Source organism: Paroedura picta, chromosome 5, assembly GCF_049243985.1.
Source record: "Paroedura picta isolate Pp20150507F chromosome 5, Ppicta_v3.0, whole genome shotgun sequence".
NCBI lineage: Eukaryota > Metazoa > Chordata > Lepidosauria > Squamata > Gekkonidae > Paroedura > Paroedura picta.
In genome coordinates, this window is record NC_135373.1 from 10,445,069 (window position 1) to 10,587,701 (window position 142,633).

The window sequence follows — 142,633 nt, forward strand, 5'->3', positions numbered from 1 at the left end:
TTTAGAAAGCCACAGTTTGTCCATCCCTCGTTTATTCACTCCCTTCTAAGACAGCTTCGGGGAAAGTAGGAACCAAGAAGTAGAGATCTGCTAGGTTCAGGATGCTTGATGAATATGTGTTGTGATTTCAGGTCATCATTTAAAAACTGGATATCTGCCTTAATAGTTATCCTAACAACAACCATGTGCAACCCCTATATCTAGCCAATCCACCATTCTTCTCCAGCATTTGAACATATGAATAACTGGTTCTCATATATGGAGCCCACATATATATATGCTGATTTTTGACAAACCCAGAAAGAATCAACCTTATTTTTCATTTGATCAATGTGGAACCTTAGGGAGGAGAATGAATAATTATAAATTACCTTGTGTATTATGTGGCATGTTCCTTCTCAGGATCAAGCAGATCCATGACAAATTGATGTTAGTGACCCCCCATTATTACAAGACACACAAATGGGCATGTTGTTTTAACTTGTTTTATTTGCATCCTGCCCTCTCTCAGACACACAGAAGAAGAAGAGCTGGTTTTTATACTCTACTTTTCATTACCCAAAAGAGAATCAAATTGTCTTACCATCCCTTTCCTCTCCCCACAAGAGACACCCTGCGAGGTAGGTGAGGTTGAGAGAGCCTTGATAAGACTGCTGTGTGGGAATAGCTTCTAACAGAGCTGTGGCAAGTCCAAGGTCACCCAGCTGGTTGCATATGGAGGAGGAGTGGTGAATCAAACCTGGCTGGCCAGATTAGAAGCTGCCGCTCTTAACCACTACACCAAGCTGGCTTGTACACAGACAAGATGTAATCTCCAGGTCAGGTATTGATGAAGAGCAGATAAATTTAGCCCTAATCTGGACAGGCCAATCTCATCAGATCTCAGAAGCTAAGCAAGTATTCAGACAGGAGACCTTCAAGGAATAGCAGGATCATGACATGGAGACAGGCAATGGCAAAATCATTTCTGTTTGTCTCTTATCTTATATGTGGTTGTGCACCGCCCTGGTTTGGCAACCCTGAAAAGGACGGTATATAAATTGAATAATTAATAAATCCTGACGCTATTCAACATATCTTACTGGATTGTCCCTTGTTTACTGTCCAGTGAAGGCATGTTATACTTTTTATACCAAAATGGAGAAACCATTCAAAAGACCTGATCTGCCAATTTTTACTGAGTGATAAAGGATGCCGATGTCACTTTTATTGTGGCTGAATTTCTGTCTTCAGTTTTTAAATTCAAACTGATTGATGTATCTTGACTATCTCTGTTTATCTTGCTAATCTGCTTTATGCCAATAAAGGTATTGTGTGTGTGTAATTAATAAATAAATAGCCCTATGGGAACACCATAATTTAGCTGTGCCTTGTTGGCACATACACCACCAGATGAATTTAGCTTCAGAGTTGGCATTACATCAGAGGTTTATGTAACACCTTCCTTTCCCATTGTGCCTTTGAAAATACAAACACTTGTATTAGGAAAGTTATATTTATGAAGTACACTCTGTTGTATGGGCTAGGCCAAGACTGTGGACAACAGGGTTCAAATCTAGACTTCGGAAGAAGAAGAAGAGCTGGTTCTTATATGCCACTTTTTTCTACCCGAAGGAGTCGCAGAGTGGCTTATATTCGCCTTCCTTTTCCTCTCCCCACAACAGACACCCTGTGCGGTAGGTGAAGCTGAGAGAGCCCTGATGTTACTGCTTGGTCAGAACAGCTTTATCAGTGCTGTGGTGAGCCCAAGGCCACCCAGCTGACTGCATGCGGGGGGGGCGGGGAATCAAACCCAGCTCTTCAGAAATGTTTTGACCTGAGTCTCACGGACTGTAATCTGTGGTGGAAAATCTGGATCTTGAGACTTACCAGGTATATAGGGGAAAAGAAGAAAGGCATCTATGTGGGATACAGACTATGCTAAGCTAACAAGGGGAGTTTTCAAGGTGTATGTTAAAAAATATGGACAAACACATAGGCTTGCTAGGCCTAGCAACCGTGGGAGATTGGGGGAAATGTGAGAACTTCCCAAGGTGGGTCGTGGGTGTGTTCATCGTCCCTGCTTGATTACACAAATTCCAGCATGATCCAGGAGCCATGACATTACAATAGGTTCACAGTCTAGCCCTTGCCCCCAAAACATGATGGATTCCATAGACTTTTGGCCTGAGTACCCACCTCACTCACAAAGCCAACATATCCAGGTTGTGCCAAAAGCTATACAATGAAGCAGAGATAAGAAACAGAGACTACTGCAGACACGGATACTACACATCCCGATTGGCTGGCCATTTTCACCCCCCGATCAGCTGAGTGTCAATGGGCAGTGGCAGGAATCTTCCGAAATTCTCCAGCTGTATGTGGGCAAATGATAAACCTAGGTCCAGATCTACATACTGAATCCACCCCCTCCTTTTTAAAATAAAGCTAGTAACCCTTATAATTAAGGAGGGAAAGCTTAAAATTCTGGAGACTTCATAGATGCTACAGCTTTCGTTGAGACGATTACAAGGATAAGGAGGCGTCTTTGATGAAGCTACGCCCTCAGAAGACGTTTGCTAAGAGAAGCCCGGCCATGACCTGAAAGACGAGGGTGGCTGGAGAGGGGAGGGGACCCAGGCTCCCCCTGTTTGTGCATGTCGCTTTCTGTGTCAGCTTGTAGATGTCGCCTCCAAAGGACATCAGGTCATTCTCCTTCAGGGTGCAGGCGCTGGGCGTGGCACAGCCCCTCATAGAGAAGTTGTGAGGCAGCTCCCCTGTGGAGAAAAATTATGCAGAGGAGCAAATCAAAGAGAAAGAACAAAACCTCACTTGGGGCATGTGCATCATTCCTAAATGATGCACAAGGATGTGTGCATCATTTAGGAAGACTGTAGCTCAGGGGTAGTCAAACTGCCGCCCTCCAGATGTCCATGGACTACAATTCCCAGGAGCCCCTGCCAGGAAATGCTGGCAGGGGCTTCTGGGAGTTGTAGTCCATGGACATCTGGAGGGCTGCAGTTTGACTACCCCTACTGTAGCTGGAGACTTAGTGATGTTCGCCCCCATTTCCTTCTGGCACTGCCGAAGTCGGCATGGGGGAAATGGGGAAGGGCACCAGCATGCAATGTCACTTCTGGGGATGGGGGGTGGGAAGCAGAAATTACTTCAGAGGTAATTCTCTAGAAATTCCCATAATTCCTCTCCCCACCCCAAAAAAAGCATCAAATGAACATTGACTATTGGATGAAACGTCCTCTTGGGAGGGGTGGCCAAACCATGACTTGTCAGATATCCAAGGACTATAATTCCCATGAGCCCTGGGCAGCACATGCTCATGGGAATTGTAGTTCATAGAAGAAGAAGAAGAAGAAGAAGAAGAAGAAGAAGAAGAAGAAGAAGAAGAAGAAGAAGAAGAAGAAGAGTTGGGTCTTATATTCCACTTTTCTCTACCCAAAGGAGTCTCAAAGCAGCTTACATTCCTGTTCCCTTTCCTCTCCCCACAACAGACACCCTGTGAGGGAGGGTCAGAACAGCTTTATCAGTGCTGTGGCGAGCCCAAGGTCACCCAGCTGGCTGCATGTGGAGGAGCACAGAATCAAACCACACTCCTAACCACTACATTGGCCTCCGGGCCACAGTTTGGCTGCCCCTGCTCTAGAACTGTAGTCCTGCTTGTTCTCTACCTCTTGGAAGAAGAGGGTAGAAGCAAAATTGTCAAATCCTGCTTCGGAAATTCTTTGAAATTTGGAGGTGGATCTTGGGGAGGGGCAGGACCTCAGTAGGGCTCAATGCCATTAAGTCCATCCTCACAAAGTAGCCATTATTTTCAGGGGAACTGATCTCTGTAGTCTGGAGATCAGCTGTCATTACAGGAGTTAGCCCCACTCTTGGAAGCTAGCAACCCTAGGCTGCTGCAGAAAGTGGGAGCATGTTCTGCTTTAAATTGTTAGCCTCTTTGGTGGCCCTGACTAGGCAGGAAGGCAGAATATAAATTATGTAAACAAATGAAAATAACGGTACATGAGAACAGCAGAGATCTTGTACCAAACAGTCCAAAGCTGGTTATGGGATCAGTTCTGCCTTCCTCTAATCCAGCGATACCCAACCATGGATGCCAAGAGCTCCAGGGGAGATCTGCAGAGCGTTCGTGGCCTTTCCCTTCCTGCCTTAATGAACTTGGCCACAAGCTAGGGAACCAGCCACTTCCATTGCTCCTCCTGCCTGCCTCCTGAGCATGGGTATCTCATGCTTTCTGCTCCTGGGAGGGGGCGGAGCCTGCATGCCTACTGCATGAAGAGCCAGTTTAGTGTAGTGGTTAGGAGTGCGGACTTCTAATCTGGCATGCTGGGTTCAATTCTGCACTCCCCGACATGCAGCCAGCTGGGTGACCTTGGGCTCGCCACAGCATTGATAAAGCTGTTCTGACCGAGCAGTGATATCAGGGCTCTCTCAGCCTCAGTTGTAAGCCGCTTTGAGACTCTTTCGAGTAGAGAAAAGCGTCATATAAGAACCAACTCTTCTTCTTCTTCTTCTTCTTCTGCTACTGCTACTGCTACTGCTACTACTACTCCCACCATAAATTGCCCCCTTCTCTCCCTCCAAGTCCTCCTTGAGCCTGCCTGTTAACTTGGAAAGTTATGTCACTTCTTGGAGCATGGCAGGAAGGCGTGGCCAGTTGACATCACTTTGGGGGGCTTCTCGAAGCTTCAAAATTCTTTCCAGGGCTCCTTCATGGTCAAAAGGTTGAAAAAGGTTGCTCTAGTCCCTTCTGCCCTTTATTGGAGACTGCAGAGAAGAGATTCTCCCAGCTTCCCCAGTTCATCCCCCTATCCGTAATCCCCCTGCCCCATGTAATTAATAACAGTGTGGGTCACTGTAGAAGTAAGAAGGGCTCTTATCCTGACCCTAGATGTGATCCTTGACTCCATAAATAGGGTCTTGATAAATACCAATAGATACTCCCTCGAGGCTGATGCACGTCTCTTCAGCTCCTGTGCAGGGGATGACAGCTTGCCCTTCGCATAGGCTCTTGTTCTGGTTCTCACAGGCTGGACAATACACCCCATTCTTCAAGGAACTGGCTGGAGGCACTGCAGGACAATCAGAGGCAGTTCTCATGGGTGTAAGTGCCAAGAACAGGCCTCACATAATTGGAGGCAAGCAAAATACTTCCCGCTTGTCCCAGGATTGGCTGGTTTCCATGCCCTGTCTATTTAGAACAATAAAAATGGCTAGGAGACTGCAATAAAAGCAAACTTGATGGTTCCTAATATGTTTTAAGTGAGAAAGCAAATGTGTTGGGACTTTCAGATTTGGCTGGATCCTGAGTCTCTCCACAGAAATAGAGCTTCAGAGTAACAGAGTGTTTGAAAGTCTGCCGGTATTACTTATCTTTTTGTATGAGGCACAGATCCAGACCTACAGCACTTTAAGTTTTAAAAGAGAGAATCTTTACTAGGAAAGATTATTTACAGAAATATATCATATTCATCTGCTTCAGTCTGAGTACAAAAGCTTAATTACAAAGAAAACACATTGCAAGCCTCTTGTGGCTAGGCTGCAAGCAGACTACATGCCTACATATCGGCAGAGAGCTTTAATGGAGAACACTGCTCCTTGTTTTTGCAAAGCACACACACTGAACTGCTTCTTCCTGAAGAAGCAGGAAGTGGTTGGGAGCCCGCTTTGAACAAAGGAGTCTCAGACCATGTGCTGGTGGTTTTCCACTGCTCATGACTGCAGTTTCCAGCCATGGCCACCTGGCACCACTAGTGAGCACACAAGTGCAGCTGGTTAAATACTTAACAGCATCTCTTCAAGGCTGATTTCACCAAATCACTTGCTGGTTGCAATTCCAACAAAATCATTGGAGGGGAAACCTGCTTGCCCCAAGAATCTGGAGCCAGAGGAGTAATTTGGCCCTAGAATACTTACACCTTTATTTCCTGCCATGGTTGCGCAAACCAAACCAATATGCAGAAAACCAATCATGTGCGTGAAGCCAAACCTAGAAAAAATGGCATAGGCTAAGAACTTTTTCTTCGTTTATTCAAGCTGAGCCAGAACAGGGTCTGGATCCACAAGCTGTTTTCAAACCAAAATTTTCACCCGTGGCTCACAAATGAATTCTTAATAGAATAGAATGAGCAGAAATGGACAGATAGTTTGAGGGATGATGGCCACTTTGATATTTGGAAATTCAGCAAACAAATCTAAAAAAAAATACACATCAGAGAGTATTCTAGAAAATAAAAACATTAGAATATATGTTAAGAATTCATTTGTGAGCCACTGATGAAAAATTTGGTTTGGAAATGGCTTTTGTAGCCAGACTCTATTCTGGCTCAACTTGAATAAAAGAAGAAAAAGTCTTTAGCCTATGCCAATTTCTTTCTCGGTATGGCAAACCGATATGCAGACTTGCCATGTCAATTTTGATTAGTCTGATCACTTGGTGCAAAGAGCTATCTTTGCCAAGGGGTGAATCTGCACTGGGTTTTTTTATCCCCAGTGACCAAATTTATCCCCAAATTAGAGAAAGTCATCTACACATTATTTGATTTCCATTCTGCTATTTAGCGCTTTAAAGTTTTCCTCTGCAACATTGATCCACAGTAACACTACCTTTCCCCCGTGATATCCAGGAGTGGATATAGCTTTCTACATTTGAGGAAACCACGCTGAGAGTCCCAGCATTAAGTGTAGATGTTCTGTGTTTTGCCAGATTGACTTCCTGCCCTGTGCCTCCAATGCTGACGTAGCTAAGCAGTCTGTCGCTGAATGGTCAGGGCGTCAATTCAAAGACTTCCTGGTTTCCAGTTGTCATTCCCTCACAAGACTTATGTTTGCACTCATTTTGGGATCTGTTTTAAAGTGAATGTACTCCAAAAGCCCACACTTCTCTGAGCAGAGATTTGCCTCTTGGATTTATTGTCCCCTCCTCTTTCTCTGTGAGGCTGCTGCCTTCCCCCCCCCCCCTGCTTCTGCAGGAAAAGAAAGATAAACAAGCAGGCTTGTGCTCCACTTGCCCCTTCCTCAGCTTGCTCTGGCTGTAGACTCAGGACTAGTCAAAAGGCAGGAAATAAAGCACACTCCAGCTTTGTGCTCCTTCAGTGCTGGCTAGAACTTCACCTGACCACTCCCCCCTAAAACAAGCAGGAAGGAGACTGAAAATTGGGACAATGCAAATGCAGAAGTGCAATATGTTTAAAATAGGGGTGGGGGGAAGGAAGGCTATAGATACGGGTTCAAATTGACCAGAATTCAGCAAGAATTTACAGTGGAAAAAAATGTGAGTGCAGAACCAGCCCAGATCTCCCTGCTGTTCTAGAGTTTGACCATAGGCAGATGGTGGTTCACAGACTCAGTTCCCGACTGGCATCCTATGGGTTACAAGTTTAAGGCTTGCTGTGGATGCAGGGAACTAATTCAACTCATCTTGTAAACTCAGAACAAGAGATAGTGTCTTGTCCCAGCCTCTTCCTGAGAACCAGTGCCACCAGTACCTACCACTTAGAGCCAGCTGGTCATTACAGCCACTGGTTGCACAGCAGGCCAGGTTGCTCCGAACTTGCCTTCCAGCTATGGTGCTCACTGTGAGGATTAATGGTGTACAGGAGGTTGGTGCAATGCATCCCTTGTAGGCTCGGCTGACACTTCCTTCTGAAGATGAGAAAAACCAAGTATCATCTCCTGTGGAACATATTTTCAATCACTAACCAATGTCGGTTGTCTACCCTTCCACATTTCAATTGAAGACTGAGTTAGCCTGGGTCATCCAGGCCAGGGCAGAAAGAGAAGGTATCTTTTTCTATTTGAGAATCAAAATTGGATGCATCTGGTCCTTGAAAGGTTTATCATATATACTCGCATATAGACCCTTTTTTAAAGCCGAAAAAGTCCCCCTAGGCTTATATGCAGGTATTAAAAAATCCAGCTTCCAGACAAGACAGGAGGGCGGGGGTGAGAGACAAGTATACCTACCTGAAGAAGCAGAGGCGGGAATGAAGTAGAGACGCAGAAAGCCAGGAACAGTGGAAGGGGAGGGAAAATACAGTCTCCACCTCCCCCCCTCACTTCCTTAACGAGGCTAGTACATGTTGCTAAGCCTCTATATCAGAGGGAGAACAGAGAGCAGAAGGAGGAAATGCCCCTAGAGGAAGGAATTAAGTGGAGGGAATAGAACACCAGGCTAAGATGAAGGGAAGGAGCTCATGATTGGATATAAAAAGGCAAGAGGGATCGGAGGGAGGAGGAGGGGAAAGAGGGACGAGGAAGGTTGGAAGAAAAGGGGGGGAAAGATCATCCTTAAAATGATGTGGGGAAGAAAGGAGAAAAAGCCACTATCCAAACACCTGCCTCGGCTTATATGTGAGTCAATAAGTTCTCCAGCATGTTGTGGTGAAATTGGGTGCCTCGGCTTATATGCGGGTCAGCATATACACGAGTATATATGATACTTTGCCATGTGGAAAGGAATCACTGTTCAGAGGTGCCCAACCTCTGTGTTGCTCTGTGAGTCCCCATCAGCAGCTCATACAATCTTCCCTGAGAGCAGGTATTTTGATGTCTTTGGCTCTTCTGTTTATGGCACAGGAGCTGTTCACTATCATTGTTGATGTATCCCATTTTAGATCCACAACAATTCTGTGATGTGTTAGGCTTAGAAATATGAACTGACCCAATCCACCCAGTGATTTGCACCTGTCCCAGGATGAACAGTCTATATAATGGTGCCCCAAAGTGGTGGTTTTAGACAAAGGGTGAGACCAGGTTGGGCTTTTGCCCTGCAAGGCTTCTGGTTGGCCATTGGGGATCTGATTGCACACCAGCCTCCCTGCCAACAGGCTCCATCCCATGCAAACCTGCAGCTATGGCAATTATTGAACAAAGCATTCACCTCGAAACCCTGAACAATGCTGTGTATAACAACATAGGGTGGGTGGGAGGGAAGCAGCTCCCACAGTGTCTCTGGCTAAGAGGGTGAGACCCACGCATGTGGAGACTTAAATAATCGCCACAGGTCCTGCCCTGTCCCCAGATGCTGTGTGTGCTGTGTGCCAGCAGCATGCACACTAGAGGGCCTCTGGGTGGTCGCCTCTCCCTCATAGCAATCCCTCCGCTGCATCAATGTTTGGCCAAGGTAAGTCTCGGCCGGGTTTTTGGCAGTAACTGCCAGCATAGCACAAGGATCTTCACTGTGTGACTGAAGGTAAATCATGGCAGCCATTTTGTGGCTGGCTTTGCCACCTGCAGCAGCTATTTTTGGCAGCCATTTTGTGACTGTGCCCACTGTACTGTGTCAGAACTCCTAAAGTGCCTCCAGGCTCAAACCTGGAGAGAACCTCTGCTGTATACCATACCAGGAATGCTGGGAAGCTGATAATCCTTTGTACCTACCAAATGTGTTGGCCACTTCTAGATGGACACATATCATTCCTGCATTTGAACAATTCATATTAAGATTGCAAAGCTCCCCAAGGTTGCACTGAGCACACGCCATGGTACTGTTTTCTCCTGGAAAGAGGGAGAAGGAAAGGGGGAGTACATTAATCATTCTTAGCATTGTGGCTTTAACGGGGTGCACAGGTCAAGATTCATCCCCATAGTTAGCTGGTCAGGCCTTGGTAACAGCAATGCCCAAAAGTCCACTGGGAAGGAACCCTTGAAACTACACTTCTCATGTGCTGGCCAGTTAGGGATGCCAGACTCCTGCTGGGGCCGGAGGGAACCTCGCTTTGGCATTGCTCATGCACACGCGTGCACACACACTTTGGTGGTTTCAGAAAGTTAGGGGAAATTGTGCCAGGCCTATAAAACGGAGCTCTTCTGCCAGGCTTTTGGTTTGGGCCAGAATTAACATCTTCCTACTTACTTATCTATAGCCCCACGCATTCTATCTGTCTATGCATCCCCAGAGTGGTCTGACCATTTTGGAATCATCTTAAAAGCTGCTGTGGAGGAGCTGTTGATATTAATTATAAACTGTTACCTAGTTTTAAGCTAATTTGAAACTTAAATTTAATTTGTTTTAAACATATTTATATATCACTTTGTACACTGCCCTGAACTGGCTTGCTGGGAGGGCAGTTTAGAAATCTAATCTGTTCCACAAAATATATTTCTGGTAAGACCTTGAAGACGGAGCGTGACTCATGGCTTAAATGCCACTCAGCGCTTAACACCCACTAAGTGTAGCTGTCCCACCCCTGAGCACCTCCACTTCCAACTGGCATGCCTGTCTGTCCAGCAGCCAGCCAATTGCCTTCCATCCCCCACCGCTGACCACCCCCTCCTCCTTCCATTTCCCTCCAAGGCTCCAGATCCCTGCTGCGTGAGAACTGCCCCTGCCGGTGAGTTCCCTTCCCAGGTCTTCCCTTCTCCAGGCTGCAGCTTTTCAGGTCTTGGGGGGAGGAAGAGGCCATCCACAGAGTTCTTCCACCTCACCCTACCCCCCAATCTAGTGCCCATTGTATTCCTGAATGCAATGGGCTTGGCCCCTAGTCTGTAACAGGAGCTCACTGTTATAATAACTAGCTAAGGGCTAAGTGGGCGGAGAGTGGGCATGGCCTGTCCAAGGTGGGGCCCAATCGGGACACACAAAGCGCGTCCCGATTGGGCCCTCCCTTGCACAGGCCATGCCCACTCCCGCCCACCCAGCTCCCCAGGACACATGTAAGTGCCCTGGGGGGAAGGGGGGGCTTTCCCTTTCTCATTGGGCCTTGCTATGGTGGAGCCGGGGGGGGGCTTTCTGTTGCCCATTGGCCGCAGCAAGAGGGCTTCACAGCCCAACGGGATGCTGGCGTGATGGCAGAGCCGGGAGGGCTTTTCATTGTCCATTGTCCCACAAAGCTCTCTTGCCTCCTTGCAGATGCGGCGTGATGGCTTCGTGGCCCAACAGGGAGCTGGCAGCGGGGGGAACAGGGGGGGCCTTTCCCTTAACCCTTGAACCCCTTTCAAAGCCCATTTTTAAAATGGGCTTTGATACTAGTAAACAAATAAATCCCCACTTCCAAACAGCTGTTCTTGCAGTGATCCTCGCCCACCTGGACCTCCACACTAACCGAGACTAGGAAGAAATTCCCAACCTGCTGATATTACCCAGAAGTGATATCAGTCCACTGGGCTTGTCAGCGCATGATGCGCTGGGGTTTGGACAAAACACTGGTTTGAGGCTGATTTTTTACCATAGAGTTTTCACAGAAGCCAGTGTTACCCCTGACATCTCTACATCACTTCTGGGTGATGCCAGCACACCAGACACTCTTCTGGGTTCAAGTGCAGAGGGAGACCTCTTGGGGAGTGCCCCCCTGCCCTCCCCCCAATAGCATGGCTGATTTTGGCCACCCTATGTCCTGGGAGCCCATACCAATATCTGAAGCCAAGCCTCCAACACCAGGTGAAGAACACTCACCATGAACGCAGAGTAGGAGACGAAAGGCCAGAATAAGAAGTACTGTTGTCTTCATGGCGCTTGAGAGGATACACGAGTCTCTCGGGACAGACTCTCTGGAGCTGGAAATTATCACACTGCAAAAAGAGAACTTGTTATATTTGCATGGCATGCAAATGGATAGTTCTTGCTCCAAATCTGCCCTCCCTCCCCTGTGTTGCCCATCCATGACATGCAACACACAAAGCTGCCTTATCCTCCGTCAGACTCTGGGTCAATCAAGGTCAGTATTGCCTGCTCAGGCTGGCAGCAGTTCCATGGTAAAAGACACTGCAGGTCAGCTCCAGCCTGATCCTTTGGACTGGGACCTGGGACCTTCTGCATGTGAAGCAGATGCTGGATCACCAAACCACAGGTCCTTCCTGAGCTGTCTGGATAAGCCTTTTCTACGATGATGAACCCGGGTGTGCTGCGGGCCCTGTGGGAGCTTTTGGCGTTCCGCAGGGCCTGCAAAATGGAGCTCTTCCGCCAGGTCTATGGTTGAGTAAGGGGTAGTGAGAAAAATCGGCGGCACCCCCCCCCCCCCGGTGCTAGGCAGCAGTCATTTCCTGTCATCTTGACCCCTCATTCCATCTTTCCAGAGCAGGGGTAGTCAAACTGCGGCCCTCCATGGATGTCCATGGACTACAATTCCCAGAAGCCCCTGCCAGCGAATGCTGGCAGGGGGTTCTGGGAATTGTAGTCCATGGACATCTGGAGGGCCGCAGTTTGACTACCCCTGCTCCAGAGGATGCGATGGACAGTTGGGGAGTTTGGAGGGATTAAAGTCATGTTGTTCTGTTTCACTGTGATTTTGTTGTGTGTTTTAATGGGGTTTTGTCTGGGGGTTTACTGGACATTTGTAACCCTCCACAAGCCGGTCTCGGGGGTGGCAGGAAATGAATGGAATAGTAATAAAATAATAAATAATAATAAATAAATAATAATGGATCCATGATATGAAGCCTTTTCTATGAAGATCAGTGCCCTGCCCTAAATGGCCCAGGCTAGCCTGATTTCTTCAGATCTTGGAAATTATGTTGGACCAGCCTTGGTTAGCATTTGGATGGGAGACTACCAAGGAAGTCCATGGTTGCAGGGCAGAGACAGGTGATAGCAAACCACCCCTGAAGGACTCTTGTCTTGAAAACCCTGTGGGGTAAGTATAAGTTGGCTGCAACTTGATAGCAATTTCCATTATGTTGAGTAGGGTTGTCCGGTTGGATCCCTCTTCTCCCCTCGGCCTGAAGAATCCCACCACTCCTCAGTGGAGCAGTAAGGACAAAATGAGGGACGGAATCACCATTATCTGACACTCTAGGTAAAAAACCATAGAGTTTTGGGGGATTCCTAGAGCACCATGCCATGTCATTTTCTCCATTGCTCCCAGGGCTGGCAACCTTAAATGGAACTTGGCAGACCAGGGACTGGGAAATCAATGGCTTGTATTATTATTATTATTATTATTATTATTATTATTATTATTATTATTATTACTACTACTACTACTACTACTACTACTACTACTACTACTACTACTACTACTACTACTACATTTATTGCCCTCCTCTCCCCAAGGGCTACAATGTGGGTTACAATGTTTGACTAACCCCCCCCCCATAAAACCCCTTAAAAACAGGCATAAAAATCCATTAATATATATTTTTAAAAAATTCTAGCCCGTCACTCCCAGAAGGCTCATGGCAGGTTACAAAATGTGCATAAAATCCCCAATAAAATTACCCATAAAACAATCCAAGAACCATTCTATACAGTGCACAACAATCCATACACAAAGTATCCAAGATATACAGCGGCGAAAAACCAACAACTAAATCCCACCCAATATTAACCCCGGGGTTGCTTATCTTAAACCGCCAATAGAGTAGCCCAGGAGATCTTCCTTAGCGTGTCGGCCTCAACCATAGACCTGGCAGAAGAGTTCTGTCTTGCAGGCCCTGTGGAACGCTGAGAATGTGGAACGCCAAGATGTCCCTGTGAGGAACCTAGCAGCCATATTTTGTACCAGCTGTAACTCCCGGATCAAGCTCAGGGGCAGGCCCGCGTACAGCGAGTTACAGAAATCTATTCTGGAGGTGGCCATCGCATGGATCACTGTGGCCAGATGTTCAGGAGATAGGTGGGGCACTAGTAGCTGAGCTTGGCAAAGATGGAGAAATGCCTGGCTGGCTACCTTCTTCACCTGAGCCTCCAGCGTTAATGAGGAATCGAAGGTCACTCCCAAATTCCTGGCCTGGGACGCAATGACCAGTTGCGTCCCTGCCAAGGTGGGAAGGCGTGCTTCCTAATCTGCCCCCCTACCACCCAGGCACAGGACCTCCGTCTTGGAGGGGTTGAGTTTCAGGCAAAAGCCCGTAAAAAAATCAGAAAAGATGCTGCAGCAGAAAATACATACCCAATCTAACACTCCCATAAAACACACACGAGCATGGAGAGGGTGAACCAAGGGCATTGACATAAATCACTACCGCCACTCGTGGGGGTGGGGGGCCATGATCTTCCTTGTCATATGTACACATCTAAGTATTTTGTAAAAGAAGCCACGTAAGCCCCTAACGGTTAACCAAAAATATAGAGCAATCGTGCCTCATGGTTCCATGTGTCTATTTCCCTGTTGATTTCTTATGAATAACATTGAATTGTTTTTTCTTTCAGCACTTAAGAACACAGAATCATAGAATCATAGAGCTGGAAGGAACCTCATGGGTCATCTAGTCCAACCTCCTGCACTATGCAGGACACTCACATCCCAATCGCTCATCTACTGTGACCTGCCACCCCCTTAAGCCGTCACAGAATCAGCCAAAGATGAAGAACCCACCACCTCCCATGCCTGTTCCACTGAGGAACCACTCTAACTATCAGGAACTTCTTCCTGATGTTTAAACAGGATTTCTTTTTAATTAATTTCATCCCGCTAGTTCTGGTCCGTCCCTGCAGGGCAACAGAGAACAACTCTGCTCCATCGTCTATATGGCAGCCTTTTAAATACTTGAAGATGGTGATCAGATCCCCTCTCAGTTGTCTCCTCTCCTGGCTAAACAGACCAAGCTCCCCCAACATGTTTCTGGTTCTCTCACTAATGCCCCTAGAAAGAGAGATCTTCCAAACTGACTTTGCGACTCGATTTCCTCCACTGTGCAGCGTGTGATAAAGAGGCTGTGCCATCTTGACCGTGTAATGTCGACATGTCCGCATTCATCCATTGTATGGCTTGCGGGGAGGGCCGGGTTGGACTGTCATTCTGCCACCTGGGTGCCTGGCGTGCAGGATGCAGGCCAGTTCCCACGCTGCTGCTTCATTGTATTTGCCCATCCATGCTGGGTGTGTCGATCCCATAGTGGGCATATTTCCACTCACCGTTATTGCCCACCAAGCAAGCAGCTCAGAAGTAGCAGAATGTGGACCATTTGCTTTGGCCAGGATCAAAAATCAGTACATGCCCACCAAGACACTATCAAAACTATTTGCATTTCAAATTTGCGAAAACTGCCTTCTGTTGTTTTGTTATTCTACCAGTGCCATTCAGGTCCAAACTCAAGGGCTTTGTGCCTGCCTGAAGAATATTCAAGAGCCTCTCCTCCAGATTTCTAAACTTAGTTTCTCTTGAGAGTAGACTATACTCCTGTCTAGAGTCTTAACTTGGGCAAGATTGAGCAACCTCAGTATTCCAGAATTGTGCCAGAGATTATGGGATATCACATAAGGAGGGCCAACCTTGGATTGTAATTGGATGGGAGACTTCCAAGGATTCGGGTGGTAGTTCTTCTAAGGACCACTAGGGGTCATGATATGGAGGCAGCCAATGACAAACCAGCTCTGAATGTCCCTTGCCTGGCTGCCAGACAATCTTTGGAACTTCTGACTATACTACACATGCCATAGTTAAGCGCGGTGGACTCCAATTCAGAGGACAGGGTTCGATTTCCCCACTCCTCCACATGCAGCCAGCTGGGTGACCTTAGGCTAGTCACTGTTCTTATAGTGCGGTTCTCTTAGAGATCATTCTGCCCCCCTGACTCACAGGGTGTCTGTTGTGGGGAGAGGAAATGAAAAGGTGTTTGTAAACTCACTTGGGACAACTTCAGGTAGAGAAAAGCAGTGGTTAGGAGTGCAGACTTCTAATCTGGTGAGCTGGGCTTGATTCCCCGCTCCTCCCCCACATGCAACCAGCTGGGTGACCCTGGGCTTGCCACAGCACTGATGAAGCTGACTGAACAGTAATATCAGGGCTCTCTCAGTCCCAGCTCCCTCCCAGGGTGTCTGTTGTGGGGAGAGGAAAGGGAAGGCGATTGTAAGCGCATATAAGTACCAGCTCTTCTTCTTCTTCTTCTTCCTTGCCTCCTCTTAATTGGTATCCTGAGAATCAGGAAACAACCAGCAGGACTTTAATCTTTACCCAAAAAGACATTTTGAGCAGATCAGAACTTCAGACTGTCAGACAGTTCTGAAATCTGTCTCATGCAGAAATTTCAAGAAAATGTCACTTGGGTGAAATCAGAAAAATAGAAAAAGGAAAAGGTTTCCCACAAGTTAAGTGTCAGAATGAATCCTCAATTCTGTACCAAAAATACAGTTCCATGCCAGAAACAAATCTGCCCCCATCAAGTTATCATCTATGTCAAGCATTCACGGTGAATTCTTGGATTTTGTGAATATCAGTACCAATTTGGTTTCTGACATTCAAAGATTTTGCAGTACCTCCCTAAGTACATAACTGAGTCTAACCTCACAGTAGAATTTTGCAAATTCTATATTAACTTTGTTTCCTGAGCAAACCACCCCGTATTGAGTCTGCCAAGAAAACGCTGGAGGGCGTCACCCCAAGGGTCAGACATGACCCGGTGCTTGCACAGGGCATACCTTTACCTTTACCTTTAAGCATTAGAGGTTGCCATTTGGAAACATAAAAATGGATACTAAGAAGAGCCATATAACAGAAACTTGGTGCTGACTTACCTTCTTGTTAAGTTCCCCAAAGCCGATCGCAAAGACAACAGGAAGACGGGGGAACTGATCAGATTGTGCTTTTCCTTCAAACGAAAGGCACAATCTGATCAGTTCCCCCGTCTTCCTGTTGTCTTTATATAGAGCTGATAGATGATTCACATAGACTAGGAAATAGCTGATAACAGCTGGCAGTTCCTTAATGCCTAGAAAAAGACCCTGAAAACACAGTTTCGCCACTCCTATAAACCACACGTTGAAACATACACTTGTGCTTTAAATATAAATTATTATGCAATATCTTCCTGTTACTTCTAATGAGTCTATGTTTTAACATAAGGGTTATAGGAGTGGTGAAACCTTTTCCTCAGTGTCTTTTTGTATTCATATAATCTAAAACACTGTGACCCCTTTCGATGGTGGCAGTTGCTTAATGGCCTACAGATAGATTTTGGGGAGGGGGGCACATTTCTGCCACCCAGTGTCTCGTCCTCTCTTACTAGCCATCTTTTTATAGCAATTATTTCAGATAAAGAAATCATCTTATCATGGATCAAGAGAAATGCATTTTCATATTTTGAAAAGATGGCAAATCTCATTCGAAGTCAGGGGTTTTTTTTATATGGTGTTACAGGAACAGGAGATACCATGTGAGATACTACTGGGAACAATTGGTTTGCAAACATTTTAGGAGATCCAGGGAGACCTTAAAACGATATGTTCAAGAACAAGAAGAGTTGGTTCTTATACCTCGCTTCTTACTGCATGTAGGAGTCTCAAAGGGGCTTACAATCGCCTTCCCTTCCTCTCCCCACATCAGACACCCTGTGAGAGAGCTCTTGAGAGAACTGCTCGGTCAGAACAGCACTATCAGGACTGTGACTAGTCCAAGGTCACCCAACTGGCTCCATGTAGAGGAGTGGGGAATAAAACCTAGTTTGCCAGATTAGAAGCTGCTGCTCTTAAGCCTTACACCACGCTGGCTCTGATTTTATTCCATCTTGTCCTCTGGGTCTAGTTCCTTTCAGCTCCAGTCCCTTGCGGAGCCAAGAGGTACACTGGAACAGTGTTTTCAGCCTATATGTCACAAGGCCTCTGAAAGTGGGTCGCAGCTCAACTCTCCCACAAAGCAGCCCCTCCCTTTTCCATCCTTCTCTTCTTTTCCTCCTCACCAACTTCTGGCATTCTCATTTCCCGCCTCCTTCTCTGTAACAATAATGGAAGCCATCCAGCAACTAGGAACTTCATGGTAGTAGCTGAAAAAGGGGAGGGAGGCCGCGGTGAACTTATAGGACATAAAGAGGTCTGCTCAGGTGTAGGTATAATGCCATAGAGTCCACCCTCCAAAGTGGCCATTATATTTAGAGGGGCAGATCTTGGTTGTCTGGACATCACAGCCAGTTTGGTATAGTGGTTAGGAATGTGGACTTCTATCTGGTGAGCTGGGTTCAATTCTGCACTCCCCCACATGCAGCCAGCTGGGTGACCTTGGGCAGTGATAAAGCTGTTCTGACCGAGCAATAATATCAGGGCTCTCTCAGCCTTGCATACCTCACAGGGTGTCTGTTGTGGAGAGAGGAAAGGTAAGGCGACTGTAAGCCGCTTTGAGACTCCAGGTAGAGAAAAGCCGCATATAAGGACCAACTCTTCTTCTTCTTCTTCTTCTTCTTCTTCTTCTTCTTCTTAATACCAGATGATTCCGAAGAACCACCTAGATCAGGCTTTCTCAACCAGGGTTTCATAAAACCCTGGGGTTCCCTAACAGCCCTGGAAGAGTTTTCCAAATGGGTGGGAGATAATAATTTTATATATATATATTTTAAAATTTGTGAAACATTTATTGGATGTCATGACCATATATGGTCATTTCATCCCCTCCAATGGCCAAAGATAGACTTGGGGTGGGTGGGAAGGGGAGGGGCCCCTGGTGGGCGTGTCCACAGGTCTGCTTCCCAACTCTCTTCTGCGCAATTGCACCACTCCTGGGGTTTCTCAAAACCTGGAGAATGTATCAGGGATATCTTAATGGCAAAAATGTTGAGAAAGGCTGACATGATGTCAACCCCAGATACCAAGCTAGCCTGAGCCCGGGATTGTCAAATTCACTAGTCTGGGTGGGGGTCCCCTGCTTTCAGAATGTACTTTGCCCCCCCCAGTCCCTTCCCAAACGTACCCCAATCCAGAAGAATGTCACATTAAAATGCAGCATGCTGATGTCACCCAGAAGTGATGTCAGCACATCACAATCTTTGAGGGTGTTACACTGAGTTTGGGGCAAAACTCTGTGGTTAGAAGCAATTTCGAGATTCTCCAGCTCTGCCCTCTTCCCCCACTTCCAGGATCTCTCTAGATCAGGGGTAGTCAAACTGCGGCCCTCCAGCTGTCCATGGACTACAATTCCCTGAAGCCCCTGCCAGCGAATTCTGGGAATTGTAGTCCATGTACATCTGGAGGGCCGCAGTTTGACTACCCCTGCTCTAGATACCTGAAGCCTTTTTTCTCCCCATTTGCTGGGAACTTCCCCTTTGCTCTCATTAGAGTGAAAATAATATAGTCATAAATCACCGGGGAGGCAGGAGGCCTCAAAGGAGCCCAGCTGTAGGCTACTGTACTCTGGGATCAGTAAACAGAAATTGGGGAACTCAGACGATGCTTTTATAGCCTTCCTGATATCGACAGGCCTGTGCGACAGCCTCCCAAGTTACGCAGGCCTTGAGGACAAACAGCAGAAGAAGGTCGGACAGCTTCAAGCTCTGCTTCTCAAAGCCCACGTGATGCTGGGAAGGCCCATAAGCGGAGACCCATATTGGCAGAGTTTATTTATGTGTTTATTTACTAGGCTCACATATACCGGGGTGTCCGAGCGCCAATACAGGCCAATCAGGGTGTGGCCAGCTGTGTCTCCTGTTTGTTTTCCCCAGTTGGGGAGATATCAGTTCCAGGTGGAAAAGGATTTGCACTCCTACCCTAGTCCTGATTCACATCAGAGATGCCACGAGCTCCTGTTTAGCAATTAAAACCAACTTGGAGATCCCATTGTGGATCTTTCTGGCATTTTGTCACATTTGCCCCTCTTAGAAATTGCCATGGGGGATAGCATGCCTGAAATTATTTTTCAAGTCTTTGCATCTCTTGCACACTGATGCATTGAGATTGCATGTTTTTTTTTGTTTTTTTGTTTTTATGTTTTCACTGCCATATAGAGGATGGAGCAGAGTTGTTCTCTCTTGCCCCGGAGGGACAGACCAGAACCAAAGGGATGAAATTAATTCAAAATAAATTCCTTCTAAACATCCGGAAGAAGTTCCTGACAGTTAGCGGAGTTCCTCAGTGGACCAGGCTTCCTCGGGAGGTGGTGGGTTCTCCATCTTTGGAAATTTTTAAACAGAGGCTGGAGAGGCTGATTCTGTGAAGACTTAAGGGGGTGGCAGGTTACAGTGGGTGAGCGATAGTGTTGTGAGTGTCCTGCACATTTCAGGGGGGTGGACGAGATGACCCATGAGGTCCCTTCCAACTCTATTATTCTATGATTCTATAATAATTGTATATTTGATCTTTTCTTGTTTTCTGCCTTAAGGAAAACTGCTCCAACCACTTTTTCTCTTTCAGCCTCCCACTGCCGTATTGCTTTTACTCTAGTCTGTAAGGGCTGTGAAGGGGAACCTTCTTCAGCATGACACTTGTGTATGCAATCATGACGAGGACCGACATTGAGGCCTAAAGCAGGATCAAGATTTGGCACCACCGATTGGCTCTTGGCAGGGTGGTTTCCCTGCAGAAGCCAGCAGATTTGTATCTGATAGCTACAACGTGACTGGGCAGCTTGTGGCAGGATCCTCCACGGTTCCAACCTATTCCAATGACCGTGCAGCCAATCACCAGCAGCTGCAGGTAGATCTATTGTTCATTGCATGTATATATTGTGAGATTTGTTGGGGGGGGGGGAGGAATTTCATTGACATCTTGGTACTACTTTATATCACGTGCTGTCACCAATAAGGAGCTGAAACAATTCCAGTGCCTCCATGTTACTTGACCCACGGATCCAACAATGATTCGCCTGCATAGCTTGTTTTCTTGACTCGATATCCATCTCTGCACCTTTCATTTGGGACTTTCTCTACTGCGCAGAATTCCTTTCCATTGTCATCCTATCCTTTTTGCTGTTGTGGGTATTTCACATTCTTGTGGTCCCGTGAAATAGATGTTCCACAGGCCTTTTCTCTGTAACCATCAGTGATGTCACAATGACTTTATTTGGATCAGTACTGAGCTTTATGACAGAATTTTTCCATGAAGATGACAAGGTGAAGAGGGCCAGAGCTTTTTCAGTCCTGGCCCCCACCTGGTGGAACGAGCTCCCTGAAGGGATCAGGGCCCAGGCGGAACTTGAACAGTTCCGCAGGGCCTGCAAAAAGGAGCTCTTCCACCAGGCATTTGCCTGAGACCGACAACCAGTCCCCCCTCAGACATCCTCTCCATGGCCTGAACTAGTCTGTCCTCTTTAAGGGCCCTAGCTAAGTTCCGTTCCTATTATATTGTTTAAGATCACTTAAATTCTGTTACTTAGATTATTGTTGTTGTTGGATTTGTTATATATTAATTCGTTCCATGTATCCCCCATGTTGTATGTAAACCGCCCTGAGCCATATGGAAGGGCGGTATAGAAATCAAATAAACAAACAAACAAACAAACTCCCCTCCTTACATTGGGAAGCAAGTTATAAATGCTCCCCAGGAAACAGTTCCTTCAATAAACAAAGGCTGTGGTGCTTCATAGAGTCACATTCGGCCTTCCCCCCCCCCTCAAAAAAAACAAACCTCTGCTCCCAAGGTGCTTACAATTTAAGACTTTAGATCAGGGGTAGTCAAACTGCGTCCCTCCAGATGTCCATGGACTACAATTCCCAGGAGCCCCTGCCAGCGAATGCTGGCAGGGGCTCCTGGGAATTGTAGTCCATGGACATCTGGAGGGACGCAGTTTGACTACCCCTGCTTTAGATGGTGAAGAGAGGGGATAACAATAGGACCAACAACAGAGTAGAGTAGAGAGAAGAGAAAGGGATAGGTGATGGATGGATGGATGGTTACCTGACTATTATTCCTCTTTTGGTCTGTTTCCTGTATACATGGTTGTTGGATTCGATTTTTAACGAATCCTGTATCCAGAGGTCTTCTGCCTCTGAAACATGGAAAAGGACTCTAGCCCTTGAAGTTCCCCATCTCAGAAGGATTTTGATCTCCTCCGGTTCTAGTCATGGGCTGTTAGTCACCAGAGGGAATGTCTACTTTAAAAAGAACTGTTTTTTTTTATACCCTGTTTTTCACCACCTGGAGGAGACCCAAAGCAACTGACAAACACCTTTCCCTTCCTCTCCCCACAGCAGACACTCAGTGAGGTAGACGATGCTGAGGGAGCTCTGAGAGAACTGCTCTGAAGGAAAAGCTCTAAGAGAACTGGACTGGCCCAAGGTCACCCAGCTGGCTGCATGTGGAGGAGAAGGGGGGGATTAAAACCCAGCTTGCAAGTTTAGAGTCTGCCACTCTGAACCACTACGCTATACACTCTTAACCACTACAGATAAGGCTGTGCTTGTCGTAATGAGGAAATCGACTTCTTCAAGGAGCTGGGCCTTTTTGGTGCTTGCCACCACATTCCCCTGTAGTGTTAGCTTGACCTTCCGGCTCTTCTCACATTTGGCTGAGCTTGTGAGGTGAAGTATTTCTGCAGTCTTTCAGCCTTCCTGCATGGCAGGGGACTGAAGGCTTTTGAGGTCTTTTGGATATTAGTACTTTCAGCGGTTGTGGTTTTCTCACTGGGCAGTAAACTGCTCTGAAAGGCTGATCAAACATAATGAGGGGGATGGACCTTGGCCCTTTCTGCAGTAGTGCTAAGCTGGCATGTTCTCAGTGCATTGAATTCTGGATGCAGACCCAGAATTAGCGCCTGGCATTCTGCATTTGTGGTTTTCTCCGGGCGCTGGCCAGGAATCTATTATTGGCTTGCATTTTGCACTTCCACCAGGAGAGTGGGTGTTCCCACCTCCCACCTTGCCTCCTCTCCCTTTTTTAAAAAAAACTGAGCATATTCAATAATGCAATCATATCCTAACGTGATTGAAACAGGAAAATGCCCCCCCCTTTTTCACACACCCCAGGAGAAAGGGCAAGCAGGTGCCTAGGCTCAGACAAGGGCGGTGAAGAATGGAGGAGAAAACTGAGTGTAGTTCCCATAACAAACTTTTATTGTAATGCAGTCAAAATAAGGGGATTTTTTTTTTAAACACCCCATCTCTCAAGTCCCATGGCACTCAAATCTCTCTAGCAAGGGGAAGGGGGGGGTCCCTGTATTTATATGCATGAAGGAACACAAAGCACCTTGGCCACCATTACACAAATGTTTTCTGGCATGAAATGTACAATGCCCCCTTGCACCTTCAGTCATAAGGTGCGTTTAGATGCTGGAGGGGGAGGTGGGGTGGTGGGGTATGTGTGATCCTTATGGTACTGCAGATTCGCATTGCAATGCAATCATGCTCAAAATAAAAAAAATATGGCAGGGAGGGGAGAGGAGGTGGGGCGGGAGGCGAGACAAACCTTCGGTGGGAGTCTAAAGGTCGTCCTTTGAGGTGAGAAACAGAAGAGGAAGCCAACTCGGCTCCAAAGAGCTTCCACTTTTGGTAACTGCGAATTCCCTCCCAGGGGATGGGGCAGAATCCCCATCATTACCAGCATTTGCAAACTGCTGTGCTCCCAGGGAGTGCATTGGAAAAGTTCCTGAATCACAAGATTTTGGAGTGAGATGCTTTTAATTCCACATAACCATAAGATGGCCGTTGCACTGCTTTTTCCGGTGTGGAAACAGTCACTGAGTACATATCAACAAATAAATAAATGTCGAAAGAAAGAAAGATCCCTGGTTTCTCCATGGTGTGGACAGGAATAAAATCTCTATCAGTATCATGAAACCAGTACATTTACACTTGGGAGATTCTGGTTATGCCAACTGGGAATCAAGCAGTTGTGAGTAGCGTGTTGCCTGAAAGGAGCTTTGCAAGTCGAAACCCGGGAAATCACCATTTCGTACAGTGCAAACAGAGGATGCATAGAAGACACTGAAAAATTCACACATGGCTCTTTCCAGACGGCATCAGGAGGTTCAAAGGGAGCATGCACTCCCAACATGCCTTTGGAAGAGAGCTAGTATTGGCCCTGGGCAGCGATCAAGCTGTTTATGTCTGTCTGCCCCATTTTCATGCTCCTGCTTTTAAACAGGATATGCGTCATAGCCTTTAACATCATATTCTTATTTGAAATTTCCAAACACCTGCTAGCTAAAACAACACAGATTGAATGCTGGATCCCACTGAGGTCAAATCATTGATTCCAATGGGGAAATTCAGCACATACAAAAATTCCTTTGGCCACCTCATGAGAAGGAAGGACTCCCTGGAGAAGAGCCTAATGCTGGGAGCGATCGAGGGCAAAAGAAGAAGGGGATGACAGAGAATGAGGTGGCTGGATGGAGTCACTGAAGCAGTCGGTGCGAACTTAAAATGGACTTCGGGGAATGGTAGAGGACAGGAATGCCTGTCCTTGTTCATGGGGTCGCGATGGGTCAGACACGACTTTGCAACTAACAACAACAACAACAAATCCTTTGCATTGAACTCAGTGGGGCTCCTAAACATTTAACTTCCATTAGTTAATATGGAACTGGGTGTTGTGTGTTGTGTGAACATTCCTGCTTTGGTTGTAGAGCTGGTTTTAAACACCTGTTCAGCTTAACCTGAGCAGCTTGAATCTTGTCAAAGCTTGGATGCATGGGCTACTGTTAGTATTTGGGTGAGCTGACCTGGATTGCCTGGGCAAGTCTGATCCCATCAGATCTCAATAGCTAAGCAGGGCCAACCCTGGCTAGTATTTGGATGGGAGACCTCCAGGGAGTTGGGTGGGAGTTCTTCCAGTGAACACTAGTGAGCCATGACGCACAGGCAGGAAATGGCAAACTGCCTCCAGACCCTTGGAAAAGACCATGGCTGGTATACAAAGAAGAAGAGAAAAAGACCCTGCAAAGGATAGCAAAAGGACAATTAGTCAATTTCCGCACATCAGTAAAAATAGCGTTACGCCAGCTGAATGGCAAAGCACTAAATCATATTGAGCCTCCCAGACCCTCCTCACCTTTTTGCTGTCTCACTTTAGTCTGCCACCTTTTCGTGCTTCTCACCCTCCACATCTGATGATGGAAATGGCAGAAGAGAGCAACACGCTTTATACGCGACTCTCTTCTCCCTGTCAATCAATCTAGGTAACCAATCCCCTTTTCCCATGTTTTAAAGGTCTCGCAATTTAAAAAAAATCATACTTCTCCGTTGAAACGCCTATGCATAGAATCATAGATGCATCGTGCTTTTTGAATGCCACCCCTTTTGGGATCACAAGTCTTTAGAAACTTTTAAAAATTAATCTCGTTCCTGATTGGAGGGGGAGAAAACTTTAGAAAGGCATGCTTTGTGCTACAACTTTGGAAAAAAATTCTTTTATTTCTGGCATTGCCTGCATGCTTGTCCGCCTATTTGTTGCTCCAGGATTTTAGTCATTTCTAAAAAGAAATTCCCATTCCTGGGAACAAGGGAGAGGAAGGCAGATTTGAGGGTGGGACAAGGCAGGCGCCTTTAGAGCAGAGGATTGACAGGAAGTAGGCACAGATTAAAAGCAAGCCCTTGTCTTAGGAAAGAAGCATCATCAACAGCACCCAAAACACGCTAGGAAGCCAAAGGGCAAGGCAAAGATGGCTTGCAGTGTGGGGATTGCCGCTGGTGGTGGGGGACTTGGTAGGTGCACTGGTGGGTACATCAGGCTCTTTAGAGGGCTCCTCGGATGTCTCAGCATCAGTATTCATAGTAGGAGATGACTCCATATTATCATTCATCGTCGTAGATGGCTCGATCCGTTCACTGTTTGTTACCTCCATTTTCACGTTATAAACGTTGCCAGGTTTAACATTCTTCATCCCCAACAGAGCGCTTAGGACAAGTTCTGTGATGCAGCCTTTGGTCACAAATGAGGTGACAGTGCTATCTGCAAAGGGGTGAGGAAGAGGAAAGAGGGGGAGAGTCATTCAGCCTTAGGAAGTTTTTGGCCATTGGTAGAGCTGGGTACTCATGAGGGATGCCCACGGCCAAAGGCAGCCCTCAAAGGGCCTGAGCCAATGAGAAGCTCCCCTGCCTGCTCAAGACCACACATTTGGAGCAACACTTGAGAATACTGGAGTGAAGCTCTCCATGCACCACCACGACCACCCCCATCTGATGCCAGCAAAGGGTCACAGGAGAGGTCAAATAGCCTTTGGGCTCGCAGTAGTGTCTGTTCATGGCGGAAAGCATGAAGACTAAATTTCCCATGATTCCTCAGTGGATGCTCTTGTAAAAGCTGAGAGGAAAATCTAGGCTTTAGGGCCTACCCTGCCATGAGTCCTTCCCTCTGCCACTCTTTCCCCTGAAGATAGATTCAGGTGAGTAGTTTCGCCTAGGAAAAATACCAGGACAAATGCTACAGCCAGACCACACCGAGATTACACTGGTGCCCTGAGACCAATCTTTGTTGGTCTTAAAGGTGCTACTGGACTCTGATCTTATTGTGCTACTTCAGACCAACACAGATACCCACTGGAATCTGCCCTGAGATGGGTTAATGCTGTTAATGTTCTTATTGAGATGGTCATTGTTTAATGTCTTACAGCAGGGGTAGTCCGCCTGTGGTCTTCCAGATGTCCATGGACTACAATTCCTATGAGCCCCTGCCAGCGTTTGCTGGCAGGGGCTCATGGGAATTGTAGTCCATGGATATCTGGAGGACCACAGGTTGACTACCCCTGTCTTACAGTTTTATTGATGTTTATTTAAAGAATGTTTTTTCTTCTTGTTGTTATTGCTTTCCTACATCGCCCTGAGCCACTAGGGAGGGCTGTAAAGGTAAAGGTATCCCCTACGTAAGCACCAAGTCATATCTGACCCTTGGGATGACGCCCTCTAGGATTTTCATGGCAGACTCAATACAGGGTGGTTTGCCAGTGCCTTCCCCAGTCATTGCCATTTTACCCCCAGCAAGCTGGGTACTCATTTTACCGACCTCGGAAGGATGGAAGGCTGAGTCAACCTTGAGCCTGCTGGAATTGAACTCCCAGCCTCATGGTCAGAGCTTCAGACAGCATGTCAGCTGCTTTACCACCCTGCACCACAAGAGGCTCTTTAGGGAGGGCTCTATATAAATTAAATAAATAAAAATAATGTTGATCCAAAACAGCAGAACAAAGTTTGAGGCCAGGGGTACCTTTAAGACGAACAAAGTTTTATTCTAGGTCTGAAGCTTTCATGTGCAAGCACACTTCTTCAGATACAGCAATCAGAATAGCATGGGAGGGTTTAATTTCCAGGGAGGGCTGGCTAGAGTCAAAATGCATAGGTAAGGGGTTGATGATAGCTGAGTTGGATTAAGGCCATAACCAGGTACTGTGAGCATCCGTAAACCAGCATACAAATGCATTTGTTCATGAAAATGCGAGAAGTTGTTTGAACTTTGTTGACCTTGGGGCTGCCACTGGAGTCAAACCTTGTTCTCATGCCTGCTCCTGAACTCTTGTATTTGTATACTGATTTACGGCTGCTCACAGTTCCCGATTATTGCCTTAATCCAGCTCAGCTACTGCCAACCCATTATTTATGTATCTTGATCCTCTCTTGCCCTTCTTGGCAATTAATACACACACCCCTTGCACGCACACACATATCTACACAGACACACACGTTCTCTACCTAAATTAATTAATTTATTTATTTATTTAGATTTCTATACCGCCCATTTCTTTGCACAATGTAGTGTGCACATTGACTAGCAGGTGGCGACTGCTCCAGCAATGACACGACTCCTTGTTTGGCAAATAACTTGGCCGCAGCCGTTTATTGAACAAACAACCCACGTAGGGTTGGCCTTATGCTGGCAAGAGAGCCTGACCCCTTCAGCCGTCCGGCTGCAACCTCGGACCGCGGCGCTCAGGCTCCACTCCTCACTCCCGGCCGGGAGGATGGGACGCCTTTCGCCGCGGAACTCGGGGAAGCGGCGGCACAGTATCCAAAGGGCGTCCGCCTCCAATGGTACCCGCCCGCCGCTTGGCTCCCCGGGCCCCTGGCCTCCCAGCCGGGTAGGCCACGCCCGGGTCCTAGCCGGTCTCCTTATTGAGACCCCCTCCTCAGGGAGTTTCACACGCAGGTGGGCCTCCCTGCCAACAGGCTCCCTGCCGAGCATAACCGCGGCTGCGACGATGGAAACAAACAAAAACTGGGAGGGTGGGAGGGTGTCTGTCCCCGACGGCGGCTGGCGCGAGAGAGGGTTGGCGCCTGCGCACTCGACCTTTATAAGGCCGAGCGCCCCGCCCCTCTCAGGCCGCGCAGCCGCGCGGCCTGCTGACGCCGGGGGAGCCGCGTCATAGCCGGGCGCCCCCGCTACGTCAACGGCGGCCGCGGCGATTCGCGGCCGCTATATGTCGTGAATTTCTTCACAATGTAGTGATTGAGGATATTCTGTTTCATTGCATCTGGAGAAGTGTGCATGAACATGAAAGCTCACACCTGGAATTAAAATCTGTTGGCTTTTGTGGGTTTTCCAGGCTGTGGTCTCATAGCTTTGGTCACTAACATTTTGCCAGTAACTGTGGCTGGTTTCATCAGAGGTAGGACACAGCAAGATGGAAATCTCTTCCTGCCAAGGGTGAAGTGTGTGAACAGTTGCTGGGTATTTTATTTCCTTCTCTGGAGAGCCACAGTTTGGTCCCCCCTGCCTGGGTCACCATAAATCAGCTGTGACTTGACAGAATTTATATTCATGAAAACTTTGCCTTCTTTCTTGGTACTACTTTTTGGTCACTGTAGTTAAGTGACAGTAACTTACTGTTGGAAAAGCAAAAGTCTAATACGTAGACTTTTTAGACTTCTAATACATTGCCTGATTTTTATTCTGTTGATGTATATTATGGCCTACGATAGATTTTATACCAGCTGTATTGTGTCATGGGGTGGCTGGGTCCACCCTAGGAGAGGGGATTGGGCTGCTTGGTATATATTTGTCTAAATCATGGCAGATGACTCCCTCAGCAACCAGAAGGGTGGAAAGTAAATATGTCCTGGAATGAACACCTCTGTATCTTGTCGTTGATAACAAGGTAACAGGAAGGCCCATGCGACAAATCGACGGCCATTCTGCATCCCCAAGTACCTTTCCATCTAAAGATACCCGATAGTCCAGGGCTGCCCAAACTGTGGCTCTCCAGATGTCCACAAGCTACAATTACCATGAGCCCCTGCCAGCGCTGGCAGGGGCTCATGGTAGTTGCAGTCCACGGACTTCTAGAGAGCCACAGTTCAGCAACCCCTGGGATAGTCCACTGTGAGTTCAACCCAATTACCTTCATTCGTTGTTGTTCCAGTAGAGCTAGTGCAAAAGGTTTCGGCTCCCTGACAAGGGGCCAGCTCAGGTGTACAGGAATCGCTTGTCAGATTCTGACAAGTGGGGCACTGAAGTCCATTCGAAGTGACGGCCTCTGAAATTGCAAAGCAACGGATGATTAGGATTGCAAGACAGAACCCCCCTGCCCCCCCCCCGCAGTCTTCCCCTAAGGACGGCAACAAACTTCTCCACTTGGACTTGAGTTCCAAAGGCTCCCCAAGCCATCGCCTACTTTCTGCGACAGCCTTCCCAGATTAGGTGACAGGGGAACACCTCTGTCATGAGCTCCCAGTTCCTGACCTGTGATTTCCGTCCTCTTTGAGGTTCACTTCATTTCTTTATGCTCCCAAATCTCCCGCGGAGATGTGGCACCTTTCTGGTCCTGCTCGAGAGTGCCCCTCCCAACTCCCTCTTGTATTTCAAGGCCTCCGCTCACATTCCTTCCTTTATCTTCTCTCACAAGACTGGCCTCACTGGGAACTCAGTCTAAATGGGTTGTTTTGGCACCTTGTAGGTCCGAGGGAACCATATTGCCCCTTCTGTGTGAATTGATGTTCCCACCAAATGCTGCTCCTGTGCCCCCCTTCCCAAGCCAAGGTATATATGCTATGCAGCCCCCTTCCCCAGCATCTCTGCCACGGTCCCTGTCTTATGCGATGTGCTGATCCTTGTCCCGATTCTCCAAATAAAGACTTTTACTTAAAGCTTCATCCTGAAGCTGGAGAGTGATGTCTGTTGTGTGAATTTGCTGGCTCTCGACCACTGGGTTCCTGACAACCTCTTTCTTTGCTAACTTGCCTTGTCAGAGAAAGAGCCCAGGGAATATGCAGACTCTCCATTCATATGAGAGCCAGCACTGTGTCGTGGTTAAGAGTGGTGGACTCCAATTTGGAGAACTGGGGTAGATTCCCCACTCTTCCACATGAAGCCAGATGGGTGACCTTGGGTCATTCACAATTCTTTTAGAACTGATCTTGCAAATCTCTTAGAGCTCTCTCATCCCTACCTATCCCACAGGGTGTCTGTTGTGGGAAGAAGAGGGGAAAGTGTTTGTAAGACCCTTGGGACTCCTTCAGGTAGTGAAAAGCAGAATATAAAAACCAGCTCTTCTTCTTCTAAGTAACACCAAAGGCAAGGTGTTTTTTGCAGTTCCCCTGCCCTCTTTTTCCCATTCTGCATGTGTTTTGCTCCCTCTGGTGGTCTGTTTGATACTGCAATGATTTATGTCTGGTACATCTCCCCACAGATTTAAATTGCAGCTCTTTGTGCTGGTTATAAAATGATGTAATATATCAGGGGTGAACAGACTGTGAGTCTCCAGATGTCCGTGGACTTGGACATCTGGAGAGCCACAGTCTGGCCACAACCTATAATATATGTTGGCAGAGTTTAAATATGCAAAGAGGGGCACAGTACCAAACTGCTTAAAATAATAAAACAGTTTTATTAAGAAGAGAAAGAAGCTTTGAATAGAAAGAGGAGATATTCCCAACCGCCTAACTGTTCTGTTCTGTTCTGTTCATTCGGTCTGGTCTGGAGGCAAGCAGGGAGGAAATGTGCTCAGAGGAGCAGAAAGTCTCCAAAAAGCCAACTAGGACTCAGGAGGAGAGGACAGCTCTCTAGTAGCTGCTCTCCTTACTGCAGAATCGGACACAGAGGGTTGCTGTAGGGGATGAGTTGTCGCGCTCCTTTAGGCTCCCTTGTAGGGTCCCACATGGGGCTATTCTCTCCCCTACACTTTTTAATATCTTCATGTGCCCTCTGGCCCAGCTGATCCGGAGCTTCAGGCTTAGCTGTCATCAATATGCAACTGTATCTCCTCATGGACGGCCACCCAAACTCTCCCCTGGAACCATTCACCAGATGCTTGGAAGCCTTAGCTGGGTGGCTCAAGCAGAGTTGCCTGAAATACAGCCCCTCTAAGATGGAGGTCCTGTGGCTAGGAAGGAAGGGGGCAGGTTAGGAAGCGCATCTACCCACCATGGCTGGGACACAACTTAACATCACGCTCCTTGCCAGGAATCAGGGAGTGATCCTTGACACCACCCTTTTTGTGGAGGCACAGGTCATGAGGGTAGCCCACCAGGCATACTATCAGCTACACCATTTGAGGCTACTAGCGCCCTACCTGTCCTCAGAGCGCCTGGCCATGGTAACACTACAGATCTTGCAAAACATATGCAGAGCAGAAAATCCTCTCAAAACAACAGGAACACACAAGGGAGAAAAATGAGAATGTGGGAAAGCCCAGGAACCTGGGATTATGGATCTATTTTCTGTGTTCCTGCACTGAATTTTTTCTCAGTTTACAATCATTAATAAATTAGCAACATGCACTAGGCATGTAAACAACATCCCTTTGTAGTACAAAGATGGTTGAAATGGGTTGCCAAGACTATTTCTTCTGCATATACAACACAAACAAATCTACCAAATCAACAGCAAACCATTGGCGACCAAAGCCATGGAGGAAGAATGTAAATTATTTTGAATATAAATGAAAGAAAAGATTGGTTCTCTATTGACAGCCAGGAGGTACTCTGTCCTTTTACAGAATTCTGCAAAATGTTATGCCCTACCATCAGAGAAATCGATTGTATTATCCCTATTAGTCTAGAGCAGGGGTAGTCAAACTGCGGCCCTCCAGATGTCCAAGGACCACAATTCCCAGAAGCCCCTGCCAGCATTCGCTGGCAGGGGCTTCTGGGAATTGTGGTCCATGGACATCTGGAGGGCCGCAGTTTGACTACCCCTGGTCTAGAGCAAGAGTGGCCAAACTTTAGCTCTCCAGATGTCCATAAACTACAATTCCCATAAGCCCCTGCCAACTGTGATGGCAAGGATACATGGGAAATGTAGTCCACAGGCATCTGGAGAGTTATAGTTTGTCCACCCCTGCTCTAGAGAATGCCTGACCCCAAGGGTTGTGTGTGTATTGAGATAGGGAGGCAGCCACAGAAAGCCAAAAGCTATTCATCAAAAGATGGAAGGAAATATAACGAATATACCTGAAACTGTGGTCTCCTCTGTAACAACTGCCAGATGTAAGGCACTCCATAGTAGGCAGAAGATATAAAGAGTCTTCATAATTGAAGGAGGCTCCATTTCCTCTTATGGAATGTCCTGAAATGTGAAAAGAACTGAAATTAGTTTACAATTGCTAAGATAAGGAAGACTAACAGTGTCCTCCTTTAGCTATAAAATTAACTACCAACTTGCCCATTGAATGACAGGGACATGAATGGAGTTGCCTCTAGCCCAGCCTTTCTCAGCTTTTTTACCATTTTTATACCAGAAGTATAGCTGTGTATTATACGTCTATACTGTATATTACTATACTGCCTGCCTTTGCATAGCAATCATGGACTTCTCTGGTGGTCTTCCATCCAAGGACTAGCTAGGGTCAACCCTGCTTCATTTCTGAGATCTAATGAGGTCAAGCCAGCCTGGAGCAACCAGGGCAGGGTAGGGCAGGGTTTCTTTAGACTCAGGGAGAAGGCAGGTGGGTGGAGGCAGGAGCCCCCTTCTCCACCAATGCCATCAACCAACAGCAAATCACCATCTGGGGCTTTTGAAGTCACATTCTTGGAGCTGATGTATGACTGTCATCTGGAGAACGTGAGCAAACATATTGTGTACATGACCCTTCAGTGGATGGGGAAGCAGTGATTGTTACCATCTTTGCATTCCAACATTCAAACTTGATTCTGACTGAGGGTCCTGGGTGGGGTCTAACCCTTGGCCACCAATGCCATGCAACCCAGGGCAGCCATAATGTCTAGCTTGGTTCTCAGAAGCACTGCAAAGAAAGAATTTGTTTGCAGAATGGTTGGTTTGTTGTAGAAAAAGAAAATTTGTTTTTTTTTAGAAAAAGAGTTGGGTTTTGTACCCCGATTTTCACTGCCCAAAGGAATCTCAAAGAGGCTGACAATCAACTTCCCTTCCTCTCCCCACAACAGATACCCTGTGAGGTAGGAGGAGCTGGGAGAGCTTCCCAGCTGAGAGGTCACTCAGCTGACTGCAAGTGGAAGAGTGGGGAATCAACCATGGCTTGCCATATTAGAAGCCACTGCTCTTAACCACTACATCATGATGGTTCTTGACTTCTTGTCCATTTTATGCACCATTTCCCCCCTCTTGTGTTCTTATTCTGAAACTACAATTTTAAAAAAAACATACTTTTCAAAATCAGGGTGGTTCACTTGTGACTCGTGAGAGGGAGGGATATGTCACTTTAAAAAAAATGCAGTTGCTCTGCCACTGCTGCTCAATAGCATCTATTTTCCACTACATTCCTTGTGGCTCAGGTATGGCTCATGCATTTTAGCATCAGTTAGTTGAATGAAAGGGAACAAAAGGGAAGGTAGGCAAAGGAAGGCAGGGAGACAAGGTTGAAATTGACAAGACTTTTTTTTTTAATGACACGCCGCTGTGAAGCCTCGCCTTCCGTACTGGCAAGCACTAGGGGAATCTCTGCCGTGTTATCAGCCCTTGTGAAAACTAAGAAAGAGTCACATGATCTCAAAATGGGGGGGGGCATGTTGAGTGTACAGAATGCATGGCAGAGCTCACTGCCACTGGCAATGCAAACTGTGATTGGACATATCTCTGTGCAAAGTCGGCTGCAACTCAGCCACACTTTGCATTGGGCTGCCATTTCTCTAGTGGAGGACTCCTCAGGCAGAAGTACTAGAGAGCCTTTTTAGTCAAGAGTCACTAAATTGAAAATAAAAGGGAATTTTCGCTGATGCCCTAGCATAGCTGTAAGGAACCCTAATTTCCTGGCCTTCTTTACAAATTGGCCTGGTTTTCTCTTTGTGGCCTGGATAGCTGAGGCAAATCTAATCCCATCAGATCTCAGTAGCTCAGCAGAGCCAACCTTGGCTAGTATGTGGATGTAGGCATGTGCAAAAAAAAAAAAAATCGGGTTATTTCAGCTTTGGGTTGAATCAACCTGCACTCAATTTGGCTTAAACAGAATCACTCAAATCTCGGTTTCTGTAGTGGGATTTGGGTTCAGCTTGATTCAGCTTCTTCATTGACAGCTGCTGGGAGGGCTGTGGAGGGAAGGGCTGGTTCAAACAGCCCCCCACAGTCTAACAAACAGATGATCTGGGGAGAAAAGTCTCCCCAGGAATGGAAGGGTCAAGTGGCAAGAGTCATTTAAAGAGCCCTTAGGATACACTGATTAATCTTCCTCAAAACCCTTCCCAAGCAACAGAGAGTCTGGAAAGGATCTGGGGGGGGGGGGGAGCCATTTAAAGGGTCACCAAACAACTGATCCCTTTCTTATCTGCAGCTGGGGGAAGGTCTGGGAGGCATTTAAGGACCTTGCCAAACAGCTGATCCTACAGATCAACTGTTTGGTGGGTCCTTTTCAATGCCCTATTTTCAAGCTAGCTGAATCAAGCAATTCGATTTGGACTTCTGTGATTCGGCTAGGTTAAACTGATGGGGTGGTTGATTTGGCTCAAATAAGCTGCAAGTCCTCAAACCAGCATATCTCAGCCAAATCACCCATCCCTGGTGACTATCACCCCATTTCTTTTGTTTGCCTGCAGCACTGAAATCCTCTTTTCTTTTTTGCACTGAGGATGCTGCTGTTTGCATCCTCTCTGTGTGCTTAAGGGAGGGAAATCAATGCAGATTGACAAAGAAAATATGACAGACACACACAGTGAAAGCAACAGAAAACATCCATGCATAATAGCCTGAATCAGCATGAAGTCAACACCAAGGGGGTGCAAATTAGAAAACCATCTCTTTGTTTATATGTGCCTATCCAAACATCTCTTTTAGTTATTTATTTAGAGGGATACAAAAAAAACATATTATATAATACAATGCTATTTAGATAAAGGATATACAGAGTTTGCATTTAACTATACATACCTTGTTCTTTTATTTCACATTAATGTTACAGACCACAAACTGCATTTTCCCCATAGTTACCATATACAGATTGGAGATCACTTGTTTCTTTTCATCTGTTCAATTTGGCCTAGTATTGGAATCCACCTTCTTTTGAATTCTGATGATTTGTTGTGTATTAAATGTATGTTTCTCCATTGTCCATTATTCCATCAATTTATTTAATCAATCCATAATATCTGGTAATGATTCTTTTTTCCATCTTTTTTTATTTTATTGAAAATTTTACACAACCATAAAAAAGACACAAAACCTATAAAATACTACCACCAACACCACTGCTATAACCAATAACAAATAATAATAAAGACACCTCCCCCAATAACCAAAACATACAACAACAAACATTTAGGAAAGACCTCCGACCATCTACAAATCAGGTTTTTTTAGTTTTCGAATATCACATGCACAAAAATATGATTTGAAATCAAAATTTCACAATTAAATCTTTAATTAACCATGCATAATTAAAATATATATCCTTAATTAAAATACTAATATGATGAAATACATATTTACATCTAATAAATCTTCACTTTAGAATACATTTCATCCTTGTCTTAACTAATTTATTCAACATAACCAATAGTAATACTCTCATTTACTTTATTATTTTTAAGATAGTTTTATAATAAATGGGAAGCCATTTGTGAACTATCTAGCATTTGGTTTCTCATTAATATTGTTAACTTATCTAATTCTGCATACTCCTTAACCTTATCCAACCATTCATTTACACTTGGTATTTTTTCATTTTTCCAGTACTGAGCATAAATTATTCTTGCTGCTGAGATCATGTAAAGTAATAATATTCTCCTTGCTTTTACTATTTCAGGATCTAAAATATTTAATAAATATAATTCTGGTTTAAGTGTCAAGTCTAGCTTCGTTATTTTCTGAGTACATTGATGGATCTGTACCCAAAAATTTTTTGCCTCTGGACATGTCCACCAAACATGGTAAAAAGTACCATCAACCAATTTATATTTCCAACATTTTGTTAAGCCATTTTTGTATATTTTGGACAGTAATATTGGAGTCAAATAGCATCTATAAAGCCTTTTATAATAATTTTCCCTTATATTAGTTGCTAATGTAAATTTTATATCTCTTTTCCATACCATTTCCCATTGCTGAAGATTAATAGTGTGCCCTATATTTTGTGCCCAGCGAATCATTGATTCTTTTATCACTTCCTTCTCAGTGTCTTTTTTAAGTAACATATTGTAGTTCTTTGCAATTAATTTCTCTTCTTGTTCATATATACACAGATCAGCCTCATTTTTTAAATTTTCAAACTGATAAATCTATCAGTTTTAAATTTGTCATATAATTGTCTATATAGAAACCAATTGCAGGCACCACTTTCTCCTGTTATATCTTCCCTCTGTTTAAATTTTATTTGCTGTTCAGAGTAATCTAACAATTCTTTATATTTTAGATATTCCTTTGAGTGTCATTTTTCCCTACCATATAATGGTAGCGACACCATGTGGTGACACCTTTCGAAGTTTTGGCCACAATCGATTCTTATATTTAGACCAAACTCTAAACAGTGCTTGCCTTATACAATGATTTTTAAATGTTTGGTGTGTGTTCCTGCTTTCCCAAACCAAAGGTATGCATGCCAACCAAATTTTAAATCATGACCTTCTAACTTCAATATATAATCATTTCTTAACGTTAACAAGTCCTTGATCCAAATAAAACTTGCAGCATGATAATACAATTCTAAATTTGGCAAATTCAATCCCCTTCTTTCTTTACTATCAAACAAATTTATTAACTTTATCTGTGGTTTCCTTCCCTGCCAAATAAAATTTGATAGTTCCTTTTGCCAATCTCTAAATGGTTTCTCACAGGATATTATAGAAATTACCTGAAATAAAAATAACAACCTGGCTAAAATATTCATTTTGATAGCTGCAATTCTACCTAACAGAGACAGTGGTAAATTCCTCCATTTATCCAAATCTCGTTTTATATCACACCAAGTTTTCCTATAATTATTGTCAAACAATGTATTTTTGCCAGAAATTACTACTCCTAGATACCTAATTTGCTTCTTTATTTAAAAGTTTGTTTAGCCTCTAAAGTCATTTGATCCTTCTTTTGCATATTAAGTGGCAAAATTTTAGATTTCTGATTATTTATTTTAAGCCCTGATACTAAGCTAAACTTCTGAAATGTTGACAAAACTTTTTGAGAAGATGATATTGGATCTTCTAATAACAGAACTATATCATCTGCAAAAGCCCCGATTTTAAATTCTTCTCCCTTAATGTTTATCCCCTTAACCTCATTATCTACCCTTATTTTATTCATTAATATTTCCAAAACCAAAATAAATAACAATGGTGAAAGAGGGCATCCCTGACATGTACCTTTTTGTATATGATACATCTGTGAAAACTGTCTATTAATCTTAATATTTGTTACTTGTTCCGAATATATCACTCTTATGCCTTTCATCAATCTCTCTCCTAATCCCATCTTTTCTAAGCATTTTTGCATGAACTTCCAATTAGCGTTGTCAAACGCCTATTCTATATCTAAGAAAATTAAGACTGCTGGTTTGTCTATATGTAAATTCAAATATTCTATCACATTTATCACAATTCTTACATTATCTTTAATTTGTCTTTTAGGAAGAAAACCTGATTGTTCTTTTTTAATATAGTCTTTTAAAACTTTTTTCAACCGTTGTGCTAATATGTCTGAGAAGATTTGATAATCATTATTTAACAAATCAATAGGTCTGTAGCTTTTAACATCCAATACCTCTTTGGGAATTAGAGTTATATATGACTGTTTCCATGAACCAGGGACTTCCATTCCTTCCAATATGTCATTCATAGTTATCATAGTAACTATCTAAACATGTTTTATAAAAAAATATTTGAGATCCGATCAGGTCCAGGAACTTTATTCAATTTACTTCTTCTTACACTCTCTATAATCTCATTTACTGTAACAGGTCCATTTAAAAGTCTTCTTTGATCATCTGTAATAGACATTACATTGTGTTGACTTAAATAGCCTTCAGTTATTTTTTCATCTATTTTCTTATCCCTATAGAAATTTGAAAAAAAATTGTACAAAACTTTCTTGAATATTTTTCTCTCCTGTTAATACTGCTTGCCCATCCTTTAGTTTTATTCTTCTTCTTTTTGCTTTTTCTTGTCTCAATTTCTTTTTTCCATCTTGATGCATAGACAAATCTAGAAGCTGTTGCCATATATTTTAAAAATTTACTATACATTTTAATATAATGGTACCATATTCAATAACATGCATTTTGGATCCAGCATAAATTTAACTCTCAATAACTTTTGTATTTCATCATGAATCATAATCCAGTATTTCCTTGCCTTCTGGCAAGTCCACCACATAAGATATAACGATGCCTTTATATTCTTACATTTCCAACAATTACCATTTTAAAACTTAGAGATTCTTGGAATATCTTGGGAGGGGGGGGCAATATACCATCTAAAAACACATTTTATAACAATTTTCTTTTCACATCTGACTTTCAGTAAATTTCAAGTTTCAACCCACAATCCCTCCCACTGACCTATAGTGGTGGCCAAACTGTGGCTCTCCAGATGTCCACAGACAACAATTCCCATGAGCCCCTGCCAGCATTGTCTCCAATATTTTGAGCCCATTTTATCATACAATCTTTAATTTTTTTATGTTTCAGAGTCCTACTGCAATAACATTTTGTAAATTTTACCTAACAAGTGTTATATATCACCCATTATTAATTTTTCATAAGCAGTTTTTTTCTCTCAGCTGGCCACCTTCTTACATTAGTGGTTCTTTCTAAATAACAAAAAAATAAAAATAATATCTTACCTCTGCTCTAGTTAGCTTGAGTGTTATCCAAGAAAAAAGAAGTATCGTTGCCTTGGTCTTCTGCTATCTAGGGCACTAAATTACCTCTTTTCCTCTTTTATATAGAGACTACTCTCTCCTACATATTGAAAGGGCAGTCCTACAGCCTATGAAGGTTTGTATTTAGGAACGTTTGCCATAATGGGAAAGTCATAATGGCTTTTCATTAACCAGCCATCGTAACTACTGTATTACACATAGCAAGGTGGCTCCAGGAAGTGGCAAGGCTGGGCATTTTCCATAACCTCTGGCCCACCAAGGATGTAACTCCAAACAATGCTGACATTCTCCATGTTAATGGAGCATCTATGAAGATTAGATATGAGGTGAGACAATTCTGAGTTTTGTAAAATTCTCTCCTTCCAGAGCATCCTTCCTTGAGAGAAACCCCATCTCTGGAGACTATAAGGATACTGTCAAGGTCACAGAGTCCTTCTTGGGGATATTTTATTACTAGAACTAGCTGTGACTTCAGTGTGTTGCCCATAACATCTCATAAATTCACCTTGGCTGCCAACAGCTCAGTTGATGGCATGTAACTGATTGCAAGTAGAGCCAAACCTTTGAGCTGGATCCTCTCGCTGGATAATGTTGACACCAAGAGTTGACATCCCTGCATGCATAACCACCCAAAAGATTTTGCTTCGTCTCCGTCTGCCTCAAAAATGTAGAACTTTAGAGTGGAATCACTTCATACATTCCTCACCCAATCAAGAAGAGGAAGACTTGGTTTTAATATCCCACTTTTCATTGCTCAAAGGGGTCTCAAAGCGGCTTACAATTGCCTTCCCTTCCTCTCCCCACAACAGACACCCTGTGAGGTAGGTGGGGCTGAGAGAGCCTTGACAGGACTGCTTAGTCCGAACAGCACTAACAGGATTATAAAGAGCTCAAGGTCACCCAGCTGGCTGCATTTGGAGGAGTGGGGCATCAAACCTGGATCGCCAGATTAGAAACCACCACTGTTAACCACTACATCAGCTTGGTGTGGTGGTTAGGAGCATGGACATCTAATCTGATGAGCCGGGTTTGATTCCCCACTTCATCACATGTAGCCTGCTGGGTGACCTTGAGCTCATCATAATCCTATTAGTGCTGTTCTGACCAAGCAGTAATATCAGGACTCTCCCAGCCACACCTATTTCACAGGGTGACTATTGTGAGGAGAAGAAGGGAAGGCAACTGTAAGCCACATTGAGACTCCTTCTGGTAGAGAAAAGCAACATATAAGAACCAGCTCTTCTTCTTCAGTGATATCAGGGCTCCCTGAACCTCACCTCCCTCACTGAGTGTCTGTTGTGGGGAGAGAAAAGGGAAGGCGACTGTAAGCCACTTTAAGACTCCTTCGGGTAGAGAAAAGCGGCATATAAGAACCAACTCAACTTCTTCTACACCACACTGATTCTCATGAAGGCCCATTATGCACGGCCGCCGAAACGGCGATTTCAGGTCACATGGAAAACGCGGAGGGGGAAGACGCGACGCATACCGGTTATACACGGGGCGGGGCGCGACGGCGGCAAAACCCAGAGTAACCGATTATGCACGCGCCGATCCGGGCGCCGCGTCTGGTTGCGCCCCGCTCACCCGGAAGCTGCGCTTTCTTCCGCGTTTCACTGACGCGGCTTTTTCGGCGGCATGCACCGAAGCTGCAGCCGGTTGCAGCCGGCTCCGTGCGTTATCCGTGATTTTAGTCGCCGCCATTCCACCCCGAATGTGCGCTAAAACCCCCGTGTATAATGGGTCGAAGTGACCAGTGGTGCTGTGAAGAAATTGAGCAACAAACACATGTGTGACCCTTCCCAAGGACCAGTTCCATCTTGCACGTGTGAAATTGGTCTAAGTGGATCCCCACATACATACACAGTGAAGTTGATGATTCACTCATGCATGAAGTTGATGATTCACTCATCTGGTCATTTTCAAACCTTTTTTTTAATTCTGTTTTAGTAACTGGATACTAACATTTTCTTCCTGTCATTTTAGAGTGACCTGTTTTAGAAGCCTGCCCTTGGCCCCAGATCATCTTCGTCGCTCTCCTCTGTACCCTTTCAATTTTATCTACGTCCTTCTTGAAGTGAGGCCTCCAGAACTGCACACAGCACTCCAGGTGTGGTCTGACCAGTGCCGTATACAATGGGACTATGACATCTTGTGATTTTGATGTGATGCCCCTGTTGATACAGCCCAAAATGGCATTTGCCTTTTTTACCGCTGCATCACACTGCCTGCTCATGTTTAGTTTACAATCCACAAGTACCCCACACGCATTTGAGCCAAGGATTTCCAAGACTTCTTTGCAGCTGCCCAAAGACCTTGTTCACCATTATTCTACACTATTCCATTTTCTATACACTCACTGACCCAACTTTGAAGGGCTGGTTTATGTTGCCCAGCCTGGTTAAGAGGTACACAGAGTCACCCTCCTTACAACAAACGACTTTACTTTTGTCAAGCTAATTCAATTGAATCGACAATTCATGTCCTTCTCTGCTGTTCTAAACTCTCAGTCGCTTGTGAGTAATATCTTACTCTGTTACTAAAGACAAATTCTTGGCACTCTGATGAGACTCTCACTGGCTATTCGCTGGATGGTAAAGACTCTAAAAGGCCTTTTCTGCACCAGTGACACAACTCCAGGTTGCTGCCGGTGCATTGTGGCAAAGCTTCATGCTCCACCACTTTCTTGTTTCCATGGGGGACCTTTTAGCATGACGGATCCAGTCTGCCTCAGATTTCTTCATTCTGACAGACGCAGCTAGGGTGGGAAGATTCCGCTGTGTTTGTGGGGGTCAGGGGTGGGGTGAGATTGTGTGACAACACAATCCTACCTTGCTGAAAAAAGAATAATAAATCCCTATTCGGCCCTACAGTGCCATGAAGCGTTGTGGAGCTGAGTGGGGCATTTTCTGTCCGCTCCAGGTTTCTTCCACATCCACATGGACCTGTGGCTGGACAAGCTCCGTTGGCCCCCAGGTCGAAAAAGGAAACGGGGCCTTTTCCACTCATGCAGAATCGGCCTAAATTTAGCCACTGTAGCTTACTTGATATGTAAAGCTTTTTACTCTTATAACATGGATTAATCCTATTTGCCTTGTTGGAAATTACTCCCTTTAATTTGTTTTTAGGTTGCCATTAAAGGTATTTTGACTTTTGATACTATAGAAACACGCTTGCTTTGGGTTAGTAAAACATAGTTGGCCCGCTTTTCTACCCCTTTGTTAGTGGAGTCCATGGAGTCAAGGCATCTCATTGGTGCTGCTATAGCGCTGAAGTGCTATGTTGGTTTAACACTATAGAGCTCAACTTTAAAGAAAACTCTGGGGAAGACTGATGAAAAGGGGAGGGAGAAGCAGCACTATTTGAAACCTGTAATGCTTCAGAAACAGCTCATTAATAGAAGGAAATTCTCTGTATGAAACCTCCCTATAACTTTACTCAAAATCGGGCCAGCAACAAATAACATCTGGTTTAGAACACTAATGTGAAAATCTTCTCTATCTCATCAGCATTCAAGGGAAGGCACTGAACATGTGATCTGCCTCCACTGATAAATATGGCATTTGTGGTAGTGTGAAGGATCTGTTTAGACTCCAGGGCAAAGGTCCTCATTCTTTTTGAGCCTGCAGGATCCTTCACAACACTGAGATAGTATGGCCAGCCCAGCCTCAAAATGGCTGCTGCAGGAGGCAGAGCCAATTACAAAATGGCTGCTGCAGCTTCTCTTCTGTCACACAATGAAAATCCCCTAGTAACATTCCAAGCCAGTCTAATTAGCTGCATGTTTCAGAAGTGGAAGCAAATTCTCCTTCGGTAGATGAACAGGTGTGGCACCCTGTCAACACACTTTCCTTCTGTCACGCCAAAGCAGAGGTAGCATGCCAAATCCTGAAAGTAGCCATCCCAGAAACTCACAGCATGTAACACGATTCGTGCTACGAAAGACAAATAGGCCAAGGAGTTAGAATCAAAAGGAAGTACCCAGGCCTCTAGTGTCCCTGAAGCTTACTCATATCCTGCAGTTGCCTGTAAAACTTGGGATCCAATTAGCAAGCGCTTTGAAAAAAATTACTGCAAAGATAAGAACCAAATGGACAACATTTACATTCCTAACCGAGCATAGGATCTTTCTGCTAACTGCTCTGATCTTTGGCAGCTTGGTACCACCCTCCAGTTTTTCAGTGTGGATTGTGCCACAACTTGAATCCTTCCTCCTAGTTTCTTTGAAACCAAAACTTTCAACCTGATCTGGAAAAGGGGTATATACAAAACAACTCTTCTTCTCATTCTTCTTACATTGTTCCCTTTTCTTTCAGTATGTCTTCACAACAACCCTGTGAATCGATTAGTGATTCCCAAAGTGGGCGCTACCGCCCCCTGGTGGGTGCTGCAGCGATCCAGGGGGGGCGGTGATGGGCCACAGGTGCATTTGGGGCTGATGAATAACTGGAAGGGGGCGGTGAAAGCATAAAAGAAAGAAGAGAAGATTAAAAAAAATAATTTCCAGGGGGCACTGAGTAATATTTTTTCTGGAAAGGGGGCAGTAGGCCAGATAAGTTTGGGAACCACTGGATTACACTAAGAATCTGTGACCTACCCAAGGTCATCCGGCAAGTTTCCATGTTAGAGTGAGGATTTGAACTTTGTCCATGATCTCAGTCCCTTTAAATGCCCCATGCTTCACTCTAAGCTGTAAGTTCACTGCTTGGATCGAGCTCTGACTATGAGGCATGTAAAGGGATTGAGATCCTTTTAAATGCCTTCTACACTCCAAGCCACAGAGTTGACCTGAATCCCGAGGCATTTAAGGGGATCTTGGTCACTTTAAATGACTTAAAATTAGCCATCCAACAATCTTGAAAAATCATGAATCAGGATTTTTCAGCCTTAGCCATTTTGGTAGCCATGAAAATAACAAAAAATGTCCTGCTGAATTAATAACCAAAAATACGTATAAGGTATTTTTCAGGTATTTCTTATCTTGGATTAGACAAATGCATACCCCTAGTAACATCAGGCATGCTAGTTCTCTGCAAACTTCAGAAGAGGATATAAGTTTTCCTTCAATAGATGAGCAGGCAACAATTACTTGTTTACCATTTGCCCAGTTTATAATACCACCCCAAAGAAAAATAAGTAAAGGTAAAGGTATCCCCGGTGCAAGCACCGGGTCATGTCTGACCCTTGGGGTGATGCCCTCTAGTGTTTTCATGGCAGACTCAAGACGGGGTGGTTTGCCAGTGCCTTCCCCAGTCATTACCGTTTACCCCCCAGCAAGCTGGGTACTCATTTTACCGACCTCGGAAGGATGGAAGGCTGAGTCAACCTTGAGCCGGCTGCTGGGATCGAACCCCCAGCCTCATGGGCAAAGCTTCAGACTGCATGTCTGCTGCCTTACCACTCTGCAACACAACATAGCCACTAATGGATCTTAGGTCTCATCTTTCTCCAGCCCAGTCTGCATCTGCATATCTCAGCAGTGCAGCCTTCTTAGTTGCTGGCAGTCTCAGTTTAAAGTGTGCAGTATCCTTTAAGTACCTCATCACTCTTTTAACCACAGCCCAACTTTTTGTGGTAGGTGTGCTAACCCACCTGGATAATATACTTATAGCTGTGATCAATAAGTATCACTAAGAGCTTGCCTATGACAGCTATGGAGTTATATTTGTCTAGTAGTGATTCATCGGGTACCTTTTCTTTGTAGAAGCCCACTCCGATTGGTGTGGACATTGGATTAATACCTTCCAGCCCAGACCTTGCGATAGTTCCAGGATCTTCTTTTAAGATAACTTTCATTCCTGTTCAATCTGAATTGCTGAGTAAAAGTTAGCATGTTGACTTCGTTGTTCAGTTGGAATATAATCTCAACACAGCCATTTAGATTTTCATGACACATAATCCGATCCTCAACATAGATCAGAACAAATGTCCATCTTCCATCTTTGTGTCTACTGAAAAGACTGAGGATGGGCACAAACCAGCTCCCAAATGTATGTTTATGATGAATTTTGGCCAGTTTGTGGTTCATGAACTGAAGAACAGTCATGAACTTCTACCAATTTGAAGATAAGAAAGCAGGAGGTTAAGTAACTCAGGGCTCCCTGCCACTTTTCGTGGGGAGAACCCCTGATCTCTGCTTCCTGCAAAAAGCAGTGAGGAGCCGAAAGCACAGGTCACAAACCAGCATGAACCAGCTTGGCTTCTGAGCCAACCTCCCAGTTTGTATCAGTTTGTGGTTTAGCTTGCTGTTTAGCTACAGATGACAAACTAAAATGAACGGCAAAAACATGGTTTGGACCCATCCCTAATAAAAAGAGATGAGTCAGCTTTGCCTCTTCTGAAATGCAATCTTGGTCAGTTTATCTGGCCTGCTTTTGCTGCTTGTTTAAGTCTTGGCTTGTATCAACAGAGGCATCACATCAAAAACACAAGATGTCATAGTTCCACTGTATTCTGCATTGGTCAGACCCCATCTGGAGTCCTGTGTGCAGTTCTGGAAGCCTCTCTTCAAAAGGGACGGAAAAGGGTTCAGAGGAGGGCAAAGAGAATGAACCAGGACCTGGGGATCAAGCCCTGTGAGGATTTGAGAATGTTCAGCCTGGAGAAGAGGAGGGTGAGAAGGGACAGGGTTGCTATCAGAAAATATTTGAAAGGTTGTCAGGAGGGCAGGGAAAGATTCCTGTTGGCCACAGAGGATAGGACCCGCAGTAATGGGTTTAAACTACGTATAGAGCAATATCAGCTAGATATCAGGAAAAACTTTTCACAGGCCGAGTAGTTCAGTAGTGGAATGTACTGCCTAAGGAGGTGGGTGATCTCCCCTCACTGACAGTCTTCATGCATCGGCTGGACAGATACTTATCCTGGATGCTTTAAGCTGATCCTGCAATTACCAGGAGGTTGGGCTACATGATCTGTGTGATATGAATCACAGAATCATAGAATAATAGAGTTGGAAGGGACCTCCTGGGCCATCTAGTCCAACCCCCTGCACTATGCAGGACACTCACAACCCTATCGCTCATCCACTGTCACCTGCCACCCCCTTGAGCCTTCACAGAATCAGCCTCTCCGTCAGATGGCTATCCAGCCTCTGCTTAAAATCTCCAAAGAGGGAGAACCCACCACCTCCTGAGGAAACCTGTTCCACTGAGGAACTGCTCTAACTGTCAGGAACTTCTCCTGGATGTTTAGACGGAATTTCTTTTGAATTAATTTCATCCCATTGGTTCTCGGCCATCCCTCCCAGGGCAAAAAAAAAACAACTCTGCTCCATCCTCTATATGGCTGCCTTAAAACTTGAAGATGGTTATCAAATCCCCTCTCAGTCATCTCCTTTCCAGGATAAACAGACCAAGCTCCCCCAACTTTTCTTCATACGTCTTGGCCTCCAAACCCCTCATCATCTTTGTTGCTCTCTGGGTGCCCGTTGTAGTGAGAGGAAGGGAAGGGAAGCCACTTGGGGCAGGTGAGGCTGAGAGAGAATGACTGGCCTCAGGTAACCCAGGGAGCTTCCCTAGCAGAGCAAGGATTCGAACTGGGGTCTCCCAGATACTAGTATAATACTCTAACTCTGCCTTTTGGAAACTTTTGACCAGGAAGGAGCCCCTGAAATAATTTATTAGGTTTCAAGGAGCCCCGGAAGTGTTGCCAGCTGGCCATGCCTCTCTGCCACACTTCCAGAAATGTCATGTCACTGGAAATGAAATCACCATCCATGTTAATAGGCAGGCTCAAGGTGGACCAAGGCGGGGCAGAGACAGTGAGAGAGGAGATAGTTTAAGGTGGGAGTAGGCATGCAGGCTCCATCCCTTCCCAGGCACAGAAACCACAAGAGAACTCACTCGAGAGGCAGCTTGGTGCAGTGGTTAGGAGTACAGACTTCTAATCTGGCGAGCTGGGTTTGATTCCCCGCTCCTCCCCCAGATGCAGCCAGCTGGGTGACTTTGGGCTCACCACAGCACTGATAAAACTATTCTGACCGAGCAGGAATATCAGGGCTCTCTCAGCCTCACCCGCCTCACAGGGTGTCAGTTGTGGGGAGAGGAAAGGGAAAGAGATTGTAAGCTGCTTTGAGACTCCTTCGGGTATAGAAAAGTGGCAGATAAGAACCAACTCTTCTTCTTCTTTAGTAATAGCAGGGCTCTCTCAGCCTCACCTCCCTCATAGGTTGTCTATTGTGGGGCGAGAAAAGGGAAGGCGAATGTAAGCCGCTTTTAGACACCTTTGGGTAGAGAAAAGCAGCATATAAGGACCAACCTTCTTCTCATGTTCCGGAGGGGGGGAGGGGAGCAATGGAAATAGCCAGTTCCCTAGCTTGTGGCCTTTAAGGGGGTGGGGAAAGGCTGTGGATCCCCCCTGCAGAGCTCTTGCAGATCCCTGGGGGTCCACGGAGCCCTGGTTGGGAATCCCTGCTGGAGCCGCTACATCACTCTGGCCCTTGCTCGGCAAGCTGATAGGAAAGGCACAGCTAGAGGGGCCGGTTACAAAGCTGGCGACCAATCCCAGGCCTCGACCTGATAGGTATCATCCGTTTTGTGCGCCTCCGTTCTGCTTGTCACTGCTGGTTAATGACTGGCAAGGTCTTGTTTTTTACAAGAAGGCAGTATGGGTATCGTGTTCCTTCTGTGCCAGAAGTCGATAATCCTTCCCCGCTCACCGGGTTAGCTCTGCCTGCCTTGTTTCCCTACAGACAGTAACCTCCTCCAGAACCGCTTTCCAAGAAAAGGAACCCATCCCTCCCCTTTCCCCCCCCCACAGTTTTTATTATTATTATTATTATTATTATTATTATTATTATTATTATTATTATTATTATTATTATTATCTTTCGATTTATTGCCCGCCACTCCCTTACGGCTCGTGGCGTAATGCTGGCAGGGGCTTCTGGGAATTGTAGTCCATGGACATCTGGAGGGCCGCAGTTTGACTACCCCTGCTCCAGGCAGTGAAAAGTGGGGTATAAAAACCAGTTCTTCTTCTGCTGCTGCTTTTAGGGATAATTTTGTACTGTTTATGTCCCTGGACTTGTTGTAATGGCTTTCTTCCTGTTAACTTACTTTTTTGATTGTAAGCTGGCCAGAGCAAGACTCTGATGAAGAAGCACAGAGATCTCTCAACTGTGCGTGTGTGTGTAGTCCCCTGAGTACCTCAGAGCACAGGCAGAATACAAACTGAATTATTTATTTCTTTTTATTATATATATAAACCTTTATTGGCATAACCATAATAGGCAAGTACAGCCAAGCAGGGGAAAATTATAATAGAGTAAAATAAGCTAATATTAGAGACTAAAATACAATAAAATCAGCTGATTAAAACATCTTAATTCTAGCTCGATAAACAGCCATTAAAAATTCAGCTACACACAATATGGTCTCTGCAGAAAGATCATTAAGCAGAAACTGGAGTGTAGCTTCATCATTTACTAGACCTCTGGGACAAAATAGAGGATCCAGAAGTTTTCTGCGAAGACTCACATGAAGTTCACAATTTAAAATAATATGTGTGGTTTCTTTTTATTAATAATATAATAATGAGGAAGATATACTATATAGCGTTTTTAACTGAAGCAGAGGTTTTTAAGTTGATCATAAGGCTACCCAGCATATTCAGTTCACTTTTTATTTATTTTAAAATTGATTTTAAGATTGTGTTTTCATTGTAACCTTGCAATACAGGGTTCCCCCACATGGTGCCTATGGGTCGAACCTGCCTACGCTGTTCTTGGTGCCCACAAAGTGTTTTGAGAAAGTGGGAGGGGGGGTCCTTAAAAAGCAGGGCTTCTGATCTGCCACTGAAGATCTGGTTGGTTAGTAGATTTAAATAATCTGGTCTCAGACGTGGCCTCCATCCCAGTGTTCATTTTATTCTTTGTTTTATACAACCCTGAGAAAGACAGTTTAAGGTGTCGCAAAGGATCATGGCTTGTTCTCCATGTACTGCAAACTTCTATAAACATTTCGGAAGTTCCCTGATTTGTATTTCTCTCTTGTATGTTAGAAGTATTGTTGACAAATGGGATACCTTTGTGACAACAAAATGAGTCGACAGGGTTACACTGTGATGTCACGGAACGTGTATGAACATTCCAAATGCGGAGGTGGAAGCTTCAGCCATAAAAGTCGGACAGTCTAGGGCAGTTACTGTAGAAGGCTAGTTTTCTTGAAAGAAAACCTTCACACAAAGCCTAGAGACACCCGAATCTAGTCTATTTGCAAGGTAAGTGTACAGTTAAGATATTCTTTGTCAGCGACCTCAGCCAGAGATACCTTCACTAATATGCTACCTTGGCCCATTCCTCACCACACTTTGGCGCCACCATTACTGATGGCCAGAGGGCGGAACTGCAGTACCAGTTCGACAAATTAGACCGGTGGAGTCCCCTTGATCTGATCATCTCCAACCAGGATTTTAGTACGAACAGTTAATTGCTTCGACACAAGGGCATTTCCACTCATCTGTAAAAATGGCATTACGCCAGCCAAATGGCGTAACGCTAAATATAATTATGCCTCCTTGCCCTTTTCCTGTCTTGCTCTTCTCTGCTGCCTATTAGCGCTTCTCATCCTCCACATTGCCTTCTTGAAATGGCAGAAGAGAGCAATGCAGTTTACATGCGACTCTCTTCTGCCTGTCAAGTCAAGCCAGGCAGCCAATCCTCTTCCTTCAAGCTTTAAAGGTCTCGCAATGCCCGCTAATTTTTTTTTTAATGCATACTTCTCTGTTCTCTAATAATTAGAGGCATAGCACTTTTTCAATGCTACCCCTTCTTGAATCACAAGAAGAAGAAGTTGGTTCTTATATTAAGATTTATTCAAGGCGTGTTGGTCTTAAAGGTGCTACTGGACTCTGATTTTATTGTACTACTTCAGACCAACAAAGCGTGGTGCTTGCAGGCGCTCATGGTAATTATAGTCCATGGACCTATGGAGAGCCACAGTTTGGCCACCCCTGTGATTGTATTTGGTTACTGCTGCTTGTTTGATTTTAAAAGTCTTCCAGTCCATCAAAATACATGGGCTAACATGTTAAAGGATTCCCCACCCCCTACCCCTGGTTTGATTAGCCCGGCTTATCTTTTAAGAAATGTATAGGGGAAATAAATGTTTGGAGACACAATTCATTAGATGGAAATTTTTATTTGAAAGAGGAACTTAGCACCAAGGTGTCATATGCAGAGACGACAGAAGAGCCAGTAGCAGTGATTGTAATGGAAGTATTGGATTAGGATCTGAGATATCCAGGTTCGAATCCTTGCTCTGACAGGGAAGCCAGTCATACACTCTCACCCTCAAAGGGTTGTTGTGAGAATCAGATGTACAAAAGTGAGACCTAATTGTACTAAATAAAAATGCACTGTTGCTACGTAATCTTAGCATATTAATCAAAAAGCTGAACCTGAAATGCCCACGTCCTCATTTCTGCTCTAAGCCTTCCTGCCATGCTAAAAGACGACCAGTAAATTCCTACCCCTGAATGAGAAACTGAACCCAGCAGTGCTCGCTCCCCTCCTTTCAGATTTTCACAGCAAAGGCAGAATAAACCGGAGAGACTGGCATCTATGGGAGACGAGCATCAGCAAACGAAACTTTGAACTCGTCTGGCATTTTCTGTAAATATTTCTTCTTGGCAAACATCAACTCCTTCCAGGGTGGGGGAGGGGGAATCCAACATGAACAGCAATAAGATGGCCCCGGGGAGGTAGAGGGGACAGAACTGTGGGCTACAAAAAACCCTGATAAAAGTACGATCACTGTAAGAATCAGGGAAGACAATCTTGGTAGGATCTAGATGGAAATAAGCATCCCCCTTTGACAGCCAGTGTGGTGTTGTGGTTAAGAGCGGCAGGCTCTAATCTGGACTACTGGGATTGATTCCGCACTCCTCCTCCACATGCAGCCAGGTGGGTGACCTTGGGCCAGGCACAGTTCTCTCAGAGCTCTCTTAGCTCCACCAACCTCACAGGGTTGGATGAAACTCATGATATGAACAGGATTCCCATCCATACCATGGGGCCATCAGGAGTGATTCTTCTATTTTTTTCCCTCATTTATTTATTTTCTTTGTCGGAATGTAGTCAGTGTCTACGCCCCTCTTTAGGGGCTTTTCAGCTTTTCAGAGCAGCTTACTGTCCAAAGAGAAAACCATTTGCTGAAAATATTAACATTCAAAAGCCTTCAGTCTTACCTGCCATCTAGGAAGGCTGGAAGACTGCAGAACTACATTATCTCACAAACTCAGCCAAATGCCTGAAGGAAGAGAACCGTCTCTATCTGCTCCTGACGTGAGAAGAGCCGGAAGGTCAGGCTAACATTACAGGGGACTCTGGTAGCAACCACCGAAAAAGCTAATCTCCTTGAAAAAGTCAATTTCATCATTACCCAAGACATTACTACAAGCAAGGCTTAATCTGTAGTTCTTTAGAAAGATCTGTGCATAATGAAGAGCCAGTGTGGTTAAGAGTGGCAGCCTCTAACTTGAGAACCTGGTTTGATTCTTCACCACTCCTCCACATGTAGCCAGCTTGGGTTAGTCACAGATCTTTTAGAGCTCTTATTGCAAAGCAGTTCTCTCAGAGCTCCCTCAGCCTCACCTACCTTGCTGGGTGTCTTTTGTGGGGAGAGGAAGGGACAGTGTTTTAGCTGCTTTGAGATGGCTTTGGGTAAAAAGCAGAGTGCAAAAAACAGCTCTTCTTCAGAGTGGGAGGTGTCGTCATCTACAAGAGAATGGAAGCAAGACTGTTCTCTGGATGGATCAGCCCTTTGCTCCAGATTATGGCGCACGTGCCCAAATTACACTTCTGCTCTGAATGTGAAGCGCTCCTGACAACCAGTGCAACTTTGGGTCTGCATCTTCTGCTTGCTGTTACAGCATCTCTAGTCAGGTCCCAAAAGGACTAACAGCTCCCAGCTAGGAATTGCCTGAAGATTTTGGGGTGGAGCCTGAGGAGGGGAGGGTTTGTGGAGGGGAGGGGTTAGAATACACCTTCCAAAGCAGCCGTTTTCTCCAGGGGAAGTTATCTTTGTCGACTGGAGATACGTTGGAACAGTGTGAGAACTCCAGACACCAACTGGAAGCTGGCAAACCAAGGTCAGAATCTAGAACAAAGTGAAGAACACAAGGCAGAAGCTTTCACATTGCTCTTCTCGAGCCGAGGAAGGAGACTACGAGCCAAGCTGAGATGTTTTCCTTTAGGTGCATGGCTTTTCAGATAGGAGGGCCAGCATCTGGTTGATCTTATCAAAGTAAAATTGGCTCTCAAATAAAACAAGTAATCTCTGAGGAGAGATTCGGTTCCCCTTTTTCTGAAAAGCAGGTTCAAGACTGATCTTTCCTGTTGGAGCACCAGGCCACAGAACCGCCATACTGGTTAGGAATTTATCCCGCTAAAATAAGCTTTAAAAACGTGGACAGATGAATAGGCATGGATCCTTTTCTCTCTCGGATTTTTCTACATAGTCCTGTAATTTGTCATCCACCCCACGGAAATCTACTGGTGCCTGCTCTACCTTGATTCTCTGGAGAAACATTCTGCAAGGTAGGATTCAGCCTTCCAGAATTCGTGTTTGGATGGGAGCTTGGGGGCATGACCACACTGCTGCAATGCTGTGTCATCAGCACGTGCTCTTAAAAACAGACTCCCAGAGCCAGCACGGTGGCAATATCAAGGCAGCCGCAGATGCACCTGATTATCTTGGGAGGCATTTTAATTTACCTCCCACGCCCCAACACTGCCTTTTGCTTCAAAGACTGGAGAGCACCGGCTGGCAGATTGTGAGGAAAGAGCGCCATCTAGTGAAGCCTTTGTTCCTAACTACTTTAAGAAGAGTTTTTTGTTTAATGGATTGGGTTTTATATGTATTTATTTATGTGCCATTTTTGTACCCAGTCAGGACCCAAAGTGGCTGACATCATTCTCTGTGCTTTGAATTTATCCAAAGCTGCAAGCCTGTGAGGTATATTGAGCTGAGGGACAGTAACCAAGCCAAGCAACTTTCTTTGGCAGAATGAGGATTCGAACCTGGGTCCTAGGCCAGCATTCTAACCGCTACACTCTGACAAAAATTGTTGTGGAAACTAAGGGTCAGATTTTTCTGTCTCATAGAAAAAGGTGGATAATAGAAAAAGATTCAAATGGGTAGCCGTGTTGGTCTGAAATAGCACAATAGAATCAGAGTCCAGAATCACCTTTAAGACCAACGAAGATTTATTCAAGGCGTGAGCTTTCGAGGGCAAGCACTCTTCCTCAGACTAAGAACTCCAGAGCAGAGGTAGGAGGGCGTGGATCAGCGGCAGCTTGGTCTCAGGAATGGAAGCAAATCTTAATAAGATTGCATAATGATAAGATTGTCAAGAGATCCACAAGTTCACATTTGAGTTCTTTTAGAATTTTTTGGGTTTTTTTTTAATATGTTCTTCATAGTCCCTTTTTGCCTGTCTCATCACTGAAATGTTTTATTTGCCAAAGCCTCTTCCCCCTTTTATTTATCTCGCTAGGGGGACTAGCATTCCACCGCTTCAAGGAATCCTTTCCCCCCTTTTACTGCTTCTGCCGTTTTGTTAACAACGCGGGCCTTTTAAATACCTAATTCTGCCTTTCCTAAACTGTGGTACGCTTTTCGTCTTAACGGTAAATGTTATTTTTAATTGTTTTTATGGGACATTGTTATTGCTTTTACTTGTAAGCCGCATCGTGTCGATTTTGTTGGGAGAGGCGGGATATAAATCCATAAATAAATAAATAAATAAATAATCTATCTGAGCCTCTAGGACAGGGGTAGTCAAACTGCGGCCCTCCAGATGTCCATGGACTACAATTCCTAGAAGCCCCTGCCAGCTGGCAGGGGCTCCTGGGAATTGTAGTCCATGGACATCTGGAGGGCCACAGTTTGACTACCCCTGCTCTAGGATTATTGTTTTAAATAGCCTCCAAGTTTCCTGAATGGATTTGACCCTTATCTTTCCTTTCTGTTTCTTCTTCACAAGCTCTCTTGTTTGAAAGAGGCTGTCCCTTCTAAAATTAAATGTGGTCATGTTGATTTTTTTGGGAGGGGGGGCAACTCTTTATTTACATAAATGTTAAATTTAATAACATTATGGTCACTGTTTCCAACCGGTATTGTCACATTTATATCTCTCACCAGGTCTTGGGCATTACTTAGGACTAAATTCAAGGCTGCCTTTCCCTGATAGATTAAGGAACCATCTACTTCATGGCAAAGTCATTGAGAGTATTTAGAAGCTCAGCCTCTTTCACCAGATTTGAACACGTATCAATGTGTGGGTAGTTTAAATCACCTATTATGACACACTTATTTTATCTAGCTGCTTTCTTTAATTATTTTCCTGTCTGACAGCCCGCACGGTGTACAGTGGAAGTTTCTCATCTGGTGAGGTGGGTTTGATCCCGTTCATCCACATGCAGCCCTCTGGGTGACCTTGGGCTTGTCACAGTCCTGATAAGTGCTGTTCTGACCAAGCAGTCCTGTCAAAGCTCTCTCAGCCCCACCTACCTCATAGGATGGCTGCTGTGGGGAAGGGAAGGGAAGGCGATTGTAAGCCATGTTGAGATTCCTCATGGATGTATTCCATTTGGACCTGATGATTCATCAGTTTTTAATGGTCATGCTGTTTTTATGCCCTGAGTATCTTACTGTTGGGTTTAGGATGCATGAATGTTTAACAGTGTTTTGTGTATGCTATTAAAGGCTAGTTGTTGTTGTTGTAACAATGTTTTGTGGCATATCATTTTATTAAGAGGTTTTTAAAAATCTGCTGGCTGCTTTCAAAGCAGCCTGTACAATTTAAAATAAATTAGTAAAAAGGGGTGCAAGAGGTCCGACTGGCCTCGATCAGGGCCAGGGCTTTCTCCACCTTGGCCCCTGCTTGATGGAATGAGCTCCCCGAGAACACCAGAGATTGAACGGAACCAGCACAATTCCACAGGGCCTCCAAGATGGAGCTCTTCCACCAGGCTTACGGTTGAGGCCAGTTCAGACAAGCAAATAAAATGAACATCAGTGGGCCTCCTCTGGTGCAACACAATCAGCTCTCCACTCTTGCTCAATTTCTTTCGCGTGAGAAGGATAATAAACATCTAGAGCAGTGGTCCCCAACCTTTCTATCACCGGGGACCGGTCAACGTTTGACAATTTTACTGAGGCCCAGGGGAAGGTAGTCTTTTGCCAAGGGATGTCACTGCTGCCTGAGCCCCTGCTCCGCTTGCTTACCTGCCGGCGCCCCTGAATTCCTGCCGCCCGCTGGGGGGCGCTGCCAGCAGCAGCTACGCAGTGCCAGGCCGAGGGGGAGCCCCAGCCATGGCGGCCACTGGAGAGCACCAAAGGTGAGCCAGCGTCAGAGTGACAAGGCGGCTCCCAAGGCAGCAGCCAGGGAGGAGGACAAGGAGGTGGCGCGGCCCGGTACCGACTGATTGACGGACCGGTACCGGTCCCCGGACCGGGGGTTGGGGACCACTGATTCAGAGCCAAGTCCAGCTACTGGTGTAGCCTGTGAGACCTGGTATATAGTTTATGGTACCATTAATAATGTACAGTTGATTTTAACTGTTTTAACTGAACTGTATTTTATGCTGTAAACCGCCACAAGATGACATGCTCAATAGGGGTGGCCTGGAAATGTAAATAATAAATAAAAATAAAAGATGGCTGAAACACACAATTTGATCACCTGGATGAAGGAAAGCAGGTCCGCTAACCCCTGGATGAGAAATTAACGTTGTCCTCCCATTTAATTTTGGAAGAAAGGAAATAAATCGAGTAAGAGAGCTGGCTTGGTTTTCCTTGTATTTGCTCTCTCACCATCTTTAAGGTCTCCTCCCTACTTCTGGAGTCTTCCCAAGATCTACAAACACATGTCCAAAGCAACAGGGGAAGAGGAATAAGCATTTTATTGAGTACGAACGTTCTCCAGAAATATATCTAAAGAGACACATCCTTTCTCTTGTCAGTGCAAATATTTAAAAAACAGAGAGCCGTCGCAAGCTTCCTGATTAGTAGAAAACTTCCTGATTAGTAGAAAACTGTATTTTAAACATTGGAGGGGGAAAAGAAGCTGTAATTTATTAAAAGAGCTGGAATGTCACGCCATATGACGTCCTCGCAAATGAGAAGATAAGGTGTTCGCCCATGTCTCCCACAAGCCTGCTGGAAAAACAGAACTGCTTTCTCACAGAAATTTCCATTGCAAAGGTCCCTCGTTGCTTCCCGGGATGTTGCATGGCTTACACATACTAAAATGTCCATGCACATTATGAGTATTAGCCGGGTGCTAATAAATGTCATAACCTGCTCATAGATGATCCAGAGACAGAGCTGGTCCCTTCGGAGATAAAACTTTTGAGCACAGATTTTATGACCCTGACGAATACCCTGGAAGGTCTGCATTGTGGCAGCAATTCATTCTATTATGGCTGGCAGGCTCCCAGCGTCCTTTTCCTGATGGCTGCACCCCCTCCATTGAAATCCTGTGGTTCAGCCGGACTTTCGGATCAATATCAATGGCCCAGATCCAACCGTTTCTATCACCTGGCGTTCAGTAAAATCCCATCCACGAGAGCCATTTCAAAGCCTCAGCAAGATTATCGTCAGTTGCAATTTCCACAGATTCCCCCTCCCAACAAAACACAAATTTTTAAAAATTCCATTGGGAAAAGCCGTACCCTGTAAAAGAAGCCGAGTTATTTGTAGTCAACTTCCAGATCTGGTCTCTTGTTCCTCGATCAGACACCACTCCCTTATCCAGAAAGCCACAGAAATGTGACATGTTCTGCTGTCATAGCAGAGGGTCCATTAGACCCATCAAATATAGTGACCCCCTCGTAGTGCATGTCATCTACAACACAGAGACAATTCTCCAACGTCCGGCCCTAATCATGTTTAAGAGCATAATATATATATTTCCGATTTAAAGCAGCACCATTCGCCAAAGGCATCTCCCCCTCGTTCTGTCTGGAGAATGCTTTGGTGGAAATGTTAGATTATTGCGTTATTCAGATTGGTCAGGGCATTCCCATGGCCCAGTTGGATTGGCACGGCAACAAGTAAAGAGAAACAGAAGCTGAGCAGGGGTCGTGATCTATCACAAGTGCCTGGCGGTGGTTTCATCTTTCTTGGACTGGCCTCAATCAAAGAGGTAGCCAGGATCCGGAGGATTATAAACTTCTTCCTCAAAACCGTAGGCCTTTTCGAGGATCCTCTGGGCATCTTGCGCAAAGCTGTCCAGAGCCGTGTGCAGCAGATAATAGGCCGCCACGAAAGAGATGCCCCCGGAGACCAAGTTGTCCAGAAGTGGCAGCTTGTTCTTCACCAGCCGGGCCGCCATTTGCCCGTAGAGGGCAGCTTGTCCCAAGATGCTGTGGACAGCGTTCTCCGAGAGATCCTTCCCTAAAGTCGAGCAGATCTGACTTTGCAATTCACGCAACGGCTTAGAGGACGCGAGAGCCAAGGCCCCCAGAGAGGCGTCATCCAGGCCGAAATCCCTGCGGTACGAGACGAGGGTCTTCATAAGCATCGGGATGTTCAGGTGGATGGGGAGACCCGGCAAAGCTGCGACGAAGCAAGCCAGCAGGGCCTTCTTCCAGATGTGCTTCCTCAGGGAGTCCTTCTTCCTCTGCACGGCCGCGGCGGTGACAGAAGGAAAGGACAGCAAGAGGACGTGCCTCTTGTGGCCGTCCAGCTCTTCCGCCAGAGTCTCCTGCAAGAGCGGGAAGTCGAAGCGGTGCAATTCAAAGCTGGAGACCAGGAAGACCTTGGGGCAATCTAAGCCTTGGTTCTGAAGCTGGTGGATGCAGTCTTCCTTCATTTCCCGCAGCACCTGAGCTTCCTGGAAACGGGTTGGCCGTCGCTTCTGCGACGCACGCAAGTCCTGATCTGCCTTGGACCGAACAAAGTAGAAGCGCTTGCCCATGGCTTTCACAGCATGGGCCAGCTGGACGTGGCTCTCCCGGAAGCGCTCCGAGGCAACGACAATGAAGAAATCGTACCTCTCAAACCCAATCTGGTGCAGGTAGGTCTCAGCTTGGAAGGATGGAGTGCCAATGCCAGGCAGGTCCCACAGGCGGACACTGGGCAGGTGAGGGTGCTGGTACATCGTGGGTGCAGCCGTGGTCTCAATGACACCAGTAGGGGCGGCGCAGGGGTCACCATCGCGTAGGCCCCGCAGAGCATTGATGAAGGTGGATTTGCCCGCACCTGATTCACCTGTCACCGCAATGTCCAACGTGGTGGTGTCCAGGGACTCCAGGAGTGACTGAACCTGAGTAGACACTTCCAAGACCACCCGGGATTGGATCAAGGAGCCCATCTCTTTGAGGTCCTGCTCTCGGATTTCAAGAGCATTCATGGTGGATGTTCTACAACAGCACAAGAGAAGCAGCAAGGGTTATTATTTTTTTCAGACTCAGAAATCCTTTATGGGCCTGTACAACTAAGACAATAAAATGAGAATAAAAAGACGTCAAAGTTGAATAAAGTGACAGAATGAAAACAATAAATATGCTACAAGTTAGAATCATAGGATCATAGAATAATAGAGTTGGAAGGGACCTCATGGGTCACCTAGTCCAACCCTCTGAACTATGCAGGACACTCACAACCCTATAGCTCATGCACCGTAACCTGCCACCCCCTTCACAGAATCAGCCTCTCCATCAGCTGGCTATCCAGCCTCTGTTTAAAAATTTCCAAAAATGGAGAACCCACCACCTCCCGAGGAAGCCTGTTCCACTGAGAAACCGCTCTAACTGTCACAAACTTCTTCCGGGTGTTTAGACAGAATTTCTTTTGAATTAATTTATCCCGTTGGTTCTGGTCTGTCCCTCCGGGCAAGCGGGAACCTGCTCCATCCTCTACATGGCAGCCCTGTAAATATTTGAAGATGGTTATCAGATCCCCTCTCAGTCCTCTCCTCTCCAGGCTAAACAGACCAAAGCTAACACTCACCCTGGTGCAACTTTATGGCATCTTGCAAAAATTTAGACACACTTTTTGTTATTTCAGAGCTGTTCTTATTCGAAAGGAAAGGAACCTTTAAAAGATCAGGGAGTCCCATATTATGTAACAAAATGAGGCTTAAGTACGGTTAGCTGTGCAAAAGGAATATTGAAAAAGCACAGGCACAATATACTTCCTATATTGCTAGTTTTACATGGGCAGGATCTGACTGACTATGCAACTTTCTGGAATCCTCCTAAAAGGATAGTTGAGGGCAAGTTTTACATCTGGCCAAAGAGGCAGGTCTGAGTTGATCTGGCATTTGAAGATGATATAAATGTGGAGCTATCTAACCCACTTCCAATGAAGTCCCCAGTTTCAAGGGGAAGTCAGGGTTATTTGTGGCCGTGTTGTGCAAGACAGCGCCTGAACCACAAAGCCCCAGTTTGCTCCCAGAGAAACCAATATTCCTGGCTTTCACAGGGATGGGGACATCCCAGCCTACAATGGAATACATTTTAGGAGTTGTGTAGAAGAGATGATGTAATAGGTAGTGTTGGTGTAGTGGTTAGGAGTGCAGACTTCTAATCTGGCGAGCCAGGTTTGATTCCGCGCTCCCCCACATGCAGCCAGCTGCGTGACCTTGGGTTCGCCACGGCACTGATAAAACTGTTCTCACCGAGCAGTTAATATCAGGGCTCTCTCAGCCTCACCCACCTCACAGGGTGTCTGTTGTGGGGAGAGGAAAGGGAAGGTGAATGTAAGACGCTTTGAGACTCCTTTGGGATATAAGAACCAACTCTTCTTCTTGTTGTTGTCAGACATCGGTAAGAAAAACTGCACTTTTTGAAGCTTTTTAAAGAATTTCTGTCTCATAAAGGTAAAGGTATCCCCTGTCAAGCACCGAGTCATGTCTGACCCTGGGGGTAACGCCCTCTAGCGTTTTCATGGCAGACTCAATACAGGTTGGCCTTGCCAGTGCCTTCCCTCAAATCGCCAATGAGAAGCTAAAAAGAGCCCTGCTAGATCAGACCAATAATTCTTCTGTTCCAGCATCCTGTTTCAGCAACAAGAGGCACAGAAGCAAACTTTGCCCCTGCAGCTACTTTCCAGAATCAAGGCATCAGGGCCAACAACCACTGAAGGGCCTGTCCTCCTCAAATTTGTCCTTCCCCCGTGCAAAACCATCTAACTAGTAGCTGCCGCTGCATCTACTGGTAATGAGTTCTACAAGCCTATTATGCATTGTGGGAAGAAGCAGGCTTTTTCTTCACCAAATAATTTTCAGGTCACCGTGATTTGCAAGTCAGGGCATCTGCATAGCCCCATTCCCCGTGTGCATCAGTTGACCACCGCCTCCACACTGGGCTGCAGATCAAGAAGTGTCATTGCACAGGGAATACCAGCTACATAAGCCACCCGTTCGAAGTAGGAGCGTCTTGTCCTTCTTTGAATTGCACTATCCTAACCTGCAAACTTCAAAACATGCATCTCCCATGATTAGGGACAGACTCTGCAGGAGTTCAGCACGGCAGCCGAAAAAAGCATAATGTGTGTTTGTGTGAGATTGTGTGTAAAGTGTCATCAAGTCGCAGCTGACCCATGGCGACTCCAGCAAGGGGCTTTCAAGGCAAGGGAGAAGCAGAGGTTGTTTGCTATCGTCTTCTACTACTACAACAACAATAACAAACACCTTTACTGGCATAGAGAGCCTTCCTTGGTGGTCTCCCTTATCTGTTGCAATATGCAAGATCTGTGGTGTGCATAACTGAGGAAAATATAAAGGGTGTCCTGCAGGAGGCATCGGAGGAGATGTATATTTAGCATAGTTAGGATAGGAACTTCCTGATGGTTTTTCAATTATCTCAAGTATCCTCTTTGGCTCTATAGGACACTTCCTGCTTTTGGAGCACAGTCCTCCCTCTGGAACAGTTTTGAACAGACAGATTGATTGCAGACAACAGCTAGCTAGACAGTTAGGTCTCTCCTTTTTATACATGATTGTTCCTCTTTATAAATCTATTTTTTCCTTTAAGTGGCCTGGTGCTCCCCACTCCCTGCCTAGTCAAACTCTGTGAACAGCATCAACCCTGCTTAGCTTCTGAGATCGGGCTACACCATGCCGCCTTCCCTCCAAAGAATGAAGCGGACACATATTAAAAGGAGGAATGGCAGACTCCAGGTGGGATCTGGACATCCCCCAGAATTGCAGCTCATCTCCAGACTACAGTTCCCCTGGAGAACAGGGATGCTCTGAAGGGTGGCCTCTATTAGTGAGGTCAGGACCTTCTCTCCTGTTAAGTATCATTCCTTGTCTGTCTCCTTGCTACTCTTAGGGGCCATTTCCTACTTCTTGCTGGGAGCCACAGTTCAGTCTGTCTCTCTCTCTCCCTCAGCCAGACATGTAGTTAGCCACTCTCTGTGCCTCCCCACTGCACCATCAAGTATGTTAATTCTTAAATAAAATGTTATCTCCTCTTGAATCAGGTTGGGCAACCTCCCTGTGCTGCTTTCCCTTGCCACCCAGTGTACCCCTCTGAGGTCCCTGCCCTGCTCAGGCTCCATCCCCAAAACTAAATCTGGCAATCCTAGGGGAAAAAAATACAGAAAGCACCGTGGAGAGTAAAACTGAAAGCAACACCATTAACAGTTTCTAAAGAGGAAGCCAGTGCCTTAGAGCAGGGGTAGTCAACCTGTGGTCCTCCAGATGCCCATGGACTACAATTCCCATAAGCCCCTGCCAGCAAACGCTGACGCTGGCAGGTGCTCATGGGAATTGTAGTCCATGGACATCTGGAGGACCACAGGTTGACTACCGCTGCCTTAGAGGAAAGGAAAGGCATGAATAAGTAAAAATCACCCCGGGAAACTTTTGAGACTTCGAAAGTCTGTTGCTGGTAAAGACCCAGGGAGAGAGGAGTCGCCAGCCTCCCACGCCATTCTTAGATGCCAAGCTAGGAAAAGAAGGGATGCCAGTGGCTAACTTCCGCAGGGTAACCATTGGTAAAATCTCCCCCCACCTCTATGGGCTGGGGGGGGGGGAGATCTCACTTCTGGTCCTGCCAATCAAGCCTACTACCCTTCGGACCTTCGGACTTCTGTTCTACTCCGCCACTCTTGCTATACTCACTGCGTTTTCCAACCTAATTCTCCACGGGAAGCAGCGCCGGGAAAGGGGGAGGTTGTTTTGCTTGCAGCTCGTAGGTGGAAAGGAAAGAGAAACCAACTTACGGAGGAAGGTGGAGCAGGAAATGAGCTGATTGGCTGGGCTTGGAGTCGGACAGCAACCGGCAGCCTGTGATCGCCGTGTATGCTAATAGCTTCCAGGGAGAGGCGGGTCCTGAGTGCCAGCGTGGTTACCCTTTGATTTGATGTCATAGTCCAGGGGTGGCCAATCCGTGGCTCTCCAGACGTCCCTGGACTACAATTCCCATAAGCCCCTGCCAGCTGGCACTCATGGGGATTGTAGTCCACGGATATCTGGAGAGCCACATTTAGGCCATCCCGGTAGTCTGTTTGTGGTCACAAAGATAGGTTCTGGTGCATAGTTGTGTACTGCGTCTCTCCAGATGTTCATGGACCACAACAGTAGGGGCTCATGGGAACTGTAGTCCACAAAGTCTGGAAATAGATTCATTGTTTTTGCCTCCCCTGGAAACAGTAAAACAAACTTTGACTCCAGCAGCACCTTTATGACCAACACAGTTGAATTCTGGGGCATTATCTTCCGTAGGGGGTAGCCTGTGCTCGGCTGCAAACAGAATTTTGCCATGGCTTTCATGATCTCAAAGTGTCTGATACAGAATGAAGGGATATTTGACTTGCAAAATCTTGTACAGCAAAACTATGGTGAGCTTTAAGGAACTCCTGGTTTAAGGAGCTCCTACAGTTTGAATTGCTTACATAATGTTTCTGTCTTAGGCATTTTGCGGTTCTTAAAAAAAATTGGAAAAATTTTACAAAATTCATGTCACATAAGAACAAAATATGACTGCAAAAATAAATAGGGCAGATATTTCTTTAAGTTTCCTTCAGCTACATCAGCAATAGTGTCCCATCAGAACTTTGCCAGATAAGCTGGCGTTTGCAATTACATTCAACCATCAGAAAAACTGTCACCTACCAGCTCTTTTGAAAATGAGAGGGTGGCGTATACATGTAAACCACATAAATGAAAGCTGTTAGGCTATCTCAGCATTTTAAAAATTCCCCTAAAATTATTCAAATACATTTCAAAAGGATATAAACAGCTGTTTTCTGTTGAAAAATAGGTTTGCTTTAAGATCAATACTTCCCAAATATAATATGGGCAGTTTAATAATGGTGAATCTGTGTCATAAAACACAAAATCCCACATTTTTCAGACTAAAGGTCAAAACTCTCAGAATTATTGGGCTACAGATGATCCAAGCTACCCAGGGTTATAAATCCTATTTGCCAGGAGAAACATGTGTAAATAAACTATATCCAAGAACTTGTTCCACAGGTCTGGGATACTAGTCTAAACTAAACCATTTTCCTCTCTTCAAACAAAAATTTAGAGAATACTGTATAGTGATTCCATAACGGTACAGTTGATTTGGTTTATTTATTTATTTATTTATTTATTTATTTATTTATTTATTTATTTATTTATTTATTTATTTATTTATTTATTTATTTAACATTTAGATACCGCCTTCCCCTGAGGCTCAGGATGGTTTACATAGAACTTAACGGAACAAGAACCGTACAGAGAACCAGTGGCTATAAATAACAGTAATAGTAAGCATAGGTATCAATAAACAATAATATAGCAGAACAGTGGAAGAGTAGTGAACAGGAACTGCAGCATGCTGATGGCTCCGTGGTTGGATGGTTTTTATGGGAGGGGGCCTTGGGGGCCAATGGAAAGTGATTGGTTCAGGTTGACCTCAATCAAATGCCTGAAGGAGGAGAAGAAGAATTGGTTCTTATATGCTGCTTTTCTTTACCCGAAGGAGTCTCAAAGCGGCTTACATTCGCCTTTCCTTTCCTCTCCCCACAACAGACACCCTATGAGGTGGGTGAGGCTGAGAGAGCCCTGATATTCCTGCTCATTCAGAACAGCTTTATCAGTGCTTTGGCGAGCCCAAGGTCACCCAGCTGGCTGCATGTGGGGGAGCGCAAAATCAAACCCAGCTCACCAGGTTAGAAGTCCCCACTCCCAAGCATTACAAGAAGCTGGTTCACCAAGGTGGCTCTCACCAAGGAGATCCCTTTTGCAGGCCCTGCAGAATTGTTCAAGTTCCATCAGGGCCCTGATCTCCTCTGGGAGCTTGTTCCACCAGGTTGGGGCCAGGACAGAGAAAGCTCTGGTTGAGGTCAAGCAAGCTTCCTTGCGGTCAGGGATGACTATGCAGTTGGCGGTGGCAGAGTGTAGAGCTCTCTGAGGGGTGTAGGCAGTAAGATGGTCCCTCAGGTACGCTGGGCCCAGACCACGTATGCCTAAAGATGATTAAAAGGACCTTAAACCTAATCCAGAATTGTGGAATAATCTCTGTATTATATAGTATGGCCCTTTTATTTGCTTGAAGGACAGTAATTCTTTATTTACTAAGAGGATTTCTACATTCATAACATTGCGCTATCTTTAAACTTTCATTTAAATTGGGTTGACCATGACTCAGTACCAGGAAGCAACTCTGCCAGATCTTAAGGCCATTGATAACTGTTGTTTTATATTCCTTATTTATCTATGGTTATACAAAAATCAAGTTTTTTTTTACAGGCATCAATAATTGCATTAATTGAATTTGAGCTTGGGGAAATGGGGTCAAAAAGTTGGGATATTCCTGTTGAAAAGCAAGTAGCAACCTGCCAGTTTGTTGATTTGATGGAAGGTGAAACCAGTAAGAGGCTATTAAAAATTGTGGTTTCCAAACATGCCCCTTTGCTGAATTCTGGAGCATTTTGCTATTCTCATAGTTGCTAGCATTGCCTTTGAATTTTGCATTCCTAGTCCTCTTGTGGCACAGGATGGTAAGGCAGCTGACATGCTGTCTGAAATCCTGACCATGAGGCTGGGAGTTCGATACCAGCAGCCGGTTAGCCTTCCATCCTTCCGAGGTCAGTAAAATGAGTACCCAGCTTGCTGGGGGGTAAAACGGTAATGACTGGGGAAGGGAATGGCAAACCACCCTGTATTGAATCTGCCAAGCAAATGCTATAGGGTGTCACCCCAAGGGTCAGACATGACTCAGTGCTTGCACAGGGGATACATTTACCTTTACTTTACCTTTAGTCCTCTTGCATTCTTTACCGAATGCCTTATGCCAGGCTTTCTCAACCAGGGTTTCGTGAAATCTTGGAGTTTCTTGATGGCCGTGGAAGGGTTTCTCGAATGGGTAGGAGTTAATTTTTTATATATTTTAGCATTTTTTTAAAAATGTATCAGTTGATATGAGTATATGTAGTCATGTCCACCCTCACCCACCTCCCAAAATGGCCAATGAAGGGCCTGGAGAGGGAAGGGGGGAATCCTGGGAGGGTGTACACATAGCTAGGCTTCTCAACCATATTCTGCAATATCATGCTACTTCTGGGGCTTCTAAAAGCCTAAAGACTGTTTCAGGGGTATTTCAACAGTTAAAAAGTTGAGAAAGGCTGCCTTATCCTGTATGATTAAAAGAAAACGTCACTCTCTTTATTCTGTAATCTACCTCCAGCCACAGGGAACAGGGCTATCAAATGGAGCTCTCTAAAGTAAATGTATGGGCAAGAACAGGGCTGCAATGTAAATAACTGCAAAGTGATGCATGTCGGAACAAAAAGGGTGGTTACAACGTAAACATCACCAGTGGGAAGCAGAAGAAGGAAGTGGTGCTGACAAGCGAAATACACGTGGGGACAATGTGATGATGTGGCTTTAGGATTAAAGAGTTAATTTCAAAGAAAGAGGCGAGTTTTGAAAAGGAATCCTTAAGAGCAGTGGTCCGCAACCTTTTTCAGGCTGCGGACCAGCGGCGGCAGGGAGGGTGATTGCCTGGCCGCACATGCCACGCATGCCCAGCATTCCCGTGCATGCGCGGCCAGGTCACGCATGCACATTTGCACCATGAGTGGCCGCAAACGAGCATGCGTGGCACTCCCGGCCCGGTGGTTGGAGACCACCGCTTAAGAGGACATTTCTCTGCTGGAAAGTTAAAAACCAGTGGCTAAAATGCCCAGAGCAGCCCTTCAAGTGAATGCATCCCCGTATGCTGGATACAAGCCTGGGTTACCTGCAGTGTCAGAAACAGCAGAGAATAGTAGAACTGAGAAACAGGGCAGGCAGGATAAAGGAAGGAAGACTTTAAGATAAATTTCCTTTTCTCCCCTTAGCTTCTTGAAGGCCCTGGAATGGTTTCCCATAGGAGTTAATTGTATATATTTTAAATCTAAATTCATTGGATGATATGACAATATTTGGTCATGTTGACCTGCCCTCCCCTCCCAAAATGGCCGCTCATGGGCCTGGAAGGAGTTGGAAGGAAGAGGGGGACTCGGTAGGCATGTACATAGCTGTGATTCCCAACCATATTATGCATGATCACACCCCTTCTGGGATTTCTTGAAGCCTGAAGCATGTTTCTGGGGTTTCTCAATGGTAAAAAAATTGAGAAAGGCTGCCCTAAGAGTCCATGGTATACCATAAAGGCCACCTTCTGAACCGGTCATTTCCTTCAGAGGAATTAATCTCTGTACTCCAGCCATTTTCAAGCTTTCGACTGTGGAAGTACCACTGAAATATATTTTCAGGCTTTGAGTTACCAGGAAGTGATGTCAGCTGGCCAGCCTCCCTGCCACCCCCTGGACAGCTTTAAATGTCTGGTTTGGATGCTGCCACGTACAACCCTACCTTCTGTCTCTTCCCCCCCCCCCCAGTTTTTCTCAAACCTGCCTGTTAATGCATGTGGTGATGTCACTTCCTGTGAAATGTCACTTCCAGGGGTGCAGTAGGAAGGTGTTGGACAGCTGACATCACTTCCTTGAAGCCTGAAAAATTATTTCAGGGGATCTTCATAATTAAAAGGTTGAAAGAGGCTGCTGGAGCTCATGTGTAAGTCCAAGGGAATTCTAGCCTGCACCTGGAGGTTGGTAATGCTAAAAATTGTTGCACTAAGTTTCCAAACTACTGGGTTGGGGATTGTCAGAGAAAATTTTAGATTATGCAGTTTGAAGTCAATATCAGAGATCTTAAATTTTACAGCTTAAACAGCATACAGACAATGGAAATTTCCTGAGGCAGGGGATAAGTCGTTCATGAGCTTTAGCCATCTCAAACAGAAGAGAAGGGGAAATTAAACTTTAGCTGACTTAGGGGGATGCAACTCCAACTAGAATTGCTGAAACAGGCTTTAAAAAGTGCTTTACTTGCTGATTAAGTATAGCAAAGGGTGGGGTAAAACTTAGAACAAATGTATACATCATTTCGGGGAAATGAGGATTTTTTTTTCTTGGGGAAGCGGATATTTAAAATTGTAAACGGATAGGTTAAAGCTTGTGAACCCATTGGTTAATTAACCAATGGGGGAGCTGACTAGGCGGGGCGGGGCTGTCTTAAAAATGAGCTGTGGTACGACACAGACTTTGAAGATCTTTGGGTGTGATCCTGAAGTATCTTCCCATGATCATGAAATAAACCTGCTTATTGCTTTCATAATTTTGTCAGCGGCATTCATTCGCAGAGACGAGTTTGTCCGTGACAGAATCCTTAAATAAATCTCTTGGAATTCAGTACTCATGTGCAAGTGTGCATCACGCTGGAAGCCAGAGTTGCCAACCTCCAGGTGGTTACACAAAGACTGTCCAGTGCCCAAGTTACACTGATACGAAAAAAAAACCTGGAAAACAGTAGGTTAGAGCCTACTTTTCTGACTTCCACAATTTTGTTCAACATTTACTGAAACTTTTGTCATTTGTTTCATGGACAGAACAATTTGCACTAGGACCATCATTCCTTTGGACAGCCAATATAAAAGGAATACATGTCCCTGAAGAAATGTTTTTTGGAAAGCCTTGATAAAACCTGGGAGCACTCGGGCAAATCTGTTTACTAACATTAACGGCTGTGGAAAAATAAAGGTACAACCTTGGGTTCGTTTTTTTTTTCTTATCAGTGTAGCCTTCAGGTGGTGACCAAAGAGCTCCTAGAATTGCAACTGATATCCAGGCGTTGCAGATCAAGCCACCTGGAGAAAATGGCCACTTTGGAAGGACTATGGAATTATACTCCATGCAGGAGTAGTCAAACTGCGGCCCTCCAGATGTCCATGGACTACAATTCCCAGGAGCCCCTGCCAGCAAACGCTGGCAGGGGCTCCTGGGAATTGTAGTCCATGGACATCTGGAGGGCCGCAGTTTGACTACCCCTGCTCCATTGAAATCCCTCTCCTCCCCCAGTTCCTGCCCTCCTCTGCAAGGATTGCTTAGCCCAGCAATCCTTTGCCAAGCCGGTGAGCTTTTTACAAACACATTTGATGTTAATATCTGCAAATAAAGGCGGGATTATCATTTATTTATTTATTTTACAACGCCGAGTCAGCCACCCTATCACTAGACCTGGGGTTACCATGGTTACCAGGCCCCCGCGGGAGGCGCCTGTACTAAGCAAAGGCAGCTACGTGACAACGCTCAGATCGCTGTGTGGGCGGGCCCCTTGGAGAGGCGGGAATTCCCTCGTCATTGGGAGAGCGGCAGCCGACTCTCTCTCTTTCCCTCTCTCTCATTGGCGGCTTCGCGTGGATGAGCCGTTTGACTGATGACTGCTGAAGGAGCGAGGATCGGAAAGCTCCAGAAGGCGGGCAGGCGGGCGGGTGCGGAGTTTGGCGCGACTTTGCAACGGAAGGCGGGCTCATTGGTTAGATTGATTAGCCGCCCAGCCATTCCGGAGCGGCCCTGTAGAACAGAATCGCGCGCTGCAAGTCAGCGCTCGCTCTTGCGTGCCAAAATCCAGAAAAAAGCCAGGTAGCTTTGAATCCCCACCAGAAGCTGTCAAAATCTGAGTTTTGCCTTGATAGGATGTGAAATTGCTTCAAAAATTAAATAGTTTTCAATATGACAGTATATTTCTCATAAGCCCCAGAACCCCACAACTAAATGGACAAAATTTGAGTCCAGGGGCACCTTTAAGACCAACAATGAATTATTTTAGGTTTGCATTTTCTGTGCGTGTATGAAGAGAAATAGACAATGAAATAGAAACCATCAGAGTGCAAATAGAGTGAATTAGTAAACAGCATCATGAAGATATCCGACAAATATGTAGCATAATGAAGACTTTTGTCGCCATTTAATAATGCCTTACTAGAATTGAGTTCATTACTCCTTCGGGTTCAATTGCCTTTCACAAAAACATAAGGGGAATAAAAAAGATTCAAATGGGTAGCCGTGTTGGTCTGAAGTAGCACAATAAAATCAGTCCAGTAGCACCTTTAAGACCAACAAAGATTTATTCAAGGTGTGAGCTTTCTAGTGCAAGTTAGTCTGAGGAAGAGTGCTTGCACTCGAAAGCTCACGCCTTGAATAAATCTTTGTTGGTCTTAAAGGTGCTACTGGACTCTGATTTTATTGGGAATAAAAAAGTTAGTGATTAATGGCAGGCACTTTCCAAGATGTGAACAGAAGTAATCAAAAGACATCCATTGCTAACGCCATCCATCTATTTACCAATTTACCGCTGTTTGCTAATTTACTCTCATGTTTGCACTCTGATGATGCCTGTTTCATTGAGGAAATGTGCATGCAAATGAAAGCTCACACCTAGAATAAAACTATTGATCTAAAAGGCACCATTGGACTCAAATTTTGTTCTGCCATTTCAAACCAACACGGCTACACACTTGCATCTCTCAACTAGATGTAAAACTAAATCACTATAGCTATGAACACAACATTAATGAAAATAGACTCTTCAGTGACTCAGAACAGACCCCGTCCTAGCAAACAATGCTTAGTGGCACAGGGAAAGAAAGTCCAAACTTTTAAATTATAGAAGTGAATGGCGGCTGATTCTGGCTTATGCTGCTGTCCTGGAGTTCTTTCCCTGCGTGGGCCTGCAAAAGAATTAGCAGCTTTCCTGCTCTGGGCCTTCTCTACCAATTATTCAAAGGAGGGAAGGTAAAGGAACCATGCCAAAACCTCCTCCTTAAGTAAACATTTGGGAAAGGTTTTAATTCTTTCCTGTTGAGGCTCTAGCCCCCCACAGAAGGAAAAGTCTGTCACCCTAACCTAACCCACCATGCTGTCCCTGTGTGTGGTCGGATAAAGAGTGGACGAAAAATTGGGTTGATAGATGACTTTTTTTTTTATTACCCAGAGCAACTGTAAATATTTCCCTATTTTTGAGGCCCCCAATGTTTTTAAGCCCATATGAGGGGGATAAAGAGTGGGAGAAAAATGAGTAGTGGTGAGGGTCATGACAGGTTCCCCCCCCAAAAGTAGCCATAAATAATTCCCTATTTTAGAGGTCCCAAATGTATTTTGAGCTCATGTGCACCTTTGGGATTCTAAGACAGAATGGTGGGTTAAGGACATAAAATGGCGACTGCAGGAGGTGGAGCTAGGCACCAAATGGATGCCGCAGCTTGCCTTCAATCACAAGGCAAATATCCTAGTATCTGTGATAGTAAGGGGCTGTCAAAGCAACAGTTTTAAAAATCTGCCTAGCCAATCAGAAGGCTTCCTGGACAATAGCCCCGCTCACTTTCTAAAACAGTGGTGCCAGGGACCCATGGGTCATCGAGCTAGTGACCCTTGCGCAAGTTAGTGGACGACTAGAGTAGTGTGGGCCCAAACTGGGCCCAAACATTTTCCCCAGGTGACTAAGCATTAATCATCTTAAACGTGACTGCTAGAGTTGCCAGCTGGCCAGAAGGAAAATGTTGTGTTTCCCTTATGTGTGGATACAGGTAACTAAAGCATGGTGGTAAATGATATATTTAGCTTCTATAAAGGGGCAAGATATGTTTTGTGGGGTCAGTTGGCAACTGTAGATACCTTCAATACTACACCCCTCTCATGCCATTTCTGAGGAGGTGGAATGCCCTACCCTGGTTCTGGCTGCAGTTTGTACACACTTCTTTAATTCTTCTTCATTATAAAAGACTCCATAGAAGTTTGTCCTTGTTTTTGCTTCACTCATAGTGTGAAGTCTATTCCCACATTGGGCAACATATGAAAACAAGGCTGTAGTGTAAGGGGGGGAGACTCAAGAGCTAAGTTATATTGCCACTTTGTCCCCCACCCCAAACTTTGAGGCCAGGACTTTTCAATACAAAGCACACCCACACCATTTGTTTCACACCGGGAGCAAAATGCCACACTCGCTTTGGTTTGGTCTGGTGCGTATTTTCTTGCAAAAAGAGCAGCCCAGAATCTTCTCCTCCAAGATTCTCCTTTATGTTGCTTCAGAGAAAGCACAGCCTTGGGCAAGGAGAAAGGAAGGCTCACAGGGTGGAAAATTACCGGTTGAAATGCACTGCTGCCGCAGCATTCTCAGAGCCCCTGCCAACTATTCCCCCCTCCTTGCAAACCCATTACTGCCCTTAACGGAGATTGCAGTCCTGAATCTTAAAGGAAAGCAATAAAGGGGCTATTAGAGAGGCGGAAAGTTTTCTCTGCTAAAATCCTTGCTCCCACTGAGAGCACCAAGCACTGTGCTAGACCTCAGGGCTGTAAAAATTGAGAGGAAGGCCCATTAGGAAGGTATCCTCTGAAACAGGTCCAGGTCCTTTCCCTGACTGTTTTTAAAAATTAAATAACTAGGAAGTCAGTGTGAAATGCAGGCTTATGGCTTATGCCATTGAGTTGCAGAGGCAAGGCTGCCAACTGATTAGCAGAAAATCTGGTTTAGTCATACTCTGATCTGAGGAAATCCACCCCGGGGATTTTACTTGCAGATCAGGGAGCTAAGTTCAGGCAGTGACTGGTGTCCACAGACCCAGTTGTTAAAGGCACAGAAGCAAAGGCTCAGAAAGAGCTTGGCAACCCAACTTCCCTTCTCCTCATCCTCCTCAGCAGTCTTGCTCTTGTCAGGGCAAGAATGACTAAATGCAGCTTCCATGTTCAGCAGCAGTATAAAACTGAATGCAATTGGTTGGTGAGCACATGGGGGAGATTAATTTCTGTGGACTTTTTGGTTGTCTACTGTGGGAAATAGGATGCTGGACTAGCTGTATAATCCTTTAAGGCCCCCTGCGCTCTGGGACCCACATACCTGAGGGACCGACCACCTATTGCAATGATGTCAGAATGCTATACAGAATGGCACAACAGTTGTGGTTCTGTTTGATTTGTAGATCTAGTGGGTTTATTGTGGCCTGTTTCCTCTCCTGCCTTTTGCTTTCACACCTTCCCCTCCATCCATCTTTCCTACCTCCGGAATGCAGTGCCAGGGCCTTGGGCACCTCACTATCTGCAATGCCTGGTCCCTTAGAAGGTTTCCCACGTGGCATGGGTTCTCACGGGATGGGGTGCAGGTGAGGTGGTTATACGTTGTGCCTGTTTTTTTATCTACCCCAGTTCCGACAAGGTACTTGTCAGGTTAACTTGGTTGCTTTAGAATAAACATATCTTTTGCACTACGTCAAAAACTGTTTTCTGGGAAACTGGAAAAACTTGACACTTCTGCTTCCCTCGGGACCTTGCGTTGTGCAGGTACTAATTTGTTGGTGTGTCCCAGCCCATGTGAGGCTAGTTTGCCCTCAATTAGGGCCAGGGACTTTTCGGTCCTGGATCCATCCTGGTGGAATGAGCTCCTGGAAAATCTGATGGCTCTGCAGAAACTATTGTGGTTCCACAGGGCCTTCAAGAGGGGGCTCTTCCACCAGGTCTTTGGTTGAGGCCAAGGCATGGGTGATCTAGGGGCCCTGCAGCACATAAGAACTGTTACAACCTATACTGGAACAGTCGACGCCCCGGGACTTTCTTTGAGGCACTGGGTAGGAGGGAGGGTGGGAGGGAAGGGAAGGGATGGGGGTTTCTCGTTGTTTTGTCCTCTTTCTTTTTCACTGCCAGTTTTTGGTTGTTTTTTTTAACTTTTAAACTATTAATCTTTGTGGGGTTTTATATTTTATAATTGTAACCCACTGCGAGACGATCCCTGATGGTGGTGGGAAGTAAATAAATAAATAATCTGGTAACAAAGGACAAGCACTTTGCACATGCTCAACGGCACTCTCTTTATTTATTTATTATATTTATATATATATATATAATCCCCGCTTCACTTGTTCCTTCTAATTCCCTGCCTAAATTCCCTCCCTTCCCTAATCTCCTAGGGAGCAATCCTGAAGAGGTTTTCTCAGAAGTAATTCCCAAGGATGTCAAAGTAACCTCAACCAGGGCCAGGTGGTAAGTTCTCCCTGGAGAATTGGGACAATTCCGCAGGGCCTATAAAACAGAGCTGTTCTGCCAGACCTACACTGAAGCCAGAAAGACAGCCTTACTTGACATCTGCATCACCTCCCCCCCCTGGGAAATTAAAGGTGGTTTTAAATTAATCTGGTTGTAGTATGTTTTAATAGGACAGCTATTGTTATTTTATTGTTTTGATATATGCTGTTACCTGCCCTGTCTTAACAGCCATTTAAAAATAAAATTTTATTATTATTCTGGGGGCTTCCTTCCAGGAATACGGCTTTGGAATCACAGCCCTAGTTAAATCCTGCTTGGGGCAGAGGCTTTACTGCAACCCTGTACCACACCCTGTGTCTGAATAAAAAAAATCAATAACAATATTTAATTGGAAGGAAGAATCCCGGTCAGGGGAGCCCCTTAAAATGATTTACACAATTTATTGGACCTACACTTGCATACAAATTTAAGGGGGGGGGGGGTTAGTTTTGCATTTCAGTAAATCCTGTAATTTCCAATTGTGCCAGATGCCCCTTTCCTTAAAAAGAAATCAATTCAATTTCACCCCGTCCCCCCCCCAAAAAAAAAACTTCGGACAAGCTTCATCTTTCCCAGCCCAGCGCTTGTCCTCTCTCCTGTCCTTTGGTGCCCCATCCACCGTTCTGGCCAAAAATACTCCCCCGAGCCGAGTAAAATTAGACACTGAAGTCACAGTTTAGGGACACGGCCCCGCAGGCATCTCTGCGAGATCGGATGTCGCGCCGAGTGCGGTGTAAATGGGCAAAGGATCGTGGCACTCTTCTCCCCCCCCCCCCCCTCGGTTCTTTCTTGAAAGTTCGGAACCCGGCTCGGTTCGCACCCCCCCCCCCCATTCCTGGGTGGGGCGAGTGGCGGCAACCCCGCCCGCAATTCGAATCACTCCACCCCCTCCGCGTCTGATTGACACCGCTAATCCGGAGCCGGATTGGTCGCTCGAGCCCAGCCAAATCGAGAAGCTTCTGTAAAGTGTCAGAGCCCCCGTGGGGTGGGGGAATGCACCAACCAGAAGGGGCGGGGCGGGTAGTTTATAAAAACCCGGGAGAGGCGCGAGCGAGCAGCAGGTTTGGGGAACACGCGTGCACGGTTCAGACGAGCGGCTTTCAAGCGCGGGGAAGACGCGGGCTTTTCCTTTGGCGCAGCGCAACATAGAGAAAGAGGCGATTGCCAAGCGAAAGAGGTACGATGCGCGGCGGCGGGCGGAGAAGGAAAATCAAGACGTGCAATCTGAATCCGGAGTCGCTCCTGTCGTGGCGTCGTTCTTTGCAGACCCTGCTGTTTTGGCGTTTAGACGGGGAGAGGCTGGCTCCGGATCAGGAGGAGGAACGGCGCGGGTGTCGATCCCCCTGGGTTCAGTGTTTATGCTGATGTCGGCAGTTCGGATTTTGTTTGGCGCCTGGAACCGTGAATGGGGCTGTGAATGGGGAGAGGGGCGAGTAAATTGCGCTTAAACCCACTTTGCAACGCCGAAGGGCTCTGGACGGGACTGCGACTCGCCGAGAGTGTCTCTGAGCACACTGCAGAGGGCTTTTGACAAGCGGCACTTGGAACGGGGCGCTATTCGCCCCTCCGAAGCTTTACCGGGTGAATTTCAGTCCCGGGACCTCTTGCCTTGGCAAACAAGCCACCGTTTCGACGGAAGGACTGCCGCGGCTGCTCTGGTGGCAATAAATTGCGCGGAAGGGGGTGGGCAGTGCCCTGTGTTCTGGAATACTAGGAGCGCCTTCTCAAAACGCGCAGTCCGATCCAAAGCAAGTGGGCTGCGCAGGGCGAGCGTGCGTTGGCGGGGCTTGCTTTGCTTCTAGGTCCCTGCCTGCTTTCCTCCACGCCGCCCCAAGGAGGGGAAGCTGGCCCCGAGCACCCAGTCGCCGGCAGATCGACGAGTCCCGCGGAGAGCGGAGACTCCTTTCCACTCTCGCCCGACTGTCAGTCGGGATGCCAAAGGGAGGCGCGTCCAGGCAGGGTGGCCAACTGACCGCAACCCCTCTCGGCTCTTGTGCTTTCCAGAGCGCTTTGCTGTGCATGAATGGCCCAATCTCTGCCCTCGAGCTGTTGCTTATATCTGGATAAAAAGTTAGCAATTGGGGGGGGGGGGTAGTATAGTTCAAAGGGATGGAAGGATCCCTTGCAGTGCTTGGATCAAGCTTTTCTGGGGGAGTGATCCAGTTCTGTTTCATTCAAGCGGGGGCTGTCTAGTTGGATGTCCTCCCCCCCCCCTTAGGATTGGTTGGGGGTAGCAGAGTTTGATTCTCTGGACCGAAATAGTGGCTAATATTCAGTTCCCCCGCCCCCTAATGTTCAGAAGGGGGGGGGGAAGGACCCAAATCTCTTTCTAACAGCATTATGAAGGGGGAATCCTTTATTTCGGCCTTAAAACAGCGCTCAAAAATAAGGGGTGGGTTTTGTTTAGCTGTCCTCCCCACCCCTAAGAAAGACAGTAATTTCGAAACTCTTTTCTGGGGCTGAGCATTGGAACCTTCCAGATAGCTGCAAGGACCAAAACAGCCTCCTTTTTTACGTTGTCTGATATAAGTTGGTAAGCGTGGGAACACTATGTTCAGAGGCAGCCCACCCCTGTCACATATCCGAGAGATGAACTCTTGCATTCTAGAAAGTTCTGGAGCAAAGAGGGACTTCTGCCATTTCCCTGTTGCCACCAGGGGTGCTAGAACGTAAGGGAGAGCAGAGGGGTGCAGAATGCCTCTTTTTAGATTTGGGCAGGCAGTGAGGCTTTGGTCCGTTGGGGGGGGGGGTCAGCCCTGCGGACATTGGAGAGCCTGGATGAATGCAGGGAGGGGGTGCATCTGTTGGCCTGCCTGCTGCAGCGTTTGGATCCCCTGGCTGCAATCTCCTAATCCGTCTGCAGAAGTTCTAGAAAATTCGGTGTGGGTTGGGGAGGATGCACGCCATCTGACTGCTCTGAAAGGGTCGCCACCCACAAGAGGCTGTCTCCGCCCCCTTGCTGGGTGGCGGCTCCCAACTTGGGCAAATCCAGGCAGTGGGGCTGGCAGACTCTTATCAGGGGCAACAGCTGTGCCCTTCAGACTGGAGACTCTGTGCCAGGGACTTCCCTCACGTGCCCTCCCTGAAGCGCAGCATACAGAGATCTGCCAGCTTTTTGCAGAAAAAAACACATGTGCTCGCTCCAGGGCTTGATTTGAATGCATGCTCAGACCCCCTCCCATTTGATGCACAGGGGCGGGAGGACGCTGTTCTTTAAGATAAATGCTAGCTCATATAAAAGGCAGCTCTGGTAGAGGCTATCGTGCAACAATCTCCCCCACCCCCCTTGTATGGTGGTTTAGCTTCCAGGTCTTTAATTTCCCCTGAGCTTATCCAGCAGAGCTCGGGACTTTTTTCAGTGCCTTGCTGGCTCAAGAAGAGTCTCTGAGCATGCACAGAGCTCACTGCGATTGCCAAGTTCATGCATTGTGGAGATAGGTGAATTAGGACTTGTAGCTTTCCTTCTGCAGATAGGGCTGTGATCTTAGATATTCCAGGGCTCTCTTCTCCTGAGCTGTGGTCGATTGCTGCCCATCCTTTCCATGTTCCCCTGGGCACAGTTGTGGGATGGTGTGCCCTTTCTGTTTTTAATGTGCCATACAAAGCGCAAAGTGCTTTTAATTGAGGAGCTGGCTGTGCATCGCGTTGTGGCAATTGGGTGTGAGGAATATTTTCTCTAAACCTATTAGGATTACGTCTGTCTGTCTTCATTTCTCCACAGAGGTGGTGTAAGCATGTGTGGTCTGTCATGCTGATCTGACAGAGAGGATTATGCAAAGATTACCCTATTTCTAGAGTGAGGCGGGTCTTGAAGTCTTAAATGGGCTATTTGAGATTCTCCCATTTTCCTGGCGCACAGCCACTGGAACGCTTAGTCGGCCATGCCATCTTGCACAAGAAGACGGGTGACTTTTTATACCCCCGTTTTTCTCCCTCTTGCTTTTTTATTTTCTCAACAAATCTATAAGGGGTGGAGGGGATTTGAACCTGGGTCTCCCAGATCCTAGTCTGATCCCTACACGTGCCATGCTGGAGATCCTAAATTGTGACTCTGACAGTGAACAGTCTGCAGAAGTTAGATTCAAGTGGGTTTGATCATTCTCAGACTGAAGTCCGCTTCATTTCATGTCTTTCCCCAGACACTGTGACACCCCTGCTCTTAAGCTGAAGGGTTTCAGGTAGCTAAAACCCTTGAAAGATTTATCCCGGGACTCACACCACTGCCTCTCCTTTGCCCCCCAAGTGCTTCTCAGACCTCTTCTCTTGTTCTGCAGTTTTCCCTACAAAAATATGGACAATGATTTCCTCCTACCAACATCTGAAGAAGTGAGCACTGACTCCCGGGAAGCTCTTGCTGCAGTGACCATTAGTCTTGCAGGTGCCTCTAGGATCAGCAGAGGGAAGCCAGCTAGTCTTTATCCGGTCCTTTTGGCTGTTGGGTCTGCCTAGCAAGTGGAATTCTTGCACAGCACTGAAGGTGCCATCCCAGCGCCTTCCAGCAGGGGGCATTTGGCATGTAAATACATGGGGATGGTTTTATTTATTTATTCATTCATTTATTTTTAGACTTATTTCCCGCCACTCCCAGCAAGCTGGCCCGTCGCAGGTTGCAGAATAAAACCCCAATTAAAACCCATTAAAATCCACACTCATAATACAACATGGCAGTAAGATATAGAGCCCACTCCCATAGCGGTATGTCTATCAAAGGGGGCATCAGGGAACGGATCATTCTACCCAAGGGGGCATCAGGGAAGGGATCAGCTGGCCACCACCACGATGGGCCAATCTGGTGATGTATCTTCCTTAGGGAGGGCCCAAGCAATCTTCTCCTTGTACTGGCCTCAACTATAAACCTGGCGGAAGAGCTCCATCTTACAGGCCCTGCAGAACGCTGGAAGCTCCCACAGGGCCCATAGCTCTTCCGGGAGCTCATTCCACCTGGTAGGGGCCAGGACTGAAAATGCCCTGGCCCTGGTCGAGGCCAGGCAAACTTCTCTGATGCTATGTCAGACATTAAAGTTTAAAAGGGACTTTAAGAGACGTAATAGGTGCTGTAATCGAAGCTTTTGAGACGGCAGCAAATCGTTTTTATCTCTGCCTAAGTGCTGCAGCAGCAGTTTGGGATTTACTTCATTAACCATCTGTCTTTCCGGAGGCGAAATACGGGTTTATTTTTGTTTTTTAATGTGTAATATAGAACAGCATACCATTTACAGTAAACAGTGTGATACGATCAGATTACATCAGGAAAACACTGTTAGAGGAGAGTGACATCAAGCTGCAACCAAACAGTGGCCGCCTTGCTGTGAAAGAGAATGCATTCCGGACTATTCTTCGGGTGGTTCTGGAGAGACGGTAGAGAGAGGGTAGAAATTAGATTTTTAGAAGAAGGAAAGTTGTCTTTCACTACCGGAAGGAGTCTCAAAGCAGCTTACAATCACCTTTCCTTTCTCTCCCCACAACAGGCCCCCTGTGAGGTGGGTGGGCCTGAGAGAGCTCTGACAGGCCTGCTCTGTGAAAACAGCACTATAAGGGCTGTGATTAGCCCAAGGTCACCCAAATGGCTGCATGCGGAGGAGCAGGGAATCAAACGCAGCTTGCCACAGATCAAAAGCTGCTGCTCTTAAACAGAACATCAAGCCGACTCTTGGTCTTTAGTGTTCTTTCAGAAAAAAAAAAGGCTTTCAAAATCAGCAAACTTCAAAACCTCTGTAAGTTTAGATCGGGGCAGTATAGCTTGGTGGCTAGAGACTGCGATCCGGCAGAGGTAAATCCCTGCTTTTCCAAGGAAGTTTGCTGGGGAAACTTCAACCTGTCATGTGCTCTCATCCTTACCTACCTCACAGGGTTGTTGTGAACGTAAGCAATCTTGTAAGCTGCCTTGTGTCTCCATTAGGGAAGGCAGGTGGCATGTAAGTGAAATTTGTTCTAAATGTCTAGTTTGGAAATACAGAGGGGGTGATAAGCTGTCTTCTGTCTCACGGCTGGGGGTGGCATTGGGTAACTACCACGTACGAGGGTCTTGTCTGACTGTTCCTTGTCTCCTTTTCCAGCCAAAATGTCCAAGGGTCCAGCCGTTGGCATTGATCTGGGGACCACCTACTCCTGTGTGGGCGTCTTCCAGCATGGCAAAGTGGAGATCATCGCCAACGACCAGGGCAACCGCACCACCCCCAGCTACGTCGCCTTCACGGACACAGAGCGCCTCATTGGGGACGCTGCCAAGAACCAAGTGGCCATGAATCCCACCAACACAGTTTTTGGTAAAGACCCAGGGATCCATTACCTCGTCGGTGGGGGACATCCTCTGGTGAAAGAGGCAGGCCTACTCCCACTTCAGGAGTTTGACCTCACTGGATTTAGAAACATGTAACTGTTGAGAATGGCACTCATGCCATAACCATCACAGAACATCAGTTTACCAACTTCTGTGAAACTCCCTTGCTTCCTGAGGTACTGTAGGGATCCCCTCCTCCCCAGAAATCAGTGGTGTGCTACAGACTCTGAGGATCGTGTCCCTCTTAGTATAATGAGAGTCTAAGATCTTCAAAGGTTGCTCTGATCATCAGAGCAGAATTGTCGATAAATTCCGGACGAAGCTATGAGAATGTACTATAGATCAGGGGTAGTCAACCTGTGGTCCTCCAGATGTTCATGAACTACAATTCCCATGAGCCCCTGCCAGCATTTGCTGGCAGGGGCTCATGGGAATTGTAGTTCGTGAACATCTGGAGGACCACAGGTTGACTACCCCTGCTATAGATGTCCATTGGTCAGGCTCTGAACTAGTACTCTCCCTGGGCTTGGGAGGAAAGTCCAATGGCTCAGTGGTGGTGCTTCTGCGTTGCTTGTAGAAGATCGGGGGTCAATCCCTGGCGTCTTCTGAGAAAGGGATTTTGTGATGGAGATGTGAAGTTTGGGACCACAGCTGATTCTGTGCCTGGGCCAAGGAGCAAATTCTGAATGACGTTTCCAAATTGCATTGAAGCTGAGAGTCTGGTCGGAGTTTGACCGCTGTGCCATCTAGCCTCAGAAAACAGAGGAGGGGTGGATACCATAAATGGGGCCCTGGAAGATTTTATTTTGAATATATGTCTCTTCTAGCCACTTCCGTGGTCAAAATTGCCCCCATCTGCAGCTGCTTTGAGCCCCCTGTAGGGAAAAGAAAGGCCTTGCCCCCTCTCAGGGCTAACAGAAGTCTGAATGACCTGGGGAGGAGGACTATCTTGGGGGGGGGGAGTCTTTCCCACTAGCTGCTTAAATGGATATTTAAAATTATCCATTGTGGGCTCTAGCTGCGGATTTCCAGTGCGTGGTCCCCAGTATCCTTCCAAGATCTGTGTGTCTGAGCTCTCCTCCCTTCTCCCCCTTTGAAATATGTGTCCTACACCAATGTTGTCGGTGACTGCTATAAACTTAGTGCTGAATGACCCCTAGTTCCTGGATATCTGCCGTGGGGATAGTTTTTCTTGGATTGGCCCTACCCACAATATCTGGCATGGTGAACGTAGCTGTGCCTTCCTTGTTTTTATCCTCACGCCACCCCTGGGAGCTTGGCTATGCTGAGAGGGTGACAGCCCCAGTGAACCACACAGCATGCAGGATTTGAATTCTGATCTCAACAACCGTGCTACGCTGCCCCTTCACTGCCTCTTTGTGGTTTCTGCTGGCCTCTCCTCTCCCTGACTCCTTTCCCGCATGTCCTCTTCCTAGATGCCAAGCGCCTGATTGGCCGCCGCTTCGATGACCCCGTGGTCCACTCCGACATGAAGCACTGGCCTTTCCAGGTGATCAACGACGGGGGTCGGCCCAAAGTGCAAGTGGAGTACAAAGGCGAGACCAAGACCTTCTACGCGGAAGAGATCTCCTCTATGGTTCTCACCAAGATGAAGGAAATCGCCGAGGCCTACCTGGGGAAGGTGGGTAGCAAAAGGACTCTGCTTGGGCTACTTAAACCTGACACAGCTACGCAGCACAAGATCAGAGTCCAGTAGCACCTTTAAGACCAACAAAGGTTTATTCAGGGTGTGAGCTTTCGAGTGCAAGCACTCTTCCTCACTCGAAAGCTCACGCCTTGAATAAATCTTTGTTGGTCTTAAAGGTGCTACTGGACTCTGGTTTTGTTGTGCTACTTCAGACCAACACAGCTACCCATTTGGATCACAGCTATGCATTGTAAAAGATGTTTATATGAAGCCTCACCCACTTATCCTGTGCTTTAGGATCAGCTAAGGATCCCTGGCCGGAAGGAAATATGTCTGGCCAAAGCCAGGGCCTTTTCAGCCCTGGCTCCTGCCTAATGGAATGAGTTCCCAAGGGAGATCAGGGCCCTGTCTGAGATTGCACAGTTCCATAGGGCCTGCAAGACAGAGCTGCTGGGCTTCTGGTTGAGGTCATCTGGATCAGTGGTCCCCAACCTTTTTATCACCGGGGACCACTCAACGCTTGAAAATTTTACTGAGGCCCGGTGGGTGGGGGGGTAGTTTACTCCTCTACTCTCAACCACTGCCCTAACGCTCTCTGACTCTGATCGCTATGGTAATGTTTAAACATCCCTTCAAAATAAGATACAGACAGGCCACAACAATGAACATAAGGAACATTTTATTTTCGTGGAAATTTTAACTCATGGCAATGACAAATCAATGGGAACCCTGAGCTTGTTTCTCTGCAACGAGATGGTCCCATGTGTGCCTGCCAGATCGTGGATGAAGTAAAGGGCAGGGGGGAGAAGGCGTCCTTCGGGGCCCACCTCCAGTTAGTCGACGGACCACATGTGGTCCGCGGCCCACAGGTTGAGGATCGCTAATCTGGATAATACATCAAAATCATGGGCCTCCCTCCCGCCCTTTCCCATCTCCTCCAACCACTTAGCATCGTGCCAGCTGAAATTACTATCTTCCTCAGTCATTACGGTTGATGCCATCAGCAAATTTTACCCTTGATTTAAATCATTCTTAATTGGTTTTCTCCTATGGAAATTTTATTAGTTTTTGTTGAGCAACCCAAATTGCATAAACCCCCCAAGGCATGTCCAGGAAGAGCAGTATGTAAATTGGTAAATAAACAAGTGAAAAGTAAGCAAAACTGACTTTATCTCTGTCCTGAATGTTAACAGGAATGGGTGGGGTAGTGGAACTTGGGGGACTTAGGTTAAAAGCTTAATGCAGGCCTTGTCAACCCTTTGACCATGAAGGAGCCCGTGAAAGAATGCTTCAGGCTCTGAGGAGCCCCAGAAGTGATATCCTCACCTGCATTAATAGGCAGTCTTGAGGACTGGGGGTTTGGAGGGGGGGGGAGGGGAGACAGGAGGTAGGCAGGAGTAGGCATGCGGCCTCAAACCACGAGAGAATTCATTCATGTTCTGGAGGGGGAACAATGGAAGTGGCTGCTTTCATAGACAGGTGCAGAAAGGCCATGAACCCCCTCTTGTGCTTCCGTGGACTCCTGGTTGGGAATCCCTAGCTTAATGAAAAACGTGCATCTTGAAAAAAGAGACCAGCTGGTCCTGGGGCATTGAAATAATTGGCTTTGGAAGAGTAGCCTACAAGGGCCAGGGTGGTGGATTATGAAGAACCAGCCATCGTAGGGATGTCCTACGAGTAAAGGACATGGGTATTCCTAAAGCGAGGGGTCCCTCAAAACACGAAGCAAGGCAGCCTTGATTCATGCGAACTTCCTCTCTTCCCCGCACCTTCCAGAGTATCACGAACGCCGTCATCACGGTCCCGGCCTACTTCAACGATTCTCAGCGGCAGGCCACCAAGGATGCCGGCACCATTGCGGGCCTCAACGTGCTTCGCATCATCAACGAACCTACGGCCGCGGCCATTGCCTACGGGCTGGATAAAAAGGTGAGGAGGAAGGGCAGGGCGGGGTGACCCTCGGAAGCGACATGGGTGAAAACGGTGGGACCTGGTGCGAATTTCCTGTCTTGTTTCCAGGGGGCCTAATTTCATGCCAAATGGGGTATGGTGACCTCTGTAGCTTCTAGATCAGGGTTTTGTGAAACACAGGGGTTTTTTGCTGGTTCTGGAAGGGTTTCCCAAATGAGTGGGAGTTAATTCATTTTTAATTCTTTTAAAAAATTGTTAAACATTATCAGGTGGTATGGCCATAAATGGTCACATTGACCTGTTCCCCCCTCCCTAAAATGTCCAATGATGGGCCTGGAGGGGGTAGGAAAGGGAGGGGCCTCGAATGGGCATGTCCACAGCTCTGCTTCCCAACCCTATTCTGCATGATCGTGCCACTTCTGGGGTTTCTTGAAGCCTGAAGAATGTTTCAGGGGGTTTCTCAGCAGTTAAAACATTGCAAAAGGCAAGATCAAGGGTCCTAGATTGATGCCATTCTGTTTAGTGTGTTTAGTGTGTAGGCAGGGCCTGTTGGGGTTCTTGCTCAGCCAACCTCCTGATTGGCTCCTGGACTTTAGACTGCACAGATTTTTGGAAGCTCTGCCTGGGCAATGGCAGCTGTTCCCACACCTCAAGCATGTTCATTGTGTGACTGAAGGTATACTGCAGCAGCCATTTTGGGGCTGGCTTCACCTTCTTTGGCAGCCATTTTGGGGCTGCGACCATGTTGCTGTGTCAAAAGGGCTCCGAAGAACCTCTGTTGTAGAATGTATGCCTTTAGGAGGCAGGGAACTATCTATGTCTCATTTGCTCTTCAAACTTGTACACACTGACAGTAAGCCAGTTTGGTGTAGTGGTTAGGAGTGCGGACTTCTAATCTGGCATGCCGGGTTCGATTCTGCACTCCCCCACATGCAGCCAGCTGGGTGACCTTGGGCTCGCCACGGCACTGATAAAACTGTTCTGACCGAGCAGTGATATCAGGGCTCTCTCAGCCTCACCCACCCCACAGGGTGTCTGTTGTGGGGAGAGGAATGGGAAGGCGACTGTAAGCCGCTTTGAGCCTCCTTCGGGTAGGGAAAAGCGGCATATAAGAACCAACTCTTCTTCTTCTTCTTCTAAGGGAAAAACTTCAAGGCACAGACCTTTGAGGCCCAGTTCATCCCAATTATAGTACCATCCTAACTGTGCTGGATTCATGCCCTTCTTTCTAGGTTGGTGGCGAACGCAACGTCCTCATCTTTGACCTGGGTGGCGGCACCTTCGACGTCTCCATCCTCACCATTGAAGACGGGATCTTTGAGGTGAAGTCGACCGCCGGGGACACCCACCTGGGCGGCGAGGACTTTGACAACCGCATGGTGAACCACTTTGTGGCCGAGTTCAAGCGCAAACACAAGAAGGACATCACGGACAACAAGCGGGCAGTTCGGCGGCTGCGCACAGCCTGTGAGCGGGCCAAGCGCACTCTCAGTTCCTCCACCCAGGCCTCCATCGAGATCGACTCCCTCTACGAGGGCATTGACTTCTACACCTCCATCACCCGGGCCCGCTTTGAGGAGCTCAACGCTGACCTCTTCCGGGGCACCTTGGAGCCTGTGGAGAAGGCCCTCCGCGACGCCAAGCTAGACAAGTCCCAGGTGCATGACATTGTGCTGGTCGGTGGGTCGACCCGCATCCCCAAGATCCAGAAGCTGCTGCAAGACTTCTTCAACGGCAGGGAGCTGAACAAGAGCATCAACCCCGATGAAGCGGTGGCCTACGGGGCAGGTAAAGCAGCAGAAGAAAAAGAGTTGGGTCTTATATGCCACTTTTCTCTACCCAATGGAGGCTCAAAGCGAAATGGTTCTCTTCCAAAAGAGCCAACATGGTGTCGCATTTAAGACTGGTGGCTTCTAACCTGAAAAACCAGGTTTTATTCCCCATTCTTCCTGCACGTGTGGCCAGCTGATTGACCTTGGGCCAGTCTCCGTTCTCTTAGGGCTGTTTTTGCAGAGCAGTTCTCTCAGAACTCTCAGCCCCACCTCCCTCCCAGGGTGTCTGTTGTGGGGAGAGGAAGAGAAATGGGTTTCTATGCTGCTTTGGGACTCCTTCAGGTAGTGAAATTGAGGAACCAGGGGCATTCCCTCGGAGACCAATCTGATCCCAGTACACTCTTCATCAGCAGGCGACACCGTTTTGCGTACAGTCCGTATGGATTACCGAAAGGTTTTTTCTTTTTTGGCACTAACAATCCCCCTGAGTAGCCAATCGCCCCCCTCATTAAAGCCTGATCTTGTTGGTATCTGGAGCCAGTCACAGTTCTCTTAGAGCTGTTCTCTCAGAGCTCTCACAGCCCCACCAACCTCACAGGGTGTCTGGAGGGATGCGGAAGGGAAAGGTGTTTGTAAGCCACTTGGGGAACTCCTTTGGGTAGTGAAAAGCGGGGTATAAAGATCCCAGCTCTTCTGAATAGTCCGAGGCTAGTTTTAAACCACTAGAACAGGGGTAGTCAAACTGCGGCCCTCCAGATGTCCATGGACTACAATTCCCAGGAGCCCCTGCCAGCATTCGCTGGCAGGGGCTCCTGGGAATTGTAGTCCATGGACATCTGGAGGGCCGCAGTTTGACTACCCCTGCACTAGAAGAACCAGCTTTCCCCCCCTTGTCCCTTTCCCTCTCTGAGCAAATGCAAGCAGTTCCTGTTCAGGACAGGCAACCCAGATGGAGTTTTTGGGAAGACGTCCCCGACTCACCCCTCCCACCCTGACCTTTTCCCCTCCAGCTGTCCAGGCCGCCATCCTGTGTGGGGATAAGTCCGAGAACGTGCAGGACCTCCTCCTGCTGGACGTGACGCCCCTCTCCCTGGGCATCGAGACGGCCGGCGGGGTGATGACGGCCCTGATCAAGCGCAACACCACCATTCCCACCAAGCAGACACAGACCTTCACTACCTATTCGGATAACCAGCCAGGGGTGCTCATCCAGGTAATGGAACTTGCAGGTGGTGGTTTAGATCCCCGGGCTCGGGGACTGATCCAAAAGGCATCTTGCGTGAAGAGTGGGCTCTGTGCCCAGTGATGCATTGGCACGATTGATCCGTGGGATCTGAACCCTGAACGTGCATGAGATGCTCCGCTAGTTCTCACCGTGGTCTCAGCCGGGACTTGAGTCAAAGCCTGTAGGATGAACCTTGCTCCAGCAACCAAGCCAAAGGGCCTTGTTATGCAGCCCAGAGAGCTGGGGAGACCTTCGATTAAACCTCTGGCCTTTATATTCTGTTAAGGAGAAAAGCGGAGTAGGAATTCATCACAATTCTCTTTTTCTTAAAGTGTATCATTTGTACCACATGTGTAGGTAATCTGAATGTAAGGCGCTGCAATATCAGCAGTGGTTGCTTACTCCTTGGTGTATGTCTTTGCTAACTAAGTTGGAGAAAAACGCTGCTGCATCGCAGTATTCAAACAGCCATTTCTTTCCTGCTTCCCAAAAGGCTTTGGCAGCACCGTAAACCACTTGTACCCAAGGTCACCCAAGGTCATGCTAGATCTTCTACAGTGCGTGTTGTGAACCATACGCAGAGGGCTGAAATATTTCGCACTTTGCCTTCTTTCCCCCTTTTGTATTTGTGAACTGTTTGGAATTTTTGTGGGGTTTTTAAGGGGATTATTGTGTTTTTAACTTTTTATCTTGTAACCCGCCAGAAGCTGGCCCAGCCAGCGGGAATGGCGGGAAATAAATTTCTAATAATAATAATAATAATAATAATAATAATAATTTTTTAAAAAAGAGAAGAAAATAAGCCACTTCATCTTGGGATTGGCCCCTGGAGAGCTCCAGGGATTGCAGCCTGTCTGGTGACTTTCTTCACTTCACATCCCTTGTTCTGGTTCTGAATTTTTCTTTGCCCCAGCCGACAACCAGATTCAAGAGGGGGAAAATACTAGACTGAGAACAGGCTTTTGTACCAACTCTAAATGGACTGGTTTCTTTTCCAGAAAAAAAAATGGGCAGCCCTGAGATGTACAAGAAAATTATCTGGCTGGTTTTGTTGCAGGGTGCCCGTGGCACCAAAGTTTGTTCTCTAAGAGGCAGCTTGGTGTATGGGTTAAGAGTAGCCACCTCTATTCTGGAGAATGGGGTTTGATTCCCCCCTCCTCCTCTACATGCAGCCAGCTGGGTGACCTTGGTACAGTCCCAGTTCTCTCAAAACTCGTGTCAGCCCCACCAGCCCCCCAGGGTGTCTGTTGCGGGGAGAGGAAAGGGAAGGGGATTGTAAGCTGCTTTGCGACTACTTTGGGTATTTATTTATTTTTATATTTATATCCCACCTCTCCAAGCAGCTGCCAGCCCAAGGCGGCTCACAATAAAACAATAAAAACAACACTCCAATATCAACAATTAAAACATTCCCAGAGTAATGTGAAGCATGTTACAAAAGCCCAGCTCTTCTTCTAACCTGCTGGTGTCACTTCTCTCCCCCAGGTATACGAAGGCGAGCGTGCGATGACCAAAGACAACAACTTGCTGGGCAAGTTTGAGCTCACGGGGATCCCGCCCGCTCCCCGGGGCGTCCCCCAGATCGAAGTGACCTTTGACATTGATGCCAACGGTATCCTCAACGTTTCTGCGGTGGACAAGAGCACCGGCAAGGAGAACAAGATCACCATCACCAATGACAAAGGTAAAGGTGCCGGCGGGGGTGAGAGGAAGGCAGTCATTGGCCCTCGCCTGGCCTACGCACGGCCCCGCCTTCCCATGCCTTGCGTCTGATTGGCTGCTCCTCCCTGCCGCAGGCCGCCTCAGCAAAGAGGAGATTGAGCGCATGGTCCAGGAGGCGGAGCAGTACAAGGCTGAGGACGAAGTGCAGAGGGAGAAGATCGCGGCCAAAAACTCCCTGGAGTCGCTGGCCTTCAACATGAAGAGCACGGCTGAGGACGAGAAGCTCAAGGACAAGCTGTCCCCGGAGGACAAGCAGAAGATCCTGGACAAGTGTAACGAGGTCATTTCCTGGCTTGACAGGAACCAGGTGAGTTTGGGGTGGATAATTTTGGGATGGACCGGATGGTGCTTAGACTGCCCAGTTATGGCAAGGCCTGACTTGGCCTCTTCCTTGTCCACGTTTAAGGAGAAACAATAGCCGCACACAGCATTTCAAGTTCTGTATTTTAACCAAGAATTTATACCATCGTTAGTGTTGCTCATTCCAACTTTGGTAATCTAGAGCAGTGGTCCCCAACCTTTTTATCACCGGGGACCACTCAATGCTTGACAATTTTACTGAGGCCCGGTGTGGGGGGGGGTAGTTTACTCCTCTACTCTCAACCAGTGCCCTAACGCTCTCTGATCGCTATGGTAATATTTAAACATCCCTTCAAAATAAGATACAGACACGCCACAACAATGAACATAAGGAACATTTTATTTTCATGGAAATTTTAACTCATGACAATGACAAATCAATGGGAACCCTGAGCTTGTTTCTCTGCAACGAGATAGTCCCATCTGGGAGTGATGGGAGACAATGACACCCGAAGTGTGTTGTAAAGGGCCGGGGGGGGGGGGGGAGAAGGCGTCCTTCGGGGCCCACCTCCAATTAGTCAATGGACCACATGTGGTCTGTGGCCCACAGGTAGGGGATCTCTAGAGATTTTTACATTTAGGGGGCAGAAAGCCTTGGCAGGGGCACGAGACTATAACATCCATGCTCCAACAGCCATTTCCTCCAGGGAAAATTCCTTTCTCACGTTCAGGGATCAGCTGCCATTCGGGGGAGATCTCCAGGGTCCACCTGGAGGCTGGCAGCCCTTAAGCAGGCGACAAGGTGCCACAGAGGGAGGGCTTAATGCAAGAATCAAAGCAACTTTCAGAGGGTGTTGTTTGACTTCTGGGGTGGGGGGACAGACCCTTGTTTCCATAGGGGAGGGATCCCTTTTTAGACTCTTTATTATGGAATTTCGTTTGCAAAGAAACTGAGATATCTGGTCTTCCTATCCTCTACCATGAACTATCCTCTACCATGAACTATCCTCTACCTCCTATCCTCTACCATGAACTACCATGAACAGGCTAGACCTGTTGAATGTAGAAACCTCTGAATCAAGGTTTAGCCTTTGCGGGGTAGATTCAAATGGGTAGCCGTGTTGGTCTGAAGTAGCACAATAAAATCAGAGTCCAGTAGCACCTTTAAGACCAACAAAGATTTATTCAAGGTGTGAGCTTTCGAGGGCAAGCACTCTTCCTCAGACTAAGCTCACACCTTGAATAAATCTTTGTTGATCTTAAAGGTGCTACTGGACTCTGATTCTTTTCCAGGGTGTACTTGATGCAACGTTACCCCGCTGGTCCACTAGGAGGCAGCAAAGCCATCCAAACTTTTAACTGGTTAGTGGAAGCCCTGTTTCTTGGAGCGATTGGTTGGCTAAGACATGAAAGCAGCCTTTCCTGAGGATTCCTGGGAACTGTAGCCTGTAAGAAGGACAATGGCCACATCTGCAGGGAGAGTGGCAGTGTCTTTAAACTACAATTCCCAGGATTCTTTGGAGGAGGGGAGCCAAGCGAATTAATACCTGCAAGCGGTATTTTGCGTGTACATGTTTGATAAGCTGTACTTGCGGGTTCCTATTCAGATAAACTTAAGAAATCTCTCCAGTAAAACGGTGGCATTTGTGCAACTTGTACATTTTTTATTAAAGGCTCTCTCCACCTAGAAAGGTATTTGGTTGAGGCCAGTTGATTTGACAACAATTACTGGGCCCCCAAATCCCCTCCTCAGATATGTCTACGAAGCACACCATGAGGCATCCTGCACTGCCAAATCTGCGGGGTTGCAGTTGATGTAATAGTTCAGTTATCAATGTCCGTGCTATTACCACGGTTATTAATTGTGATAGTTACGGAACCTACACTGTATTTTATAGTTTTCACGTTCCTTGTAAACCACCCTGATCTGCAAGGGCAGGGTGGTAGAGGAATACAATAAATAATGAAATAGAATCACAAAGAGTTGGAAGGGATCTCCAGGGTCATCTAGTCCAACCCCCTGCAGAATGCAGGACATTCACAACTTTCTGCCTACTTGTTATAACCCCAATTCCATGCCTAGGTGAACCCCCCAAGAAAAAGAAAAAGCCCAGAATCCCAGGGCAATCTGACCTGGAGGAAATTCACTTTCCTTCTAAGAAATTTGCCTCCCTTCTAAGAAGATTGTTCCCAACGCCAAAAAGATTTCCCGGATGTGTGTTTGGTGGGGGGGGGGGGGGGTCTTCTGCAGCTTACCCTATTTGAAGTTGCAGTCTAAGTCAGAATAGCTCATGAAATTGCCTTGCTCCATGGTAGGGCCGGATTCAAATGAAAAGAGGCCCTAGGCTATTCCACTTACGTGGCCCTTTCACCTCCCATTTTTAAGTTTGTAAATTACATGAGAGATAATAAAATACATCATTACTGTGATATATATATCAATATGTTAAATGAAACATGTTGTGATTGGTACTAACCTTTATAAAAAATGTGGAACATAGGCCCCTCTTGATCTTGAGGCCAAAGGCTGAAGCCTAGTTAGCCTATAGGAAAATCTGGCCCTGCTCCACAGTTTCTAGTGGAAGTCTTTCGTGTTACCCTGTTAACTGGAGTCTGAACCAGGAAGCTTCAGCACACCAAATACATGTCTTACTGCTGAGTCACGGTCCTCCTTTGGGTGGGAGCTAGAGCAGGCTTTAAAAGATGGGGGACGGAGTTGTGACCTTCCTCCAAGGCCCTTGAAAGGATCTGAACCCATCCCCCCGCCCCCTTTCTCTCTCTCAGATGGCCGAAAAGGAAGAATACGAACACCAACAGAAGGAGCTGCAGAACGTCTGCAATCCAATCATCACCAAGCTGTACCAAGGGGCTGGAGGCATGCCTGGTGGGATGCCCGGCGGCTTTCCCGGAGCAGGCGGAGCTGGAGGTGGAGGTGGCTCCTCAGGCCCCACCATCGAAGAGGTCGATTGAGGCGTTCTTGCATCTGACACCCTGCTTGCAGGAGGCATGGAAGGCCAGCCGTCACAGGGCTTCCGTCGATTCCACTTCCCCTGTTGAACAGCCTCCTTCTGCCCTGTTATCTTGGTTCCACTCTGAACTCCGTCACTCTTTAATCCCTCCCTCCCTTTCTTTTTTTTTCCTGCTCTGTGACCGAGCTGGGCGTTATCTCTTGCCACACTGAGACATCTTAGGTGGTGTTCACGTGAATAAATTATTGCATTTTGTCATCCTGCTATCTTGCTGCCAGTGTGGTTATGTAGTCCTAAGCACATACACGTCTGCTCCCCAACACACACACACAAACACACACACTTTTGTATGCATCTACTTCCCTTCTCCACTAAGTCATACTAACCCAGGGGTAGCCAAACTGTGGCTCTCAAGATGTCCATGGACTACAATTCCCATTACTCCAAACCATTTTCAAGTTATGTAAAAGGTTCCTAATAAGATAAGACCATTGCATCACAGGATCCCACAAAGCTGGGGTCAGATACAAATTTACGTTATGATTCCCAAGAGTTAAGATGAAGGGGGTAAGGTGCAGGTAGGAGAGCTGAATTGTTGATGTCATTGAAATTTACAGATGGCCTGTTAGGACTATTTAATCCAGCTTCCAAATGGGTTAACTGCTTTAGTGGGAGACGACTCTCTGGATTGTGGTTTCAATGAATGGACCAATGCACCCATGAAACATTCAAGGGCCACTAAGTTGGAGAGGGGGATTGTATCTGAGCATAGTTCCTTGCATGCTGGCATTCTGCTGGTGCTGGAAATTGGGAAGGTATTTAAGTGTGAACCTGTGGCCACAAATCATGATTACTTCTGAACATTTATATTTACTTATATACCGCCCTGAGCCTTTGGGAAGGGTGGTATATAAGTATAAATAAAAAATAAATAAACATGATGTGGTGCAGAGATCTTATTTTGTGATAGATCATGATGGTTTTTAGGCCAATTTCCTAGATTCAGAACCCACACTACAGAGAAAGTTACAGCCAGTTAGCAGAGGATGCCTGAAGGTTTTGTACCGCCCCTCTTCTCCGCTATGTGGCACCGGCCTCCTACGCACTGCGTCAAGGGCATATCCATAACGGGACACAGGATGAGATTATTTGAAAATAAGTTCCTATCCTATCCATGCTATAAACACATCTCTTCCGACAGCCCCTGCAGGGCAACCTTTATATTCTGTTAAAATATGCACAGATTTTGCGCTTTTCAACACAAGTGAGCTTGCCAAGTCTACATTTAAGCTGGAGAAATACCCTGGGCAATACAAGGGGGAACTTTCTTATGGGAAGGAGGATCTGGGTTCTAGATATTTGGCCACACTAGGATTTGGGCAGTGTGTTCGACCATTAAGGGGTTTTAACTGTCCCTGGCTAACTTCCAGTTAGTATTTGGGTGGGAGACCAGCAAGGAATTTCGGGGTTGCTGTGCAGAGGCAAGCAAAGGGAAGCTGTTTTAAAACCTCATTTGTCTGGATGACACTTCCTGCTTAACTGGAGAGACCAGGCCTTAGATTTCACAGGAGGTGGACCTTTGAATGCCTCTGCCCATGAGGTTTCTTGGTGGCCCTGGAAGGGTTTCCTGAATGGGTGGGCGTTAATTTTTGTAATTTTTTAAATGTGTTAAACGTTTATCGGGTGATATGACCATATATGATCATATTGACGCCCCTCCCCCAATCCCACAGTGGCCAATGATGAGCCTGGAGGGGGTGGAAAGGGGAGGGGCCCTGGGTGGGTATGTCCACAGCCCTGCTTCCCAACCATATCCTGCACGATTGATCCACTTCTAGGGTTTTTTTGAAGCCTGAAGAATGGTTAAAGCAGTCGTTCTCAACCTGGGGATCAGGACCCCTTTGGGGGTCGAACAACTCTTTCACAGGGTGAGCAGCTTGGCCTGGGGGGAGGGGGTTGGATGCCATCCATGCAACAGCCTTGTGGGGTAGATCGAGATAGAGCATTCGTCTATCTGGAGCATTGGAAAAGAGCGAGATCAGCATGGTGGGACAAGAGGCAGAACTGAACTGAGAAACCTCAGAAAACAATTTATATGCAATCATTAACTATGGATCTTCACACCATTGGTCAGTTTCGATTTAATTTCTGTGAAAGAACCCTTGCATCATTTTATGGTTGGGGGTCACCACATCATAAAGAAATGTATTAAAGGGTCACAGCATTAGGAAGGTTACAGGTAAAGGTAAAGGTATCCCCTGTGCAAGCACCGAGTCAGTCAGTCAGTAACCTTTTATTGGCATAAAATGTATAAGACATATAAACATTTCAACAAAATAATAAAATGGGGTTACATGACCAAACAGATCTTAAAATGATTAAATAAACTATAAGAGATAAAATACAAGGTAGGCAGCATATTATAAAAGCATCTTAGTTAAAACTCTGGCAACTAAAATGGTTACCTCTGGGTCTTTGTCAGAGAGCAGAAATTGCAAGGTCATAGATTTACCTACAGAAGGCTTGTTTCCCAGCAAAGCAACAAAGCTGTCATTCCGACACTGCTCATAAAAGGGGCAATCTAACAAAATGTGTGAGACAGAGTCAGGGCAACCAGAACCACACGGACAGAGTCTCACATGGTATGGGATACGGTGGAATCTTCCCTCTAAGACCTTTGAGGGGAAAGCATTCATTCGTGCCAGGAGAAAAGCTCTTCTCAGGGGTGGGACATCAAGGAGATGCAAATATGTAGGCATAATATTTCTCTGCATAATGATGCCAAAGAATGCTGGTGAGCAGACTCGAGGCTGGGTAGGTATGAGTTCCTGCTGCTCATGGTCTAATATTGTCTGTTTAATAATCCGGAAGATACATTTTTCCTCCAGAGGTAGTAGGGAGCTCAGATCGATGCCAATGGAGACTAATTTTTGTTCAATAGCCTGGAAGCATTGAAATTTAAGAGGGTATCCCCTGTGCAAGCACCAAGTCATGTCTGACCCTTGGGGTGACGCCCTCTAGCGTTCTCATGGCAGACTCAATAAGGGGTGGTTTGCCAGTGCCTTCCCCAGTCATTACCGTTTACCCCCCAGCAAGCTGGGTACTCATTTTACCGACCTCGGAAGGATGGAAGGCTGAGTCAACCTTGAGCCGGCTGCTGGAATTGAATTCCCAGCCTCATGGGCAGAGCTTTCAGACAGCTGCCTTATCACTGCACCACAAGAGGCTCTAGAAAGGTTGGTAAATGGTAAAAAAAAAAAAAAAAAGTCAAGAAAGGCTGATCTACAAAGGGGGAAAAAAAACCTTCCCTCCAACATATTTAACAAGGGGAACAATATATTTTGGAACAATGCTTGGCTCATTTCCCTTGTGGCTTATTATGCAAGACTAGAATAGTTGGTTTTTAAGTCAGGCACGCCAAGCGGTGACCTCGTAACGTTCCAAATGACTCAGTAACATATTGGTTTGTTTTTAGGTTAATAGTACGACGCCTTCCCCTAATTACTAAAGGCCGACGTGTTAAGTCTTCAGAGTGCTACCAGATTCTTGATCATTCATGCTGCTACGGACACACCCAGCAACACATCTTGATCTCCATGGCTAACAGCAGGGGACTGTCCTTTAGATCAGAGGTAGTCAACCTGTGGTCCTCCAGATGTCCATGGACTACAATTCCCATGAGCCCCTGCCAGCGTTTGCTGGCAGGGGCTCATGGGAATTGTAGTCCATTGACATCTGGAGGACCACAGGTTGACTACCCCTGCTTTAGATTGATATTCTGCAGCTAGGAAGGCACCGTGAAAAAGAGGCTACATTCCTTTCCCCGGAGTTAAAAAGGAAAGCCTTCTGGAAAAGAGGCAGCATATTTCAGTGGTTAGAGCAGCTCTTTTCACTGTGAAAGAACCCCTAAAATGCTTTTCAGGCTTAGAGAAGCTTCAGAAACCACCCCGAAGTGTGGCTGGGTCCATTCAGGCAGGATATGGGGGAAGGCCAAAGATTCCTTGAGGGACTGTCAGGGAGAGCCGTGGCTTGGAATGCCTGTTAGAGTGTCAGTCAGAGTATAATCTGGGAGAACTGAGTGTGGGGTGCCTGCGCTGTGGCAGAGGCTTGCTGGGAGACCTAGGGCTGGTCACACACACTCGGCCTTCCTCATCAGGCTGTGTTGTGAGGATAAAATGGGGCAGGGAGGAAGACACACACTGCTTGGAGGGGCAGTTCGGAAAAATCCCTGTCTGCAAACAGCCAAGCACAAAACTGAGCCAGCTTGTGGAGTGGTTAAGAGCGGCAACTTATGATCTGGCGAACTGGGTTTGATTCCCTGCTCCTCCACATGCAGCCCGCTGGGTGACCTTGGGCTCGTCACAGTCCTGTTTGGGCTGTTCTCACCAAGCAGTCCTGTCAGAGCTCCTAGCCCCGCCTACCTCACAGGGTGTCTATTGGGGGGAGAGGAAGAAGAAGAAGACTTGGTTCTTATATGCCGCTTTTCTCTACCCGAAGGAGTGTCAAAGTGGCTTACAGTCCCTCTCCCTTTCCTCTCCCCACAACACACACCCTGTGAGGGAGGTGAGGCTGAGACAGCCCTGATATCACTGAAGAAGAAGAGTTGGTTCTTATATGCTGCTTTTCTCTACCTGGACGAGTCTCAAAGCAGCTTACATTCGCCTTCCCTTTCCTCTCCCCGCAACAGACACCCTGTGAGGTGGGGGAGGCTGAGAGAGCCCTGATATTACTGCTCGGTCAGAACAGCTTTATCAGTGCTGTGGCGAACCCAAGATCACCCAGCTGGTTGCATGTGGAGGAGCGCAGAATCAAACCCAACTCACCAGATTAGAAGTCCGTGCTCCCAACCACCGCACCAAGAGAAGAAGATGGTGAGCTGCTTTGAGGCTGCTTCTGGTAATGAATGAAAAAGTGGGATAAAAACCAACCTCCTTCTGCAGGAGCTCTTCAATGCCAAATCAGGCTAAATGCACTTTCACACATTCTTCATAACGCTCCATTTTATGGGCAGAAAAGGGAAAATCCATCTGCAAATGATTGCCAAGGTGCATCATCCAGTGTGTTAGAAAACACCCTGAAATCGCAGCAGGAAAACAGGGCAGGAAAGGTGAAAGCCAAGACGAGATCAATATTTAAATAGCTCTGCTGGATTGGACCAATGGGCCATCTAGTCCAGCATCCTGCCACACACAGTAGCCAGCCCATTATTCTAGAGCAGGGGTAGTCAAACTGCGGCCCTCCAGATGTCCATGGACTACAATTCCCAGAAGCCCCTGCCAGCATTCGCTGGCAGGGGCTTATGGGAATTGTGGTCCATGGACATCTGGAGGGCCACAGTTTGACTACCCCTGTTCTAGAGGTCCAAGAACGGCATCCAGCCTTCCTCAGCTATTGATCCAATTCGTCCCACCCAACGGCTGGAAAAGGCAACATCATTGGTAGGTTGGTAGGACATGGTCACAATGCCTGCTTCTTCAAACCAAACCCAAGAGAGTTGCTATCATGAAGCTGCTGCCTAAAGTTGGGTGTCAAAAAGTAGTCTGTGCCGGAATTCGTCGATTGGCTCTAAAAGAGTAGTGGCTCCAGGATGGTTCTCTCTGCTTCCTGTGTCCAGGTGGGAACCGAGCCCCCCACCCAGCCCCCAGCTCCTGGAAAGTGACCTGGAAGGGGAAAGGGCCATGGGGGGCAAGTACACATGCCCACCCACCCACTTGCACACCAGCTCATAGCAACTGGACACCACCATGCTGGCCAGAGAGGCAGCAATGTTGGGGAGGAGGCCAGGAGGTGGAGACAGAGAGAGGTGACCGGGGGGGGGGGGATGGTGCCCAAGCCAGACCCCAGGAGAGAGGCCTATGCTGCAAGCTGGCCGCAGGAGTGATCCAGCAGAGGAGGCCCATACACCAGCCACAAAACGGGCCATGCCCCAGTCCCAGTGTGAGAGTCCAGCCTATCACCCCCAATAAGCAGACTTTGTTGAAGAAAACCTCTTTATTGAATATACAAAGATGCTAATATCCCTAAATCTTTGCTAAGTCTGCAGCACCCAGGGACCGTTGCCCCTTCTTAATCTCCAGCCCCCCAGCTCCCCCTGCTGGGCACAAAACATGCCACATGCCATCCCCTATAGCCAGGCCAGGAAGACACAACAGGCGCCTCCGGCCCCAAGGCCATGGAGAGAGAACCACACATTCCCACACATTAAAAAGCTTTACAACCAGAATCCGTGGTGCAAACCACATTGACCTCAACCAGCTACATTCACACCTAAGGCAATCCATTACACAGAGTGAGAGGCAGAGAAGAACATAGGGTAAAGGCACATATGGTTTTGACACCCAGCTGGAGCCCGGGCGTGTCCACAAAGGCTGCAGGGAAGATTCAGCCAGGGACGGGACAGCATGGCCAGTGAGGGTGCGGGCTGGTGGAAGGACAGGATGAGCAGCCAGTGGAGAGAGGGAGGAGAGGAAACACCTGGGTGCAGGAAGGATAAAAGAGGACTCCGAAGGACAGGGCAGGGAGGAAGCCACTTGAGACAGGCACTGAATGAGACTCCCCAGAGAAGGGGAGCCAAGCCTGAGTTGGGAGGAGGAAGAGGATCCACGGTGGTGCTGACCCCATATCCTGTCTAGGAGCCCTCCTTGGGGGTCAGTGACAGTGGAAGGTAGTGCTCCCTTCTCCTGGCAGGTGGGGGTGACCGTGGGGATTGAAAGATTCTAAGTTGAGCGCTAGATCAATATAACACTTCAGCCCTACACAGGTGCCATTGAGATGCACTGAGAAGTGCTATGTTGGTTTAGAGCAGAGGTGGCCAAACCGGGGCTCTCCAGATGTCCAGGGCTCATGGGAATTGTAGTCCACGGACATCTAGAGAGTCACAGTTTGGCCAGCCCAGGTTTAGAGCTATAGCGCTCAACTTAGAAGGTTCAGGGGGAAAGTTTGAGGAGAATCACGTGGTGGAAAACTGGTGGGGGCGGGAGAGCAGCGCTGTTTGAAATGGGAAGGTCCCTTCAGGAACAGCTTGCTAAGGGAATGAACATCTCCATCCCAAACCAAACCAACAACAGGTAACATCCGGTTTAGAACGGTCATGTGGAAGACTCCCTAGTGTGTTTTTAGCCAAGTGGAGATCCAGGAAAAGACGATCTGATTTAAACAAAGAAAACAACAAGGCAGAAAAACAAGCAAAAGATCCCTCAGCATTCTGGGATAGGGGTCTACTAGATTTTTCCATAGGATTGCCAACTTCGGCCTCAGAAATCCTTGGATCTTTGGAGATGGTGTCTGGAAAAAAAATTAGTGATAGCCCACTTCTCGCAAGGTATGTGGGACACATACCTGCTCAGGGGCTCCTTGGTTCCCCCTTCCCCTCTGTCAAACAAACATACACAAACTCATTCCCTCCCACTCTCCCCTGCCCTCACCAGCCATACCTCTCGCTTACTTTACCTCCTTCCTGGGTCCTCCCTCCTCCTCTCTCAGACACACAGCTAGACCTATAACTGCAATCCTAACTTAGTCATTTGATTTCACTGATGGTTGTATTATTTTGTCCAGAGACATATGTGCTATGTTGACTTCCTTGAATAAGTGGAAATGGAACGAAAAACAATTAATCATCCGTACTTTCCCTTAGAGCGAAAGCTGAAGGTTCTCAGCAGTAGGCCCTAAACTGGTCCCTGAACTTTGCCAGTAAGATTGCAACACTGAACTGTGCTCAATAACTTCCAGGCGGGGACCCGACAGCGTGATGCAAAGTCTGACAGGGATCAAGTGAAGATTAAGCACAAAAGGAACGTTCGGGGGAGAGGTTGGGTGAAAGGAATGGGCTGAAGCAAGCATTTCCTCTGAGCATGGTCTAGGAGCACATGGAGAAATTCGGCAGGCCTTTGCTCAACCGGAATGTCTCCGTTGCAAAACTCACTGCAACTCTTGTTTGCTTTCAAAACGACACACTGAAAGATCCTGTTGGGTCAGCACCAAGTCTTTTGTGAGAAAGATTTGGGTGCCCTCTCAAACTGGCTTTGACCCGGCAGGTTTAGGGTCACCAAACCTTTTAGTTGGACCTTCAGGCCCCACCACCCTACTGCCAAACGATGGGACAGTGGGAGTGGGGAATTACCCAGAAGTGGAGTAAGGCCCAGTCAATGTCACAATGTCAGACACTCTTTCATGACTGAACAATTTGTTCTCCCCACCGCTGTTATTCATGTTGTGTTGTAATTGTTATAGAGTGTTCTAATGTTCCATGTAAAGTTATGCAGTGTCCATTGTAAATTGCCCAGAACCATAAAGAATGGGCTGTATAAAAATCCAAATAAATAAACCAAGAAACCAATAAATAAATAAAACAAGTTGTCTATGTCGCCTCCGACATGACTTGGAAGCGGTGATATCACGTCGGCGACACTGGGACGACAGTCTACTTTAGGGCAAAAGTTCTCTGGAAGAAGCCAAATTTACTAGAGGGTTGTTGCCCCCAAACCAGAGCATTACCCACATACTGAACGGGGATAAAATAGGGGATTGGTATTTTATTCTTCGCCATCTTGGTTATGTATTAAGGAATATCTTTAAGGATTTTTAAATTGTATTTGTAAACCACCGCGAGACATTTGGGAGCAGCGGTATATAAATATAAGAATAAATAAATAAAGTCGCTGAATGATGGCATCACTTCCAGGTCACATGGGAAGTGAAACATACGTGTTGGGATGTCAGCTAAGCCTCACTCTTTTTCCGCAGAGGGGATCAGCAGAGGGGCAGTGGGGCCTCATGACAGGTTATCCATGCCTCCCCTGGAGGGTATTTGGGAACTCTGGGGATGGACCGAGGGGAGGATGATTTTGGGGAGGGACCTCAGCATAAGTCCACGCTCCAAAGCAGCCATTTTTCTCCAGAGGAACTGATCTGTTATCTGGAGATCAGCTGTCATACTAGGTGATCTCCTGTCCCCACCTAGAAGTTTAAAAAATACAAAATGGGACACATCGTTTATAACCATTATACAAAAGAAAGAAAAAACACTGTGTAAAGACAAAACAATAAAAATGTGTACAATACGGGAAAAAAGCATTTCTCAGTGCTTCGAAAGTACAAACAAGTCCTAGAAGTACTACGAAGGTATTCAGAAGATGTTGGAATACCACTGGAAATTCCAAATCCAAACGAGGAACTGGTAAATTCTGCATTTAGCTCATGAAGACTTCCTCAGTGGAGCCCAACAAAAACTTTACTGCACGGGTGCCAAGAAGCTTCTAGATAAAATTCACATCCGAATGAGTTTCTTCATTGCAGAGTGACAACTCCTGAACATATCAAAGACTGTAAGGAAGGTACCACCAAGAATTTGGCAACTTGGGCTAACAGCTGTAGTCTTGGGAAATACCTGGAGATTTCAGGGGGTAGACCTTGGGGGGCAGGGTTTGGGGAGAGACCTCAGTAGGGTATAACACCATAGAATCCACTGTCCAAAACAGCACTTTTCTTCGGGAGAACTGATCTAGTTCATCTCAAGATCCATTGATTGATTGATTGATTGATTGATTGATTGATTACCAGCCACTCCCTGAATGGGTTCATGGCAGGGTACAATTTGTCCATATAAAACCCCAATAAAACCCTATTAAACTTTCAGGACATAGAATATAATCATATCAAAACCCTAAAATACATGGCAGCATTCAACCCCCTAACACCCCGCCCCCAACACATCTACACAGAGGAGTGGGGGGGGGGTCAGATCTTCTCACTGCACCGGCCTCAACCATAAACCTGGCGGAAGAGCTCCATTTTGCAAGCCTTGCAGAATGCCAGAAGCTCCCACAGGAGATGTCCAATTCCCATCTGCAACCTAGGGTGGCATTCAGGCTGCTTGGGGTGTGGGGGACACCATGACTTGGAGTATGGCTTCCTCTTGTCCCCAGAAGTGGTTTAAGGATTCACAGGGCCTGTAGTACCAGAACCAGTTTAAGGATTTACAGGGGCTAAAGGTAAAGGTATCCCCTGTGCAAGCACCGAATCATGTCTGACCCTTGGGGTGACGCCCTCTAGCATTTTCATGGCAGACTCAATACGGGGCGGTTTGCCAGTGCCTTCCCCAGTCATTACCGTTTACTCCCCAGCAAGCTGGTTACTCATTTTACCGACCTCGGAAGGATGGAAGGCTGAGTCAACCTTGAGCCGGCTGCTGGGATCGAACTCCCAGCCTCATGGGCAGACAGCTTCAGACAGCTGCCTTACTACTCTGCGCCACAAGAGGCTCTTGCAGGGGCTAGCAAAGTACAATTGTGGCAGAAGCAGCAACACTGAGAATGGAGGAACCCCCGACAATGGAAAGGGATGTCATTCCGAGTGTCCTTAAAGAAGAGAGGCTACAGCCCTGATCCATGGGTGGGAAGACACCCTGCAGAGCCCCTGTAAGCGTGGGGTCCGTTGCATGTGCTTCATGTGCTATGTGGATAAACCGGCCCTGCCTGTCCCTTTATCAAAGGTTGAACATGCAGACATCAGAAGATAAAGCGGTACATTATTACTGCTCTGCAATGGCTTGCAAGCAGGGCCAGTTCAGGTCTGCCTGTGTGAAAGATGCAGTAAGTGCTTAATTGTGCTGACCCAGTAGAGTTAAACTGGGAGGCCATCAGCAGCCCGGCTCTGGTCTCACCACAGCCTTTCTGCCCTGCCTGGTTTAATTGCACAGATTTCTATTGTTACGATATGCCATGGATGTCCCGGTAGGATTATCAGGGAAGCTAGAATTAGGATGCAGTCTGTTATGTGACTACTTCAGGATGAAGAAAAAGTAAGGTGGAGCAATTAGCTTGTTCCTTTAGATATAATCCGTTATTTTATGCAGTCTTTCTCAACATTTTTACCATTGAGAACCCCCTGAAATATTCTACAGGCTTCGGGAAACCCCAGAAATGCCGTGATCATGCAGAATAGGGCTGGGAAGCAGAGCTGTGGACACGCCCACCTGGGGATCCTCCCCTTCCCACCCCCTCCAGCCCCATCATTGGTCATTTGTATGTGTGTGGGGGTCAATATATATAATTAACTCCCACCCATTTGGGAAACCCTTCCAGGACCTTAAAAAAAATCTCCAGGGTTTCACAAAATCCTGGTTGAGAAATCTTATCTCAGTGGTTTTCAGCCTGGGGAACAGGAGCCCTTTGGGGGTTGAACAACCTTTTCACAGAGGTCGTGGCAGGGCAAGCAGCTTGGGTGGGCGTGGGGTGTGCCATCCTTGCAGGGTAGATCAAGATAGAGCATTCATCTGTCTGGAGCAGTGGAAAAGAGCAAGATCGGCATGGTAGGACAAGAGGCCGAACTAAAAAACCCTGGAGGAAAACAATTTATATACAATTATGAACAATGGATCTTCACGCCATTGTTCAGTTTTGGTTTAATTTCTGTGAAAGAACCCTTGCATAATTGTATGGTTGGGGGTCATCACAACATGAGGAACGGTATTAAAGGGTTGCAAGCATTAGGAAGGCTGAGAACCACTGCCCTATCTAATGTGATCAGAAATGCATTCTAAGGCATTGGCATTTCATTTCTGAGATTTCTGGGTGTGAAGTTAAATCGATGATTGGTTTTAAAAGGACACAGGCCCTTCAAAATATCCTCATCAGCTCAGATCTATTTTGTCCTTTTAGCATAAGGGATAGAGTTGGCCATTACAGATGCCTTAAATGCATCTTCAAATATACACAGGGATATGACAATGTATGTATGTATGTATGCATGTATTTATTTATTTATTATATTTGTACACCGCTGCGCCCAGCAAGCTGGCTGGTTCACATCACATAAGACATTCCATAAAATTTCCATCTATTACAACATTCCCAACATACAGTAAAATCACCATTAAAATCGTACCCCTTACAAAACCCCTATAACAACAATTAATACAACAATACAGTTGGCATGTAAACAATTAACAATCAATAATTAAGATGGTGGTAGTAACAACCTATTCTTCCTAGGCTTCGGTAGAGTTGGAGCACCACAGATGGAAAGAGGATAGGGGATAATGTCCTTCTATGTATGAAGCTCCAGAATTGCATGTGAAAGTCAATTATAGACATTTATAAGTAATTGTGGCACCAAGAAGAAGGTTTTCTATACCCCGCTTTTCACTGCCTGAAAGAGTCTCAAAGTGGCTTACAGTTGTCTTCCTTTCCTCTCCCCACAACAGACACCCTGTGAGGGAGGTGGGGCTGAGAAAGCCCTGACAGGTTTGTTCTGTGAGAACCGCACTATCAGAGCTGTGACTAGCTCAAGGTCACCCAGCTGGCTGCATGTGGAAAAGCAAGGAATCAAACTCAGCTTGCCAGATTAGAAACCACTGCTCTTAACCACAACACCACACTGCTGATAATAGAATGCCCAAGTCAAAAACAGATACGTTGTCATGTGTATATGTGCCATTCACGCTAGTATAAATGAACATTTTTTTTGCATTAGGAACCGGTACATAGAAGCTCCAATATGTGGAGACTGGACATAGTGAGGAAAACCTCAAATTCATGGTCCTTTGTGTTTTCAAACCCCACTGGTATAATCAGACTGATGTGAAATCTGTATTGATTTTTTAAGAGTCTTTCTTTATCCATCTTTTCAAGACACTGTAAAGCATGGGTTTAGGCACCTCGTGGCATTTGACATGTTTTATATAAAGAGTATTGAATATGAGTGGAGTTCGCTTTATGAGATCAGCTGTACTCCTCTAGTATAGGCTTTCTCAACCAGGGTTTTGTGAAACCCTGGGGTTTCTTGATGGCCCTGGAAGGGTTTCCCAAATGGGTGGAATTAATTTTTAAATATATTTTTAAAAATTTGTTAAACATTTATCAGGTGATATGACCAAATATCACCTGAATGAGTGACTCTCTTGTGGCGCAGGGTGGTAAGGCAGCCAACATGCTGCCTGAAGCTCTGACCATGAGGCTGGGAGTTCGATCCCAGCAGCCGGCTCAAGGTCGACTCAGCCGTCCATCCTAAAATAAGTACCCAGCTTGCTGGGGGGTAAACGGTGATGACTGGGGAAGGCACTGGCAAACCACCCTGTATTGAGTCTGCCATGAAAATGCTAGAGGGCGTCACCCCAAGGGTCAGACATGACTCGGTGCTTGCACAGGGGATACCTTTACCTTTACCTTATGACCAGATATAGTTGTGTTGACCCACCCATCCCAAAATGGCCAATGATGTGCCTGGAGGGGGTGGGAAGGGGAGGGCCCCAGGTGGGCATGTCCACAGCTCTGCTTCCTAACCATATTCTGCACTATTGTACCTCTTCTGGGGTTTCTTGAAGCCTGAAGAATGTTTCAATGATAAAAAGGTTGAGAACAGCTGCTCTGGTGCTACCTGCTTCTTCCCACAGGGGAGGCCAGGAGTACAGTGGTTTCTGAGCAGGACCATAAATAGGTAAGCCCTAAGCTGCTCCCCGAGCAGGTATTAGCTCAGTTTCTGGTTGAACCTTCCACAGTTTGCCCTGTGTCTAGACTAGCTTCCAACTGGCGATTATATTGGCCATGATCCCCAGATAACAGCAGAGGATTGTGCTTAGGTTGTCAGCTGCAGGTTGAGAAATACCTGGAGATTTTGGGGGTGGAACCCAGCATGAGTGTGGTTTGGGCAGGTGAGGGACCTCAACAGGGTATTATGCCATGGAGCCCCACCTTCCAAAGCAGCCATTCTCTCCAGGCGAACATATCTCTGTTACCTGGAGATCGATTGTAATAGCAGGAGATCTCCAACCATTATGTGGAGGTTTGGGGGTTCATACATACACCTGTTAGAGACAAGGTCCTCCTCTACCATGCCCTGTCCTCAAGCCACTGATCAGTTGGCTGGCCGAGGGTCTTACCAGTAGAAAAAGGAAGGCCTAGGGGGGACTTACCAATAGAAAGAGGAAGCGATATCATCATCCCAGCAACTTCTTGGCAATGCTCTGGTATTTGTGGGAAAATTCTATGAGCGAGATTGTTTTTACCATCGAGTTTTTATCCAAATACCAGAGTGACATCTGGAAGTCGCTGGCATGATGTCACTTCCTGGGAGACACCAATGACTGTGACATGGCTTGGGTTTTTCTCCTAGCAAGTCATCCCCAGGAGGGACCTGGCAACTCTAGGAAGCGGTCAACCATAGATTGTGCAGATATTTGATTTGCTATTTACTGGTCCAGCAGACTTAGGGTTGCCAGCTCCAGGTTGGAAAATACCTGGAAATTGGGGAGGTACTTTGCTCACCTCTGCACATTTAAACTCTGCTGGGTGTTGTCAGTCTGCTGTGCTCCTCTCTCTCCTGTGGGTGGTGCTCTCATGGAAAGTTCATAAAATTCACTGCCGCTCATGATTCATGTATGAACAATGGAACGTTCGACAACAAGCAAGGTTCTGTAAGTGAGGTGAGTCAGTTGAATGGAAGGAAACCTCCCGCTGGTCCCAGGGCAAGAAGGAAGGTAGTGCTTGAAGACAGCAGGCTGGGAAACTGATTGGGGCAGGGTTTGAGGACTAAGAAAGGCCAATTACTTAGGGAAGAGAGAAGGCAGTTTGGGGCAGAACCAGGCATCCAGGCTCTGCCCCCTTTCCCAGGTGTGGTAAAGCACGTGAGAATGCTACCCCCAGGTCACTGGGAACAGCCTGTTCCCTTCTTTCTTGCCAGTACCGGGAACAGCTTGCAGACAAGTCCTTAAAGGATACAGGGGAAAGGACGGGGATCCCCTGGGGAACGCTCACAGGGCCACGGAGCCACCGGCCATGGATGCGGGGATAGGGTTGGCAGATCCAGTTCGGGCAATTCCTGTAGATTTGGGGACAAAGCTCAAGGAGGACAGGAACTTCAATGGGGTGCAATGCCCTGGATTCCACCCTCCAGAGCAATCTATTTCTTCCAGAGGAATTGATCTCTTGACAGGAGATGAGCTGCAATTCCAGGGGAATCCCCAGGCCCCACCTGGAGGCTCGCATCGCTAATTTTGAATCTCAAGCTAGCTGAAATGCCTTTCTGTAGCCATTCAAAATCCTGAATGAGCTCCTGGAGGATCTCAGGGCCCTGGTTTAGCTGATCCAGTTCCACTGTGCTTGTAAGACAGAGCTCTTCTGCCAGGCGTTTGGTTGAGACCAGGGCAGAGTCTGCACTTACTTTGTTTATTACATTTTCAATCCTGTTGAATTCAGATTGATTTGAACTCGGGTCTTTCTCTTCCCCCCCCCCCCATTGAAACAGGAAAGTGCTCTGCACGTGGTTAGGGTAGTTCAGAAGGGGGGGGGAGGCTCACTCTTTCTTTTCTTGAAGGGGGGGGGGGAGAGAGGAGCCATGCAGGGAGCCTCTTTCTTTTCTTGGAGGAAGGGGGGGTAGGATCGAAGAAGGCGGAGAAGGGAGAAAAAATCCAAGATCGACAGAAGTTGAGAGAAATTAGGGGCTTCTCCTTTAAGGCAAGCTTATCACATGGCCACCTTTGGCTACTCAGTCTCTACCATGGAGATAATCCGAATCTTGAAATATTGAGGGCCATTTCGCACAGAGCTCAAAGTTGCTATTTGGTTGCCGTTTGTGAAAGCGCTACTTCAAGTAGCGAAATGTAACTAGCCGTGCCCGTAACGCACAGCTGCGGTTTTTGCGGAATTTGGCACTTTCACTTCTCGCCACTTTCGTAACCCACAGGCTTCCGGTTCTCCGTCTTATCGCTACAAAGGAGGTCCCTTTTTAGCGCTTCTGGCCTCCCGTGCCCGTCAATCAAACTGCAGGCACACCTTTGACCTCGACCCTAAAGCCGAACTTGTCGGGGTCCCCTTTTTTTTTAAAAAACCCAGGAAACCCCGTAGCAACGCGTTATCGTCCGATCATTGGCGCCCTTGGAACGTGTTTTCTATTGTTTTCTAGGAACCAGATGCATTGACATGTTTGATTGGTTAATCCCCGCCCACAGTACACGCCCACAGGTTACCTGCTTATATGCACCTGGGCAGACACGCGGTCGGCCTCACTCTTTTGTTTGCGTAGCCTACTGCCCGCAGCACAGGTCAACGTTGCAATGGAGAGGCTTATTTTTCAATTGCTGGCTTACATGCTCGCGGTGCTCCAGCGCATGAATACCGCCTTGTCGCGTCGGACGTCTGCTATCGCGGAGTACCGAGAACGGGTGCCCGGAACGCTGACCAGCAGCAGAAGACGTTCTGTAAGGGTAACCATGGCGGCCAAGAAACGCTGGCAAGCACTGGCAGAGGTCCGGTTCCCCAGACAGTTCTGGGTGGACGAACGATCCTCTGACTGGTGGGAGAATTTTGTGTGGACTCGCTGGGATGATGACCACTGGATTGCCAACTTCAGGATGTCGAGGGGGACATTTTTTGAACTCGTGGAGGCTCTACGTGGACGCATGGAGAGGCAAGTCACTGGCATGCGGCGCCCCGTTCCAGTTGAAAAAAGGGTGGCTGCCGCATTGTGGTACTTGGCCACCCCTCAGTACTTCCGGACAGTAGCCCAGCAATTCGGACTCGGAGTCACTACGGTTGGCGATATCCTTAAGGAGTTCTGCCTCGCCATGGAGGCGGAATTGTTCAGCAAAGTCGTGTGCCTCGGAGACCGGCTTGGAGCGGTGAGTGTCATTCTATCCCCTTTGCCCTTTAAATTTTTTTTCTTGTTTGACAGGTCAGCAACGAAGACGCGATACACCCCACGCTGACATGCAATGGCTTATATTCTTTTCTTTCCCTTATTCCAGAGTATGGACGGGTTTGCCAGGCTTGGATTCCCGCATTGTTTTGCGGCCGTCGATGGAAGCCACATCCCTATCCGTGCCCCCGGGGGAAGCATAAAAGAGTACGGGAACAGGAAGGACTTTTGCTCTGTTCTCCTGCAAGGAACAGTGGACTTCTCCGGCCGGTTTATCGATGCCGAGGTGGGGTGGAGTGGCAGGAGGCATGATGCCCTTGTTTTCAGGGAATCCAACCTCAGGAAAGCCATGGACGAAGGGGTCTTTGTTCCAGGAAACCCCACCGCCACCATTGAGGGCGTGCGTGTGCCGCCGTTGGTGCTCGGGGACGGAGCCTACCCAATACGACGCTGGCTCATGACTCCCTACAAGCGGCCAAGGACAGACGTGCATAGCCACTACAACCTCACTCACTCCCGGGCAAGGAATGTAGTGGAGCGTGCCTTTGGACGTTTGAAGTCCCGGTTCCGTTGCCTGATGTCCCGACTACACGTGCATATAGACAATGTGACTCCGCTGATCATCGCGTGTGTCATTTTGCACAACATATGCGAGGACAAGGGACATAACATCCCCTTCCCTGTGGATGAACCTGATCCTGTTGTCCTTGAGGACACACAAGACATCCCTGAAGCAAGGAGAAGAAGAATCTATGCAGAGGGGTGCAAGGTTCGGGACGCCATAGCCACCCACATCTACAGAAACAGGAGGCGTGTTTAATTGTTTTTCCCACTCTCTTGTTGGTGAATAAAGTTTTGTGTTATTTGTTTAACCTTGTCTTGTGCGGTTTGTGTACTTTGCCAGCAAAAAAACGGGGATTCTCTGGTCCAAAAGCACTTTGACAGCCCTAAATGCTAACTCCCAACTGAAATTGACAAACACAATACGGAAGCGCTGAATGGGGAAAGTTCGGGGAGGCGGGTAGCCAGGAAGTATTGGCGACCCCTGTCAAACCGGAGGATCAATCCACTTATGTTCCAATGAATAATTTTATTGGTGGGCAGCTTTGATACATTTAAAAAACGGGGTGGTCTATCGGAGCAACGCACGTTCGTTCCCTAACCGTCATTCCGAAGATGCCGAAGCCACGGAAGGGCTCCTTCTGGCAGCGCGCCGAGGCTGAGGCACTTCTGGAGCTTGTGCTCCAATCGAAAAGTGTTGGCCGCCTTATGGCCAGCACCCACTGCCACACCAAGGGTGCTTACCTGGTGTTGGCTTCAAAGCTGAGGGAAAGGGGCTACGTCCGGACCTGGGAGCAGGTCCGGACAAAATTCAAGCGCCTTAAGCTGGACTTCCTAAACAGTCTGGAACAGTGGGGGGGGATCCCGCAGCCAAGTGGGAGGACGGTCTTCCACGACCAGATGGTAAAAATATGGGAGAAGGCTGGGAAGCCCCCCCTGGACATGAGGAGGCATATGGGTGAGTGCTGCCCTCGTTGTGTTTTACCCTTAAACATGCATGGAATGACTAGCTGCCTCTTTCCCCTACTGTCCCCAATGAAATTCGAGAAAGTATTTAGATGCTGTCAACCCCCTCAGACTTAGCCAGCCAGTACTGTAGAACCACTTTGGTTATGCGCTTAGACTCTAACTGTGGTGTGTCCACCAGCTGTGTTTCATCTCTGTTTTGTGTGCTTTTAATTATGATTTGTCTTTTTCTTTGCCCAGCCACACAATCACCATCCAAGCTGGCAACAGCACCTGAGCGTGAGGAGGGGGAGGAAGAGGGACCTTCCACCTCGGGACAGGCTGCAGGTGAGAGTTTTATGCCTGTGCGGGAGACCCATGTGTGTGTACCCCCATGGAGCCATATGGGAGCCTGCTGTGATGCTCCCATTTGAAGTGTTATTAAATTCTTTGTTTGATTTCTATAGCTGAAACTGTGGAGGCAAGGCTGCGTGCGATGGAGGCCAGAGTTACTTCCCTGGAGGCTCAAGTGGCAGAGCTGAAAGGGGAGATTGAGCAGCAAAGGCAACAGAGGGAGGCGGAAGAACGTAGGTTATGTTCCCCACTGCCCAACTCTTCTCACACTGTGGCTAAGGCCACTTAAAAGTGTATGCATGTAAACTAAAGAAATTTGAAAATATGTGTGGCACTAATGTGTACTTTTTCTCCCTCCCCACACAGTTAAGAAGAAGGAGGATGAGGACCTCTTCCGCCGCAAAGTCCGGGGGTCCGTGGGAAGGTTGAGCAGGAGAGTGAGGGAGATGGAAGGGGCTGGGCAGGGGAGCAGTGGGACCTGAGTTTTGTTTCCTGTTTGTGTTTTGGGGTAGGGGTTGGGGGGGGGGGGCTCCAAGTTTCATTCCCTAATGTTTTTCCCCTGTTAAATGTATAGTTTTGTTAAAAAAAATAGGTTTTCCAGGGGGGTGGGGGGTGGTGGTGCTGGTGGGGCTCCAAGTTTCATTCCCTAATGTTTTTCCCCTGTTAAAATGTTTTTTAAAATAAAATGTTATTGCAAATTTTATAACAAGACTCCAGTGTGACTTCTTAAACTCGCACATATTTAACCCCACACCACACTCCTAAAACTCCTTGAACTAACACCCCTCCAACCTCCAACCCACACAGCAGTACCACAATATAGACAATCACTAGAGAGGCCGCTTTCGGCCTTGCAGATTCTACAGTAGGGTACACAGAGACAGAGTCAAAAATATAAACTTTATTCAACAAACAACAAAACACAGATAACATGAAATAGAAAAAGTGGGCAAAACTAGGAGGGGGAGTACTTGTCTGCTGGTTTTATTTTCCTCTTTCCGAGAATAGTCCTCCTTCGTGTTTGGGTGGAGGCATTCTGAGAGGGAGTCGGTGGGGTGGGTGCTGGAAGTGGTGGTGTTGGTGTGGGTGGTGGTGGGGGTGGTGGTGTGGGTGGTGGTGGGGGTGGTGGTGGGGGGGCGGGGGCGATTTGTGGAGGGTAGGCCCTTTCCATGACCACTACAGCCCTCTCCATGAGTCTCCTTATCAGTCGCACCTCCTCCACGCCTTCGCGTAGGATTTGGTTTGTCTCTCTAAGGACTGCCCTCAATTTTCTCCCCTCCTGGGCAATGAGTGTGAGCATGGCTTGGTCAGCGGCAGCGGCACGCCGTGACTCCTCATAGCAGTGCTCAAGGAGCCTCTCTCCCACGCTTGTCAAGACGGAGACGCGCCTCAGCCTGCCGCGTTCCCTCGTAAGCCTCTCCTCTGCTGGGAGCGCACCTCTAGGTGGTGGGCTGCCTGGAGCCAGGGGTGGTTCCTCCTCCTCATCTGAAAGAACCTCTGTTGGCAAAAAATGAGAAACAAAACTGTTAGTGACATCAATAAAGTCAAAACACACCATGGTGGACATGGTGTTCTTTTTTGTCCCCGTGTTTTCCTGCCAAGAATTTAAACAATCCCCGGCGAGCACATGGCTATTGTTTGTTTGCCCATGGTGTGCTTTTACTTTTGCCTACTTTCACAGCAGGACTCTCAACAATTAAAAGGGAGCACATGGTTAGTGCCTAGCGACATTGTCCTGCAGCTATGGCTCGAAAGGAACAGGTCATGCACGCTCACCATCTTGAATCTGTATCCGCCTGCGCCGTGCAGGAGGTCCAAGCAACCCAGGCTGTTCCTCCTCCTGTGTTCCGGGTATGAAATCTGCAAAAAAAGGAAAAAAAACAGATCTAGGACCAAAGGGTGGCAAAGCCAGCTTCAAAGGCTACACCAGCAACGCAGAGGGACTCTCTTCTTTCTCTTAGCAGTGCTGCTGCCCTGCACAAACAGAAAAGCACAAAGCAGTCAAAACAGCCCCCCCCCCCTATTTTAACTAATACTTACCAATGTTAGTTGATGCCCCCGAATCACTATCCACGTCAGGTGCTGCTGGAGACTCGAGGGGCCCCGTCCCTGGCAACTGTGTCTCTGTGGACAAGAGCAGAAAATAGTGAAAAATGAGCAAGCATACACCATGAACCACAAAGCAAGCTCCCAAAGTAGTGAGCCAAAGTACTGCAGAAGGCCTATGGGCGAGGCATGCAGCAAATATTTTGGGGCTGTTGGTTAAACATGACCGTTTCAAATACTAACCACATCAAGCACTCCACAGCCAACCATCTTTTAAAATCTTTTAAAAATTAAAATTAAATTATAAAATTAAAACCGTTTCAAATAGTAAACACAGCAAGCACTCCACAGCCTACCATCTTTTAAAATCTTTTAAAAATTAAAATTAAATTATAAAATTAAAACCGTTTCAAATAGTAAACACAGCAAGCACTCCACAGCCTACCATCTTTTAAAATCTTTTAAAAATTAAAATTAAATTATAAAATTAAAACCGTTTCAAATAGTAAACACAGCAAGCACTCCACAGCCTACCATCTTATGCGTTGCAACGAACTGACGAGAAAACGATGGCCAAACGTCAGAACACACATTTGCTCAAAAGGAAATATAAAATAAAAATAAAATCACTTACCGGAGGCAAGGGGCGTTTGCTCAGGAGCCTCCTCTGGCTCCCCAGGAACGATGGCGATGAGGTCCAGCGTTACCGATTCCGCGGCTCGTTGCTGGACGGGGGGTGGAGGGCGAAAGCTGGACGAGGTGCCCTCGCCGGGATCCTCCTCAGCGGGTGGTTCCTCGACCGGGGCAGCCGGCTTCCGAACCACCTTAAGGCTCCGGCCGACGCGCTTCGGCCTGCCGGATCCTTCCCCGTCTCCGTACAGCTGGCGCTGCTCCTCGAAGTAGGGGCAGGTAACCTTCTCGTTGCCGGAACCCTTATTATGGTTCACGGCACGCATATACTCTGCCCTCATTGTCTTGGTCTTCGACCGGCATTCAAGGCCGGTCCTGTTGTGGCCCAGGGCGCGCATCTTAATGGCCACTTGTTCGAATACCTCCCTATTCCTGTGGGAGGACTGGAACGCGTCCTGGATTTTCTCCTCCGAGAAAATCCCGATCAGGTCCCTGATCTCCGCGTCCCTCCAAGTTGGGCCACGGCCGGTTGCAGGGACGGACGAGGCTTGAGAAGACGATTCCATGTTGCTTTCGCTGGTAGCTGAGCAAAATGGTGGTGGAAGGTGCAGGGTGCAACGGATCATATACCTTCCCGCACACAAAGACAAAGGGACTAGCCGGCTCCTGATTGGTAGAGGGCAGTAGGGGACACGCGCATTGGCCACATTAGGTCACATGTCACGTTCAAAACTCCTCGCGCGGGAACAGGATCTGCTCCTAATGGCCAGATTGGCGCCCTTGTTGTTTGACTTAACGCATGCGCTGATTCGTTTACACGAGAGAAGAGCAGTTTGAACATGCAGCGGGAGCCATTTTAGGAAAATGTCCGCCATTACACAAACGCATGCCGGTGTTCAACCGAGAGCAAGTGCGGCAGTACTCGGCAGTTCCCCAATAATATTCACCAGCCACAGCATAAATCAACCAAACATGACATGTTACTGGCGTACGTTCGTTGGCACGCTCAGAGGAATGTTTTTTAAAATGAACGGGGGACGGCGACTCCGCTTGCCGGAGGTATAGCTGCCAATGGAAGGGGTTGTCCGCACCCAAGCACAAGCACGCACCGGGAACCACACAAAGACCCACTACACATAAGCCGCCCCTCATGATATCACCACGAATCATGTCTATTGAACCCCTCTAAGCTAAGCAGGAGACTGCGAGCGGCGACCGTTCGTTGGCACGCTCAGAGGAAAATTTTTTTAAATGAACGGGGGACGGCAACTCCGCTTGCCGGAGGTCTAGCCGCCAATGGAAGGGGTTGTCCGCACCCAAGCACAAGCACGCACCGGGAACCACACAAAGACCCACTACACATAAGCCGCCCCTCATGATATCACCACGAATCATGTCTATTGAACCCCTCTAAGCTAAGCAGGAGACTGCGAGCGGCGAATGTTCGTTGGCACGCTCAGAGGAGAATTTTTTAAAATGCTCCCTGTACGTTGACTCCGCTAGGACTGGCCGATGGTAGACGGGGTTTTAAGCTTTGGCCAAATTTAGGGAACGTGACGGTGTGTGCCACTGTGCTTGTGAAAAACTCTTGTGGTGTCCGGGCAGAATTTCCTAAAGTGATCGTGCTTGAAAGCCAGTCGCTGTCCCGTTGCCTCGTAGATCCCCGCTCGCTCGGAGAAAAAAAAAATGGCGAACAGTTCGCCGGAAGTTTCGAGGACAGGCTCGGGAGGAGGGACTTTGAAGAACCCGCAACAATGGTAACGCACAGGTCTTTAGCGCTACTGTTGCAGATTGGTTGCAGGAGTGTATCGCTATCCGGAGGGTGAATCCAGTTTTCTGGATTCCCCTAAAAGCGCTACAACGAAGCGCTTTTGGCGGGTCGGTTTCAGGATTGTTGCAGATCGTTAACGACGTCGTGCGTTATGGCAAATTAGTAGCGTTTTCAATCAGCAACCATTGTGCTATTTTTAAGCCGTGGGAAATGCCCCTGAGAATGAAAAAAACTCTAAGATATCGCACAATAAAGGTAGGGTCACTCCGGATCAATCCTTCTTGCTGCAGAAGGAAAATTTAAATCGCCCAACGAAAATCGCATTCTTTGTAAATGGCAGGGACTGAATCAACCTGGGATTGGAATAAAAGCTCTGTACAGTTTGCAACCAGGATGGTGCCAAACCTTGAAACCGGAAATTTTAAACCTCATTCCTTCCACGACCACAGAAGAACTCCCATCAGGTTGCAGTAGGGTCCTAATGCTGTTGATTGATGTTGTTTAATGAAGGCTGTATTTAATCATGTTGAGATTAGGTTATTAGTTTTAAGCTTGTTTTAGATTGTGATTGTGTTTTAAAATGTTGTAAGCCACCATGAGCCAGCATGGCTAGAAGTGGTGGTTTAGAAATGGAAAGAAATAACAATTAAAAACAAAGCAAATTGAAAGTACACTGTCCAACCTGTGCATAATGGGCCCTGGCCTTTATTGGCCCTTGTTCCAGCCTTGCTTTTGTGACTGTTCTCCTTTCACAGTGGGGAACTGAACTGGGACTCCCCCTTCCCACCCAAATTGCTGCTGCTATTTCATAAAGAGGTGTGGTGCGCTTCACTGGCTCTGCGGGCCAGCCAATGGCCAGTCTCTTTGTGGTTTATTGACTCTGCACGCTGTGAGTCATTGCCCTGTGGGTAGACATGCTGAACTTAAAGGTCGGCCCAACCAGTCTGGCGTCATTGTCTGCGGATAGCTTTGTTTTATGTCTTATTTCGAGTTGCTTGTTCTTTTAGTGTGTGGTTGAATTCGACTCCACCTTCCTAAGGGCATTCTCGATTGGGTCCTTATTTTGTCATTAGTAAATCACATGTGTCCATATTTCTCTGGCTGAGGAACAGAAGATCAATGATAGGTTATGTCGTTTTAAAACTACAAAGCCCATGACACACCGTGATTTATTAGTTTGTGGTGTGTGGTTGAACTCAAAACAAAATAGTGTATACGAAGCAGCATTGGAGACCTACAGCAAAGAAGTCCTGTTTCAATTTGTTACCTACAACAAATGTCTGTTTTAATCCATTATAAACTACAGATTTCTTGTTTTGGAGTTCTCGGTCACACTGGTCATAGGCTTTGAGGGTTTGACTTTATAAAAGCTCCAACTTGGTGGACAATTTTGTGGAGTGTGGAGTTTTGAAATGTTCTAATATTCTGGGGGAAATCTGAAAGCGGCTACATTGTCTCCGGTAGTCTGCAGCTCAAGACCACCCCCCAAAATTCCTCCAGTGGATTTTGCAAGTGCTAACGTACCTTCTTCTCACACTTCCTCTCTCATGGGAGGGGACATAAATTAAAATAAGCTTCTTTTGTTTTTGTCTAGCTGTGGCGAGATTGTGTCCCAGAACTGCATCATATGTTTGCGAGCATTTGATTCTAATCTAGTGTCTTCTTGTTATTAAAATCTACATTTGCCAGATTAAGTGAGTGGGCCTGGCTGTCTTCCCGCTGCCCCCCCCCCACTGTCTAGGGAACAGGGGGTGCCCAGCCAGGTGAGGAGCGCCACTACGGCAGGCCCTCTCATTCCTGCCTGCCAGTGTCTGGAGGCGGGCAGGGCACAGAAACAGGGGACGCCCAGCTGGGTGAAGAGCATTGCCATGACAGACCCTCAGGTTGCTCTCCTCCCTCTCCCTCTCCCTCTCCCCTGGCACAGAATTGGGGATGCTCAGCCAGGTGAGGAGTACCACCAAGGTGACTTACCATGCCGGCCCTTCTCACTGCCTGGAATCAGGGGTAAGGAGGAGGAGGGTGAGGAGGAGGGCGGGGAAGCCTCTCAATTCACCCTCAAGTATTGAGAATTGGAATTTGTAACCAGTGTTTAGTAGTGTGAATGTTTTCTTTGAGATTTGCTAACTTTGCTGTTGAAGAAAAAAGAACGGTTGAAACGACATTGTCCCAGAATCTTGTCCAGCATCGCTTGGTGGATTCCTTTGGATTATTTTCGTTGAACACCAAGATTTGAAGAGGAAATAAAAAAAGACTTCTTTGCTTATTTATTTTTTATTGTACACATAGATATTGGCCATACCTGGATTGATGGTTCTCCCCACCACCACCACCATTGGCAGCATGTCCCCCACTGAGGGCCAGTTAGGGTGAATTTTAGTTGGTGCATCATCTGCACACAACCCCAGTATTATTAGGGCTAAAGATAGTAAAGGAAAGTGGAAAATCCTGTCAAGTGAAAGGCATCTGGAAACTCCATGCAGACTGCCAGGATTTTGTGAATGACTGCAGATCCAGCATCGCTGATTGAAAAGCTGATGGATGTCACTGCCAAGAACGTTTTTCATTGGTTCGTTGTAGTTCATTGGTTTTCATTGTAGTTGGTTCGTGAATTGTCTCCTGACTTGCATGCAGCTGAGTCATACTGCAGTAGTGTCAAGATCCTGTTGTCATATATTTTTGCCATGGCAATTCAGTGACCTGCACTGCATCTATCTGTATTTGTGTTGCATGTATCTGGGTGTGAATGTGCCAGCCCACTTACTGGGGCAGTCTGTTGGGCAATGGCAGATTGCCGAAACTGCCTGGTCCAATGAATACATCCTTCCACGTGGACCACCATGACCAATGGCTAGGATGACAACCTGAAGCCCAAACACCCTCTAAATCAGTCCTAAGTGTTGCAGACCAACAGCAGAGATGACCTGGGCTGAAGCACGAAAGGGACAATGACAGTGCTATGTTAGGAGGCGACGGCAACCCCATGTTAGGGGGTTACCCTGTCAGCCCGGAGGCTGGGGATGTTGGGTTGAAGAATGGATCAAGGTGCCTTTGAGACATCAGTGTGGAACGTGACCACCGATCAGTGGCAGGAGATGCCAATCTTGGATCGAGAGTCCCAGGGCTTTGCAGAGAAGGATTCCCTGGCAGGCAGACAATCCACACAGCTGTCATGTGCCTGTATGGAACTCAGTAATGCCTAACTTCTCTAGACCAGGGGTAGTCAACCTGTGGTCCTCCAGATGTCCATAGACTACAATTCCCATGAGCCCCTGCCAGCATTTGCTGGCAGGGGCTCGTGGGAATTGTAGTCCATGGACATCTGGAGAACCACAGTTGACTACTCCTGCTGTAGACAACCTTCAGGATCACATGTGAGACCCGATGACCCTGTTCTGCTGGCCCAATTTGCTGCTGCACCGCCAAGGCAACATGCCCAGCCACAGCAGTCTCCATCACCACTGGTCCAGCAATAACTTGTACCTGGCCCGGTGTTCAGATGCAACCTCTCACCTCAGTGAGACCTTTTTCAGGGGGTTCTACCATCTTCCAGAATCTGAGAGTCATATTTGATGGAGCACCCAGAGACTTATTTTATTGTGCAGATCTCCATCTTCATCTCCACCAGACCCCAAAAAGCAGGTCTTGACACCCAGTTCCGCAGGGCCTGCAAAAGGGAGCTCCTCCACCAGACATTTGGTTGAGGTCAACCTGTATCGTCACTTTCCAAGGGCCCTCCTCCTATGGCACACACCATAACTCTGCCCAACCCACTGGGATATCAATATGAGTTAATTTAATGTTTCCCACACTTTTCTGCTTGTTGCTTGTTGTTTCACTTCATTCATTATTGTTAATCTATCTGTATTGTTTCTGTTCTGTTTTATGTGAACCTCCCTGAGCCTTCGGGAAGGGCGGTATATAAATAGAATGAATGAATGAATGAATGAATGAATGAATGAATGAATGAATGATTGAATGAATGAATGAATGAATGAATGAATGAATGAATAAGCTCCTTCCATCTTTTCTTCTGAGGAGAATTGTTTGTGATTGAGCCTCTTGGACTCCCATCTCCTTAAGTCTTTCTGACCATGGGACTCTACCCAACATACCTTTAAGTCTGTTAAAATTTGCTTTCCTAAAATCCAGTCCGACTATATAAGGGTTTTCTCTTTCCCACAACTGTAAATTCCAAAACCACATGGTCACTACTACCAACCATGCCCACTACTTCCACCTCATCTACAAGTTCTTCCCTATTGATGAGAATAAAATCTAAAATAGCAGATCCAGGTATCAACTGGGTGGATTTGCTCCCATTTGTACAATTTGCATACAGCAGTGCAATTCATCAGAGTACTTGTATGTCACCTTTTGAAGTGGTGGATGAGGTGGAAGTGAAGCCCCTGTCTCTTCTGGATCAGAGTCCGGTGAGCCCCGCAGATCTGAAAGACTGGGCAAGCTGAATTAAAGCCTCATGGCCTAAACTGTTGGCAACTCTAAATAAGGGTACAGAAGCCTACAAACGGTGGACTGACAACAAGAAGACTCCCGAATTGGCTTTGGCAGTGGGGGATCAGGTGTATGTCTCCACCAAACATTTGAAATGCCACCAGCCTTGCAAGAAATTGGGATATAAATATGTGAGATCTTTTACTATTATTTGAATAGTGAATGAGGTAGCAATAGAGCATAAACTTCCTAAGACCCTGTGCACCCTGTGTTCCATCCCAGCCTGCTCAAACATGCACCTCTCCCAAATAAATGGCAAGTGTCAGAAGGACTTGGGCTCATCATGATTAATGATAACATGCATTATGAAGTTGCCCAGATCCTTGATTCCAGGCTCCATAGAGGTCGCCTGCAACATTTTGTGAAGTGGAAGAATTTTTTGGATGCTGACACAGCATTATTGCAAAAGAACTTAAATCAAGAAAAATATGGTTGGATGGAGAGTGCAAGTCTGCAAGAAGGCTTCTGAATAGCGCCTATCTCCCCTATAATAACTCAATTGGGGAAGAGATGCAAGGAAAACACCCCTCACTCCTGATGGCTAAAAAGATTATGGATTTACGGTCATCAATAAGAAGGAAAATCTCCATGCCCTGTGGAGTAATCTCATACAAGCGTCAAAAAAAAAAAAAAAAAGAACTCAACCTTATTCTGGAAGCTATCTCTGATAAGATACAAAGAAAGCATTCCCCCTTTGGATGCCCTTATACCTTCACATAGACCGTTTATGCACTGGGAACTTCACTGCCCCAGCTCCTGTGCAGGAACACAAATCGGAGGCAGATGAGGCACACCAGGCCAAATGCTCCTTCATGTGGGTGCAGGAAGAAGTGGGGCAACCTGCCATGACTAAAACTCCAACCTGCAGCCTGGCATGAAACCTCCAGTGCATAAACGGTCATAGATGGGTTTGTTTTTTCCAACAGAAGTATGAAGATTTCACCTATCTGGCTCTATTGGCAATCCGTGAGAATCGCATCAATGCAGTCCTGGATGGCCTTGCTATTATCAGTATATTTATATTTATATTTATATTTATATTTATATTTATATTTATATTTATATTTATATTTATATTTATATTTATATTTATATTTATATTTATATTTATATTTATATTTATATTTATATTTATATTTATATTTATATTTATATTTATATTTATATTTATATTTATATTTATATTTATATTTATTACCTGCCTCCCCACAGTACACAGTGAATTTTGCATCTCTAGCACATCGGGAAACAGCCCTCCGAATAATGAACCCAACAAATCGAACCAGTGCAAAAAAAGACAGGGTATGTGTAAGTTCAGGGTTCATGACACTCAAGTAGTGAACCGCCACAAGCCTCAATTTTTCAGGTTCATGCTCACTCTTACTCACCCCCTTTCCTAGCTCTGCAGTTCCATTAACTGTTGCCTTTCGGACTTCAAAAAAGTTTGGGATGTCTAGAAGAAGAAGCGATTGAGGGCAAAAGAAGAAGGGGACGACAGAGAATGAGGTAGCTAGATGCAGTCACAGAAGCAGTAGGTGCAAACTTAAATGGACTCCGGGGAATAGTAGAGGACAGGAAGGCATGGAGGATCATTGTCCATGGGGTCGCGATGGGTCGGACATGACTTCGCAGCTAACAAGAAGAAGAAGAAGAAGAAGAAGAAGAAGAAGAAGAAGAAGAAGAAGAAGAAGAAGAAGAAGAAGAAGAAGAAGAAGAAGAAGAAGAGTTGGATCTTATATGCCTCTTTTCTGTACCTGAAGGAGGCTCAAAGCGCCTTACAGTCACCTTCCCTTTCCTCTCCCCACAACAAACACCCTGTGGGGTAGGTGAGGCTGAGAGAGCTCTGATATTCCTGCCCGGTCAGAGCAGTTTTCTCAGTCCTGTGGTGAGCCCAAGGTCACCCAGCTGGCTGCATGTGGGGGGAGCACAGAATCAAACCCGGCTCACCAAATTAGAAGTCTGCACTCCTAACCACTACACCAATCTGGCTTCCTAGTCATGGAACTCCACCATCATAGTGGTGGCAGAATGTGCCATTATGTTGTAGCTGACTCATGGTTACTGGATAGTATTTTTAAGGTGAGTGTCAAATCCAAATGGTTTGCCATTGCTTGACTCGGCATATCAGCCCAGTACTTCCTTGGTGGTATCTCCCCAAGTACTAACCATGGCCAACCTTACTCAGTTTCCAAGATATGACAAGATCAAGTTAGCCTGGCCCATCACCATGCATAGTGGCAATTTACAAGAAGTTTTATGAACACTCAAAAAGTTATATAGAAACCTGAAATATTTCATTGGGTAGATTTTCCCCCTTTCTTTTCCTATGCATGTTTGCATATGAATTGGAGATTCCATTCCATGTTGCTATAACTGATGTATACACATGTATCCAATCAGGTGATGTTGTTTCCTCTGCATGAATAAACACAGGATACAAACATCTTTTTCAGTCAAGGTATCCTTCTGTCTGGGCCTATAAAATTCCTTCCTGTTACTGTGCTGGATTTAAATTACCTGACAGATAACCATCATTTAGGAAACCATCATGACATAATTAGGAGAGGCTATTAAAGAACAGCTCCAGACATTTGTAGACAAAAACTTGGCCAGGGGGTTTATACATCCAGCAACATCCAGTCTAGCAGCACTGGTCCTATATGCAAAAGGGGGGGGGGGAAGGAAAAAAAGGATGAGGATGGTGCCCTACAATTGTATATGGCTTACCGGGGGCTGAATGTCATTTTGGCATTAGGTTCCTAACCCTTTCCCTTGATCAAAGATTTGTTGGGGCATCTGGGGAAGCTGAGCCCGAGAAAGGTATATTTTCATGTATGGGCAAGGCATGAATGAAAGACTGCCTTTAACACCCCAATGGGAAAATTCAATACCAAATTATGCTCTTTAGCCTGAATGGTCCCCCTGGGGCATTCATGAATCAATGAAGTGTTACACCACTTGTTATATAAAGGGGTGTTGATTTCTTTAGATGATGTTCTAATATATTCTGAGACTATGGATGAGCATGTCAAACTGGTGCGGGAGGTGTTGAAATGGCTGAAAGAGAACTATATACAATGCTGCTCAAGTGTGACTTCCAATGGGAACTGGTTGGATTTTTTTGAGCATTGAATCTTAAGCCAGGGGCAGGAGATGGACCCTGCCAAGGTTAAGGACATGTTGGGATGGTGACCACTGCACCAGATCCCAGCTGCAAAGTTTCCTTGGGTTCCCAATTTTTACCAGGACTTCCTAGCGAGTTTTGCCCAGATAGCCCTCCTCCAACCGACTTGCTGAAAACGAATGGTGACAGGAATGAACATGGAACGTTAGGCCCAAAATACAGTGGAATACCAAGGAAAAGATACGGAAAAGAATTGGGGTACTTGGGGGGGAAAGACTGCGACCATTAGAGCCCTGACTACATGGTGGCACTAGTTGGAAGGGGGGGGTCCCTTTTGATGTTTGGATGGATCATAAAAATGTGCAGGCTCTCAAACAACCCCAGAAACTGACCGCCAAACATACAGTAGGCCAAATTCTTTCCCCCTTTTGTTAACTTAGAAACATTTGCCGAGCAAACTGAACTTCCTAGCAGATGCTACGTCCCACCTACCACAACATGAGAGTCTTTTTGCCACAGTATCTGGGGCTGGCTGAAGTTACTGGAGCCAGTTCCGCCTCCAACTCAGCAATCCTTCATTGGGTCCAAAAAGATCTGTGAGCAGGATGCAGAGTTTCCTCAGCTCTATAATGAAATTAAAGACCACAGCAGGGTGTTCTATAAGGGGAAGTGTCTATATGTACTGGCTGTGGCCTGGAGGGGGATTCTGAAACTCTGTCACAACAGTTGCATGGCTGAGCATTTTAAGTTTGTGAAAACTCTGCATCTCGTAATGCGGCAATTCTAGTGGCCCACTAGGAGAAAGTGGACAATATATTTTAATCCCACCATGATAAAGGACATTGTGTCATACATTCAGGGGTGCCTCACCTGCTTCTCGGAGTTTCCTATGGCCCCTGGACACTCCCTTGTTCCCCAGAACTGTCATTTTGATAGACTTCATTACCAACTTGCCACCCAGCCGGGGGAAAATGGCAATTTTGGGTAGTTGTGTTGTTCTCCAAGCAAACTCACTTTGCCTCCTCTCCAATGGTGCAACACCAGGCTGCTTTGTTAAGCCAGCAAAGACCTAAGATCAAAGGACATATAGTAGATCAAAATGAAACAGCAATAGCACCTGTGGATTTTGACATCAATTGGTTCATCTGGACAGCCAACAGCAGGGCACAGAGGCTGAGGCCTTCCCGTGATGTGGCCTCCTAGCACTGGGATTCGGCGGCTGACTGCCTCTGAATTTGGAGGTTTCTTCTAATGCTGGTAGATCCATCCTCCACAAATCTATCCAATCTGCTTTTAAAGCCATTTATGCCTGAGGCCATCACTACATCCTCTGGCTCGGAATTCCACATGTTAATTGCTGCTGGAGAAGGGGGGTTGCAGTTTCTATAACTATGGTGCATTTTCTTGAATGCAATATTATTGTTTTAGAGGGGGGCAATTGAGGAGTTTCATATGTCCCTCCCCTCTCATAGGATCACAGGATGTCCATTGCTTCTCTCAAGTATGCAAATGACCTCTGCATTCCACCCAGTCACAGGTATGCTGATTACAGTTTTAAAATTGAACCAGCAATTTAACCTGATCCCATGCCCAGCTTGCAATGCAGTTTTGGTCTTGTGTGGGAGGGTGTTTTGGGGACATGAGATCTAAATTTGGTATCAGAGATGCTGCCTCGGCTCAAATTACAATTTCATTGCCAGGGTTGTTTTGACTGAGCACTCATAGTTGTTCTAAATTGCAAATGCATTGAGCAAGCATCTTTTCACACTGCTTTCCCACAGCTGTTCTCACCAGCTTTTGTATGCTCAATCCAACCAACGGGGGACAAAATAACTTGCAAACCTAGTGGCTTGTCTGGTTGCCTTGATCTTGCCGGAGATGGATGAGATAGAATACCATGTGATTTCTCTCTCTCATATGCCAGTCATTTTCATTTTGCTGGTCTTAGAGCTGAGCATGCTCATTGGATATTCTAAATTGGATCACAAATATATTGCACAATTTCACACTGACATCTGGATACTGTAGTTTTAACCCACTGAGTGCTGAGCATGACAGATGCCACTGGCAGCATGGCTGTAAATGCAGCATGGATTCGGAATGCTCTTGTTTTTCAAGGATGCATAATTCTGAGGTGTGATAACACCCCCCTGAGCATACCTTGTTCAGGCAACCCACATTTTTTTTCATGTTCCAAGGATGGCCTACCTGCCCAGTTGTCAAGCTGAATGCTGCCAACTGCTAGAGATGCCAGATCTCTGCTGTGAACAGGTAAAACCTTACTTTGGCATTGGTTCCCTTCAGAAAGTGGGTGGGAATCCCCCAAAACAGCCACTTCCATGGTAATCCTTGCACCCCTCGGACTCCCCCCCTCTGCACTCAATGGGACCAGGAAGAACATCCTTCCATGCTGATATCACTCAGAAGTGACATCAGCACACCTTGGTCATCGGAGGTGATGTTCTGAGTTTAGGGCAGAACTCTTGTTTGAGGTTGTTATTGTTGTTTTCTATCATGGAGTTCCCCCAAAACACAGAGCATCTTCTTCAATGTGCCAGCATCTTCTTCTGGATGATGTCAACATGTCAGATGCTCTTTCAGATTTGGGTAAGTGGGTGAGTGCTCCTAGGGAGCATCCCCTCCCCACTTTGCAATGTAGCTGTTGCCTAGAAACCCTACCAACTGCACAGAAGGAAAGTCAGCAAGTAAGTCTGATTTGGAACTTGGAACAAATCAAGAATGAAGGTATACAGGGTGCTCATTTGGATGTAAGGTGGCTATTGTATAGAGTTGCCAATCTTGGCAGGACTTAAAACATTTCCACTTACCCAGGCATTTGATGGAGTGGATCCATGTTTTTAAACCATCTTCATGGTTTGTGTCTGGCCTGTGGTCTGCTTTATGGATCATTAGGCTGTTGAATTTTGCTCTGTGCTGCCTTTATGCACCACAGTTGTTTTTTTGTGTAGGATTTTCAGCCACAGCTGCAACAGCAGCAGGAGCAGGCTGGGTCCAGAGACTCCTAACATGGCATTGTGTGATGTCACTAATTCACTTCGGGCTAGGGATCTAGAAGTGATGTAATTGTAACTCTAGGATTTCCTCTGATCTCTGTGATAAATACCACTGAGAATGGGAACATTCCTAGAGTGTTGTGGTGATACCGTTTCCAGATGACTGCTATAGTCCCCAGTCCCCAGTCCCCAGTCCTCAGTCCCCAATTGAGACCTGGGCCTCTTTTGCACGATGGAAAAGCTGATAAAAACTGACTAAAAACATTGTGGTTTCTGCACAGGACAGTGAATTTACCCCGCAAAACTGATTTTGCTCTGCATGGTCAACCATGTCTTTTTGCTTACAGCTAAAAGCTGATTTATTTCTCTCCAGCCTGCCTCAGGTGATCATGCAGAGTTTCAGAGTGTTATTCAACTCCTCCCGTGTCTCTACGCACACCAATAGGCGGTGCCCCCCCCACCCCATTCCCTGTCAATGAGAAAAAGGGGTAGCTTCTTTTCGCTCTATATGCACACTTTGATTCTTTCAAACAAGAAAACAGCCTCAGGGACTGAATGCCTACCCTTGGTGGGACAGTGTGATTGAAGCCTGAACCTGTGCTCGGTCTAACCTTTGGCGTTTTTTATGTTTTCAGTCTCACTGGCAAAAACTCCATTTTCACTGAGTAAGGAAGAGAGATTCCCTGCTGTGTTGCAGGCAAGCTCCTTGGTTATGCAGATCTGTGACTGCAGTACAGAACAAAGCATGTACTGAGTTTCTAATAGAGTCTAGCAACTGTAGTTGGAAAATCTACAGTGTAGGGCTATGAATTGTTCCATCCAGAAATAATTGCAGCGTAGTTTTTTTAACAGAGTATACTTAGTATATTCAGATTGTAGTATTATAAAGCAGTCTAAACTGGTTGGTTTTAAAACTGGTTGTTTTATTTGGCTCTGTGCAAAATTCCTCTTGGTGATCCCTGTGTTTGCCACCTCTGCCTCCGCTTCAGGGATTTAAAAGACCGGGGAAACACACCCAACAACAACAACAATAACAAAATCCAGGCAAGAAGCCTGACAAAAGACAATATTTCTACATCACTACATTAATGGGGCAACACTCTGGGCTTTGGGCAAAACTCTATGGTAAGAAGCTGATTCTACCACAGAGTTTTACCCACAAAACAGACCATCACCACTGATACTACTGATGTCCCATCCCTGGTATTTCCAGTTTGCAGACACCTGCTTGGTGTAGTGGTTAAGAGCTGTGGCCTCAAATCTGGAAAGCCTAGTTGGATTCCCCCACTGCTCCAAATGCAGCCAGCTTGGGTGAGCTTGGGCTAGTCACAGTCTTGTTAGAGCTATTCTCACAGAGCAATTCAGTCAGAGCTCTCTCAGCTTCATCTCCCTCTCAGGGTGTCTGTTGTGGGATAGAGGAAGGGAAGGCAATTGTAAACTGCTTTGTGATTCTTTCGAGAAATGAAAAGTGGGGTAGAGAAAACCAACTTTTCTTCTACATCGTTTCTGGATGATGTAAAAACATTGCATTTTTTTTACAGGCTACTTCCTTCCCCACTCCCAGTAAGTTCCCCCATCTCCCACTGGCTGGTCTGACAGACCTGCCAACCCTAATTGCTTCTGGAAGCGAAATCTCAGAATCCTGCAATGCCATTCCCTCCCCCCACTACTCCACTGAGCACTGGTGAGCATTTACCTGCCTCGTACCTGCCTATGTTCATCATCTGTTGCAATATCAATAAATTGAGGCATTTTTATGACATCTTTTAAAGATTTCAGGAGTCTCCTTGAGCAGGTCTCTGGAGCAGCCGCAAAGACTAACAAAACAAACAAACTGGAGTGCCCTCACCTGCCTCTTCTTGCTTCTTGCATATGCTGTTCTCACTCAGTTTCAACTGTTGCCTCCCACTCCATTTCAACCTTAGAACTGGCCAAGGAGGAAGCTTTGATTGTGGAGCAGACCTGGGAATGCCCTGGAGGGAGCCATGTGCTGGCAGCCAACAGCCCAAACAAAGCAAGTGTCTGTAGGGTGGAAAGGCCATGGAGGGGAATAAAAGAAGACTCTCAAAGGGCCAAGGTCTGGAAAACAGAGCCAGGAAGCAAAGGATGTCTGAGCAGTGAAGTCTGGAGTCCTGGCTGAATGGTTTCAAGGTGGTGGCTAGAGATCTCACGCTGTGACAACTGGGTCTCCAAGCAACAGAGATCAATTCACTTGAAGAAAGTCAACTGGCTACTTTGGAAGGTTGACCCTATGATATTACATCTCATTGCAGTTCCTCTCCTAACCCTAACCCCTCCCCTCCCCAGACCCTGCACTCTTCGGGCTCTACCCCCGAAATCTCCAGGTATTTCCTAACCCTAATTCTGTGCACCCCTAGCTGGAAAACAGGATTGAGTAGGAGGTGACACGAAAGAGATGCTGAGACCTTGTAGGTGTTGTTTAATCTGGGTTGGGAAATTTCCTGGAGATTAGGAGGTGGTTGCTTGGGAAGGGCAGAGATTGGGGGAAGGAAAGATCTTAGCTCAGATTTGATGCTACCCTATGAAGCTGCCCTTTTCTCCAAGGAAATTGCTCTCTGTGATCTGAAGATCAGTCATAATTCCAGGAGAGCTCAAGGACCCAACTTCAAAATCGAGAACCTTACAGGAGAAGCATTGCCAGACAGAGAAGAACAGGGGCAGCCAAACTGTGTCTCTCTGGGTGTCCATGGACTACAATTCTCATGAGCCCTGCCAGCAATGGGCATTGTACTCCATGGACATCCAGAGAGATACAGTTTGGCTATCCTGGGTGTAAACTGCACGGAGCTTTTATTCCAACCCCAGATCGATTCAGTCCCTGCCCTCTACACGGAATGCGATTTACGTTTGGATTTTGAGCTATTTAAATTTTCCTTCTGCAGCAAGAAGGATTGATCAGGAGTGACCCTACCTTTATTGTACGTGCTTTTAATCCTCAATATCCGGATTGGGAAAGAAAGCTCTGTGGTAGAGAACCTTTGATAGGCTACACCTGGTCATGTGACAAGCTTGTCTTAAAGGAGAAGCCCCTAATTTCTCTCAACTTCTGTCGTCCTGGATTTTTCCTCTCTCCTCTGCCTTTTTTGATCCTCTCGCCACCCCACCAAGAAAAGAAAGAGGCTCCCTGCTTGGCTTCTCTCCCCCCCACTTCAAGAAAAGAAAGAAAGAGGCTTGGCTCCCCCCACTTTCTGAACTACCCTAACCACGTGCAGAAGACTTTCCTGTTTCAATGGGGAGGGGGGGGAGAGGAAGATCCGAGTTCAAAGCGATCTGAATTCAACAGGATTGACAATGGAATAAACAAAGTAAGTGCAGACTCTGCCCTATAGTAGACCATTCTGATTGGATAAACCAGTCACCTTACTCTGTCCATGGTGGATTCATGTGCCCATCTACTGCCTCGCAGGAAGGTGAATTAGACCATGGATTTATCTGCTTTATACTGAATTAGACCATGGATTTATCTGCTCTGGGATTTTTATTCCCCATGACCCTAAATTTAAAAAAATCTACACCTTATTCAATTTCCATTTTGATATTTAGCACTTTAAATTTTCCCTCTGCAATGCCTGTGATTGATCTGTGGTGATACTACCTTTCCCCTTGCTACATGTGAGATAAGCACTCCAAAAACCCCAGTATTGCAAGTGTTTTTCTGGATTAACTTCCTTCCTGTTCTCAGCACCTCCAACACTGACGTAGCACAGTAGTCTGCCACAGATTGGTCAAGGCATCAATTAAAAAACTGCAGGAAAACTGGTTCCTGGTTGCCATTTCCTCACAAGATTTATTTTTGCCCTCATTTTTTAAGTGAGTGTGCTCCAAAAGCCCACACTTCTATGTGACAAGATTTGCCTTTTGGATTGTCTTCCCCTCCCCTCGTTCTCGCCCGTCTCACTTGCTTAGGAAAAGAAACATTAACAAACAGCCTCATGCTCCACCCCCCCCCCCACACACACACACACACTTTGTTTGGCTGTAGAGTCAGGAGACAAAAGGAAGGAAATAAACCCCTCTCCAGCCTTGTGCTTCTTCAATGTGGGCTGGAGCTTCACCTGACCACTGCTCCCCCCACAGTCTTAGCTTTCCCAATGAAGCTGGAAGGAGGGAGCAGCCAGACAATTAAATGCAGAAGGCAATGTTTGTTTCAAGTTGGGAAAAAGGAAGGTGGAAGATCCAGATTCAGATTGATCTGAATTCAGCAGGATTGACAATGGGGGGAAAAATGAATGCAGATCCAGCCCTTGAGTTCATCAAGGTCTATGACAGTGGCTGTTTCTCATCACCTGTTGCCAGATCCTTTGAACTGGAGAACTGGAGATTGAACCCGGGACCTTCGGCATGCCAAGAAGATCCTCTACCAATGAGCCACAGGCTCTCCCCAGAGGACTTCTAAAATATGCAAAGGTGTAGAGTGCCAGTTGCTTAAAAGAATAAAATAGTTTTTTTGAGAGGAGAAACAAACTTTGTGAGTAAGAAAGAAGAGAGATAATCTAACTGAATCAAATGTTAGATTAACTGATTTAAATGTTCTTTCTAGGGGGAAAAGCAGAAGGAAATGCACTCAGAGAAGCAGGAAGTCTCCAGCTGAGCCAATCAGGGCATGGCAGGAAATTATTTGAAAAACATCAGCAGGTTCCTAATGTAACAAAGACAACAACACATCTCCTCTGATGCCCCCTGTAGGATATTCTCCTTATGCTGCTAAATCATGCACACTAAGCCTTGCATATCCTATATAATAAAATGTTTGGGGTATTTCACATAAAGTGCAGGCCCTTTGATTGGCCCTTGGAGGGAGGGCTGTCTCCCTAACAGCCACACAGAGAACCTGGTACATCATCAGTAACCACTGCATGGCCTCCCCAAGGGCCACTTGGGGCAGCTGCTATCCCATCAGGAAGTGCCTGGGGAGCTCAGATTGGCTGTCACTGGGAGAGCCCACCTGCACTGATGGTCAAGCAGAATGTGGCTGCTTCCACCACAGGGGCCCGTCGTTCTCCAACATGTGCAAAAGGAGCTCCTGCCAGCTCTCTGGCCCCCCAGCACCCTGAGAGCTCATGGATTGGAATGGCTCCCATCAACTCCATGCCCTACATCGGGGGTAGTCAAACTGCGGCCCTCCAGATGTCCATGGACTACAATTCCCAGGAGCCCCCTGCCAGCATTTGCTGGCAGGGGGCTCCTGGGAATTGTAGTCCATGGACGTCTGGAGGGCCGCAGTTTGACTACCCCTGCCCTACACTGCTAGAGTTGTTGGGGAAGGGAGGTTGCTCCTGCTGGTTCCCTGCCCTATGTAGGGAGAACTTGTGGGGAGCTGGCTGCACTCTCCAACCACCCTGCCACGCTTCCTGCTCTCCCTCATCTCCTGCAGCCAGCACCAGCCAAACCCTGCTTTACAGGCCACCTAGGAGCCAACCTCCCCCCACCTGCTGGGGGTCATCAGTGGCTCCTGGCCATCACCACCATGTCCTCCTCCACACTTCCTCCTCCTCCCTCTATGCTCCTGCAGGGAAGGCTGCTGTCTGGGGGTGGGGGAGTTCTTCTAGTACGCTTTTAAAGCCAAGTTCACGTCCTAGTTCTAACATAAGTTGAGAGGGATCTCTTTGCAGAACACTTCTGGGTACAATAGTGCTTTCTTGTGGCACTGCAGAGTGATGGTTCTTGCTTCCCCTCTTTAAAGTCATGATACCAGTGTGCTTGATGGTACCAGTGGAATGTGACCATCTCCAGGGTGGAGCACAGCAGCCTCAAATAAACAATCAGGGATAATTTGGCAGGAGCTTTGATGGAAATCTGACAGCAGTTTACTGAAGGCGGCGGTGGATTGATTAGCCATTGGATTCCTTAACACTTAATTGAGGGTCCGCTTAGGAAAGGATTTAGTCCAATTAAGGCGTGGAGAGTGTTGAAACCAGTTGGTAAGCTGTGTGTTTCCTCCTTGCAAGCCAATGGTTACGAGACCCATTTTTATGCTGCGTGATGCTAACAGGGGTGTTTGAACTTCTCTCCCGGTGTTTGCGCCATGCGTAGATCCTGTATATACAGAACAAACCATGGAAATCTGAACACTTGGGCCTCCAGGGGTGGGGGTCGTGGGACCCTTTATGGTGGGCATGTCTTCCTGTCATTTTTTGAATGAAATTTCTTATTTGAGCAAAAATATTTCAGCTAAGCTTCTGAGTTCGATCTTGCTGATAGCTCAATCATTCAAGTTATCTACAATTATATGTAGGATTACCAGCCTCCAGGGCCCATTCTGCACACATTGGATAAGTGCACTTTAGAAGTTGATTTTCTTGTTCTGCACAGGAAAATCCAGCCACAAAAGCACATTGAAAGTGTATTATCCTCTGTGTGCGGAATGGGCCCAGGTGTAACATGGAATGCTCCTAGAATTAAAATTGATCTCCAGACTACAGAGTTTGTTTCCCTGTAGAAAATGGCAACTTCAGAGAGTAGCCTTTATGGTAGCCCAGTGGCTCATAGGAATTGTAGTCCATGGACATCTGGAGAGCCACAGTTTGGCAACCCCTGCTGTAGAGGCTAGGAGAAACATAAGTCCCTTCCCATGGACAGCCCCCAAATCACCGGGAATTTCTCAAGATAGAGTTGGCAACCCTAATTTTGGGCTTTTGATTTGGACTACTTTCTGTTTGGGGTATATTGACTAGTAATGCTACATTCATTGGTTTTTTTTTTTAATTGCTGGAATTTCCAGTGTTTATTAATTTATAAAATATGATAGGAAAGAAAAAAGTTAAAATGCTAAATACAAAAAGATATTGATCCCCCGCATGGTTGCTATTGACCCTTACTTGACTAATACATTGGTTTACTATCTAGCTACATAGTCTGTGTAGTAATGCCCTTGATCAGGCTGGTCAACTTAGCCATTTTAGATAATTCTCCGTTTTTCTAACCAGTCTGTAATCTTTGGTAACTCTTGTTGTTTCCAGGTTTTGGCTATAAGTATCCTTGCCGCTATAGTTGCATGAAAAAAAAATCTTGAGCATTTTTGGAAATATTATCTGGCATCACACTTATTAGCATGTAATATAGAGAATTTAATATTCAACGTTGTTTCTAAAATACTATGAATTTTGATCCAAAATTTTGTGATTTTTTTACAACTCCACCACATATGATAAAAGGAACCAACCTGTATCTCCAGCACTTATCATCATATTAATTAGATATTTTACTGATTAGTTGAGGTGTTATATACCATCTATAAAACATTTTATACCAATTATCCCTTAACAACTGACGTTTACTGCATTGTACCATTTTGCCCCACAATAGATCCTGCTTTTCCAGAGGAACATTTCATTTCAAATTCTGCATTCATTTAATTAAAGTCATTAACCTGTTCACTCTCAGTTTCATATTTTAACCAAAGTTTGTATATTTGCCCCTGAAGATGAGCTTTAGCATGAAATAAAGTAGTTTCAAATTCAATTAAAACAGGCCCAGTAGCTACCTGTTCCAGATCTTGAAAATCAACATTAAATCTTATTGTAAAGGTAAAGGTAAAGGTATCCCCTGTGCAAGCACCGAGTCATGTCTGACCCTTGGGGTGACACCCTCCAGCGTTTTCATGGCAGACTCAATACGGGGTGGTTTGCCAGTGCCTTCCCCAGTCATGACCGTTTACCCCCCAGCAAGCTGGGTACTCATTTTACCGACCTCGGAAGGATGGAAGGCTGAGTCAACCTTGAGCCGGCTGCTGGGATTGAACTCCCAGCCTTATGGGCAAAGCTTTCAGACGGCTGCCTTACCACTCTGCGCCACAAGAGGCTCATTATTAATCTTATTGTAATAGTGGTTAAATAAATTGATCTGTGGGAAATATGACAAAGTATGAAATACAATGTTTCTTTTGTAGTAGTTATGGATTGTGTGGCCTTCTAGGCCCTTTCTACTCTATGGTTCAAAACCTGGCAAAGCATTTCCTGAGACTGGGAAGAATTAGAATCATAGAATCATAGAATCATAGAGTTGGAAGGGGCCATACAGGCCATCTAGTCCAACCCTCTGCTCTACGCAGGATCAGCCCTAAGCATCCTAAAGCATCCAAGAAAAGTGTGTATCCAGCCTTTGCTTGAATTCCCTTGCTCATGATCATTTCATCTCACTGGGGCTCATGACCCTTATGGGGGGAGGGGATGTGACTAATCTAATGACTTGGAGTAAGGCTACAATCTACCTGCCTTGCTAAAACATTAATTATCCTCCCCTACCAGTTCTCCTGTCTTCCTTGTTTGCCACGTGTCTTGACAATTGCCCCATCACAGCCAAGGGAAGCGTTCCCTTGAGATGGGCTGGGACCAAGGGTGCCTCTGTTTACCTTCAACAGAGACAGGAAAGGCCAAGCACAGCCAGCCCATGCAGGGAATAGACATGTGCTGCAACCAGAATGGCTCGGTCCCAACTGGATGTTGAGAGAAGTCTGGTGTGTCCATGTCTAAACTTGCTCTTATGAACTGTGCCCTGCCCAGTCCTGGGGAAAAGAGGCAAGGGTCTGCACAGGTTCTAATGTCCAAAAACTGGGACATCCCTTTTTAGTAAACAAGAAAGGCCTTTCTGACACTTCTAAGATGGTGTTCCTTTTGGATAACTGCCCTCCTGATACTATCGACAATGAGATGAATCTCGATAGTCGAGATACTATTGACAATTTTGTTGTGCCATAAGGCCCTGCCAACAAAAGGTCATGGCATGATTTGTTCTTCGCTTGATCAGTATTTTAATGTTTTATATACCATTGGAGGATTGATGATGATGATGAAGAAGAAGATGAAACTAGGGCTGCTGTTGTACCCACAGAAAAGGTGAAGATCCATTCCACCTGAAATGCAGCCTGGGTTGGCCCTTTGGCCTTGCTTTTGTACAGCTATACTCAATCCTCATCTGTTGAAAGGCCTTCAGCTGTGTGCACTCGTGCCTGACAATGAGCTGCCAGTATTGTGCTTCATTGGCAAGCTGTCAAATTAGCTTGCCATCTCCGATGCCCCAGCAACCCCTCTGGACTAGATGGGACCAACACGAAAGAACCCGAATCCTCCAGCATGTGCAACAATTGTGCCACCTCTGGGGTTTCTTGAAGCCTGAAGAATGTTTCAGGAGGTTCTCAATGATTAAAAAAAAGGTTGAGAAAAGCTGTGCTAGAGTGTCTCCAGTATTACTGGTGACACACTGATCATTTTTTTCAGGGTGGACAGGAAGTGATGTCAGTGCATTGCCAGCAAGGACCCTCACCACCAAATAAATTTTCCCCTGCCATCTGCCATGGGACACCTGGCCACTCTATGACACCCATTGTCTTGAGTCTGCGTGTCTCTTCTTTGCTCTACAAGAGTGCATTCCCAAGGTTTTTTTCACTTAAAAAAAAGAGAGTTGAAGAAGAACTGAGGTCTACCCACACACAGAGCTGAATTAAGTTATCATACAGAGTCAGGAAAAGGCTGACCAACTGGACAATTACAGGATACACCTTTTGACATCTATGGTATTTTTCTTGTCCTCTCATTTGCCAGTAACAATTGCATTTGAATATCACCTGATTGTGCCCTGAATACATGCCTCCCACACACTTAACAAAACCATTATAAGTAAAAAAAAAGAAGAAGAAGAAAAGCACCAGGGAGAAACGTCCAAGCTCTTCTTTTGGGCTCCGCCTCCTGCAGAAGACATTTTGGTTTCAGCTTCCCCTCATGTGGCAGCTATTTGGAGGTCATGCTCATCAATGTCAATATTCCAAAGTTGCCAAAGGTCAAAAAGTTTGGGGACACCTGGTGTAGACTCTCAGGTACAGCTTGTAGAGAGAGAAAAAACACACAATTGTATTGGAACTTCCATACTCTTGAGTCGCTAGGGAGAGGAAGGGGCAGAGCTCACTAAAGCTCCTCCGTTTTAATTGTTTTAATTCTCCTTTTTTTATCTGTTGTTTTTGGTGTTTAAGTGAAGACAACCTGGCTTTGAAGAACATTGCTACTCGCTTCACTTACTTGGCTTCAGCTTTTCGTTGTCTTTTATTATCACTTTATTTTGTTACTGATAATTGTATCTAGGGCTGAACAAGGAGATAGGCATTTTTTTTTTCTTGTGGAAAGATTAAGATAAAAGAAGACTAAACCAAGCATTATTTCTCTGTCATTTTACCTTCCTTCCTTCCAGTTAGAAAAAAAAGCATTCAGTATATCTGCTCATGGACTAATATATTTCTACTAGTTACCTAGGCTGCAGAGAAAAGAAACTCATTTCAAATTACACTCAGATGGAAAATTATGCTATTGATTATGTATTGAGGCATGTGCACATGACTGGCACCAGACACTGGAAAAGTGAAGCAATTGCCCTGGCACATTCCCTAAATTATTCTGTGGGTTACCCTTCCTTTTGTTGGAAAACCTGAACGGACAGCTGATTCAGGGTGGTGGCAGTACATGAGAGTTCGACTTTTTCTGGGGAAGATAGTCTCTGTGGAGAGAACCCACTGAGGGCTTCCAATCTGAAAACATTGTATATCCTAAAACATGGAGTCATCTCTGCTTGTGGAAATAATTAAGAGGAATAGGTGGGATTTGGTCTCCGTAGCCTGAGATGAAACCCCCTTTCCTTTCTGAGGGCCAGTTTGTTGTTTCCTCACCACCACCAAAGGAATGCCTGGTCTTTCCTCATTGTTTCAAAACAACCACATGGTGGGGTACTTTGAGATAACAGAGAGTTATCTATCTATCTATCTATCTATCTATCTATCTGTCTGTCTGTCTGTCTGTCTGTCTGTCTGTCTGTCTGTCTGTCTGTCACCTACCTACCTTCCTACCTTCCTACCTACCTGCCTGTCTGCCTGCCTGCCTGTCTGCCTGTCTGTCTGTCTGTCTGTCTGTCTATCTATCTATCTATCTATCTATCTATCTATCTATCTATCTATCTATCTATCTATCTATCTATCTATCTATCTATCTATCTATTTACGCCCTCCTCGAAGGCTCAGGGCAGTTTACATAGGAACAAAGAACAGTACATAAAACAATACATATAATTGGTCCAAATTTATTCAGGTAGCTTGATGCCTGAGCTGGGAATATGAAACCTGGTTTCCCCAATCCTATCCTGAGAATTGCTCCTCCACCCCCACTTTGGCACTCTTTTCAGCCTTTCTCCTTCTCTCTGGCATGGTTTCTCCCCTCTTTCCTCTCTCTGCCTTGGCCAGCTTTTCTTTCTCTACCGGATGGATCAGATTCCTGAGACGTGACGCCAACCTTCTTCTCGTCTCTCCTTCGGGATGCTCCCAGCGGCTCTGAAATCCCAGCTGTGACTCACCTTGATACCGGGTGGGTCCCATCCAGCGTGTGTCCTGGTGTTGTTTTCTCTCACAGGTTAATTAGGACTATCTCCTTCCACCCATTGGGAAAGGAGGCGGATCCTGGACAGAGACCAATTGAGACACCTTGCTTGAGGCTGGGCCCTATGGAAAGGAAGGCTTGGGAGTGGAAGTTTACGAAGTTATGACAGGCAGTGCTTGACAGCTGGTCTCGAAGAGGGGAAAGGACACCGAGGGGGAACTTAGAGGTGCCTCAAGATGGCCAAGGTTCTGGCAGTTTCGCTGCTATTCGTCCTCCTAAGCCAAGGTAAAGATAAACTCAAGGATGCATGGTCTGTTGTGGATAGGATGTTATTTATTGTTACTCTTGGGGATATGCAGAAATTTCACAAATCCGTTTGCTTTCCAAGTTCCTCGGTTGTTTCATTCAAAGTGGGGCCTGCAAATTTATTCTGATTTCCTCCTCCCCCCATAAACTTGGCGACAGTCTAGAGATTTTCCTAATGCTCCTTGAGGTATTTTACTGCACTTTTCAAAGAAAATTCTTCTGGGCTTCTGCCAAAATACCTCAGACAGTGATTTGCTCCAGATGTTTACATCCGGCGACATTTCCGTGGCACTTCTCAATGTGGCATCCTGTTCTTAACCTTGTTTACTCCTTAGTCCTGTTGATGTAAGTGGAAACTGCTCCCAAGGAAGAATTTATGAATTGCTGCCTTGGCAGGCAATTTACCGGCATGAACATTGAGCAAAAATTACAATGGATAACTAAAGCAAGGCATGAAGCATCTGTTGCCTCACAGATACCTCCTGGTCTTTCACCCTGCCTTGGACTCCAGAAACAGAGATGGTAGCAATCTTTTATGGCCTGGTGGTCCAATATTGGCAGAACTCAGAAGCAAAGTGGGTCAACCCTGGATAATATTTGGATGGGAGACTTCAAGGAATACCAAAATTGTTCAACAGAGGCAGGCAGTGATGAATCGTCTCTGACTATCTCTTGCCCATGAAATCCAATGGGGTCACCATGAATCAATTGTGACTTGTCCACAAAACAGAAACAAAATGCAAGGCTGATGGGATCCATTTGGGGTTTTGGGATCACAACTGGAATTCTTTCTCAGCTGTAATATATCAAAGCTGATGACAAGGCTGTTTTGTGTGTGCTTTTACAGAAGCAAGGAGCAGCTATTAAGACTCTCTGCTGTCTCCAACTCCTGATGTGTAGGTATTTAGTCTGCTTGAGCCAGCCATAGGGGCTTGCAATGTGTTTTCTTCGTAACAATCTTTTAAGCTTGTGTTTTCTTCGTAACTATCTTTTACTGTGCTTCAGTAAGGAGATTGAGGTAGATTGATTGATTTTATTTAAATACAGCATAAAGCCTGCTGCTCTGAAATAGACTGAAGTAGATGAATATGATATCTATTGGCAAATAATCTTTCCTAGTAAAGATTCCCTCTTTTAAACCTTAAAGCCCTGTGAGTCTTGATCTGTGTCTCTTCCACAAAGGTAACTAATAACTGCAAACTTTCAAACCACTCTGTTACTCTGCAGCTTTATTTCTCTGGAGGCACTCAGGACCAAGCCAAGTCCAAAAGTTTGAACATTAAGGAATGAGCAAGCAAGCAGAATCAATCTTGCAAATTGAAATGCCAGAAATAGTACCTGTGGCTTGCAATGGAATGGTTTCATAAGGAGGAGCTTGCTGGCAAGAGACATCATTCCAAGGCAGTCCTTAAGGGCTAGGCGGATTGCCAACTTTAATCGTGATGGCAGGTTTGGGGCTTTGACTGCTCTTTGACAGACAAAAAGACAAACAGACAGACAGACAGACAGACAGACAGACAGACAGACAGGCATCTACCTGGTGTTGCTTTCACAATCAACCTCTCCCCATGGGGGGGGATGGGTTTCCGAATTGAATGTTTGCCTGTCCATCGAGCTACAGCAGGAATTGGATGTCTATTCTAGTGCTACTGAAGATGTGTAAATGTAGAGTAGAAGCTAAGGTAGACTGGGGAGCCCAGGTTCAAATCCTGACTCTGCCACAAGGATTTCTCACTTTCTCTGAGCCTAACCTACCTCACAGGATTGTTGTAAGGGTACAAAGCAGAGCATAATCCCTTTGCGGGATAGGAGAGAGAAAAAATATTTATTTTAATTAAAATATTTCAATGCATGCCTGTCTCCCAGGCATATGAGTACCCAATATACCTTACAATAATAATGTCTTCACAATGAATTCTCTTCTAGCTTTTTGCCTGCAGTGCAATACGTGCCAAGGAGAATATGACTGCGTTGGAGAAATCGTCACGTGCAAAGACCCCTGGGCCAGCTGCACCACCTCTGTCCGCAAGGCTTCAGTTTGTACGTACGATCTGCAGACGCTTGAAGGCCTTCCTTGTAAAGGATCATTTCTTCTGCAAACAGATTTAAAAAAAATGGAAGCAGCCATGTTCGACAACTGAAGGGGGGAGGGCTGAATGCAAACAGGAGCTGTTGGTAGGTTGCCAGATGGTTTCAACAAAAGTACAGGACATACTGGATAAACAAAACTTGTTGGCCAATCGATAGAGTTTCTGGCAAATCCTTTGTTGCCTTTGGGTAGCTCTAGGGATCACCGGGAACTCAATGGTTATAATTTCCTGTAACCTGGCAAACCTACTGCTGATTGGTGGATTTGGTTCTTTTCAAACCTTGCTGAATGCAGTGAAGAACAAGCAGACAGGGGATCCCCACTTTATCAAGCTGCAGAGGAAGGGAAAAGTGCATGCACGGATCTTGTCTGTGGAGGCTCTAGGCCAGGGGTAGTCAAACTGCGGCCCTCCAAATGTCCATGGACTACTATTCCCATGAGCCCCCTGCCAGCATTCGCTGGCAGGGGGCTCATGGGAATTGTAGTCCATGGACATCTGGAGGTCCGCAGTTTGACTACCCGTGCTCTAGGCTTACCTAATTAGAGCATACTGGACATTTATATTCCAGTATTTTCTCAATGTAATTATTGAGCAATGTGACAGCACAGGCCCGCTGTAGCACTGCAAGCCTAATTCTGCTTTGCCCACCCCCTAGCTAGCTGGTTGCCACCTCCTGGAGCAAACATGTCAACAGCTTGGAACATGGGGAGAAAAAGAAATCCAGATCTGTGCTCCAGGTAGTGGGGATGAGTTAGTAACAAGGCACCACCTGAACGATATCTTTGTTTTCCAGCATTCATGGACTTCCAGACGATTAAAAAAGGCTGTGCCCGCCAGCTGTACCCGCATCAATCCGTCTCCCTGAATTCACATATGATGTCTCTTTCATATCAGTCGAGGTTCTGCTCTGAGGACAGATGTAACAATGAGACCTATTTTGGTGAGTCCTTTTGCTGGCACCCAGAACTGAAATGAGAAGGGAGGGGTTCCGTTCAGACACAACTGAGATTTTTAAGATGAGTGAGCAGGTGAAATTTCTCAGGGAAGGTCATGGCACGTTGAAGTTATCACACAGATTCATCTACTGTAGAATCCCAAAAAGGTATGAAAGGGTTGGGCTGAGATGAAGGCATTTGTAGACATCAAGGGCTTTCCAGCATTCTCTCTTTCCTCGTGTGTTTCTATTGTTTCAGGGTCCCCCCACTCCATTCCACACATGTTTTAGAATCATAGAATCCTAGAGTGGGAAGGGGTCATCCAGGCCATCTAGTCCTACCCCATGCTCAATGCAGGATCAGCCTAAAGCAACCAGGATACTGAATTGTCCAGCTGCTGCTTGAAGACCACCAGTGAGGGGGAGGTCCCCACAGGCAGCCCATCCCACTGCTGAACTAAACTCATAGAATCCTAGAGTGGGAAGGGGCCATCGAGGCCATCTTGTCCAACCCCCTGCTCAATGCAGGATCAGTTGAAAGCATCCAGGATACTCAAATGTCCAGCCGCTGCTTGAAGACTGCCAGTGAGGGGGAGTTCACCACCTCCCTAGGCAGCCCATCCCACTGCTAAACTAGGCTCATAGAATCCTGGAGTGGGGAAGGGTCCATCCAGGCCATCTAGTTCATCCCCTGTCTGTCTCTCTGCAGTCTCCCATCGACCCCCTGCCAACCACATGCGCTGCCACACCTGTGCCACCCAGGGCCCGTGGTGCCCCGAAGGTGCCCGCAGTCAGATCAGCTGTGTGGGGGACCAGGATCAATGTGTGAATCTTGATGTCACCGGGAACACGGGTAAGTAGGAGGGACAACAATGGGATTTCTGGGATAAGAGATAGGACAGAGGAGGTGGCAGGAAAGGGCTGAATGGCAGTCCATTTTGGGAGGAGAGGAGCTGTCAAGGGCAGCTGGATAGGGGTGGATCAGCCATACTTGTATAGCTTGAATTATCAGCCGTGTTTGACATGGTCAGTCATGTTATTGGCCTTGCCGGGGCTGGAATTTGGGGAGCAGCCCTTCAATGACAGAGGGTGGCAATGGGGGAGTGGGGCAGTGGGGGAGATGCTGTCATGCCTGTAATGGGTAAGCTAATGGGTAAGCCGGCAGCTTCCCACCGACCCCACAGCTCCTGTTGCCCCCACACCGACGGGCCTCCACCCCACCACCTTCTGGGCTGGGAGGTGGGTGAGGGGGCAGGAGACCTTTCTGTGCCTCCGGTGGCCTGCCCCCACCCCTGCTTTTCTTCCGCTAGCGCCTGCTGTCTTTAATACTGCATCGGTTTTCCAGGCTAGTCAAATAAATAAATAATTGTTGGGTAGAAAGTAGAGACATGCTTGGTGGAACTAGAAAGACAGGATGGAGTTTATCATTTATTTTTATAGCCTCTACATCCAAAAGCTGTCCAAATCGTCCAGGTTTTCCAGGGCATGAGAAAACGTTTTGCTCTTTTGCCCCCTCTAGTGGCTGATTCAAAATTACATCAATTTATGTCCAGCATATGAGCCTCTTGTGGCGCAGAGTGGTAAGGCAACCGTCTGAAAGCTTTGCCCATGAGGCTGGGAGTTCAATCCCAGCAGCCGGCTCAAGGTTGATTCAGCCTTCCATCCTTCCGAGGTCGGTAAAATGAGTACCCAGCTTGCTGGGGGGTAAACGGTAATGACTGGGGAAGGCACTGGCAAACCACCCCGTATTGAGTCTGCCATGAAAACGCTGGAGGGCGTCACCCCAAGGGTCAGACATGACTCGGTGCTTGCACAGGGGATACCTTTACCTTTACCTTATGTCCAGCATAGCTCTGTGTGATTTGATTCTAGACATAATGTAATATCAAATCAACCACTACAAGCTGTAAAACACATGTCGGACAGACACCCCACCTCTCAAACAGAAGGAACTCACAAATGAGGGAACTGAACAGAACAGATTGCTGACATCCAAAACTAAAAGGGTTGCCAGTTACAGGTTGGAAAATATCCTGGAGAGGTGGAGATATGGCCTGAACTAGCCAGGAATTAAGGAGGAGAGCTCAGCAGGATGTAACGCCACCACGTCCAAAGCAGCCATTTTCTCCAAGGGAACTGAACTCTGTAATCTGGAGCTCACTTGGAATTCTGAGAGATCTGCAATCCACACTTGAAAATCAGCAGTGCTACCGTTAACACTCCCCATCTTGGCACACCGAGCCACAGCAATGCTACCACCACACAGTGTGGCGAGATGAGGAATGTCCTTGGTATGAAGTCAGCATTCCCTTCCCTGCTGAAGTTCTTCAACTGAGGGCAAAAGATTGGCTTTGCTGGCCTTCCATAATACCTTAGAATCATAGAATCATAGAGTTGGAAGGGACCACATAGGCCATCTAGTCCAACCCCCTGCTCAACGCAGGATCAGCCCTAAGCATCCTAAAGCATCCAAGAAAAGTGTGTATCCAACCTTTGCTTGAAGACTGCCAGTGAGGGGGAGCTCACCACCTCCTTAGGCAGCCTATTCCACTGATGAATTACTCTGACTATGAATTTTTTTTCCTGATATCTAGCCTATATCATTGTACTTGTAGTTTAAACCCATTACTGCGTGTCCTCTCCTCTGCAGCCAACGGAAACAGCATCCTGCCCTCCTCCAAGTGACAACCTTTCAAATACTTAAAGAGGGCTATCATGTCCCCTCTCAACCTCCTTTTCTCCAGGCTGAACATTCCCAAATCCCTTAACCTATCTTCATAGGGCTTGGCAATTTTTTTTGCCTCCCAGCCACCTTCATAGAGCCAGATTTGATTGGCTATGTGATTTTCTGACGTGCTTCATACAAGTCCCCTCATTGGTTGGGATCACTCCCAAACATGGGAATTTGGAGACTCTTGGGAAGGCGCCTTCCCTTTGATGAGCATTTTTGACGATCAAAATTCTTTAGGTTGTAAAAAAGAGATGCACCAGTCTTTGGTTTAGCTAAAAGCAAGCCTTGATTTTTAATTCTAAATGTGATACTGTTTCCAAACAATGATGGAAATATGCCCTCTGCACATGCTCTGAGGCACTTCCTCTTAATATATTCTTGCTCGCAATGTTGCAAATAGATTCTGTGGTTGAGCCAGGAATGTCATAACACAAATTAATATTGGATCTTTGGTTAATATAGCAGATTTTGCCCAGTCATAGAAGCAGGTTACTGAGTGCAGTAAATAAATCTCCCAAAAAGTATTTTGTCAAAAAAAAAGACCCTTAAATCTATCCAGCTAGATTCAATTCAAATTCAGATTTTGCCCAGTCATAGAAGCATGTTACTGAGCACAGTAAATAAATCTCCCAAAAAGTAATTTGCAAAAAAAAAAAAAAAAGATAAACTTAACTCTATCCAGCTAGATTCAATTCATATTCAGGTTTCCCTTAAAAAGAACA

The 142,633-nt window shown here is 46.5% G+C and overlaps 5 protein-coding genes and 1 long non-coding RNA gene across 8 annotated transcripts in view; 2 read left to right on the top strand and 4 right to left on the bottom strand.

Moving 5' to 3' along the window:
• Positions 1–471: 471 nt before the first annotated feature.
• Positions 472–16,474, bottom strand: LOC143837051 (phospholipase A2 inhibitor and Ly6/PLAUR domain-containing protein-like). The gene is made up of 6 exons (XM_077336474.1): positions 16,394–16,474; positions 11,396–11,511; positions 9,382–9,498; positions 7,492–7,644; positions 4,932–5,072; positions 472–2,756 (listed from the first exon to the last, which is right to left on the bottom strand). Exons 2-6 carry the CDS (start codon positions 11,448–11,450, stop codon positions 2,545–2,547), a joined length of 678 nt encoding a protein of 225 aa, XP_077192589.1. The 5' UTR covers positions 11,451–11,511; positions 16,394–16,474; the 3' UTR covers positions 472–2,544.
• An 8,468-nt stretch (positions 16,475–24,942) lies between these two features.
• Positions 24,943–38,788, bottom strand: LOC143837055 (uncharacterized). Its single transcript, XR_013230893.1, has 4 exons — positions 38,678–38,788; positions 31,894–32,008; positions 28,845–28,979; positions 24,943–25,465 (listed from the first exon to the last, which is right to left on the bottom strand). It is a non-coding gene; the product is annotated as an uncharacterized LOC143837055 (long non-coding RNA).
• A 10,026-nt stretch (positions 38,789–48,814) lies between these two features.
• LOC143837033 (heat shock cognate 71 kDa protein-like) lies at positions 48,815–91,153 on the top strand. Of its 2 annotated transcripts, none has more exons than XM_077336446.1 (9): positions 48,815–48,937; positions 79,119–79,328; positions 80,779–80,984; positions 82,767–82,919; positions 84,134–84,689; positions 85,684–85,886; positions 87,384–87,582; positions 87,695–87,927; positions 90,705–91,153. In XM_077336446.1, the coding sequence occupies exons 2-9, from the start codon at positions 79,124–79,126 to the stop codon at positions 90,888–90,890; spliced, it is 1,941 nt and encodes a 646-aa protein (XP_077192561.1). In that variant the 5' UTR covers positions 48,815–48,937; positions 79,119–79,123; the 3' UTR covers positions 90,891–91,153. The 2 variants fall into 2 exon arrangements, with proteins under 2 accessions (XP_077192561.1, XP_077192560.1); XM_077336445.1 differs by lacking the exon at positions 48,815–48,937 and adding an exon at positions 74,064–74,239.
• LOC143837035 (interferon-inducible GTPase 5-like) lies at positions 55,608–61,904 on the bottom strand. 2 transcript variants are annotated; one of them, XM_077336449.1, is made up of 2 exons: positions 61,799–61,904; positions 55,608–58,088 (listed from the first exon to the last, which is right to left on the bottom strand). In XM_077336449.1, exon 2 carries the CDS (start codon positions 58,076–58,078, stop codon positions 56,858–56,860), a length of 1,221 nt encoding a protein of 406 aa, XP_077192564.1. In that variant the 5' UTR covers positions 58,079–58,088; positions 61,799–61,904; the 3' UTR covers positions 55,608–56,857. The 2 variants fall into 2 exon arrangements, with proteins under 2 accessions (XP_077192564.1, XP_077192565.1); XM_077336450.1 differs by having other exon boundaries at positions 55,608–58,162; positions 61,799–61,868.
• A 19,114-nt stretch (positions 91,154–110,267) lies between the features above and the next one.
• Positions 110,268–114,018, bottom strand: LOC143837058 (uncharacterized). The gene is made up of 4 exons (XM_077336477.1): positions 112,062–114,018; positions 111,422–111,505; positions 111,158–111,241; positions 110,268–110,878 (listed from the first exon to the last, which is right to left on the bottom strand). The coding sequence occupies exons 1-4, from the start codon at positions 112,681–112,683 to the stop codon at positions 110,337–110,339; spliced, it is 1,332 nt and encodes a 443-aa protein (XP_077192592.1). The 5' UTR covers positions 112,684–114,018; the 3' UTR covers positions 110,268–110,336.
• A 21,987-nt stretch (positions 114,019–136,005) lies between these two features.
• Positions 136,006–142,633, top strand: part of LOC143838835 (uncharacterized) — a 12,632-nt gene continuing 6,004 nt past the window's right edge. The window contains exons 1-4 of the mRNA XM_077340743.1: positions 136,006–136,135; positions 138,083–138,196; positions 139,040–139,186; positions 139,890–140,033. Coding sequence (XP_077196858.1) covers positions 136,087–136,135; positions 138,083–138,196; positions 139,040–139,186; positions 139,890–140,033 — 454 coding nt within the window. The 5' untranslated portion in view covers positions 136,006–136,086. The remainder of the gene's footprint in view (positions 136,136–138,082; positions 138,197–139,039; positions 139,187–139,889; positions 140,034–142,633) is intronic.

Bases quoted from the DNA above. Each gene is read 5' to 3' on its own strand.
- LOC143837058 (XM_077336477.1), bottom strand. From the start codon at position 112,683: ATGATCCGTTGCACCCTGCACCTTCCACCACCATTTTGCTCAGCTACC. The intron at 111,506-112,061 runs GTAAGTGATTTT...TCTTGTCCACAG, and splicing joins GCAAACGCCCCTTGCCTCCG to AGACACAGTTGCCAGGGACG. The intron at 110,879-111,157 runs GTGAGCGTGCAT...TTTTGCCAACAG, and splicing joins GCGGATACAGATTCAAGATG to AGGTTCTTTCAGATGAGGAG.
- LOC143837033 (XM_077336446.1), top strand. From the start codon at position 79,124: ATGTCCAAGGGTCCAGCCGTTGGCATTGATCTGGGGACCACCTACTCC. The intron at 79,329-80,778 runs GTAAAGACCCAG...TCCTCTTCCTAG, and splicing joins TCCCACCAACACAGTTTTTG to ATGCCAAGCGCCTGATTGGC. The intron at 84,690-85,683 runs GTAAAGCAGCAG...TTTCCCCTCCAG, and splicing joins AGCGGTGGCCTACGGGGCAG to CTGTCCAGGCCGCCATCCTG.
- LOC143837051 (XM_077336474.1), bottom strand. From the start codon at position 11,450: ATGAAGACAACAGTACTTCTTATTCTGGCCTTTCGTCTCCTACTCTGC. The intron at 9,499-11,395 runs GTGAGTGTTCTT...CCCTCTTTCCAG, and splicing joins TCTCCTACTCTGCGTTCATG to GAGAAAACAGTACCATGGCG. The intron at 5,073-7,491 runs GTAGGTACTGGT...ATTGTCCTGCAG, and splicing joins TGACCAGCTGGCTCTAAGTG to TGCCTCCAGCCAGTTCCTTG.
- LOC143837035 (XM_077336449.1), bottom strand. From the start codon at position 58,078: ATGAATGCTCTTGAAATCCGAGAGCAGGACCTCAAAGAGATGGGCTCC.